The following is a 144,179-nucleotide window of genomic DNA, read 5'->3' as shown; positions in this document are numbered from 1 at the left end:
ATGAATTGCAGTTTAAATCACTTCCGTATTGACTTTATCAGAGAGATTGGAAGGTTGCCCCTGTTTTAACTAGGGATGCACCGAATCCAGATTTTTTAGGTTCGGCCGAATCCCGAATCCACCGTTTAAGATTCGGCCGAATCTGAAACCGAATACCGAATCCTACTCGCATCCTTATTCCATTAAAAAAAAATCTAGGATTCGGCCGAACCCGAACCCCGTCAAAAAGCCCAGTATTCGGCCGAATCCGAATCCTGGATTCGGTGCATCCCTAGTTTTAACTGAAAGCGCTCTGTCTGTTTGTAAGGGAGTAAGGAGCTGTAGCTCATATGCATTTAAAGGTACAGCTATTAAAACAGCCTGTTTTTGCTCCCACCTGAATAGGGACATTTTGGACATGCTATCATAAATGATCTGTGAGGTATTTTAAGCTAAAACTTCACAGACACCGTTTTGAGTACTTTGAACTTGACTGTTTTTCAGTGCATAATTGAATTACGTAAATCCAAAAATAATGTATGTTTTGTCTTTGTAAGGGTGGATTCACTACAGTAGTTCAGGCTGGAGGAACACCGGAATGACTGAGAAATGTTAACAGCAAGGTGGTATAAAAATGGTGTGTATTTCTTGTCAATTATCACCTTCTGCAACTTATACCAACAACAGAAATAAGCGCAGTTATGATAGCAAAATATGCGGGAAAGCATTGCTAGAATATAAATATATTGTATTGCAATATGTTATGTTTAAGTATTAACATTAAATTAAAGTAAACAACATATTTATAAATAAAAAGGTTTGATAACAGTACTGACTTAAAGTTACACTATAAATGCGTGAAATGGTAAATAACACATGTATAAATAACTGTTAGAGAACAGTGAAAGAAAGAAAGTTTAGAAGTATTTTGTATTTTTCATTTACATATGTTGAAGTTCTTATGCTTATTGTACAGCGACCTTGAGCTTGGGAAAGGAACTTTATATATATATATTTTTTTTTATTATTACACTCTCTTACTACTATCACTCACAGATCCTGCTATCTGGAGATGTTACACAGAAATAATGCGTTAGTTATATACCCAACTAATTCAGTGTGGATTATTTACAAAGCTGAAAAGCATTTGTTGGCACATCAAAATGAGACATGATAAGAAGTAACTGTGACATGCTTTGTTTGTTTACACTTGCCTTAGAGAGATTATTTGTTCTGACATCTTTGCCAGGAGAGACGTATATTAAAATTGACAAAAATAGTAAATGCGTCTTTGAAAAGGTGAGACAAGTCACCGGGATAAGTTGTAAATTACTATAATCACACATTGGATAGCTGGCGGCTTCTTGGCAGAGGCTTTGTTTTAAAAGACAACAGATGCCTTTTGTTTCATATAGTCACTTTTATGCCAGGAAACATCACAAATCCATCAATCAGACTTTAGTATGGAAGATCAGTTCTTTCCTATAAATATGACTGACGGTTCCCTAAAAATGAGTACCCTACGTCATGAATGTTTCTGAAAATAAAAGATACAGCAATTTTGATTGAACAATGAATGGATTAAACATAACATATGATTGTTATCTTCTTAACTTACAGGAGATCATAAGAAACCTGCATGATACATCATTAACATGACTCACTATGGATACTGCAATTCCCTTTAATTTAAACAGATCACAGGACCTCGGCTGAATATGTGATAAAATCCAGCACTGTAATTTAGTGTAACATAGCAACAGCAGCAAGACCATTTCTAAGAAATAGTAATTCCTTCAAACAGCTATAATCTGTTTCGCAGTATTACGCTAAAACAAAGAAATGTGGTCATCACCATGCACACTTTACCAGCAGTAGTTTACTAAGTCAAGAGAAATGCATGATCTTCAGTTACACTTAACCGTGGTCCGAATTAGCATTTAGTCTAACTTTAACTGTGGATTCAACAATACAGGCATGTTTCCTTTTCAGTGCTAATAAGCTGCTATTAACACACAGTAACTCTAAAAGCATCCCGTGCTGTGCAAGATCGCATCCATTGAACTGGATTCTTTCCAATGAAGCTGCGGAGGAAATACAGATCAGCAGATATCAAAGAAGACGCCTACTGTGAGGCGGCATGAATTATTTTTTCATTAATTACCATGGTGAGGGTTGGCTCCTGTTTCCCTATTGTTTCATTTACAGTAACAGCCAGGAGTCCATTGAGACATCAAATCTCCCTAAGAAGACAGTCTTATTTTAAACACATGCTATGTTGTAGTTTCTTCATTTTGAATCTGTTTTATAAGACTGCATGGATGTAATGTAGGTATTTTTCATCCCCGGTGTAAATTCATTGCAAGGTATACACTGCATGCACATTTATGCCATTGGTGTTTATCCAAAGCGCATGCATATATATTTTTCAGTTTTGTGTGGATTGAACCCATGACCACAGGAACAGTACTTTAATTATGACCTTTAAATAGACAATAAAAAATGATCCCAGGCTGTCACTAAGGCAGTACTAATATGTACTATTTAGGTACAGATATGTATAGGTACTAATACAAACTCTTTAGGTGCAAATGTGTACTTTTTTATTTATCAATAGTGAGATTATTTAGATTACTTATTGTCATGATTCACAGATGAATGAGACGAGAAGTACGATGAAGTAACTTTTAGTGCCTTAATTCTACGTGGCATTGATTCAACAAGGTGCTAAAAACATTCTTTGGCCCATATTGATAGGATAGCATCTTGCAGTTGATGGAAATTTGTGGGATGCACATCCAGGGCACGAAGTTCCCATTCCACCACATCACAAAGATGCTCTATTGGGTTGAGATCTGGTGACTGTGGGGGCCATTTTAGTACAGTGAACTCATTGTCATGTTCAAGAAACCAATTTGAATGATTTGGAAGTAGCCATCAGAGGATGGGTACATGGTGGTCATAAAGGGATGGACATGGTCAGAAACAATGCTCAGGTAGGCCGTGGCATTTAAGCGATGCCCATTTGGCACTAAGAGGCCTAAACTGTGCCAAGAAAACATCCTCACACCATCTGAATATAACCTTTTTTTCCAGTCTTCAACTGTCCAATTTTGCTGAGCTCGTGCAAATTGTAGTCTCTTTTTCCTATTTGTAGTGGAGATGAGTGGTACCCGGTGGGGTCTTTTGCTGTTGTAGCCCATCCGCCTCAAGGTTGTGCGTGTTGTGGCTTCACAAATGCTTTGCTGCATACCTCCATTCTCCTCTGACCTCTAGCATCAACAAGGCATTTTCACCCACAGGACTGCCGCATACTGGATGTTTTTCCCTTTTCACACCATTCTTTGTAAACCCTAGAAATAGTTGTTTGTGAAAATCCCAGTAACTGAGAAGATGAAAAGATGAAATACTCAGACCGCCCGTCTGGCACCAACAACCATGCCACGCTCAAAATTGCATAAATCACCTTTCTTTCCCATTCTGACATTCAGTTTGGAGTTCAGGAGATTGTCTTGACCAGGACCACACCCCTAAATGCATTAAAACAACTTCCATGTGGTTGTTGATTAGATAATTGCATTAATGAGAAATTGAACAGGTGTTCCTAATAATCCTTTAGGTGAGTGTATACTGATTAAATAAAGTCCAGATTATGACACTTATAAAATAAAACTAGTATGTCCTTTTTTTAAATCGCTAATGTGTAGTAATTGTGTGTGTGTGTTGAAGAAAGGGTCGATATGGATTGAAACTAAGCTCACACAGTGAACTTCTGTAATTCATTTTAAACATGTTTATGTAGGTAAACTATTATTACTGTTGAAATCGGATGCAAAAATAATATTCATTGTATGTCATTGGCGCCGCTGCATTAGTGGCCCTAGTCCCCATGTGGCACAGAACCTGAGTCAAATTTATTATTACTATCACACACCATGTCCTTTCCCTTGTACTTTAGCTGATCCTTGGCCTGTATTTGCATTGCTAATTCTGCTCTTGTCTCTCTCTCGGCTCCTGTGTGATAAATCAGCTGAAGCAGATGGTCTTTAATTCCACTGTTGAGTCATTTGCTTGTTTGCTAGCTCTTTCTCATTCAAGACCTGCGCTGGAACTTTCACAAGATGCACTGCAGTTAAGACACATGTTTGCATCCGGTCCTTATTTTTTACCCTGCAAGTAAAAAGCACTGGTGGCTAAAATATAAAGACAATGCAAAATAATTCTGAGAAATATTGAGAGAGAGAGAGAGAATAAAAAAACTAAATTTATCTAAACATGAAAGACTTACAAAAACAAAAATAATGCACATAACAACATATAAGAATATTTTGAGGTCAGATGGGATTTAAACCTGCAGAACAGCAAGAGATACAAGAAGAGGTTAAACATTCATTCTGAGACATTACATTGGGGAACAGACACAAAGACTGAACACTTCTGTATTTCTCATGGATCAAAAAGCAAAAGCTGAAATCAGTCTAGGGAGGTTTGGATTATGTATTGTAGCATTGTTGTGATACCTTATCGCTCTGACACATTCCCTCAAAGTGAACACTTTGCCAGGCTTTTAGTGCACTTTCCACAGTGGCAGTGTGCGTAATTGCACAGTAGACTCAGTGAAGTCAGTTTTCCTGCATCATTTCCACACCGTCATTGCCTCAAAGTTCTGTCGCTTTACTTCCCGCATGCCAGTATAATTTCCTAATCCATGTCTTACTGATGGAGAGACGGAGCATTGTGTGTCAGGATGTGTGCAATGTGTTTTACTGACTGACAACAGCAGCAGCAGTGGTACTGTATACTGTAAATGCATTAAAATTTTTGTGGCTTTTTCTATGAAAACAATATGCATTTAAATAAACAATGAATTACAATAACTCAAAATATGACTGTACAAGCAATAATTTATTATAATAATTTAAAGTGCACCTATTTCATTGCTAAAAACAACGTTTTTTGTGTATTTGATATAATACAATGTATTTGAGTATTTTACCGTACATTTTTATAGCTCCAGATTTCACTCTCTTCCGAAAACGCATGGATTTGAAAAAACTCTGTGTCCCTGATTGGCAAGCTAATCTGTACGTTGTGATTGGTCTGATTACCTCTGACGTCAACAGGAAATGTGACGCTCCTTACCATGTTTGAAAGATTCGGTTGCTAACAGGAGTTAACTTACAGGCTGTGAATCTGAAGCGGGAGGAATTATTATAATGTCGGTCTTCTTTACATCACAAATCTCAGGAAGTAAACTGTTGCCTACAATTCGTGTGTTTGTTGTAGTCCAAGAAAAGAGATTTATGTTGGAAATGATAACTCGTGTCATCGTTTACTTTGGGGTTTGTGCCTTTTGCATATCGTCAACATGACACACTAACACACCAAAGGAAATGAAAAAAAAAAAACCATGAATTGGACAATAGGTGCTGGTTAAAGGAACTCAACCAGTAAAAGAAACAACTAACAACTGTCAAAAGCACTAAAGAGTAATCTATTTTGTTATCTAAAGCCATACTGTATGATTAAAATGTCACAGTGTTTCTCCTTATAAGCTACTGTACCAATATGGCCTTAACAGAGCTGATATAGCCTTAAGTGCATGTCAGTCTGATAAAATGGTCAAAAAGGGACCCTACTGTAGCTCTCACCCTTTTAAAAAGTACACATTTGCAACTAAAGACTTTATATGAGTATCTCAAAGGTACATACTGACACTTCATCAAATGCATACATATCTGTACCTAAATTGTACATATCAGGAGCTTTTTAAAGCTATTGTCCCATGACAGTGTGGGATCTTTTTTTTTTGGACATGACAGCCTCGAAACTGTGTGCTATCATTTACAGCATTTGCAGTTTCAGAAGCATTTAGCAAACACATTTATCCAAAGCAACTTACAGTGTATGCAATACTTTTTTATGCATGGGTGTTCTTTGGGATTCAAACATATAACCTTTGCGTTTCTAATGCAACGCTCAACACTAAAGGATCAGTGTGAACATTCTTTAAAGGGATAGTCCATTTTCTTAAAAAAAAATCCAGATATCACCATGTCATTCAAAATGTTGATGTCTTTCTTTGTTCAGTCGAGAAGAAATTGTGTTGTTTGAGGAAAACATTCCAGGATTTTTCTCATTTTAATGGACTTTAATGGACTCCAACATGTAACAGTTTGACTGCAGTTTAAATATGAGTTTCAAAGGACTCTAAACGATCTTAAACGAGGCAAAAGAGTTTTACTTAGGGAAAAGATTGTCATTTTTGACAAGAAAAATAAAAAATATGCACTTTTAAACCACAACTTCTTGTCTATCTCCGGTCCTGTGACGCGCCAGCGCGACCTCACGTACTAAGTCATCACGTCAAGAGGTCACGGATGACATATGCGAAACTACGCCCCAGTGTTTACAAGTGTGGAGAAAGAGGACCGTTCCGACCTTGTTGTATGTCGAATGATACTAATTAATGTCTTTGTGTCAGTTTATTGATTAAAATGGTCCGCAAATGTACGTTTCATATATGTAACACGTGACCTTTCGACGGTTTTACGCAATTACGTGAGGTCGCGCTGGCACGTCACAGGACAGGAGGAAGATGAGAAGTTGTGGATTAAAAGTGTATATTTAAAATTTCTCTTGTTAAAAATGACAATCGTTTCGCTAGATAAGACCCTTATGCCTCGCTTGGTATCGTTTAGAGTCCTTTGAAACTGCAATTTTAAACTGCATTAAAACTGTTAAGTGTTGGTGTCCATTAAAGTCCATTAAAATGAGAAAAATCCTGGAATGTTTTCTTCAAAAAACATAATTTCTTCTCGACTGAACAAAGAAAGACATCAACATTTTGAATGACATGGTGGTGAGTAAATTTTAAGAAAATTGACTAATCCTTTAAAAGAAAGCCACATATGGGTTTGGAATTCGTTTGCAAAAAACAAGATGAGATTGAAATAGTTCATAGACACACAAGACATCCTGTCATGCTGAATTACCACACTGTCACAGACCCGCTGTCTGTTCTGATTTCCCAGTTATTGAATCTTGTTCAGCCAGTTCTAAAAATGTATTATCACCACATATGCAACAGCAGTGATGAGCAGCTGAACTGGGCCCACAATGAGGGACAGAGGAAATAATGCATCTCTCCAATGGGGTTTGAGAAATGTTTGAAGACATCAGCAAAACAACTTGCCACATGTCACTGGACCTGCCACGACGGTTTAATGTCATAAACACTGTCATTTTCTCCTCGGGGTAAAAGGGGTTGACATGTTATTTCCCCTGAAATAATGTTGAAGATGTCTCATTTTGAAGAATATTGTGAGCATGTAACCAAGACGAGGTTTATTTGCCATGTGCTCAAAACAAATATACCCATAATCAGTAGCGTAACAAAGTAAAAATACTTTCTTACTGTACTTAGTAGATTTGTCTGGTATCAGTACTTTACTTTTCAATATTTTTTCTTACAGTATGAAATTTTACTTTCACTTCTTACATTTTGACACAAATATCTGTACTTTCTGACATTTTAGCTTGATCTTACAAGAACTGGTACTTATTTTACGGGTTGGCTAGTTTGTTTGAGTAAAAAAATAGCGTAACATCACCTCTAACTCCAACGTCAAAGGAGCAATAGCAAATCTTTCAGAAATGTAAAAAACAGGCTTGTTACTTTAGTTTTAATTTGTATTTGTATTTGGTGGCATGATCAATGTATACTTAATTTGACTTGTGTGTACACAGGCTATTGACCGTATAGCACTGAAAAACCCCCCATAAAAACAGTCAAATACTGGCAGCACCAGCTGCCAAACAAAAAACATAAAATTAAAGTAAACTTTCTTAATTCCAGTAACATCCAAAAACAATAATTTTACAGATTTTTGTGTACAGAAGTTCTGCAGCCCAATAATGTAATTTTACAGATTTTCCCCACATCATTATGATCAAACACCAAGGGACCAATAAAAGAAAAAGTGAAAGAGACATAATTGTCTCTGCATTTTACGCATCCAGTGCAAGTCATGAACACACACAGACCCAAATACTCAACAACTATCACTGCAACAAAGAAACACTTCAGTCATTTCCTGCCAGCTGTGGGTATCAAACCAACAACCTCCGGGTTACAAACAAGTGTGACTCTAACCACAAGGCCACAATGCTCGGACAACATAAAACCTTTTAAATTCACAAGCTTACAAATTACTCACAATAGGAGAATAGTGTTATGTCACTGTGATCATAGCATGATCTCACGTGTTCACTGGGTTTTGCACCTTTCTGTGATGATTAACCCTTGTGTTGTGTTCAGGTCCACTGGACCCAGGGTTATAAGAGTGTGAAAATTTAATGTGCTTCATTCTGTTTTTCTCCTACCTGGAACTCCTGTGAGTGCATGAGTGTGTTTATATGTCTGTGCATATGTGATGGATGCATGTCAGAGTTTTGTCCTTCTGCTCTTGCTGTAACGGCGAAAGGATACAACATATATATATATCAAGCATGAACACTTGTCTGTACTCACTGTCCCAAACAATTTACCTTCTGTCTAACAGGAACCATTCTACATTTTACCATTATCTCCCTTATAAATAACCATGTTTTTTTTATAGTAAAAGAGTAGTAATCATTGTTATTTGGTGTATTGATTTGTAAAACCACTACGGGACCAAAAGGAATACCAGTAAATTGTTGACCTTGTGGGGACATTTTGAGGTCCCCATGAGGAAACAAGCTCATAAATCAAACAGAATGATGTTTCTTGAAAATCTGAAATAGCAGAATATGATTTTTTCTTTTATTTCATATTATCACAAAAACGGATAGCACTTTAATTTATAAATAATCCTCTACCAGTGCACTGTAAAAAATACTTTGCTGCCTTAAAATTTTTTGTTAAATCAACTCAGATTTACAAGTCATGTCATGAGAAAAGTCAACTTAGTTTTATAAGTTATAACAACTCACCTTTATAACAACTAATCTCTAGTCAAGATAAAAAATAGTAAGTTGAACTGACTGGTAAATCCAGGTTGATTCAACAAAAATTTTTAAGGCAGCAAAGTATTTTTTACATTGTGGTAAATGACAATGTAAAACAAACAATACTGGGCATGTGTATGTAAGTACTTAAAGATATATTATATTTAGTTTTTCTTAGTACTGCAAAGCAAACAATCAGTGTTCTGATCATGTGTATTTCACATTAGGGATGTCTGCTCATAAAATAAGCCAGACAGACGCTTGACGCAAACTCACGCTTGTGAGTTTTAGCAAATCCTTATGACAGTTATAACATTTTAAGTCTTAACCATTCATAAGTGGAGCCGAAACGTTTCTGTACTCCTTATGCGTTTATAGGGCACTGCAGCCATCATTAAGTCTATGTGTATAATGTTTATATAGGGTTTCAATGCAAATGTGAAGCAAATCTTTTCAAAATTCACAAAAAAAAGAAAAACAAACAAATGAGAATTAGTTGCGTTTCCATCAAGTTGTTTGAGCGACGGACCGTGGTCTTGGTAACCTAGTAACCAACAGTAAATAAATCAAGGCATGTTTGGAAAATGTAGACAGGACTGCATGTAGTCACGATTGGGCAAGTTATTTATTTATTAGCAGTACAGCTTGTATTTGCCAAACTGAATGCTGTGCACAGAAGAAGGAATGCAGCACTTTTGGTGCAAGCACTAGCAGCAAGGAGATTGCGACGACGTATATATGGTAAAGACAACAACAGTGAAAACAGCTACAGTAGATGATGGAATATGCGTTTCCATCTCACATTATTCGCATGTATGTTTTTTTCCAAATAAATAAAAAAACACCTCAAGTAAGCGTAAAAACTGTTTTTCAAATTAATGGATTTTTAATCAAAATTTGGCGTTTCCATCACTCGTTTTTGACAGGACAAAATTCGCATAAAATCATTGTGATGGAAACATAGCTTATGGTTGCCACCCTGCAGACAAACTACTGAAACATTTTTTTATGAGCTTGTGCAACAAAGTACATGTGTGTAGTTTGGCCATCTTTTCCCACAAACCCCTAAAAGCCTAGTTTAGTAATGGATCACATTTGTTTTTTTTCATGTTGGGCTTCATACAGCGTGAGCCAAATTAAAGACTCCCGAGATGTTTTTGTTATACCTTCATTATTGTGTTACAGTCACTCAGTCAGTCTTGTGCTCACTACATGTAGACATTTTGTCCCATGAGGTAAAACAGGAGCCCAGAAGGCTGTTAATTATTCATTTTTGAATCACTGGCTTCTCTGTGACATATTAAGTTATTAAAATCATATTATTCATTTTCATCTGCCGTGATTATGTATACATGTGGCCTGAGGAGGGGGAGAGAACTTTTTTCTCTTTTCCCCTCATAATTAAGATAACAGAAAGAAAGTGCTGAATTCTTTATGGTGGGCACAACACATTTATTCATCACTATATTAAATATTAATGCATTTTTTGAGTACATGTAGAAAAATGCCCTGAATGGTTGACCTGGGTATGGAAAAACAGATTGTTTCGGGAAATGCTCGAAGGGTTTCTCAGTAAAGGTTTTGTGATTTTAGAGCGATACTCGTAGTTATGAAATTTTAATCCCCTTCTAAACTCTCTGTTGCTGAAGGTTGATTTATCAGCAAAGGGGCACGCACAAAAACACCATGGGTCATTTTTAGGTTAGTGCCCAAGAGTCCACATGGCACAACGCTGTACTGTGCACAAGAAAAGATGCATTAAGAATAAAAGGAGGGCCAGGTTAGCTAGCAGCATGCGTTTGAATTTAGCCAAAGAAATTCGAATTGATGTGCAGAGCTTTTTCCCACTGCTGTACTTGCATCTAAGAATTCTTATGGTGAAGTGTAAGTGCTGTCTTTATCCACACTTTGGACCGCCTCAGGCTGAAGGGCAGTTGTAGCATGGCTGTCAATACTGAGTCCATCTCAAGAGAGACAAAAAGATTGAGGTCTTATTGGACTATTTAGTCAAGTAGTCTCCTCAAAAAGTTATCGCTAAAAGCCCCTATAACAGACCCTCTTTTAAGAGACTTTGCTTGAGTCCAAGCCCACTATGTCTGGCCTCTACTTGATTTGGCTGACTATGCCTTTAAGCATTGCTGACTTCTGGTTCATATCTGATATGCATACTGTAATATAATGGGAGCATGCAGTATGCAGCACTTCCAAGTATATGCAGTAACCAGTACGCCTGTTTTGGGTACAAGAGGGTCAAGGTTTGACTGTTAGGATGCAATCGTTCCTGCTGGTGGATGCTATAATTATACCATCTGGTTCCAAAAACATTTCATATTGAAGGTCGTTCAAAATTAGTAGTGAATTCAGATTCCTCCACATATCTCAGTATCAGATGAATGCCACCAACACACAACTATTTATTTTTCCGTGTTTATTAACTTTTTTGTTTTAGTGTAGATCCTGGAGAACTGCTTGCGATCTTTTTCATTTATAAATCACTTAGGATAAAAATGAAAAACCTTTGAAAATTACCAAATCTGAGCCTAAGCTCATCCAAACCCCATACTGAAGGTTGTTTGTGCAACAGTTATGAGGCATGCACACTATGATGATAACTATAATGATAACTATAACTATACTGGCGTCCACACACGGAGGTTAATGATAATGACATGTTAATTCTAAACTCACGTGGTGTAGTGTTACAGTCAAAAAAATTAAAGTAGATGAACTGCTGTTGCTTTATGTTTTTAATGCCGAATATCTTTCCTCCAAAATCTGACTGCAAAAGCTGTTGTCGCTAGCTTAATCAAACTTATTACTATGTATTATATCCTGTCTATAAACACCACTTCCTGACAGCGATCATCTAAAACTCGGATTTTAAAACCCATGCCACAATCAACAACAGCCAAACAACATTCAAGGATTTATCAGGGATTATAATTTTATTTTTATATTGTTAAATTTATCGTCATCATCCTTAGTGTGAACGACCCTTTATGTTTTAAAGTTAAGTGCTCTCTGGTTAGTTAAAAAAAACCTGACAATGCAACCCTGTATCACGAAATTATGTACCTATAGTCACGTAAATTTGTGAGTTGTTTCTGTGACACTGACACGTTTTTTCGCTTTTTTGCGTGAACATGTCACGTATTTCTGTTTACGTGTCATTGTCACGTATTTGTTGCCCAGTCACGAAATTTCGTTATATAGTCACATAACTTTTTGATTCTTTTTTCGTGATATTATCACGAATTTCCGCATTTTTTCATGACCGTATAACGAATTCCTGTTTTCGTGTGATTATCATGTATGGTTACTTAACTGTTTTGTCCTATTTTCTTACCATTGTCGCTTCGGTTTAGTGTTAGATTTACATAAAATGACATCCTTACCCAAATCCAACTCTAACCCTAACGCCAGGCGACATATAAAAAATAAATCAGAAAAAATACATAAAGTGACATTCTAATGCAAGCACCAAATCTAACCCTAAACCAAATCGACAATGGTTTGAAAATAGGAAAAAGCAGTTGAGTAACCAATATGTGATAATTACACAAAAACAGGAATTCGTTTTACGGTCACAAAAAAAATTGTGATAATATCATGAAAAAAGAATAAAAGATTTACGTGACTATATCATGAAACCTTGTGAAACTGGGTAGCGTATTTGTTACTAAACTGTTTTGTCCTATTTTCAAACCATTGACGCTTTGGTTTAGGGTTAGATTTGGTGTTTGCGTTAGGATGCCACTTTAAGTATTGGTTTAAACCTTTTTTTCATGATTATTTTTTATATTTTATAATTTTTTAACCATTATCACATAGGGCATTATGGTTAGAGTTGGGTAAGGATGTCATTTTATGTAAATCTAACCCTAATCCGAAGCGACAATGGTCAGAAAATATGACAAAACAGTTGAGTAACAAATACAGATTCATTTACTGTATAACCAGTGCTTAAAGTAGACCGGTACACGAATAAAAACTGTCTATGGGAAGCTTTCTTTTATAATTTGACTACCCAGTGATCTTCAGAAGGGGACCAAAATGATAGTCAGATTACCCAGATGAAATAAACACTTTCTGCAGGGCTTGACATCAACTCCCGTCAACAAATGCGGGTAGATTTCAGTGGTGGCGGGCAAGAGAGCTACCCCTTTTAGCCACTTTGGCTGGTTGAATATATTTTGTTATAGTATCAATTGCACAATATAGCGGAGATCAAACCTCACAATGCATTAGTTTCTGTGGCTTCTACTTTTGCAGGTAGGTGAAGTGAAAGATATGTTCCTACACTAAATCTAGATCAGTATATAAATGTACATGCTATTATAAGGACTACTGGACACTGTTCTTCATTCAATGCTCTTGACATTATGTTATGAGAAACTAGAAAGAACATTTCAGCTGAAGTAAGATGAGATTTGATTTACTAACAATAATCGGCTTGAAGAACCATCTCCTACATTATAACATCAGAATAGGCACTACCAGCATTTGTTTGGTTCAGGCCACTTAACTGCTCTTAAAACACTACCTATGGGCCCTTGTGAATCAGGCTACAATAAAAATCAGGAGTTGTTTTTCATCTTGTGGAGTCCAATTTAGATATTAAATATGACCGCTGATCTTACACAATGACGACTGAATGATGGACCAGAAATACCCGATCACTGATTGGATGCTACAAAAGCACCTTAGTAACTTTCATTACTGTCCCCTGTGATTTAAAAAGGACTCCTGCATTTTTGACCTGTGGGAAACTTACCCTAACTTAGTGGTACGAATATAATAAATGTTATCCCAGCCCAATCACCACACCAGTATCTTTACTTAAAGTGGTGCTGCTGCCGTGGCAACTGAACCTCCTGTTGTTTCCTCAAAATCAGAGCCGTTGAAAGAGAGAGTTATGTCAACTCCATTCACTCCAATTTAAAAGTTTTTTTTTTACAGCAATGGTGGACCACGAGCCCTCTTTACACAGAGATTACGAAAAATACACTGAAAATACGCCCAGGATTTGTCTGGGATCGTTTGATTTTTGGTTCATTTACACTGCCAATGATTTTCTCTTTCGAGAAAATTTTAGTTTATGACAAGGTCATAAAGAGTGTGTGATGCAGACTTCTGTCATGCTGGTGAATGATCTCTGCTTCAGCACTGATAATAGCCTCTTTCACACAGTAATTCTGGTAGATTACCATTAATTTACCAGAATGAATTTACCAGTAAATACAAAAATGTGCTGTTCACACATGCAGTGACATTTCGTCTTTTTAGCAGTAAGACATCATTCACACATCAGTATCAAAATACCGGTAAATTCGTTGAGAAAGCGGAAGTACCTGTGGCACCCATTGAGCTCAGTGTTGTATTTTTAAACAATCCACGTCGTTCATATCCACGGTCCGTATTTTGTTGTTTTTACGTCTGTGGTAAACTCTGACAGTCACGAAGTTGCTCATGACCAAACAACATTGCATGAGGCGACGTCAAACCGAAAATGCATTTTAAACAACAGTACTGTTTGCACTTAGGCTTCACAGAGAGCGTGCTAAGGACATCGGCAATTTGGCAAGTAGGTGGTAAGCTGTTTTAAACAACTTTGGTGAAGAAATGTGGACGTAAACTTCAGGTGTGCTCGACTTTCAAGCAGCGTGTGTGTGGAAACGTCAGTAAACAGTGCGGGGGTAAACGCGTCATCTGTATTAAAACATTATGATTGGTCTGAAGCTGTCAGCGCGATCTGACGTTGTCCGTTCTAAATGCCCGTAATCCTATATTTTTCGTTCACACATAGCGCTTACCGGTAAATTACTGTTAATCTTACAACCTGTCTTATTGGTAAATTGGGAGCACTGATTTACCGGAAAGGTTCTGTTCACACATGATCTGTTAACTGCAATTTACCAGTAAATAACCAGTAAAGACTGCATGTGTGAAAGGGACTATTGATGAACTCCCTGATCTCTGCTTCAGTCCAGTTTGCCGACATTTCTCGTCATGAATGTTGATTAGCGTTTAAATCCCAAATACCAGTCAAAGAGCTAAACAATAACCAATTCTGGTTGCAATGACGGGCGTCCTATAGTACGGCACTCTCTTTACAACATTGCTTCTGCATCTTGTTCATACAAAATGCTTTTTGTGAATGTTAAGGCATTGTTAGGTCCTCTTTATTCCTGTTGAATCGTAGCCTGTGATTGTTGTGACACACGTTAGCGCAACATCATCAGCATGTGCTAATGGTAAACAAATACCGGCAGCAAACACACTGTGCGTTGATCATGCTGAATTTCTGACGCTGTCAGAAAACTATCGTAGGTTATCCGATAGGTTGCAAGACCGGGAAAACGATTGTTTTTGAACCTCTCTTACACGACATAGGACCAACGATAAAGAGTCACGATTACAAAAATCGTGACAATTGATTCACGATGGCAATCTTTGGTCTGGGACAGCCAAAAATCATGCAGTCTATCCTGAGCTTTAAAGAATAAGGGGTAGGGTCAGTGGCGGCTTGTGACTGCTCTTCCGAGGTACGAAAATTCAAAAATGTGTTTGGAGTGTCATGTGAACAGGGTTGCCAGGTCCAAGAAAAATTTCCAGCCCAATGACAACTTAAAACCTGCCCAAAAGGAATGAAAACTAGCCCAATTTTTATTTTCCAGATGAAAATTTTCTTAATGCACTTAAAGTGGTCTATTTTCACACACTATTTTGTTCTAAATATACAAAAAATATACTTTTCTTATCTCAAGAACATCTAAGTGTACCCAACCGTGCCATTTTGTGACAGAATATGAACTCTGCCCTTTTAACATACTACCTCTGTATTAAATTTTTTATTTAACTTGAAAAGATCATATAAAGATGGGTTCACATGGTCTGTAAATATCCTCTCATTATAGACGTAACTTTTTACATAAGGCAATTTCTTGTTTCTGACGTGATATTAAAAGCAAAACGCACCCCTCCACTCACTTTTCCACTGACTATGTTGCAGCGGTCCTTGGGATGACAGGTATTGCTTAGGGGATTTATGCACATTAGGAAAATAAAGAACGTTCATGTTATAAGTCTACAGATAAACATTTTCGCGGCCACGGCACATTATAAAACTAGCCCAAAAAACTGCAACCCGCAGCCCAGAAATTTTCCCCGTAACTGTATTTTCAAAATAGCCCAATTGTGCGGGAAAACCGCAAACCTGGCAACACTGCATGTGAACCATGTGCATCACGTGTTTTGTCAAAATAAGTGCCTGCTGCACACACGTCAAAACCCGTTTATGTTGCTCGTGTTGTCAAAATATGTGTTTGTTGCGTCATGTGAACCATGTGCATCACGTGTTTTGCCAAAATAAGTGCCTGCTGCACACGTCAAAACCGTTTATGATTAAAGAGACGCTTACGTTCACAAAATACACTCACGTAACAGTAAACTCTGATTACTCATGAGATTATGCGATTATCGCAGCAGCAGGCACTTATTTTGGCAAGACAGGTGATGCACATAGACCACATAGACTCGACGCGCAGAACACATATTTTGAAATTACGCACCACACACATAACGGGCTACATACATGTTGTGACGAACTTTGCATCATGCGCCCTCGAAAAAAGAAGTCACCGGCCGCCACTAGGTAGGGTATACTATTATTATCTTATTATTTTATTTAAAAAAGTTCCCCCATCAGATTTTAATAATCACAACAACAAAACGAAAATTAAACATAAATGACACTGAGCCAGTGGTATTATTATAATTTACAATCAAATAAATGAAAAAGTCCCTTATGAGCAGAGTTGTATAGTACTTAAGTATTTTTACTTTCTACATAAAAGTAAATTTTCAATTATTTGTATTTTATTAGTGTTTTTCTTTGGAAAACAAACATTCCAAAACATATTATCATAATTTTTACTCCACTACATTTCATCCTTTCAAGTTTTTGGTTTATATTTAATATTTAAGTACATTAAACATCTAGTAATTTTTTGTACTTTTACTTAAGTAAAAAAAGTCTTACTTTTACTTAAGAAAGTAAAAGTACACAATTTGTATGTAATTAGGCATTAAATCAATTTTAATATGCAATATATAATGAATACACAGTATGATTCTGTGCTTTAGAATGTAGTGAATATATTTTAGTAAAGCAAAGTACATTTTTTCCCAAGACAAACACTCTGATAAAGCACAGATGCTTGGAAAATGTAACTAAAATACTTTAGTATTATACACCTCTGCTTATGAGTCATTTTTTTAAATCTTGTATATTAAACAGGCACATTTGGTGCATATATACAGCACAATTATAAACACTTAAACATACACAGTGTGATGGATTTTAAAGCTTTAAAGTTGCTGGAGGCGGTGTAAATTATGTTAACAAGGCAAATACCAGAAGCAACCCCACTAATACCACACTAATCTTCCTATATTAGTGGATTATTTATTTTTAAACATTGTTGATGTAACTACATACAAATACTACCTAAACACTTGTTGTGATATATAAATATTGTAAATCAATGCATTTCTTGACTATTATGTACGAAAAATAGCAGTTCTTTGCTTCCAACTCAATGTATTTCAATAGCTCACCATGAGCTTTCAGGAACTTGTCGCAACTCTCTCTTTTAATGGCTCATCTCAAAATATAAGGAAGCTGACGTGAATGGCTGATCGGTACGGAAAACTGTATTTTGTAATTAAAACTTGCCTGAAAATATATTCTTTTAGATCTCATGATATTACTGATGATCTGCTGGTTGTTGACATATCAATAAATGAGAGATTTCATATTTTTATTCATTTATCCCTTGGGTAATAATAAGAGGCCTAAATAATTGCTTCCCCCTGTTTATCTGAAGCATGCTAAGACTGATTATAAGATAACTGCAGAGATTATGATCACGAAGGAAATAAATGTCTTTCTCTGCGTTTTGTCAGTCAGACATCTGTTACGATTTGGCTCCTTCAACGTGCATGTGTCATCAGCGTATGTCTTGGACTTTGTTGTATCGAGCTCGAAAGCAATTGTCTCTCTGTTTGTAAGGAACCGGCTGTTTCTACTGTATCCGGACATGTTGTGTGTTGTCTATCTTTCTCTTGTGCTGGAGGCTACATCAAATCTCTTGTTAATGTGATCCCGTCTCCGTTTGATTGACAGGCCAACCTGTCCCCGAGGAAAGGGGAGAGACGACACCTTGACGAAGTGATTTAAGAAGCGCGAAACAGACTCCGCCATTATGCGGTCTTCAGATGAAGGTCAAAACGTTGTTCGCGTCCCGGTTCGTCTCGTAATTCACACCCCTTAGCACTCAGGAAGGCCACGTAAGATATTCATGACAAAGGGCTGGTTCTGAACGCTTCAATAAACACCACAATTAAGATCTAATTTACTTAACTCGACCTTGGCGCTTTCTAATGCTATAAACAGTTACCTGCTTTCAATTTTGCAGCCCGTACAAGACGTTAAAGAAACTCTCAAGCACCTCATTATTTCGATATTAAAAGTGCATTATGCATGCAATAAAAGCAAGCGTAGAGGTACTTTAATAAAGTTACGTTTAGCTGTTGTAGCAGGTATTTATCAGAAAAGCACATTTCTCTTGTTAGCTGGGTAATATGGATGTATAAAATGAATCTTGTGTCTCTAAAAGCCTTTTAGCAATGAAATTGCACGTTCCCAAGAGTTCATATATATATTGTAAGATTTCAATGCTCGATTAATTCAGAGGGGCAAGTCTCATTATGAAGAAAGTCATTGGATTTAAAGTGAAAACTGACAAATTTTACATATTACCTTGTCATCTTTGCAATTTGGCACATTTTTCAAATTCATAGTGTGAGTCATGCAACATTTTTTGGGTTATGCATTTGTTAGTAATGTCACCCTGTTGTCTTTCCCCTAAAGCTAGCTTAGAGGTTTCTATGCAAGTGCCTTACTGTTTCAGTCAAAATAACATTTAACGTAATGCAAATGAAACACTGAACATACAGAAGAGGACACAGAATTCATGTTCACTCCCATGCACCACACACGCAGACACTCACACACACAGACACGCACCAATTCACGCCATTGACTTTCTGCCAGCACATTTTGCTGCCACTGCAGGACTTGACATTTAATGATCTTTAGACAGAATGATGTCACATTTATCAGTCTTCATCAGACCAGACAGATCCCAAATCCCCAGTGTAAAAACAGGCTGGAGAAGTACAAACACACATGCAAGTCACACGCCCCTCTTGCTCACATGCATATAAATACAAAGTCGTACAAAATGAGATCATCACATCCTAAATCTATACTGAAGTATTTGAATCCCGCTTAAAGCGAAACACATCTGTTTTTCCAGCAAGCACATTATTTTAGCACTTCCCATTTCCTTTAATAGCTTAATGTAACACCAGCACCCTCGTATTCAATATTTATTCAGCATCCCACGATGGGAAATTACAGTAACAGCCACACATATTTCACAGTAACAAAGCATCTACATTATTACAGCAATTAGTTTGTTCTTTGTTGCCCCACATCAAATCCATCACAACGTATAAATGATGAACCTCATAAACAGGGACATCAGCGGAGGGCATCAGTTTGTACATTATCACGCACATAATCTGGTCATTGTACTGAAATGTTCGACCGGAAGCTTATGCCCCTTTAATTATGTCGGAGTAAAACATCACATGCATTGATCTCCTCAAGTGATTCATCTATTGGGAAATAAAGTCGTAAAAAGCGTCCCACATTAGCGGTCTGGCAGAGGATAATAGTTTAGATTGATTGGACCGACAGACCAGCTTTTATGGTGCCTTATTAGCCCCAGTAAGGACAGAAGATCCAGGGCAGTAGCAGTTCCCTCTCAAGATTTATGGGAGAATAATGCACCTTGGCCCAGCTTCTTTATGCCCTCGACACCATATCCTATTAACCTCGGTAATGTTTATCAATTGAAGCACGGCCACCAGCATAATACTGCTGAAATAATGCTATTGAATCATTGACCTATGTTGGTGACCCAGGGTGGAATGTGATTGCTCTGCGGAGGTCAACATATAGGGCTGGGAGACGGGAGGACACCCGAGACATTACAGGCATCTCTTCATCTACAATAGCCATCTCATCTGCTCTTGTGGATGAAAAGTGACTGTCAACGTCAAAACACGCTTCAGCGGCTTGTCACTATGGTCGTGGTGTGAATTATGAGGGTGGTGGAAGGAGGTGAGATACATTTAAGTATATGCATTTTCAATAGGATGCTTTATAGTAAGAACAAAAGTTAAATAAGCCAGAATTTTACGGATTTACAATGCCCTTATGTAGTTGTTGTATTCGCCTGAGCCTGTAACCATAGCAACAGTAAGCTTCTCAAGTGCTTTTCAGTGGACTTGGTATTGTGTAGGGTACATTGACAAATGTAATGACTTCACTATAGTGTTATATATCACAGTTGTATTACATAAACTAGTTTTTGTTTGAAATGACTTTAAGATCATTACGATTATTTAACTTATAGCTGGTTTTTGTTCCTGTAGCTCAGTTGGTATTAGTATTGAGCATATTGGTATTGTACATAGTGTAATAATGGGTACTATTTTGAGGGAGCGCACATGGTGATAAACTGAATAGACTCTTAGTCGCTTTGAATAAAAAGGACTGCCAAATGCATAAAGGTAAAATGTAAAACTAACTGTGCTAGGGCAGCAAAAGACAATTTGGATTGTATGAGATAAACTTCAGTTGCAAAAATAACTTACTTTCACAAGCTGTTGGAATTAAATGGGCATTTGCATAAAATATGCTCGTTTTCCAGCTCCCCTGGAGTTGAACGTTTGATTTTTGCCGTTTTGGAGTCCATTCTGGTCTCTGGGTCTGGCGCTGGCACTTTTGGCATGGCTTAGCACAATCCATTGAATCTGATTAGACCATTAGCATCCAAAGTTAAAATAACCAAAGTTTCGATATTTTTCCTAGTTGAAACTTGACTCTTCTGTAGTTGCGTCGTGTGCTGGGACCGACGGAGAATTGAAAGTTGTGATTTTCTAGGCTGATATGGCTATGAACTATACTCTCATTCTGGCGTAATAATCAAGGACTTTGCTGACGTAACATGGCTGCAACAAGCGCAATGATATTACGCAGCGCCTAAAAACAGTCCCCTGCTATTGAAAGTTACCAAGGGGACTATTTTCGGACAGTGCGTAATATCACTACGCCTGCTGCAGCCGTTACATCAGCAAAGTCCTTAATTATTACGCCAGAATGATAGTATAGTTCCTAGCCATATCTGCCAAGAAAATCACAACTTTTAATTTTCTGTCGGTACACGATATAACTACAGAAGTGTCAAGTTTAAATAGGACAAATATTGAAACTATTTGGTTATTTTTTAGCACAATGCTAATGGTCTAATCAGATTGAATGGATTGTGCTAAGCTATGCTAAAAGTGCTAGCGCCAGATCTGGAGATCAGCTGAATGGATTCCAAAACGGTAAAAATCAAATGTCTTCAACTAGAGGAGCTGGAAAATGAGCATATATATATTTTTTTTTAAAAGTGTAGTGTCCCTTTAAGCATAAAGAGCTTTTGCCTATGATAAAGAGAGATAAAACAAATTGATTTCATGTAAAGTTGGTTCACTTTATCTATTATGAAATTAATAAATGTTGTATTTTTTCCAAAGTTGAGAGTGTTGATTAATCTGAAAGATCCAGCAATTATTTTGGCTGTGCCACAGGCACAAACCAAAGGTTACTTATTCTATTTCACTATTTTATTTGTATTTAAGCTTATTAAAATCATTAAAAAACATGAATGCCTGAGGCACAAACTAAATGTTTTACAGTATACTGTACATCACAAGAGAATCATAATACAAAGGTTAACAATTCAATAGCATCAGAATATAAAGTGATGTGCAGTTGATACGTTGGCCTACAGATTCAAATTCACCCACACGCACACATTCTTTAATACACAGTACAAAGTCTCAAGTATACAGTCATAAATCACATTTCCTCCCCTTCTGCCAGGGCAGCGCTGCTCAGGGTAAAATACACAGCATCAACCCAGTGCACTGCCATGCTCGTAAATTCAGTGTGATGAGTAATGAGAATGCTCAGCCCCCTCCCTTACCGCCTTCATCAGCTCACGCTGACCTGAGATCAGCACCGGCTCAGCTCAGTCGGTCAATCTCAGATCCTATCAGAAGAGACTTGCTCTCTGACCGACACTGGATTGCTTTGCGGTCAGTTTTCCTAGTATTTAAAATTAATTAGGCATTAATTTACCAAGCTGGTGAGCAACATATGCATACTGTGAACGTCAAAGGCCAGTGCTGGGTTGGCTGGAGGTGGAGTCATCCACCTCCTCACAGCTCTAAAAAAAAATCAGAGTACAGTCCAAAATTATTTCCTTTTTTTTTCAAATGCACTATTTATAGGTATGTAAAATTATGATTTTTGCTTCATTCTGTGAAGCAAAAATCCGAGGATGCGCTAATTCAAAATAAGTGTTCGGATTGTCACGTGTGTGGTTCCCTTTTCCAAAATATGTGTCCTGCGTGTCGAGAGATCCTGTGTGCATCACGTGTTTTGTCAAAATAAGTGCCTGCTGCACACGCGTCAAAACCGTTTATGATAAAAGAGAAGCTCACGTTAAAAAAAAAAACACGCTAGACAATCCCTTAACAGTAAACTCTGATTACGCATGAGATTATGCGAGTATCTGGCAAACGCGAGCATCTCTTTTATCATAAACCCTTTAGACGCGTCTGCAGGAGGCACTTATTTTGGCATGACACACAATCTCTCAAAGCGCAGAACACATATTTTGAAATTACGAACCACACACATGACAGGCTACATACATGTTGTGACGAACTTCGCATCGTGCGCTTCAAAAAAAGAAGTCACGGGCCGCCACTGTCTGTGTGAAGTACTGACAACATTTCTTCATAAAATATTGTTTTTAGTTGCATTTTTTAGGCTGCCTGTGAAAAGCCAACTAATTCTTTTTTATTGTGATAAAATCATCCTACATAATGTGAAGAACATTCAGTGAATATATAACCTTGATATCTTTAATATTTACTGAGTAAGGTCAAATCAATTATGAGACTTTAGCCTGGATTTCACAGACAGGGTCCCACCTTTGCAGAAATTAAAAACTTGACAAACTAACAAAAAAGATGCACATACAGGTATGATTGTTTTCAGACCTCGAGTACTGCACTGCAATGACGATCGTGTTTATTTTTATACAACACAATACTAATGTTTTACATATGTTTTAAAAGAGTTACAATATTTGATAGATTTTTAATGACAATTTTCGCCGGCATGCTGTCTGTCTTTTATACTGCTGTTGGTTGATCTTATGTCGTTCAAAGCATTTAACAGACACCTGAATGAAACAACTGCATTTTCACTAAGCTCTGAAATGTTGTAGGGAAGATTAGAGTCATCTAATGTCTCTATGATCCTGTCCTATTCATTGTAGCCTGCATGTGGACATTGTGTCATCACGTGCTGTAGTAAATGGCCCGCCTTGATAATCCTGCTTAGGGGCCCGGTGTTGGCTCGTTACGCTACTGTACAAACCAGATGGATTATGACTTGAGCACAATTTTTAAACATAGGTATGTTGTCCCGTTTAGATTTTTCATGTTAATTCTATATGCACTGTCAGCCATGATAAAGTTTAATGATTTATTGCACCGCCTACCACAGAAATGTCTCGTCTGCAAGTTTTATTTTTTTACAAAGTAGAGTAATGCGAGTAACAAACTCATTTAAATTTCAGTAATTGTAATTGCGTTACCTGATTAAAAAAAATACTTCGTTACCTGCTCGTTACTGCTAAAAGTAGTGAAGTTACAGTAACGCGTTAGTCCCATCACTGTTCACAACACTTGCATATGCACATGAGTTTGTTCTTATACTTGTTCTTACGTTGGTGAATTTGGAGTGTACTACATGAACGGCCGCGAGCACAAGATTGGCAATTTGCATCACTCTAAATTTTGCCTAGTTATTTTTAACCCAAAGCTGTGTAAATACTGGACAGAAAACTAGGTTATAAATAAACCCATGACGGGTTGTTGTTAACTCAGCCATGAGTTGAAACAACCCAAAATTGCTTTGAAACAACAATATGTTCTGTCCATTTGGGAGGTTTTGCTGCGGTGGAGGAAGACAGATGTGCTGTGTATCCACCTGAGTAACAGGTGTTGGTAAAAAGAATTATGAGATGCGATAACGAAGACTTAATGACTTCACCAGAGACACGCATCTGTATGGAAAGTAAAACAGACAGAAGGCCAGAAGTGACTAACATTTGGTCTTCTCGTTGCATTACATTACGTTTACATAGGCATTAAGCAAATGTTTTCATAGTGATTTTAAAAAGTAAGGAAGGAAAGCGTGAAGATTTGTCATATGCACATCTTCTTTATGTTTAGAAAAAAAAGCCTATATAATAATGTATAACATAGAGGCGGTTTCCCGAACAGGGATTAGACTAGTCCTAGACTAAAACAAATGTAAGAGCTGTCCAAACTGAAAACGACTTGCACTAACATATCTTAAAATATATCAGTGCCCTTTGTTTTTGCCTTAAAATGCACACAACTAATGTTTTTAGTAAGGCATGTTTGTTAAAACTAGTTATATATTTTAATAAACTAAGCCTAATCCTGGTTTAAGATAATCCCTGTCCGCGAAACAACCCCTTTCTGTATATAATGAAATTATATAATAATAGTATAATATAATGTATATAATAAAAATATACAATACTATAGAAAATTGTATTATATAATAATGTATATATATTAACTTTATTATATACATTATAATTAGCCTAGTATTTGGTTAAAGCATTTGTGATTATTGTGTACATGTGTACATGTGGTATTACATTTTTGCATACATTTAGAAGAATGTTTTTGTTAAATCATGATTTGTTAATGAAAACGTCCATACGCACATTTCACACACAAATTCGTGCATACACATGCTTAGTGGACGAGACCCATTGTATTTTTGGTTTTACTACAAATATAGTAGCCTGGGAGCCAGCCGATCTTAGCCCCGCCCACAACGTTTTGAGAACGGGAAGATCGGTCTGGGGTTTCTCCGTTGAGGAGCTTTTATGCGAAAACCCAAAGTTGGTCGACCAATCAAATTGTCAGGGCGGGCTTTAAATGATGATGGACAGATGATCAACAGTAACGTGGTTTGCCAACCGCCAATAAAACCGACGAAGAAGAATCAACAGTAACGTAATCAACCACATCACCAAAGAGTGCGTGTGTTGAATCTGTTTACAACGAAATGGCTGGAGAATTCAGATGTGTGGATTCTGACAGAGAATCTCTACGGGACTCGGCAAAAGTTTCATTTATCAGGTAGCTCCGATGGTCGCTATGAAGTCGGGACATGAAAACCCTATTGTCATTGTTGTTTCTCCTTTGGTCGCACTTATGGAGGACCAAGTTAAAGAAGCAACTGAAATGGGTATCACGGCGATGCAACTCGGCGCGCACGACGAGATGGATATAATTAACGGTCGTTGCCAGCTTCTTTTCGGAAGCCTGGAATCGTGGCTGCTGAATAAGAAGTGGAGGGACATGCTAGGCTCCAATATTTTTCAAGCCAACGTAATGGGTATCATCGTGGATGAAGTTCACCTAACTTACAAATGGTAAGATATAGTCTTACTGTATGACTTAGTAAATACTTAATGTTGTGATATAAATGAACTGTTATAAACATAGTAGGTGTTGATATACGTTCGCTAACTCAGATTTAGTATAATCACAATTTTAGTGTCATTGTACAAAATAACTAGCAGTTTGGTCAGGCTGCAAAAGACGCCATTTCAACATACTTTACACACTCCATTGCTCGATTGGTCGTAGGTCTATCCAATTGAGTGCAGAGGCATTTTTCGGTTGAGACACGCCTCATAATCATAGCCCAATGGAGCGGTATCAGACTCAAATTCTGACTAGATTTGAGTATGACAACATCAGGCTACAAATGAAGAGTTTGGTTCCAAAACGCAATAAATCCATTTTGACAAATTTCGGTAAAAACGTGTTTTCTATACCAAGAAAGTGACAAGATGAAAACCACTATTTTCTGTTACAAACTTTCACATAGCATCTTTAGGTTATAAAAACATAAAAAATTCAAATCCATAACTTGATTTTCAAAGATTTATTATAAAAACGAATTCTTTTTTCCACTGTCACTGGACAGTTTTTTATTTCAAAATAAATCTATTAAATCAATGTATAAATGTGCATTCATCTTTACCATTTTATATTTATTTAGTTGACTAGTGGTATACAATGATTAAAAATAAACATTAATGGCATTAACCAAAACACTTACTTTGTTATATTAAGAACACATTGCTGCGGTTATACTTGACGTCGTCGCTTAACGTCTTTCACAGCGATCAGCTGTAAAATGTTTTTGGTCCTGCTCGATTTTCGTTGACTTTGAGTAAAATTATGGAAAGTTTTTCATAAGATCCTCTGGTGTCAATGTGTTAGCATGAGAAGCTTGATGCTGTCTGGAGAACAAGCACCCGAGTGCCTCTCGCGGAAATTATTAGATGTTGATGGCTTACGTTTCTTTCCCGTCACAGAAAACCATCACAGGTTTAGCGATGCAATTAAAGTATTATTTTGTTTTGTTTGTTGATCACGAAGTACAAAGTAGATGAGGAAAACTAGGACTCCGTGTACTCAGCGCGCCGCCATTGTTTGTTTACATTGCGTGAATGGTCCGGTGTAATATCAGGAATGGATTTGTTGCGTTCTGTAAAAAAGGAGGAGTGGCGTTTGTAGCATTTTGGGAAAAAAAGGGAGAAAAGATGACACAATATCACGGCGGGTATTGGATTTTGAGTAAAATTAAGAATTTACTTTTAAACACTGACCTGATATAATACTGATTTTGGCAGTAACTCATTTTTTTTTCAAAAATTGCGTTTATCGCGTTTTGGAACCAAACTCTTCAAATATACCCTTGCTACTTAAAACTGGTTTTGTGATCCGGGGTCACTATATATGTTAATTAAATGTGTAGCACAAAATGTCCCTCTTTCATAAATCTCCAAATATACAAAATGACAATAACAATAAAGCTATCCTGAACTTGAATACAAAATGTTGGACGAATGTTTTCAGTGTCACTGACACCATATGTTAACCACAGCAGAGGGAAATCTTTTCAGCAAATAAAGATTAAACAGAGGAAAGCTATAAGGTTTGGAATGACACTACAGTAAGTACATGACAACAGAATTGTAATTTTTGAAATTTAGTATAAGAAACGATTCCTTTAAGCTTAGTGCTAAATGTTGCATGCGATGCATTATGTATATCTAAAAATTCTAGCATCCTTTAATAAGCGTTAAAAGGGCCTGATGGATTAGTCAGACGCGAGTGGCTGCAAGCAATTTAGACTTGTCACTCAGGTGATGGGCTTCACTGGCTAATTGTTAAAGTTTGAAACTTTTCTAAAGTCGTTAAACTTGTTAAAGCAGCTATAAACAATCCTCTCATAACGTGACATGTGCGAACAAAATAGACATAAGAACACAATAGATGAATTATATTTTTAAACATATTTCTCATTAGCTCAATTAAAGGTGACAGCCCTTCCACTGAGTAAACAGCTATGTCGCAGAGAGCACACAAACACCTGTCATCATTTCAATGCTTTCTGTGTCACATTCTCATCAACTGACAGAAATGGGTGACTGCTGGTTTCTTTTAATGTCTTGTAGATATTGATGAGAGAGAGAGAGAGAGAGAGAGAGAGAGAGAGAGAGAGAGAGAGAGAGAGAGAGAGAGAGAGAGAGAGAGAGAGAGAGAGAGAGAGAAGATTGCATGTCTATTCTGGGGAATAATTTGAGTGTTTGAGAGTTGGTGTTGTTGCAGAAGTCATGCTGTGCTGGGATTAATCAGAAAAGTTAAGATGTGTTAGTATAATTCTCTTGTGGTGTTCTTCACATGTGGGAGATTGACCTGGGTCTCGTACACAGAGAGTTTAATAAAAATCAATTAACCCAAAATATCTTTCAGTTTTTATCGCATCAATTTGCAAGCTTTTTCTGCATATATGTATCATTTTAGTTATTATAGAAGGTTATGCCAAACCGTAAATTAAAAGTTTCACTGCTTTATCGCTAACACATTGTAATAAATGCTTTCTGTTACATTAAGCTTTCAATCATTATTTCTGTGATAAGTAAGTCAAATGATCATTATGTATGCTTTATAATTGACCAATCATAATCAAGTACAGTACTCTATGGAGCCATGTATTCTAAAAAACATTACAATTATGCATTGGACAGATGCTGTTATCTTATCTAAATGAAAGCACGAAATGTTACGTTTTGCATTTTACACTGTTAACATTAAACTTTTTCTTTAATACGTGTCAGGTGTATTTCTATACAGAAGCTGTTTACATTAACATCCGCAGTGACATTATGTTAACATACTGTACCATCCGTCAACATTTCTTGTTTAAATAATCATCCCAAAGGTCATTTTTAATTACACATGGGCAAATATCAAATTAATTACCAACCGGCAGACAAAGCATTATATATTCTGCCACCGAGACACCTCTGTTTTAATTAGAACTTGCACCGTATTAATTATAAGCACGGATAAGATCAAAAGTGATGTTTATATCTTGACCTACGGGCAGTTATGCAGGTCAAACAGACATTCAACAAATTGCCAAGTAACCGTCAGAAGATTTTTGGCCAAACCTCAAGTCTCTCTGTAAACTATTCAACTTTGCTTTCTAGGAGTATTTTCATCCACACAGCTCATGTTCACACCGAGCAGGAATTAAAGGGCAAGCAAAAGCCAAAGATTGATTTTTCGCCTAGTATGTGGTCTTAAGACAAAACTGACTCTGGTAACGAGTGTACAGTTTAAGCAGAAGACAAAAATCAAAGGAGTGGAAACTCGTAGTATTAGAGAAACAAAGACGTGTTTTAAGAGGGTAAAATTTGATGGGATAGCAAAGCATTATTCTTAACATTTATCACTAAATCAGTGATGGGATTGACACAGGATAAAAATATCGTGTTTACTAAACAAAACACTTTTTCTTGAGCTTGTCTAATTGTGAACCAAATGCGTAACATTTATTTATTTAGGTAAGAAACAAGGATAAGTGCATTCATAACTTTTGCACGCACACACATGCATTATTACTATACACTCACCTAAAGGATTATTAGGAACACCATACTAATGTGTTTGACCCCTTTTTGCCTTCAGAACTGCCTTAATTCTTCATGGCATTCATTTAACAAGGTGCTGAAAGCATTCTTTAGAAAGTTGGTCCATATTGATAGGATAGCATCTTGCAGTTGATGGAGATTTGTGGGATGCACATCCAGGGCACGAAGCTCCCGTTCCACCACATCCCAAAGATGCTCTATTGGGTTGAGATCTGGTGACTGTGGGGGCCATTTTAGTACAGTGAACTCATTGTCATGTTCAAGAAACCAATTTGAAATGATTCGAGCTTTGTGACATGGTGCATTATCCTGCTGGAAGTAGTCATCAGAGGACATGGTGGTCAAAAAGGGATGGACATGGTCAGAAACAATGCTCAGGTAGGCCGTGGCATTTAAACGATGCCCAATTGGCACTAAGGGTTGTGCCAAGAAAACATCCCCCACACCATTACACTACCACCACCAGCCTGCACAGTGGTGACAAGGCATGATGGATCCATGTTCTCATTCTGTTTACACCAAATTCTGTCTCAACAGAAATCGAGACTCATCAGACCAGGCAACATTTTTCCAGTCTTCCAATTTTTGTGAGCTCGTGCAAATTGTAGCCTCTTTTCCTATTTGTAGTGGAGATGAGTGGTACTCCGGTGGGGTCTTCTGCTGTTGTAGCCCATCTGCCTCAAGTTTGTGCGTGTTGTGGCTTCACAAATGCTTTGCTGCATACCTCGGTTATAACGAGTGGTTATTTCAGTCAAAGTTGCTCTTCTATCAGCTTGAATCAGTCGGCCCATCCTCCTCTGACCTCTAGCATCAACAAGGCATTTTCGCCCACAGGACTGCCGCATACTGGATGTTTTTTTCCTTTTCACACCATTCTTTGTAAACCCTAGAAATGGTTGTGCATAAAAATTCCAGTAACTGAGCAGATTGTGAAATACCCAGATTGGCTCATTTGGCATCAACAACCAAACCACGCTCAAAATTGCTTAGATCAACTTTCTTTTCCATTCTGACATTCAGTTTGGAGTTCAGGAGATTGTCTTGACCAGGACCACACCCCTAAATGCATTGAAGCAACTGCCATGTGATTGGTTGATTAGATAATTGCAATAATGAAAAATTGAACAGGTGTTCCTAATAATCCTTTAGGTGAGTGTATGTTCATGCATGTTTTTGAAAGGCAAGCTTTAGAAAAAAAGAATGTGTCTAGTGTTAGAATGATTAAAATTGCAGCTTAGATAATTTAAATGTGATGAGAAATGTTTGAGTTCAAACCGAGATCTAAACCATTTGAAGACTTTACATCAGCAGACGTATTGTTGAGATATCATCTGAAACTACAGAGAGATTACTAAAATCTTATTTCTGGGATATCTTTCTCCCGAGAAGCAGGAGATTTAAACTAAACAATCTGATTTCAAGACAAAAACAACTGAGATTTGAAAGGGATCTCATTTGTGTTTCTTTCTTTCCTATGAGGAGTCCTATAAGGAGTCATTCCAGTCTGTTCCTCTCCATTGGAGAGATATATGTGAGGTAATGGAGCACAGTGAGGACACCGGTGTGGCATCCTGATCCCAGCGAGGGGCCGCTGAATGTCAGGGCAGGCCAGCATTTAGCATCAGCGGGCCTCAGAGTTGTGGAAATGCTTCTGCGGAGGACACAGAGGGGGATGATATTTGTCAGCTTGGCTGTGGTTTCTCACCCCACAGGTTGCCTGTAATTCGAGGGAGGAGAGAGGCTATCCTAGAATAGCACTCAAGATCTGATAAAACATCTATAGAAAACTATATAACACACCCAGCTAGCTGAGAAACCCGATTAGCACCCTATAATTACACTCATTAATAAGAATAACGGCAGGGTTAGTGATTGAAGATTACATTGAAGATTTTATTTATCAGATTATTGACTTTTAATTAGTAATCATCATGTTTTTGTAGGTGTTAAAACCCTTATATTTTACGGTTATAATAAAATTTTCACAAAAGACCTGCAACTCAGACCTGCCAAATTGTTCATATATTGTACTTGCTGTGATCGCAAACCTGTAATTACTGCTTTAATGTGCTTATTGTTTCTGCCTTAATAAATGCATGATGTTAGCTCACCGCATGATTTGCACTTTCTTAGAATTTGAACATTTGAACATTTTGACACAATCACCTGATTTGAAACTATAAGTATTGTGAAAAGCGCAATACAATGAATTTTGTGAATTCTGACCAACCCGCCAATTATCTCAGTTAACATACAGTGCAAGAAAAAGTATGCTCACCTAAAGGATTATTAGGAACACCTGTTCAATTTCCCATTAATGCAATGGTCTAATGGTGATGTTTTCTGAGCACACTTTAGGCATTGTTTAAATGCCACGGCCTGCCTGAACATTGTTTCTGACCATGTCCATCCCTTTATGACCACCATGTCCCCATTCTCTGATGGGTATTTCTAGCAGGATAATGCACCATGTCACAAAGCTCGAATAATTTAAATTGGTTTCTTGAACATGACCATGAGTTCACTGTACTCAAATGGCCCCCACAGTCACCAGATCTCAACCCGATAGAGGATCTTTGGGATGTGGTGGAACGGGAGCTTCGTGCCCTGTATGTGCATCCCACAAATCTCCATCAACTGCAAGATGCTATTCTATCAATATGGGCCAACATTTCTAAAGAATGCTTTCAGCACCTTGTTGAATCAATGCCATGTAGAACTAAGGCAGTTCTGAAGGCGAAAGGGGGTCAAACACAGTATTAGTATGTTGTTCCTAATAATCCTTTAGGTGAGTGTATGTGAACCCCTAGGAATAAACTGGTTTCTACAGTGATTTGCCATAAAATGTGATTTAATCCTCATCTAGGTCACAAAAGTAGACAAACACAATGTGCATAAGCTGACAACACATAAATAATTCTAGTTTCTTGTGTCTTTTTTGAAAACACCCATTAAGCATTCACAGTGCTGAAGGAAAATGTAAGTGAACCCATAATCTAATTACTATAATGAAAACTAATTTGTGCTGGCAAACTGGAGTCCAATTAATAAAATGAGTTTAAAGGTGTGGTTCAGTGGAACTTTGATTGATTAAAAGACACTCAAACATTTCAAGATTGCAGTCCTTAAGAAGCATCAACTCTTATGAACCATGCCTCTCTAAAGATATCCGATCAATAGTTGTTGCACTCCATAAAGCCGAAAAGGGATACAAAACAATCACAAAATGTGGCCGCAGAACACCACGGAAGAAGCCGCTGCTCTCTGTGAGCCTGAAGTTTGCAAAAAAAGCACATTGGCAAACCCCAGTGCTACTGGGAAATATTTTATGGACTGAGTCAAAAGTTGAGTTCTGGAAAAATATAATGGCACAAAAAGGGCCCAGCTTACCAACAGTAAACATCATCCCAACAGTAAAGTATGGTGGAGGGAACATCATGATTTGTGCATGCTTTGCTGCCTCAGGGCCTGGACCACTTGCCACCATTGAGGGGAAAATGAATTCCCAAAATATCCTACAGGATAATGTCAGGGTGGCTGTCCGCCAGTTGAAGCTCAGTAGAAGTTAGTTGATGCAACAAGACAATGACCTTAAGCATCGAAGTAAATCCACCACAGACAAAAACAAAATGCGCCATTTGGAGTGGCCAAGTCAAAGCCCAGACCTCAAGAGAGCGGTTCATACCAGACATCCTACAAATGTGTCTGAGTTGAAGCAGTTTTGTAAAGGGGAATGGGTAAAAAGTTCTTCTGAACAATGTGCATGTCTGATTCAGAACTACTGAAAGTGCTTGCTTGAAGTAACTGCTGCCAAAGGAGGTTCAACACGCTATTAAACCCAAGGGTTCACTTACTTTTTCCTCCAGCACTGTGAATGTTTAAAGGGTGTTTTCAAAAAAAGACACAAGAAACAATTATTTGGGTGGTTCAGCTTATACAGATTGTGTTTGTGTATTATTATGACGTATAGATGAGGATCAGATCACATTTTATGCCAAATCACTGCAGAAAACAAGTTTATTACTAGGTGTTCACATACTTTTCTTGTTTCTGAACATGTTAAACTTGTAACCTAACATAATGTAACCTACGACAAAATACTCACTGCACCTTTAAGGGTATGTGATACATCTCTGACATTCTAAAAGAAACTATTGCTGTAAACAACTTGCAATCCCCGTAGTCTGATATCATTTTTGATTGAATTTCATAGTCTGGATGTTGCTTATCACTCAATAACCCGAACAAGTATACAGCATTATCTCTCGCTGTGACTGGACAAATAAAATACGAGGATGAGCCGAGGAGCGATGTGACACTAGCTGCGGTGTATATGCTCTTCAGGGGCTAATATTGTTTCATCTGGTCAGTCAAGCATATCGCTTTACCTTACATGCATCCTGGGAGTCCTCCTCTGTTGGAGAGATACATTCACACCTGCTGACCGCTATTACCTACATATCTATCAAACCACCACATCGGTTTAACAAGAGAAAGAAGACAGCACACACACACATAGTTGGTTTATTCTGTCTCTCTAGGGGCTTTCCACTGATTTGTATAGTATTTATACTGATGTAATCACATTTTATATGCTCTAAACTTAGATAGACACTTACTTAAGATTCTTAAAATGAAGATTTTGTGTTCAATAGTATGTTAATTAAACTGTTTTCCTTGTAGAGACCTCTGGCACACAATGTATGCCAAACCTGACAGAATTCATGCACACATACACAAGTACTCCTCCATTTTTTGCATACACAATATATTACCAAAAGTAAGGGAACACCCAAATTCCACATCCATATGAGCTTGAGTTTCAAAACCACAGGCATTAATAGGAAGTTGGTTGGCGGATTTCCACTAAACGTTGGAATTTGGCTACAGTGATTAGCTCCCATTCAAATACATGAGCATCAGAGCGTTCAAGCACTATTGCTGGTGATTGAATCTGGCTCACAGTCAATGTTTCAATTCATCCCAGAGGTATTCAATGGAGTTCAGTTTTTTTTTTTTTTTTAAAGACTTCACTTAGTAAATTGTTATAGACCTTGCTATGTGCAAAGGGGCTTTACCACACTGTTGTTACAAAGTTACAATATTATACTGAAAATGTAATTACACCTCAAAATCCACCAGGGAGGTGTGCGTTTATTTGAAGAGCATCTTTGTATAAGAAACCAAATAAAAAGCATTTCATCTTTATTTTAAAACACAGTTGAAGGACGCTGCGGGTCCACGCGAGGCCTTAATGCTTCTAATGTATGAAGTGAAACAGCTCTAAGATCTGAAGCGGACCACAAGAGACGATTCTGTAGCCCCTGACACACAGCTTCTGCAATCCTTCAGTAGTCATTGTCCTCACTTTGGAGAGGTTTGTTTGCTTACCTTTAGTGTGTAATAATAGCCCAAGACTCCTGTGAATATTATTTAGCTTGATGCTCATTATTCATCTTCACAAACACCTGAGGGAACACATTTACATTGCCAGATGAATGCTAATGTTGCCGCAGGCTTCAAGTTCATACAGAAGTTTTCAGGAAGAACGTTTGAGATGAGCAAGTTCTGCACAAAACCAAATACCTGTGATCATCGCCAGGTGTTTGACAGCATGCTGATGTGTGCCACATTTTCTTTGAGAAAGCAGGGCCAAAAAATGTGTGAAAAACACATGCCATTTTAAAGGTGGATAGCAGTGGCGAGGCTACATAAGGCCAGGGTGGCACTGGCCCAATCAGATTAGAAGGAGAGGCGCAACATTTTTTGTGGAAATGCTGAAGAAATAAATGATAATAATATCTTTAATAATAATAGCTGAAATACGCATCAGTCAGAAATAAATAACTGTTTATATAGAAAGTTTGTCTTTGCATGTGTTTCTAAACCTTGCAAATGTTAACATTCAAACCATTTTAAACAATTTGAGTGCAAGAAGATGTTAAAATGAGCTGTTTGCTGTATGCACAGACAATGGCGCAGACGCATACATACTCAAATGGAAAAACATTCATAAGCACACGCACAGAAACGTGCATTTCAAAAAGCACACAAACACAGAGAGACCTATCATATACCCGGGGCAATGCATTTGCACTAATTTCTGCACCCATGGGCATGCTGGTCTGAAAATGAGGTGTGTTCAGACACATTGTTGGAGTGTTGCTATTTTGAGGCAACTAAAATAGACCATTGACGAACTAAAACCTGCTTTAAAGCAGAGTTTTATAGTACTTAAGTATTTTTACTTTCTACATAAAAGTAAATTTTCAATTATTCGTATTTTATTAGTGTTTTTCTTTGGAAAACAAACATTCCAAAACATATTATCATAATTTTTACTCCACTACATTTCATAATTTTAAGTTTTTGGTTTATATTTAATATTTAAGTACATTAAACATCTAGAAATTTTTTGTACTTTTACTTAAGTAAAACATTTTTTCGTACTTTTACTCAAGAAAGTAAAAGTACACATTTTTTATGTAATTAGGCATTAAATCAATTTTAATATGCAATATATAATGAATACACAGTATGATTCTAAGCTTTAGAATGTAGTGAACATTTTTTAATAAAGAAAAGTAAATTTTTTCCCAAGACAAACACTCTGATAAAGCACAGATGCTTGGAAAATGTAACTAAAATACTTAAGTATTATACACCTCTGCTTTAAAGTCTAAAGTCAACAGAGCAATATATATTTTTTTTGTTATTTGAAGAGCACCTATTGTCCGATTTACGTTTGTAAATTTCTTTTGGTGTGTAAGTGTGTACATGTTTATGATGTGCAAAAGGTACAAACCCCAAAGTAAACGATGACGCGAGTTCTCGTCTCCAAAGTAAATCTCTTTTCTTCTACAACAAACACACAGATTGTAGGCAACAGTTTACTTCCTGGGATTGGTGATGTAGATAAGAATGACATTATCATATATTATATATTTCTCCCGCTTCAGACTCACAGCCTGTAAGTTAACTCCTGTTAGCATAGCATTGTGACCGAATCTTTCAAACATGGTAGGGGGCGTCACATTTCCGGCTGACGTCAGAGGTATTCAGGCCAAATCACAACGTACAGATTAGCTGGTCAATCAGGGACACAGCACTTTTCAGATCCGTGCAAAAATGTACAGTATGTGGAAAATAATGTGTTTTTTAAACATAAACCACGCGAACACATTTTAATATACTAAATACACAAAATAACGTTGTTTTGTAGCAATGAAATAGGTGCTCTTTAAAGAGTGCACACAAACATTTTTAAATATCAAAAAATTAAAGGATTAAAATGTAAAAGATTATTATTGTGTTTCTTGGACATAAACAAGGACAGAGTTTAGAAGGCATAAAAAGATTCGGACACACCTTATGTGCGCTTGACAGGACATATACACGCAAATTTCTTGAAATACCACAGTCCTGGGAAGTATTCTCATAAAAACAGTTAGTTATGTCTAAACGTGAACGCAAACAGTTCAGAAAGAAATCAGATGTGTATCAGTATATTGATCCATGCTTATTCTGTCTACAAACAAAACCAGCCTGGCTATTTTAAACTAGTTCAAAAGCATCCCAACAACAATTCACATTCCAAATACCAACAATTATTGAACCAAATCCTTTCATCTCTAATGGAACATAAACCTCTAATGGATAAACATTAACCTGCGGAAACCTGCCCAATTCAGAATGCCGCCAAAAAGCAGTGGACCTGCATGCAACGCTGCAGTACCCTCAAAAAACTTTTAATGTTTGTGTCATTATGTTAATCAAACAACAGAAGGCAAAAGGAAAATCACTTCTGTAGCTTTAAAGGCAGGATATAGGCAGGAATTATCTAAAAAACTTTTTTGTTTAAACTGTCTTTATATACCAATACATAATTAAAATGTAAGTTCTCTGAAAAAGAGAGTATAAAAATCGAGTTTCTGTAGACCTCTCACCACTGTTTAAACACAGCTCATTTTTCCATTCACTCCACCCCCTCCCTTCTGGGTTTCTTCTAAAGCCACGCCCCAAAACACATGAACGAGCGACGCTGACCGGCTCTGCTGGGAGCAGCATTTACCAGACGAGCGGAGAGGAAGGAGCGCGGTGCATGTAGTAACATCATGTCACAATCACATGTAATAATACACCTAAATTTATCACTATGAATATAAACAAATAGGATGGCTTTTAGTACTCACTTTTAACTCTTTCGCCGCCAGCGTTTTTTAAAAAAAGTTGCCAGCCAGTGCCAGCGTTTTTCGTGATTTTCACAAAAGTTGAATGCCTTCCAGAAAATGTTCTTCTTTAAATATATAAACATACAATATATCAAATGAAAGAACAGACCCTCTGCTTTCAATAAAAAAAGTTTAATCCTACCTTCAGTTCTTTTGTAATCAGCTTTTGAATATGGGTAGGTTTCTGCAAAAACACCACATTTTGAGCAAAAAGCTGAGATAATCCCATTTTTATGACGGAATTTTCATAGAGATCCCATTCAGAGCGATCTTTAAAACAGACACGGACATCCAGCCGCTTGCCATAGGGCAATACTTCCGGGTTTAAAAAGTTGCGAGTGCAACTTGTGGATAATAGCGGTATTGCGGAAAGCCGGAAATACTCGTCATTGGCAGGGAAGCGTTTTCTCTTGATTGACGAGATATCTTACTTTTGCTCTTCCTAGAGTGCCTCGTGCACGTTCAAATCAATCAGGTGTGCGCATGTGTGGGCAGATCCCATAGCAACAGGGGTGGTGCCATGGTCGCAAGAGAGAGTGATTGTCGCGCAAGCCAATCATTTGTTTCGTCCCAGACGGAAATAATTAGCTGTGTTTAAAACAGCCGTGAAAGGTCTACAGACACTCGAGTTTTATACTCTCTTTTTCAGAGTACTTACATTTTAATTATGTATTGGTATATAAAGACAGTTTAAACAAATTTGTAAAAAAGGTTTTTTTAGATTATTCCTGCTTATCCTGCCTTTAAAAAGATTAATTATATTTAATTTATAGAATGAAGAAGATTTATTTGATTCTAGTTCTGTACCTAAATACTACTGTTATATTTTATTTGTGCTTTCTATTTTCATATGCATATAATTTTTTTATAATGCATTTATAATCAAATTCCTATGATTGCATGTCAATCCGTGATCATTTTGACTACACTCTAAAAATGTCTGGGTTATTTATGACCCATGTTGGGTAAATATTGGATAGAACACATGCTGGGTTAAAATTACCCATGTTGGGTTGTTGATATGGAATCATGGATTATAATAACCCAGCAATTGGGTAAAAACAACCCAGCATTGGGTCAGTTCTAACCCAGTGCTGTGTTCTGTCAAATATTTACTCAACATGGGTCAAAAATAACAGCTATTTTTAGAATGTATGAAACATGTGTTATCACTTTAATTCAGCTAATGTAGTACAGTAAAAATAGGTGCGGAAATAATAGATTCCTTGCTGCACCGCACTGCATCCGCCATGCTTTGGACGGACAACACCCGTATTCAGTGCAAATTCTTCATCTTGTTAACATGGGCACATACAATATTACACACTGTATATGCACTGCTAACAAATTATATAAATGTCTAAAAAACTTAAGCCACCTCATGAACTACTTCTAAATTGACATGTTATTGCATACATTTATGAAATTATACATCATGTAAAAGGTGCTGTATATGCACAATCTTTATAACCAATACAAATTAAAATATGCCATTTTTAGAGCTCACAAAACAATAACAAAAAGGCATACAGTAGCTCAATGATGGTATGAAAGATTACGAGTTGTACTGTAGTCTTCATCTCCACTGCCAATAGTTATCAATCCAGTGGGACTCACAAGTCATGTTAATGCATGACAATGAAATATAGCTTTATAACCATAACTTTATAATGAGTAGCTTGATAAAAGCAACAACAGATTGGTGTGCTAGATCCCACAACTACTATTTTTGCATGCAGCGCTGCGCGAGATGTATCAGTGTATTACATCATCAAATTATCGCGAGAGTGACTCAACAGTACCGCTTTTGTAATCTGTCTCCACAATTTCTGATGTCAAACACACATGTGACATGATGCCACCGACAGGTGATGAAGGAAGAATGTTACACTGGTTACTATTGTAAGTTTCTCTGGATTCAGACATTGAAAACGTTTGGGACAATGTAAGTAAAGTGAATTAAATATATAACACTGTAAATTTCTTTGAGATATTTTAATGCTGTCCTTGCTTGTGTTCATGTCTGGTTTACTGCAAGTATACTCTTGCCTTCTTTTAAGGGGTTTGGCAATTCAAATTAGTTTCTTTTTTGGGGGAAAAACAAAGCTCTTTTTCAGTACTGTATTTAACAATAAACTGATGCACTTATACCCTCATACCCATTAGACAGACACAGCCAGTCTACTAAATATAACCATGCAACAACACCAGAATAAAAGCTACAGTATGCTTCTTTTTTCAGTGTCTTTTATATGAATTCAGTACACTGTATGGGCAATTATTTCTTTCCACAAAGTGCACCGGTCAGATCCATTTTTGCCCTGCAACAATGTCAAGTTATTGTTTGCTTTGAAGTCATGACTTATGACTTATAAGGCTCAGTGGCTAATATTTTGTATTGTAGCTTTGTGATGTTTTTTGTTCTCCTGCCTTGTTTTTTTCAAAACAAGATACAGTATTTCATTGCCCATAACACATTATATGTTGTGTATACTGCACTGTCAGGTATTTACACCCCCATGTGAAAATATACTAATTATAAAAACAATTGAGAATTTTTTAGTTTAGTTACTAACCATAAAAAGTTATTTTTTAGATTTTTGAATTAGAGATATGCAGGCATGTATATAAATATATAAATTACTGAGTCTGTTGTAATTTTTTGTTTGCATTTACATTTATATACCAATTGAATTTAACTCTTCAAATGGGAAAATTGGATTTTCTGTAAACCCAACTACACCCAACCAAGTAGCTTTTCTCTCTGTACATTTCTGCATGCAAACAAATCTTTCATGTGATGGGTGATAGTGTTGTAGATGTTTACAGTCTTTGTATTATGTACTTATCTTCCTGGCATTTTGGGGATGAAATAGGAGCTGAATAACACAACAACATTGTGTGTTCATACATCTGCTTTAACACCTCTGCCTCGATCAGAAATCCGTACCATTTTGTGTTTTTCAGAGCGTTCATGTTATTGGGTTTAGTCCTGTGAGCTACAGGGCCCGATTTTAACGATCTGAAACGCAAGTCCGAAGCGCAAAGCGCAAGTGACTTTGTGGGCGGATCTTGGGCGCTGCTGCTATTTTCCCGGCGGGAGAAATAAGTCTTGCGCCGGGCGCAAATCACTAAGGGGTTGGTCTGAAGTAGGTTCATTATTCATAGGTGTGGTTTGGGCGTAACGTTAAATAAACCAATCAGAACGCTATCCAACATTCCCTTTAAACGCAAGGGCGCAAGTTCCATGGCGGGTTGCTATTATTATGAGGGATTTGACAGGCGCACGCCAGGAGCGGTTCACAGCCGAGGAGACCCACGTTCTTGTAAGAGCAGTCAAAGACAGAGAAGTTGTTTTGTATGGGGATGGGAGAAACCCGCCCAAATCAGCGTCAGTTAAACAGGCGTGAGAGGAAATAGCCACAATTGTCTCATCAGCTGCGCCAAGCACTACAATGATGTCAGGAGACGGGGGGATCCTAGCTTGCCAGCATAAATCGGGCACGCCGGGCACACAGGAGGACATCGCTGCGTCCACCCTCACCGCTGAAAGGGTTTGGTGGCTTTGAAATCGGACACAAGAAACGCAAGCAAGGTCCAACCCCAAAGTACACTTACAAATCAAGTTCACATACATGAAGGTTTCTTATGAAAACATTTTAATTATTATTTAGATAAAATAAACGTAATACAGCCACACAACAAATGAAAATATTTTAATCGTTATTTGCATGATAATTGTTTAACGCCACACAAAATAAATAAAAACTATCACCACAATGCTCACCACAATGATTTCCCTTATCTCATGTATTAATATTTTTTATTGTAACAATTTATGATTTAATGATTTCCCTTATCTTATATTTTTTATTGTAACAATTTATGATTTGCAAAAATAACTGTTGCATATGTGTAGATTAGATAAGCAATGCGCGTTGTGCACGCTATACATTATGGTCAAGCATGCGCCCTTAAAATAGCATAATGAACCACGCGCAACGCGCCACTGACTTTAGACTAGTTTTTTTTTGGTTAGTAGCGCAATTGAAACTGCAAAATAGCATAAGAGATGGTTTGCGCCGGAGCACGCCTCCTTTTTTGCGCTGAACCGCCCAGGGAGCGCAAGTTCATTTCCTAGTTTGCCGACGTGCGTCTGTGGAGGGAAAAACCCGCTGTGCGCCAGTGCAAAATACGAAATGATACATGCCTCACTGACAAAGTCAATTGCGCTGGGTGCAAGGGCCCAAAATGTGAAATGAACAAAAATTCAAATTCAATGATTTGATTGCTATTAAGGCAGAGAACATTCAAGGTCTTGCCATATGTCATGTTTTTGTAAGATTGAGATAGGTCAAACCAATTTGATATGAATTCAGCCTTATTTCAAGGATACACATTCTTTTGAATAAACTTCTAAAAACAAGTATAGATTTTTATGGACAACGTATTAAGTCAAACGCTTTGGTTATTCTCAGTATGAAACTTGGCCATGATTGGTTGAATGTCATTTATATTTTATATATTTCGATGCCTCAAAAAATCTGCAAGGTTCACAGCATAAAGTCTTTAAATGATCTCCAAGAGTTTAGCTTGAAGCAATTAGTGAGATCTAAAAAAGATATTTTAGCACCCAGCTGAAAAGCTTTGCATAACTTTAAGCACTGAGTTTGTGTATAGCGTAACTTAAAATATTGAAATTGAAATATGAAATTGAAATGTATTCTCATAGTGCCAAAAACATAAACTTAATTTGGTTCGTTTTAAGCTTAATTTTAAGCGTTTTAACTTTAATGTGTAGTAAAAAGTTAAGTGAGATGCCCAAATACCCTCTTTGCACACAAAATGAGAAACAGTCCTTCGCTTACTTGCACTTACTCCAAATTGGGGGTTTGCTATCAGTACAGTTTTTGGACTGCCCTATCCTTTTAAAACAGCCTCTTTGCAAACCTTCAATTAGATTGTGACAGATTCATAAACCAATCCATGCTGAAATGTGCATCTGAAACGGTAAAGGTCAGACTGAAATGACCAGGGACGTGGTTAACAACTTTATAAAGTTGAGCTCTTCAGGATGACATGCAGAACAACAGTATATTGTTTTATAGACATCATTTATATACTGTACCCACATTTTATTCTTGTGCCAAAAATAATAACACTTCTTGCTAAATGTTATCTCTCTGTGACTTTGCAGACCAAGCCCAGTATACTCTCAGATCAAGTTATTGCCACCTTAACATTGTTAAAGTCTCCCTTTAACGTGTTGTTTAGAGGACACCCTAAATTGCTGAATCTTATAAAACTCAATCTAGATTAATTTAATGGCATACACTTTAACTGGAGACTTTAAGGTCATATTTTTGCATGGTGATGTAAAACAGCAAGCGTGGATGTTGTTTAAACAACTCATCTGTCAGTTGTGAAGTGTACTCGTCAATGTGATTAATATGCAAATAGGAATGTTATTTGCCCAATCAATGTCACAAAAATCATGAATATGCAAATATAAACGTTAGTCCAGGGTTTACACGGCATAAAATCAGGAAACGTGAATTTTCAGGCTTGATTATTAACCCAGAGAAAAGTAAAAAACCTGAATAAACAAAATAGTTTTAAGTTAAGCATGATCTTGAGTTAACAATTCGATTGTGTGACAAGCCATTCTGAGTGTACTTGAAAACATAAGTATGTGCTTACAATAAACTCACATACTGTAATAAAACATAGCATAATTTAATCCATTGTTGATACAATAAGTTATCTTACATGACCTGCAGGACCGGAGGAATGAAATAACATTCACATACTATTCAAATCATATTCACAACTCAGATATATTAATGAAAGTAGGTTCTGTCAAATGACAGCCTTGCTAGTAAATATTGAAATGACTACATAATGTTGGTTTTCTGTGACAAACAAAATATGAATATCTGGCATAAATATGGCTTCCATCTCTCACTCATTTGAATCTCACAGCAAAGTACCTGAGTGTCAAATGCTTTTGACAGCATGTGTTATGTGCTGCCAGATATTAAAATGAAGAAATACTTTAGCCAAGGGGAAAATGGATTTGAACAAGAGTTACTGAAAAGGCTTCCACACTTGTCCAATTTGTAAAAAATGGTAAGAATACAAATCAAAGGAATTATTTGGCATTTCTTGTCTTAAAATTTGGCTACAGCACAATAAGCAAAATAACAAGCAGCATCCATCATTTTAGACGTACAGTTCACATTTGCCAAGTATATGAACAGCTCAGATGCAAAAGTCACCAAACGCCACCTCCATCTAAAATGTCATACTGACAAAAGTCAACTACAGTATTAGGCGTTCATCAAATACTTTGCGGGTACTTAGAGGGTTTTGCAGTGAAAGACAGTCAATTTTGTTAAATACCAACAAAATGACTAAAGTTACATTTGTAAAAAAATAGACATTTCAATAACTGACAAATAACATTGCCATTAAGTCTGAGTCTGATTAAAACATGTCTGATGCATTTAAAGGGTTTTCTGTATTTACTTACAAAGCCGACTGCTGTTTAATCGCTAGAATGATGATAATTAATCTTGAAGCCTGCCTGTGGTTTTACTTTCTGAAGTCAGGTGCAGTACTAGTGGTACGTCCTCTCGCTGGAGTCTCAGGAGACGGCATAGCTCTCTGTAATTGATTCACTTGTTAATGCTGACGCCCAGAGACAAACAGGAACTCCCTGGGACGTCCTTGTCCAAGCTGGAAACAATTCAGGACTTCCAACATAGTGTGCCCATGAAGCAACCCTTGCAGTCGGCCAGGGAATCGACTTGATATCGATGTACCTCCCAACCCGTTAAAGGCAGGAAGGTGGAGAAAAAATCAACAGCGGTGGGCCTGTGGGAGAAACTTTGGAAGCAAGATTGATGCGTACCATGTTCCTCATCACTGTTAATTCATGTCCCCTTGGTCCATACATCAGTGATTTTCTTGTATTGATCGCTCCTGGAACCATCACAGGGTCGTTGGGGCTCCTAACAGCTTTACTGGATGCTTTGGTGGCTCACAGAATACGTACTGTAACCTGTTGTTTGTCTTTTTTTAGGATTTGTGCACCATTGTCATTCTATGGTATATAATGCACGGGTAGGTTTTTGAAGAAAGCTTTCGTCTGCAGTTCTGTGCTGCTGTACACTGTGTGCTCTACCATCTTTCTCCAGATTTTCCTCTCAGGAACAAGTCTTAATTACTTCCATCACTACTTTAAGGGGAGAGGCCTGGTGTGATGGCAAAGTGTCACTTCCAGAGTTTTCTCTCTCTGTGTGAGATCCCAGTCTAGCTGTTGTTCTCTGAGGCTTCCTGCCCCCAACCTCAGCAGACAACCACAATCACATACAACCGCACATACAGTGCCATAACCTCCATTCATTAAAAGATAATTAGCCTCATTAGAATTAGCCTGTTAGCAACTCCAGCCGAAGAGGTGTGATGAAACATAAACAGACTAAAATTAGCATTAAAGACTTGAAATACTTTTAATGAGTTTGTTGCAAGAGGTATCTAAAAAGTATTGTTTCCTATTATCTATTATATCTATTAAAACCCTAAAAATAAGATAATAATTGCATTGTAACAAAACAATGTTGTACAGTAAGAAAACATGCCTATACACTCACCTTAAGGATTATTAGGAACAGCTGTTCAATTTCTCATTAATGCAATTATCTTATTAACCAGTCACATGGCAGTTGTTTCAATGCATTGAGGGGTGTGGTCCTGGTCAAGACAATCTCCTGAACTCCAAACTGAATGTCAGAATGGGAAAGAAAGGTTATTTAAGCAATTTTGAGCATGGCATGGTTGGTCTGAGTATTTCACAATCTGCTCAGTTACTGGGATTTTCACGCACAACCATTTCTAGGGTTTACAAAGAATGGTGTGAAAAGGGAAAAACATCCAGTATGCGGCAGTCCTGTGGGCCAAAATGCCTTGTTGATGCTAGAGGTCAGAGGAGAATGGGCCGACTGATTCAAGCTGATAATAGAGCAACTTTGACTGAAATAACGACTCATTACAACCGAGATATGCAGCAAAGCATTTGTGAAGCCACAACACGCACAACCTTGAGGCGGATGGGCTACAACAGCAGAAGACCCCACCGGGTACCACTCATCTCCACCACAAATAGGAAAAATTTGGTGTAAACAGAATGAGAACATGGATTCATCATGCCTTGTTACCACTGTGCAGGCTGGTAGTGGTGGCGGTGTAATGGTGTGGGGGATGTTTTCTTGGCACACTTTAGGCCCCTTAGTGCCAATTGGGCATCGTTTAAATGCCACGGCCTACCTGAGCATTGCTTCTGACCATGTCCATTCCTTTATGACCACCATGTAGTTCCACCACTACTTCCAGCAGAATAATGCACCATGTCACAAAGCTCAAATCATTTCAAATTGATTTCTTGAACATGACAATGAGTTCACTGTACTAAAATGGCCCCCACAGTCACCAGATCTCAACCCAATACAGCATCTTTGGTATGTGGTGGAACGGGAGCTTCGTGCCCTGGATGTGCATCCCACAATTGTCCATCAACTGCAAGATGCTATCCTATCAATATGGGCCAACATTTCTAAAGAATGCTTTCATCACCTTGTTGTATTAATGCCACATAGAATTAAGGCAGTTCTGAAGGTGAAAGGGGGTCAAACACAGTATTAGTATGGGGTTTCTAAAAATCGTTTAGGTGAGTGTATTATCACCTATGTTCAATTTTTCAAACAATTTCTCCCTTCACTCAGAAAAAAAGGTACACTTGCTGTCACTGGGGCTTTCAAAAAGTACAAGTTTGTACCTAAATGATGCATTTTAGCTTCTCAAATGATACATTTTAGGACTGTAGCAAAGGTTATCATCGCGGTGACAGACTTTTTTGGACAGTGTTTAATGTAATTATGCAAACCATTCTCAACAAACTGCAGATTTGCACATTCTTAAGTAAAAAGCATAACCCAATAATATCTCATGAAATGTTTAGTAATATAGACTTTGTACTTCTTTTTGTAGATCTTAAGCTGGGTACACACAACAAGATATTCGGGCTAAATTTGTCATGACCACATAGCGGTAGTCTACACACTATAGGAACAAATATTTTAAATCAAGATTTTTTTCTCATCATGTCTGTGGTCTCTCACATTTAAAAAATCTGATGAGATTTAAAAAATCTTTTGGTGTGGCCCAAGCTTTAGTTGATCACCCTGTCATTCCATAAATAGACATTAGTCGACAAATAAAAATGTGTTTATGTTGTTGCTGCTGAAACCGTGTATACATGAACATAATGATTTATATAATGATCTATTTCATATACTGTGCTGAAGAAAATAAAACGCATTGTGGGTTTTGACTGACATAGATAAAATGCTTCAAAGACCTTATAAGCATCACATTTTGAATTTCTGCACTTAAATTGTTGTGAATGTCAGATTGCACATAACAAACCAATATTGTGAATACGGATTTACTGTGGTATCAGCGATTTTTCATAAAGCTGAATATTTGCCCTGGTTTTCTGCTTCAATTATTTTCTAAGCAGGTCTTGAGAATGAATGAATCATTTTGAATTGGTTATGATGTTCTCAATCAAAACAGATCATAAGTGAAGAGTTCCATTTCCCTGGATTATGCAAAGTCCAAGATATACATGCACATCATCTCCTTATTATTAATGGGAACAGTCTACAATCTAGAAAAAATCTTTTCGAAGATTATGTATAATTTTTATGCTTTATAAACTCACTGTCAGCGGTTTGCGGTGTTGAATATATTCTTTTAACAGTGTGATCATCTTCACAAAATGTAAATAATAATTAGAGCAGGTATTATGTCAAGATGATGCTTCAGTAATTTTTTTTAGAATTAATGCAGTTTATTTTAAAAAGGCTGATGCTAGCATACACTATAAAATTCTGTAGAAATTACAGTATTACTGGCAGCTGTTTTACAGTAACTTATTGTAGATTTAATGTCTGTTATTTACTGGCAACAGTTTGTTCAAAGTTAAATGAACATTAAACATAAAAGGGTTGTTTCCCGGTAACACTTTACTTGAAGGGGTGTTCATAAGACTGACACGACACCTTCATAAACATGACATGACATGTGTCATGAACATAAGGAAGATTTTATACACATTTAAGACAACTGTCATTAAGTGTCATTCGTTCAGTTATGTCATGTTTAATTAACACGGTCTCACACCCATGGCGTCAATATTTGACGACACTTGACCATGCGTCAATATGTTGACGCGGAGGGTATACCTTTCGCGTCATTTTTTGACGAACTGGGGACTTCAATACTATTAGGTACGCGAAATGAAACAGTTGTCGCCTGGCATTGGGGTTAGGGAAAGGTTTGGGTAGGGATGTCATTATGTAAATCTAACCCTAAACCGACGCGAAAATGGTAGAAAATGGTAAGAAAATAGGAAAGAGAATGCAACGGACTTAATGGTATTGAAGTCCCCAGTTCGTCAAAAAATATTGACGCCATGGGGTGAGACTGGGTTGGTTTAATGCAAAGATGCATTGTTTGAGATGTCTTTGTTATGACAACTTGACATTACCAAGACAACACAACTGAACACTTTTTACCAGTGATACAAATTAAATTTGTCATTAAAATGTCATTAAGTGTTAATACTCTGTCATATAGTTTTATAACAGCATCATGAATATTTTTCTTGACCTCAACTACAGTGGTACAAATATAATTTGTCATTAAAATGCCATGAAGTGTTAATACGCTGTGAAATAGTTTTATAACAGCATCATGAATGTTCTTCAGTTCATAATGTTTTTTATTTTTTTTTATTTCCTCCAGGTGTTTAAGAAATAAAACCAATCATCCAATATAATAATAATTAAAATTAATATAATTATTGCATTTGGAGACCGATTCACCTTAAATTAAATGAAACAGTACAATAATGGGTTAAGCCATGCAGCATTGGGTCCATATCACTGGAAAAACGAAATAAATGAATTAAATGTTTTTATTTTTTTTCTTCTATGTCAGACAATTTCAGAACCCTCTGTGTTAGAAAGAACAAATTAGCTCGGTTGTTTCTTAAGTTTAGTCATTTTTCTGCTATGTCATGTTTATGACAGATTTATGACAAGTTATGATGTATTGGTTTATGTCAAGTTGTCATAACAAAAACATCTCAAACAATGTCATCTTTGCATTGAAAAAGTCATAACTGAACAAATTACACTTAATGAAAGTTAACATAAACATGCATAAAATCTCCTTCATGTTCATGACACGTCATGTCATGGTTATGAAGGTGTCATGTCAGACTTATGCACACCCCTTCAAGTAAAGTGTTACCCTAAAAACATTACTTGGGTGCATTTTGAGGCAAAACAAATGGCACTGATGCATTTTAAGATATGGAAGTGCAAGTTGTTTTCAGTTTGGACAGCTCTTACATTTTTTTTGTCTAGGACTAGTCTAATCCCTGTCCGGGAAACCGCCCGAAGTCTTTATCTTTACAGAATAAAACTACAATAACAGCCTCATGCAAAGCACTCTGGGAACCAAAATCTGAAAAAAAAAATTAAAAAGGTTGATGAGGATTTTTGGTTCCTAAAATGCTTTGCACGAGGCTGTTATTTTATAGTTATTAAAGCAACACTAAAGACTTATTGCTCTTTGCTCCCCCTACAGGTTAGAAGCGTAATTATTCATTACCACTGTCGTAAATATTGCAGCATAACTGGCTCTGATTGGATTGTAGGTCTGCCGTAAAGCAAGTTTTTGTAGTTTTCACTCGAACTACAGGACCGCTACCCGACGGTTGGAAACTTCTTTAGTGCGGTTTTGGCCAATAGAGGGCTGCAAAGCGAATGTGAAAGTGCCATTCACCCTGTTTTGAGTGGATGAACCACTGAAACTTTTTTGGAAACGTTATTTTAAGGTAAAAAAAACTCTTTGGTGTTGCTTTAAGACACTAATTGTTCTTATTTGTGGTTATGCATGTACTTTTTAATGTAAGTCTTTAAGTGTTTTGCCATTTTCTATAAGCTCCAGCGCCACAGTAATGCTCCCCTATAACATTACTTACAATAACAAAGTAATTTGGTAAGAAATGATTACTCTAGGTCTGATCTTGCTTGTGTACACTCCTTATCAATTGTGTCAAAGAATATTTTTTGATGACCTAGTTTTTCTTCATAGCATTCGTTCAGACACTTACATAAGCAGCGTGAGACATTTTGTCTCTCACCAATGAAGTGCAACTGGGGAATCCTGATATTGCCATAAAACACTACAAATTCAAGTCATCACCTGACGTAAATGTGACAAAAGTTTTCATCCGTCTTTCCCCAACTGAAACGCAGATTGGGCAAGTACATGAGAAAGAGAATAAACTGAAGGTAAGTTTGACTGTACTACTTACCACCTTATAACATTAATTAGGGGTGTGATGAGACACAGACACAAACATATCAAAACCAAGGGAAGAAAATTTGAAATTCAGATTTGGTGTGAATAGCATGAAAAAAACCTTTTGGTTTTCCCTCCTAAGTAGAAGTGTGTGACATGATCACCAATTTTAGAAAATCTAACAAAGTGTTGACATACACCGACAACCCCCAAATCCTTAAGTCTCTTTAACACGACTGGAATGTAGCCAATCAGTGACTGCGCATCTGTTGGAGAGTATTACACCAAATAGTAAATTCCACCCCTTCAGCCAAAGAAAGAGATTCTTTTACTAACCTCTAAACAAACTTCACCTGCTTCTCAGTTAATTTATTTTTTTCTTATTTAACAAAAGAGTAGTCCGAATGAGAGAATCCTTTCAAAGTCCTATTGTTGATTATTAACCTTCCACTGAACTCTCAATTAATCCACCCGGAGGTCACGGCGAGCAGAGCAGGGGCAGTTCAGCCCACTGTAGCCGGGCGAGCTTGCTGCATTTAAACAGCCCGATACCATCCCACCGATCCTCATTGGTATTCTGTGCAGTGGCGAGTGTGTGTGGAAAATTAATTTGTTACATATGTCATGTTCCTCATGCAGTCCTGGCACACATTATGGCTGGGTCTTCAGGGACTACCCTCAAAGCACGCTCCGGGCCCGTCTCTGCACTCCCTGGAGAGCTGCGTAGAAAAAAAGAGAAAGAATTAAGAAATTAAAATGATGCCCAGCCCTGGAGGATTAGCAGCCATGGTCTGCTAGCACTGAGGCAGTGGAAATGATGCACAGGGACCAAAGAAAAAGCAAAGCCGGAAAAAGGCTGAAAACATTGCAGTGTCAGCAAGGTAATGCTTTGACTGATATTGATATGTTGTCTGCAGACGGACTCGTTTAATTCCTCACAACAAGAGAAAGGAAAGATACATGGAGCAATAACGCAAAGTTCCTCCATGAATGGGGAGCAGATTAGGTCAAGTAAGATTTTCTGTTGTGCACAGTTTAATCAATAAGAGACAGTAAGAAGGCAGAGGCAGCATTTTAGTCTATTTAAACATTAGAGTATGGACGCATAAACTTATTAGAATGTGAAATGTATTGTAAAGCAAAACATAAACGACAAGATCCTTCCTAGCTACTGTGTGCATAGAAAAGAAAATAGCAGTAGAGTCATATAAAAGAAAAGGGAGAGTCTTAAAAGGTCAATGTTTTCTCATATGTAAGATGATTAAATGTCCCCAGTACAGGACAAACACTGTTGCAAGCCTATATTCTTTTCTATTTGCTGTTCTCTCTCTCTTTCTTTCTCTCACTCACTCACTCTCACCCAATCTAGGGTGAGATGAAGTGCTCTAACTCATTAGTGTCACATCTGTTTCCACTGGCTGAGGTGAAAACTGTCCTTCTAGAACACTCCTCTGGGTGATTGACACATTTCGGTGAGCTCTGGTTGATCGATTGCTCTTAACGGCAAATCAAGACGAGCGAGATTGCACTGAGTTTTGGCCCCAGCTCAGCTGGAACACAATGACAAAGTGAGTCTCAGTGATGCTGTCCCAAGCCCGCCGCTCCTATACTCCCGTCCCCAGAGACTCCTTTTTAGTGACATTCCCACAATGAGGCTTCCAGTGTCCAAGGTCTCTTAAAGAAAATAAGGGTGTTTCCATCAGATTGACCAAGCCTCTTCTGGGAATTGATTTTTTTTGTCTGAAAACCTTAAGTTGTCCTCTTTTCTTCCTCGTATATTTAAATAATTTGGGTCGTTTACTGTAGCAAAAAATAGAAAATAACGCGCAAGGAAAGTTTCGAGGTCACTGTTGCCAGTTTGGTTTATCTTCCCCAAGTCCATTCAGAGCTCATCTACCAAAAACAATGCAACCTATCTATTAAATATAGGACATATGTACTTAGTCATCTACTTTACATACAATTTCACCTGCAGGGCAGCTTGTGCGCTTTTGTAATAGGCCTATTACTTAAACACACTTTCACGTCAAAGAACGCATTATAGAAAAATTATGCACATGCACATTACAGACCATGCAAATTCGATGCCCTAAATACCACGTTTAAAGCAACAGACGTTGTAAAGCTTTCATCAAAGGGACGTTTTTATAGATTTGCGTTATACCTGACAGTGTTTTGAGCAGTGGTGATGGGTGGTTCTTATTAACAATGATATCATTGACCTTTGCGTGTGCCAAGATATTTCCTGCGGCAAGACCAAGGAAGAACCTCAGCTAAGAATGAGAATGTGCTCAGCGTTTCGTGATGGGGGGTCGTTTTTATATGCCAGGCCGCTGTCACACATAAGTGTTTCGATCCTTTTACTGCATCATATTATGAAAGTCTTAAACCAAAGCTTTCCTAAAGATAAACCTTAAGAAGTGTAAAGGACAATATTTATTAAGGGGCCAATATTAAGTGTTAATACAAGGGCATATTTGATTTCAAATAACATTAAACTTATCATGTCTATTTATGTCATAAAACACAATCGATTAATTAAGGTAAATTCTCAGTCTAGACAATTATGGCTGTTATAATGATTAGACGCTTATGTAATCAGTTGATCTTCAAATACAAGTAGATGTAAATAATGAACAAACAATAATTACACAAGAAACAGAAACTCTTTACTTGAAAGGGTGTTCATAAGACTGACATGACACCTTCATAATCATGAACATGAAGGACATTTTAAGCATGTTTATGACAACTGTCATTAAGTGACATTCGTACAATTATGTCATTTTTAATGCAAAGATGACATTGTTTGAAATGTATTTGTTATGACAAATTGACATCAACCAATGCATCATAACTTGATGCAAGAATCTGTCATAAACATGACATAGCAGAAGAATGATCAAACTTGAGAAACTACAGAGCTTTATTGGTTTATATTACATTAATTTAAGTGTCATTAAGTGTTAATACTCGGTCAAATAATTTCAAATACCATAACAAAATGCAACAGACACGTCAAAATATTATACTTAACTTTATGTATGTGCACAATATAAAACTAACAACTAACAGAATTTGTTCTTCATCACACAAAGGGTTCTGAAATGTTCTGACATAGAAGAAACAACTAACAAACATTTAATTTAATTTAATTTAATTAACTGTTTAATTGACTAAATCCAGCGATATGGACCAAATGCTGCATGACTTAACCCATTATTGTACTGATTTCATTTAATTTTCATTAAGTCTCCAAATGCAATAAAATATAATTGTATCAATTTTAATTATTAATATTATTATTATTATTATTATTATTGATTTTATTTAAACACAGTTAAACACATGGAGGAAACTTAAAAAAGAAAAACATTATGAACTGAAGAATATTCATGATGTTGTTATAAAACTATTTGACAGAGTATTAACACTTAATGACATTTTAATGACAAATTATATTTGTACCACTGTAGCTGAGGTCAAGAAAAATATTCACTACGCTGTTATAAAACTATTTGACAGAGTGTTAACATTTAATGACATTTTAATGACAAATTATATGTACCACTGTAGTTGAGGTCAAGAAAAATATTCATGACGCTGTTATAAAACTATATGACTTAACACTTACACCAAATCTCACAGAAATTCGTGTTATAGTCACAACATTTCTGATTAATGTATTTGTGCTATTGACATTAATTTTTGCTGTTTTTCATGTCCCTGGAGCATGAATGTCGTTTTAGTGACACACAGCACGAATTTCTAGAAACAGAATTTTGTGCCTGTGGCATGACTTTCTTTATTGTGTAATTTTATATGTTGTATTCTCATTGTTTTGTCCTATTTTTTTTACCATTGTCGCTCGGGATTAGGGTTAGAATCACTTTCTGTGACATCCTAACCCAAAACCCAACTCTTAACCCCAACTCCAGGCGAGAAAATTTAACAAATTTAATGTCATTTTAATGACAAATTATATCTGTACCACTGGTAAAAAGTGGTCAGTTATGTTGTCATGGTAATGTCAAGTTGTCATGACAAGTTATGATGTATTGCTTAATGTCAAGTTGTCATAACAAAGACATCTCAAACAATGTCATCTTTGTATTAAAAATGACATAATCGAACGAATGACACTTAATGACAGTAGTCATAAACATGCATAAAATCTCCTTCATGTTCATGACACGTGATTATAAAGGTGTCATGTCTTATGAACACCCCTTCAAGTAAAGTGTTACCAAAATCTCTGCTAGTACATTTTCTGTTCGTCAGTTTAAACCCAGGCACCACACATACTGATAAAAAATATGTACATTGTAAGTCACTTTGGATAAAAGCTTGTGTTATCACATTTTTACATTGGACCTAATTTTTGTTTTCATAATTTAAATCACTATATTAGCTATACACATTAAACAATACGTATACCTCTGACACAGTAAATACTAAACAAATCTGACAACTACAGTGTCTACAAAAGCAATAAACCCATTACCAGATTGGCTTTGAATAGTAAAATACATACAGTAATAGACTATTATTGTTTTCATGATAATGCATTATATCATTTAATATTATTCGTATTACCAAACAAACTGTTATTTCCTTTAATATAAAGGTCCATAATGCCACAGGACTCTAATAATAGCCATAAACAGATTGGCTTCAGTAGTCAAGACATTGTTCTCTATGCAGCGGCCGTCTTACACTGTATTCCGCTGAGTGCATGCCAATGAACATTTCTAGGTTTTAGTCAGGCCTTCATCTTAGTGTTATTCAGTATGTCATCTGCATTCTCAGACATTGCAGACACAGTTATAAATTAGATCTGGGAACTAGAGGCAGTGGGCCGACCACTCAAGTACAGCGCCACTGTGCCCTGTCTATGGCTATAGGGACCTAATGTGATTTAATAAAGACTTTCATTGAGGCAAGGGGCTTGATATTTCAAGCAGCGCTATGATGTCAAAAGCACCACGGCTGTTATGAACTTTTATGACCTCGTGCGGGGGTATGGACGTCTTGGGTGTTGTTTTATGTGACCTTGAGCTCGGTGCTATATATCCAATTCATTTCAGTGTCCCCATTAAACATCACTCTTATGGGACGCTGGCTCGCAGTCAACGTGCTGTACCATTACATTATTTAAGTCACAACAAGCCAAAAGAATTACACGTTTCAATGCGTTGTTGCGAATCCATTAACGTTTAGGCTCGTATTGTGTAGGACCGTGGCTTTCTAACCTGTGCGACTTCTATAATACATTGATAACCTAAAGTGCATTGCTATGTTACATTTACTATAGACTGTAAATCAACGGTGACCTCCGCGACACAAAAGGTTAAGAGGATTTCACTTGTCCAGATGTCGATAGCCGAAACAAGCAGCTGGGCTGCGTGTGAGCAGATTTAGGTGATAAACTCTGTGTGGAGTCAGAGGTCCATTGACTCGGACAGAGGGGGCCGTAATTCTCTGGTTGCTGTGCAATAGTCTCTGCATGCCCGGCAGTTGATGGGGACTAACTTGGGGATCTTTTGATGTGGAAGGTCACTGCAAAAAGTCCTCATTAAATAAAGTTTTATTTGCCTTCGAGCCGCCAATCTCCAAACTGGCTAACCTCTAACAGCCATACCATTTGCATTATAGTGCTACTTCCCATCCTGGATAAGCAATATCAATAGCTTATAAGGTTTTGTTACCTGGGCATTCATTGAGATGTCCTCAAGATAGGGGCTTTGTTGCTGTACCTTTGAAACAGATTTATCATCTCAATGATGAGTCAAAGAGACCCCTGTGGTGGGCTGTGATGTGGATTGAACTTCAGATTCTGTTGAGGTTATATATGGGGTGTATATTTGAACATGTAATTGTCATTTTATACTGTAGTTGGTGCTGTGAAGATGCTATGCTGAAATTATATACTGTGCGTGTTTACATGATGTGGCAAATTACTATATTTATCAAGAGAAATGCTTTGAAGTGGTATGTTTGGGGCGGAGAACAAGTAAGTTGTGAAAGCTGTACTTCGTGACTAGCATGAATTATTATTTTTTATTTCTTTTTTTTAAATCAGCTTGTGGGGAGTTTTGATGTCTGTGTTTCTTGTTGTGAAAAGACTGACTAATTTGTCTAAGCAGTCGTCAAAAACATTCCCCATATAAGGGAATAATCGTTGTTCATTAAATGAAATCAAATGTATTCAAAATATTTGCAATTTATAACAGTCCAAATTATTAATGTAACCATTTTCATTGTCACTGAACATAATGATGAAATTCTACTTTTATGTGCTTTGAACGGCAATTCAGTAAATCATTGTAACCTGCTCTCTGGCGTGGCCAATTCAGTTTTACATCCAACTCATAAATCTTAAGCGAGACAGTTCTACTATGAAAACAGTGAACATCATGGTATGGAGACATCATACTAACCATCATATCTGACATACAGTCTGTAAAAACCAAGCTAAGTAAATTGTTTGTGATTCACGATTTTCTACATTAAACCATCCCACACAAAGTAAAGAACATTCAGTCAAAATATAACCTTGATATCTTTAATATTGACTGAGTACGGTCATGTCATAGATTGAAATCAATGTGAAATCAATGAGTGAAATCAATCTTTGATGCTAATAATTAGATTTGGTTGGATTTCAAAGACAAGGTCACATACCTGTAAACAGTATTTTAGAAAAATGCTTTTTTTGTTTAGATTGCATATCACATAGAGAGCTTCAGTAAGAGCAGCAAAACAGTGAGACCACATTGTTAAAGCAACACTATGTAGTTTTTGACCTTTAAATAATGTCTCTAAAATTATTTTAGTGATAGAACAACTTTTAACTGGACAAATTGTACTGTTGCTGCAACCTGAGCAACCTCCTAGCTGCCACAAGCACACTCTGAAAGTGGCGGTGGAGGGTAGGAAACACAGCCCCGCCCCTCCCCCTGCCTGCAGAAGAGTGTCTGATATCAGGCACTGTTGCGCTTTTCAACCACATGGGGAGCTGTGAGTCATTTTTACATGGAAACTACATAGTGTTGCTTTAAATTAGGACAAGGCAGAGGAACACCTCTTAGATTTCTGACATTAAGAATAAAGGCTAGAAGCAATAACTGTTCACAACAACCCTACATGACTCCAAACGGCTGAACTTTTAATGCCGTTGTTCAGACATTTAAACACCTACTGTACTTCACAGACCCCTGACCTGTTTATAGAAAGACTTTATTCTTATACAAACTGCCGTTCAAACAGTGACCTGAAGCTCTTGATCATTATTGTTAAATGTTTCTTTTATTCTTTTGAATTCTATCTGACACTTGGATTTAATTTGTTGTAATTGGAAATACAATAAAATTTTGTAATAGATTGGTCACCCTTTGCATCTATTTCTTTAGAAAGCCAATAGCTTCAGTGAAATCCTAACGTCTGTGGAATAGTTAAATTTTCCCAAGCTTTGAAGGTTGCTGTAATTATCAGCTGCTAAATGATAATTATTATAATGTCTGGAAAATAAAGGGATTAAACACAACACAGGGATTATAAGAGTCGAGGCAATTATAGAAAACGTGTTTCAAACTTAAAGTGAGTCCAGTATGCAATTATTTGTACCTGTATTATCAGGCATCAAGTTTAAGAGGAGCGAGGGAACGATTAAGCTCAGCCATTCATGACCTGGACTGCCCTGCATAATGCTGGTCAACCTTTTGGTTGCATTGTTTCTTCTCAAAATTTTTCACAAGAGACGTTTGTTTAAGTAGGCCTGCTCTTTTAAATGGTCTCATAGTTAATTTCACTTATGTGTGATTAACTGAGTCTCATAACTGTAAAATATAGTTTCTATGTGTAAGCTAGCTTTATTAAAGTTTGCATAAAGTCCAGTATTAAATGTGTTCTCTGTTTGTCACAACACAGAAAAAATTATTGTTAAAGGAAAACAACACTGCTTTTCAATATTTTACTATGTTCTTACCTCAACTTAGACGAATTAATACATACCTATCTTTTTTCAATGCGTGTAGTTAATCATTGTACAACGTGTCGTGAATGTGTTAGCATTTAGCGTAGCCCCATTCATTCCTAAGGATCCAAACAGGGATGAATTTAGAAGCCACCAAACAATTCCGTGTTTTCCCTATTTAAAGACTGTTACATGATTAGTTACACAAGTAAGTATGGTTGACACAAAATGAAATGTGGCGATTTTTTAAGTGGATAAAAAAATTTGTGCTATATTGTATGGCGGAAGAACACTTAGTTTGCAACACTTCGACCTCGGCGCGCAGTAACAACATAAAAAAATCGCCATCTTCTACATAGTTGATGTAAGAACATAATAAAATATTGAAAAAAACGTGGTGTTTTCTTTCAAACACCCAACAAATTTGAATGATTAAAAACCAAACCAAATAAATACAATAAAATTGATAAACAGGCTGGATTCTGTGCTCTCATATGCTTGGGGGTGTTCACTTTTGGCACTGAAACCACACCCACTAGTGGGAAAGCTGCCATCTTTCTCAACTCTCAAATACCGCTATAACCTGAATGGATGCTTGCGATTATGTTAGGGGGTGGGGTCATGCTCGATGGCTCCATTCCATTTTAGCCCTAAGCACGGAAGTTGGAAAAACAGTTTAACGGTCTAACTACACAATTCAGTACTACATGATTCACAATCTTTGTAACGTGTTTCAGCAATACATTTTTAACGTGTTTAGAAACAATACTCTGAAGCGACTTTACTTGGACTTTAAAGAATTATCACAACACCAGGAGTGCTCTGAATAAGCATGGCTGTGATATAATCACAATAGTTGAAACTTAAAATGCTAACTTTGTTCCAAAATAAAACTGCAAATTGAAAAAATGGCCACATCTGAATTTCACAGGTCATGTGACATGACAAGATTTAACCAATCAGCTTCACCCTTTACCTATCAACATTGTATTATGTAAAAATTGTATCCTTCCATATCACCTCAAGATGGAGGAACAGCTGTACAAAATGTCAAGCGGCTTTTTGGCACAAACAAAAGAAACAATGCATGAAGACGCATTACTGAATCTATGGAGAGTGTGGATTGTGGTTGCTTAGCAACGGCAGACGCTACGGGAGTGCAAGCGCCCAAGTGCTTTGGAAAGGAGGAGGAAAGCGGCGCAATCACGTTTTATGCACGGTTTTAGATACGACATTTGAACCACCCCAAAGCTTTTTGAATAAAGTCTGTATCAGTCAGTGCAGCCTGCAGTGGAAAGTGATTATAATCTGACATGTCACATAATGAAATGTAACCAAACACACAAGCAGCCATTTGAAAGTGAAGCTTTGAGACAGTCAGGATTGGGTCATCCAAATTGTGTTTCCTACAGCTAACAAGGCGAGCCAGGAGTGATCGTGATCTAATGGAGCGTGATTGAATGAGAAATAATTGAATTATGAGGGGACAAATCTTCACAGCAGAGAAAATGAATCAAGGCAAAGCGTCTCTGCTGTTGACTGATGAGAAAAAAATTGTTTATGCGCGCTTCAGAGTCTTCTGACAGATGCAGCTCGACTCAATCCCTCTCAAAAAGGGAAAAGAGTCAACCAGGAAAGCCGTGCGTATTGTGGTGCCTCTTCAAGTTATGATTAGTCTCGTGAAAACCAAACTCCATTACATGAAGTCACTTCATTCAGTGATCTCTTTACAGAGTGCAGTGGCATTAATGCACTTCTCACAGCGTGCTCTTTACAGACTAATGCCTTGTTGGTATGGGCTGTTCAATAAGATCACAAGCAGAAGAGAAGGCTTTGTGTCATATCACTACCGCTTCATCAGTTACAAGTACTTCTAGCAGCTTTTATTAGCACATCAGGGTAAGTCCATTTAGAAATTGTAAATGACACATAGTTGTAACTATGTGTATAACTCCAAGGCTCATGAGAAATGCATTCTTTGCATTAGGAGTGCTAAATTAATGGGAATACAAAGTGATTAAACATATTGCTGATGTTGCTTTGGATAAAACATTTTGCCAAATGACATTATTGGAAATGAATGCCTTTTAAATTTATATTCAATGCCGGGATGTAAATTGAAAGAGAATTTAGAAGTTATTTATTGAAAACATTAGCATTCAAATTCAATTATTAAAAAACAATACTTTTAGAAATATTGGTGGAGGTTAATCAGGGTTTGTTAATTTATATTAACTCTTTTCCCACCATTGACAAGTTATTTTGTCAATCCGCAATACCGCTATTATCCACCAGGTGGATCACTATTATCCACCAGGTTGCTCTTCCGCAACTTATAAAACCCGGAAGTATCGCCCTAGGAACAGCTGTATGTGCGTGTAAGTTTTGAGGAACGCTTTGAATCTGATCTCTATCAAAAATGGAATTATCTCAGTTTTTGATCAAAATTTGGTGTTTTTGAAGAAACCTACAAATATTTCAGAGGGGATAAAATGAGAACTAATGAAGGTAGGATAAAACGTTTTATTTTTTTAGTTTGAAAGCAGAGGGTCTGTTCTTTCATTTAATATATTGTATGTTTACGGTATATATTTAAAGAAGAGTATTTTCTGGGAGCCATTAAACTTTTGTGAAAATCATGAAAAATGCTGGGGAGGAAAGCGTTAAGATTAATTTAAAATTAACAATTTATTTTTAGAGTATTTTGCTCAACGTGGCATAGACCCACCCTCTTTTTAATATCAATAATATTGGACCTACTAACTTTTTCTCTAATTTAGCGCATATGTCTGTTCACTTGTCACAGCACCGTCAGTCAAATCCATTCCACTTGAGAAATGCCCTAAAGCCCGATTTATAGTCGTGCGTAAGTGGCGTAGGCAATCCGTAGCTTGTGCATAGCTCTGCGTAGCCTGACGTGCACCTCGCAAAAATTTTAACAGCGCGTCAGTTCTACGCGGACCGCAAGCGCTGTGATTGGTCCACCAGAACCCCTCCCATCAGGTAAAAAAAAACTGCGTCATAGGTATTACCGTTTGCGACGGTGAAAACAAAGAATGGCCAAGTTGAGGAGTGATTTAACTCAAGCTGTAACAAAAGTCACTGTTTATACTGCCATCATTGCTGGTCTTTTCAAATCATACACAACAAGCTGCTGTTTCTTCTTCGTTTGTGGGTTAACTTGCCAAGCTTCTTCTTCTTTGACGGTCGCGCTGCTACTGTGGTTACACGCGTGGATACTGCCTACCAGAGGTCTGCGCGCTTGTTTGCACGTCGGCGCGGAGACAACGCAAAAGTATAAATGAAAACCGACGCGGAACCTACGCCATCACGGCTACGCCGTAGGACCTACGCACAACTATAACGAGCCCTTAATATATTAAACTCCGTTCCACAGTTTAGCTACAGCCTTGATTTCCACGCTGCTGTTTCCTGAAATTCATTCCACTAGGTTCCATATAATTTAAAGTCCATTTCGTGTTTTCACTAAATTTAATTATGACAGAACAAGGTAAACAAAGCTTTTAGGCTATATAAAAGGAATTGTTTAATTAAAATGCAGCAGAATACAAATTAACGACATCTACTACATTTTTTGGACCCACTCACATTTTTTTTCTTTCAATGCCCATGCATAAAATACAATTTTAAGCAAATTTGGCATTAAATAGACAATGTTGAAGTTAGTTTAGCAAATATATCTGAAATAAAAATGCATTCTACAGTAGAAATTTGGTCAACTTTCCCATTACTGCTGACTTACTACAGTATAAACACTCATTAGAAAGGAGCGCTTGTGCATGATAAGTGGTGTAATCTGCATTTCTCTCCCCACTAGAGAATGCATTTTCATTTAACAAATGCTGATATTTTTAGACCGGTGAACGATTGATTATACATCTTTCTTTTCCATATCAGAGGTTGTGGTACCCTTTCCCTGTTGGTTTGTTGACACAGGAACACGAATGGATAGCAGGCACTGTAAAGTAGTGTGCCACAAGGACAAATGAGGCTTGATGCATAACATTACAAGTTAGACAGCAAGGCCTTCAAGAGCATTTCTGTCACATGAACAATGCCTGCTTTGCTGCATGCCTCATTATTTTCTAGCATGCTCATGTGTTTGACATAAACATTCATAGGTATGCTGTCCCACGCGAAGATTGCTGGCTTGTGCCATTTGTCTGTGACAAAAAGCGAATTTGTGAACATGACCTCAAAATAGCTATACTATATAAAGTGTGTGCATGCAATATCTGTTTTAAATATATTAATAATATAAATACGCATCTCGTTTACATACCTCTTTCAGAGCCTGTAAGGTGTTTGTGTTACTCAGCTGTCCCGAGTGTTATTATCAACTTCATTGAGCCATAATAACGAAGCCGTTCAATGTGCAAAACCTCATACTGGAGCAAATTAACAAAATATTTGTGAAAATTGATTTACTTAATAAGATTAGAGTGATTTACTTAATAAAATATTACTTAGAGGGCAGACTGAGAGATTCCTAAAAAATGACTGAGAAATGTGCTTATATTGGTTGCTGCGTCCTCTTTAATTCATTCCTTTACCCTTTTGACCTTCCAGCGCTCATGGAAATGATTTCATGTGGTATTAATCCCCAGCGTTTAAATTGCACGCTTGAAAAACGCCACACCTGAGATACAATGGCTTGCCTTATTCCGAAGCACCCGAAGGCAATGACAGCGGTGGCAACATCTGGGAGTGCTTGTGAGATGTGATTTCAGATGTGTTGAGTGTTTACTCAAAACAATCTTGTTACTGATGTAGGCAGACAGGCTTCTGGAGAGACACTTTAGCAGCAAAGCAGACGTGTCGCGTTGCCTGACATAGATAAACACCCGTTTTATCTTTGTGCTTCCTTTTTCGGTTGGGGGTTTGTGGGTGGGAGCGATCTACAACTGATACGATTAGCTAGATCCAAACTTGATCAATGGGATTCCTTGTGGGATTCCTCATACATTAACCGTTTCTAGTCCTACACTAATCTAGTCGTGTTTCTTTTCATCCTGACTTTTCTTCCAAATCTCCCCTTAAAATTGGATTTTCATGCTCTAATTAGGTGTATCTTTGTAATCTCTATAACCTCCTCCGTGTCATGTCGAGATGGTCGCTTCATTGTATCCCCGACAATCAAACTATCCCGTAGCCCGAATGTACAACATGCTTCAATATTGACTGTATCAAATCCAATCCCATGGTACTTTGTTGAAGTGACTCAAAGTGCGTTTAAAAGCACCCTGAATGGCTCCATCCCCATTGAAACAGAAGCTAAATATGTTCACACCCTCGGTGGTACTCTGATTGGTCACAGCACATCTGTTTGAAGAAAAGAAGCTGCTGAAACAGACCGAGTGGTTAAAGAGAAGCATTTGTTCAGATTCGCGCAAGCATGATGGCAGGCTGAACCGTGTGAATGAGAGCAAGACGTAGCCCCTTGTCTTTCAGCACGACTGCTGAAGCATGTGCACAAACACACCCCTCAAGAGATGAAACTAAAGACACACAAAGGCGCCCATCTTAAAATCCACCCTCTCCCTCTGTGCCTCTCCTGATCAATAAAAGAGTGAGCTGTGTGTGGTTCGGGGGGGTGGGTCACTGAGTTGGTGCCCCAGTGTTGGTGACATCTGCTACCCTTCACTAAGGCCCTGATTGATTGAAGACCCGGTCAGCCTCCACAAGGAGAGAGAGCAATTGAAAAACGCAAGAAAAACCATTCAGACCAACGAAAGAAGCAGTGACAATGTTGTCCACTTCTTTTTAAACCATGGGAGGAGATTGATGCAATTTAGTTAGGTCTGCATGTCGGTATTCACTTTTCAAGCACGTGAATGTTCCCTTCCCCCAGTTACGGAAAAAATGCGCCGTATTATCATTTAATTATAAAGTTTACAAATTTTCTTCTAAAGGGAATACTTATTTTTGCTTCCAACGGGCGGATAATCATTCTGCTTGTCAGCCTCAATGATACAAATAAACACATCTTTTAAACATTTTCACACTTATTACTTTGCGCTAGAAAAGCTGTTTATAGCCCCATGTCTCTTTATAACGTTACGCGCCAAGGTTGAAGTATTTTGATAAACTTGTCAAATTAATTTGCACTGTTTATTCAGTCATTTTTGTTGTTGTTGTATATTTCCGTGATAACCGAATGGACCGACACGCCGTATGTGAAACCATACAATATTGTAAACGGAATTAAACATCTGTGTGTCAAGGTTAATAGCTCTCGTCAATGTGAAATATATAATTTTCAGAAACCAGAAAATGATCTGGATCCGTCTAGTGAGCATCAAAGGCGAGCACAAAAAGCAAATACAGTATGTGTTCGACGTGTTCTTCCAGAATATATCACCGCTAACCCTCTATTATCAGTTAAGAATGTGGGGTAATTTATGCTGTCTGTGAGCAAGATTTGAAGAATAGAGATAATTGATTGACGTGGTGGACATTGTTACAACCATTACCTGTTCTAAAATACTGGGTTGGCTCTCAATGGAGTCCCATTGTCCGAGTGCAAGCACCCTACGTGGACTAATACGAGCTTCACATCAGGAAACCCAAAGTAGCTCAGCAAGGGTTACCACGCTGATACAAGAGAAGCATTATTTTCACTGTGTTACTTAGCTTCGGAGATGAAGGGTTTCCATGGCTCCGTATGCTTCTTGTGTGCGTCTCCGGTGAGGGTACAAACCAAACATAAGTGGAATTAAACAGAATAGATTGGAATATAATTGGAAAAAAAGGGTTAATGTAGTGGGTCGAGTTGGTTTGTTAAATGAGAAAAATGCCATTTAAACTCTTTAAAATGCAGTTTTAATCTTTGTTATTCAATAAAGATTTCTTCAACCTTACGACTCATCAAGGAGAAAGTTACAGATTTCATAAAATGTACTTTTATGAAAATACTTTTCTTTTAAGTCAATAAGTTCCTCACCAGCACAACCTCATAAAACAACTTTGCTTGAAATGAATGTGAGGTTTAGAGACCTCCAAGTAACTATAAGTACTGAGGAGATCAATCCATCCAGTCGATTTACCATATTATTTTCAGTGACTATAGCCTTTATCAACGTTTTAACAATGGGTTTATTTTGTGGAATTTGTATTATCAGGTGGGTTGAATTTTTCATTGAATGAAATTCATTTTGGCAGATAAGATTTAAGCATACTGTATGAATGACCTTCCCTGACAGCTCGCTTTACTTTTTTCATTTTTTATTCGGTGTAAAGAATGGCCTTGATGAATCGACCTTGTAAGAAAGGTATCAGATTTTTGATTATGTTATTCGGATCTGTCATACTGCATGTTGCAGAAGGAAAACCGAGAGGCAATTATGCGCGTTAGGATTCATTCGCTATCCACAAGACCACTTCACCTTTCAAATTTTTGTCTTACAGTTATCTGTGTACTATCTAAATATTGTGCACTTAAGGAAACACAATACCACAAGGCTGGCACTATCCCACAATGTCCGTTAGTGTCGAGCGCTATGTGTGAATGCCACATGTTGGGACAAATCTATAGCAGCAAAAAATGAATTTTTATAGCACAGTACGGTCTTAACATTCTGAAATATAGCCTCTCCTGGTTAAATCTAGCTTGACTTCACCCTCACACACGAATTGGAGATTTGGGCTACTATTCGATACTTCAAAGAACTACTTTTTCCCTGCCTCGCTTCTTCTCAGATGTGGGATTAAATGGAAGAACATTGGTCTCTGAGTAGCTCTAAAGCTCAGGGCTCTAGCTGTCACCCATGTTGGTTAATCCTGGGCTATATGTGACATCGTAAAGTGTCCCACTATAATTGAGGAGTTGTTGCGTTTGTGTAATTTTGACTGGCTCAGCACCGCCGTTGAAGGTCCGTTGATGGTGACATAAGCCAGCAACAGTTAATTAACTTTTTCATAAAGTAATGCTTGTGACTGGATTAGAGGACTCTCTTTAAGAAAAAAAAAGGTTTCTCTTATTTGTTTTAGGTCATAGAGGAATTGAGGGTGTTCTTCCCCGAGGAGCCCTGCAGCTATTTGACTTAAATCAAGTGGAAGACACAAGCACATTTTCCTATTGGTTAAACAAGTAATAATTCCAGGTGATTAAGTCACATTTTAAACATACTTCAGTCTTTTTGTCAGAAATCTCAGCAGGCAATTTAAAAATTTAATTAGAAGGTAATTTAATTTCTCCAACAAACAGGTACTGTACTATACTTCATGAGGTTCAATTTGTTAACATTGGTTAATTTATTGGCTAACATGAACTAACAACGAGCAATATATTTTACAACATTATTAATCATTTTAATACAAATACAAATTAGATACACATTAAAAAAGACAACTTTTTTAATATTTACAATCAATATTGAAATTAACATTTATTAAGATTAATTAATGCTGTAGAAGCACTGATGTCACTAAATGTAGTTATGTTGACAAACTGAACTTTATTGCAGTGATACCAATAGAAATGCATCCTTCATTTTCAGTAAGAGTGCAGAGGAGCCCATAAAAACTGTATACTACAGTATTTACTATAGTAAATTGTGGTTGAATTCCTAGACACTATATTGTTTTAATCTTATCATAGTTTAATATTAAAGTACTAGTGTATCAATATAGTCAATAGGCTACTACAGAATGCTAGTAAAGTGTATAAGCCTACTTTAACAAAGTGTATTCAATATACAGTTTAGTATACAATAGTAGGCTAGTACATTATTAAACAGTATTTTTAAGGCAGACTTAAGCATTTGTGTATTTTTATGCCAATTAAGATATATCTAAACTAATCTAACATTAAGAATCATGTAGGCTTATAGTTTTTTTCCAATAAAAACAAGTTTCTGTCATTTGTTGGCTAACTATGTAGTCAAAGCCAGCAAATCCACGCGCTGAGTGACATCGGCACCTCCCCTCGACGCAGCGTGTCCCTGCTGATCGATGCTTGAGTGGCACGCTCACAGAGACTTGTTCGTTGTGTCAGGGTACAGTGGACACTTTCACGAGAGAAAAATAAGTTAGGCTTAACCCACCGCAGTCCCAGAGTTTGTCTGACTCGCTGTGGCTCCCGAGGCGTGCTTCACGGCTGGCCGACAGTGTCGCGCTCTCTTTGTGAACGAGTGTGTCCTCAGTGCACGGCGCTCTGGCTGAGGCTCGCTGCAGCTGTGTCTTCTCAATAGCGCTTATTGTAGCCGCTGTGTTGTAGACGCGCGCGGAGTCTGAGCGCGATCACGCTGAGCGGAGACGTCTGTACTTCAGGGATGCTTTCCGATGTGTTTCATTGACTTGTTGGTGAAGAAAGCGTCTGAACGGGCTACGACGTGAAGGAGTCCTTCTACATTTTCCAAACATTTCCAATTTATAAGCACGCAGAGGAGCGGAAAGAAAAGGTACGAGTGTAATTTATGCTGTGTTTGCTGAGGTACAATACCGTACGGACCGCTGGCGGTTAAATCATTTGCGGTGCATGTGTAGATAAAAAATTATATATTTTTTGCTATCGAAAAGTTAATTTGAGTTTTATGGCGTTGTTTGCAGCTATTTTATTTTTTTTATGGAAAGGACATGCAGATCTGTCAAATAGATGAATGCGAGAGGAATAACGAATCGTTCGTTTTCTCTGTACATTTTTCATCTTATGAAACGGAACCGTTATTTTCCTCTGCGTTATTTTAACGCAGGCTACACCAGAATTTATCTGCTATTTCTTAGTTTTTTTTTTTTTTTTTGAGTGAATGTGGTAACCATGACGAGTGATGCTGATATCATGTGCCACACTTTTCAAAGTTTCTCTCACTGCCTGTGATGTTATAATATGCAGCGCTTTTCCCTCAGGAGCATGAGATGCGATGTTCAGAAGTTGAGCTCTGACAGTCAGCATGTTAATCGAGTGCAATTTCTCAGTCCTGAGAGCAATAGCTGGTACCTTGCCAAAAAGTCTCGTTTGTGATGCAAATAATGTCGTCTGTACCGTAAAAACACTGTTTTGACGTGAAGACTTAAAAACAATCGTATCATAGAAAACGCTTGAATGCAATGTGTCAGGATTTGCACAAGATGTTGTATTTTTTGTTTTATTTGTACAATTCTGCGTGTTCTTATATCAAAACAAAATCAGTTACCTCAGGTACAGAGATGATTTGTCTTCACACCTCGGTATCAACTACAAACAAATCCGAGTCAGGACACGGACACCACTGCAATGCCAACAACAGTGATGCTCCTATCGACCTCAACTTTACTGTAATGTGAACTTGACGACCACTAGGTGGCGCATCAAGTGAACCGTGAGGCCAATTTGCTATTGTTTTCTGTCCAAATACATTGTGTGAGGGTCTAAAAATAACAGAAAGCTTAAATTCTCAACATTCTTTACAAATTATGTCACTTTATGGATGTTTAATCGGTATAATAATGACCTGGGTCCTGCTGATGAGTAGAGTGCTTTGTAGTATGTTTTTATAGTATGCACTGTGAATTTTATAGTATGCCTTGTGAATATAAACAAAGTGGTGTATAAACAGTGTTTATTCTCAATTCTTTTTAAAATTTGATTTTATGTTTGCAAAAACTTACATACCCAACATTTGCATGCATTATGACAAAATCATACAAGTACATACAATTGACAAAAAAATCCCCAAAACAATCAATAAATTAAAAAGTACAGTAATTTGCATTAAGATAGCATTAACATAGAAATTGTTAATTAAAATACATAAATTCTTCATTAGAAAGTTTCATATTCTGGAGCAACATTTAGCACGCTCAAAACCAATTACATCCATCCCAGATCCTTGCATAATCGAGTCATAGTTACCCCCAAGACACTTTATAGGGAAGGGCAGCCATAATAAGAAGACCATATGCTGCCAGTCCTCTCTGTACTGTGTTTGATGTCCAGATGCCAGGAGTCATGCTTGTTCTGTGTTTGAGCATACTGTCCCTGGTGAGCGGCACAATCGCTATCCCGCTGCAGGGAGGCTATGACTAGAGAGTGTGCTAAGATCGGTTTTGGAGCTCAATACCTGGCGGTGACTGTGCGCGCTCTCTTAGAGGGCGGTCTGTGTTGAAGTCTCAGCTTTTTTCGTCAGATGGCATGGGGGGGTAATGAGACTTCATCATCCTGTCCCAGACCATTTGGGCGATCTGTGCAGAACACAAAGTCCGGGGCCTCAGCCAAGCTCGACAGCGAGCAGATTCGGGCAGAGAAAAAATGTTAGCGGGGGGCTGGAGTGGGAAGAGAAACAAATATATAGTACACTCATGATAGTGTTGTCACGATACCAACATTTTGACTTTGATACTATACATGCGTATAGTGTCTTGATACTAATAATGAATTAATACCATTATTAGATTAATTAATATATATGGAACTATTAATAATAAACACCAAAACTCTCACTTAAACTGAGTGTTCCTGGACATTTCGTCTCCTTTATTTAAAAAAAAAAAGACATGTCACCACACAGGCCTATATTAATGAGCATCAGCAACAGTCTGGCCAACAAGTGTACTGATCTCTCATAAGGTCGATTGGGAATGTTAACTCTTTCACTAAATAAATACTAGGTAACACTTTACAATAAGGTTTAATGAATGAACTAACAATTAGGGCTGTCACAGTTATTAAATAAACATCTCATCGCGATTGTTTGACCTCATCGCTGATGATTTTAGATCACCGCAATGATTGCATATCTCTCTAAAAAACACAAGGGGGAGCTGCAGCACCTGTATAAACGAGATAGTATGGCGCTCCTTGACTGACATTGTAATGCAATACATTGCAAAGCCATTTAATACAGTGGAAAAACTGCATTTAAAGAAATGCATATTTACTGCCAGGTAAATCTTGCAAAATAATTTAAATAATCACAACAATGTGTAAAAAAATTTCATGAACTGACAAAAAAATCTATGAGAATTAAACGTCAAAGGCCTAAAACAGGCAATGAATCGTCATAATCTTCAAAATTTATTAGACAATTAACCGTCAGCCAAATTTCATAATCGTGACAGCCCTACTAACAATGATAATTGTTGAAATCTTTTTACATAATGTATTAATATTTATTATTCATTGTGCCCTTAACAAATGTTAACAAATATAACTTTATCTAATATACTAAGATGAATAAATGCTGTAGAAGTCTTGTTCATTATTAATTAAGTCATTATTTTTAAGCGTTACTAATTCAATATATTTTGCTGGTATGTCACATGTGAATTTGTCACAGAATAATTCACTTGTTTGGCTTATATGTAATGGCATGAGCATATCGTAGGCTAATTTTATCCATTACATTACCTACCTATCTCTATTTAAATTCTTTGAACAGGTCGGGATCTCTGTCGCAGACATGTTTTGCCAAGCTACTCATGTTGACTCTCTTGGTATGTGTAGATTCAAAGGGGACATATCATGAAAATCAGACTTTTTCTATGTTTACGTGCTATAATTGGGTCCCCGGTGCTTGTATCAACCTAGAAAATGTGAAAAAGATCAACCCAGCAACTTAGTTTTGGTAAACCATTCTCTTCAAGCATGGGAAAAAATGGGTCATTGAAATTTGTCTCCCCTTGTGATGTCAGAAGGGGATCTTATAATAATAATAATAATAATACCACCCCTTAATCTGTACTCTTCAACCACGGCACTGCCATTTAGTGCAGAGATCAGCTCATTTGCATTTAAAAAGACACACCCACATTTTTGCTCACACCTACAAAGTGTCAATTTTGACATGCTATAATAAATTATCTAAATGGTATTTAGAGCGTTATACGTATATGTATTCTAGGGACACCAAAGATTTATTTGACTTCTTAGAAAAGTCTGGTGAAATTTCCCCTTTAAACTTCGTTGCCCCTGTTGCGTTTTTCTGATTAAGCCTCACGTTTAATTTTGGTTCGAAAAAGTTTTAGCGTATTTGAAAAATGCCCTGTCATGAAAACATGCTTTAAGATATTGCTTCAGACGCACGGTATTGAAAACATCTCAGGGTTTGTTTCTTGTGTCCTTGTTTGCCACGTTTTAATGCAAGCCTGATAAACGATCCATTTCACCTTCCAGCTCTCTTTATTAGTCTGCGCTACGCTGTAAGCATTCCAGATTCGTAGTTCTTTTCTTCTGTAATAGTGTCATGTAGCACTTCAATGAAAAGCATCGGAGGTCGGAGATAATCAAGACGCGCGGAGGATTATGTAGCCGTAACTGTGTTTTTCTTCATGCGTGTTAGCCATTTACTTCGAATTCGTTGAATCCACTTATTCAAACGTATAGAGATCTAATCAGTAGCTAAGCACTTGTAATTCCCCTATAAAGTGAAGCTTATGATAAAGATTACAGGCTTTAGCTGAGACTTTTCCCTACTGAGGGGTCCTGGCACTGTGGTCTTCTGAAGAAAAAAGCTCAAGACGCTCTGTTCTTCTCCAGCAGCGCTGGTGCTTTTGAGCTTAGAGGGAAAACAAGTGAGGAATGTCTTCCCCGAGGGATGCTTTGTGTTTCACTCCTCTGTTCACCTCCAGAGCTCTGCTTTCAAATATGCAATTATTTAGCACAGCATCTGATACAGCATCTGTCATATATCTTCAATGTGACAGATGTGAAGAATATAATTTAACACCTAGTATTTAACATCTCTATTATGTACCAATATTAAGTTAAATATTGCTTTCGTGTACTTAATAGCAGCACTGTTTATATGCCATCTGCACATTCATCATCAAATAATCATGTTATTAACTTTGCGAATATGCAGCAATTATCACACATTTTTGCATTTTGAATCACACACTTCATGAATTTTAAACCAAAAATGACGTTCTGCTCTCTGCAAAGCTTGGGTCAGATTTCTTTTTTCTCGGACAACGACGGATTTCCGTAGAGATTTTAACATCCGCTTCAACTTCAAAATAAGCTGTTGGCCGCGAATCGTGCTGCCGTGAGTTTTGAACTGCTAGAAGGACAGATTTCTCCAGAGAGCATATGTGTGCTTTACCCAAATCCCTTTTGAACTATTTTTTTCCAAACTTGTAAGTGTTTGACTTTAAAAGGATGTTAGAAACACCTAAAAGGCTCTCTTGGACCGAGAAGCTCCGGGGACCCCTTAGGAGGAATTTGTGCCTGGAATTTTGTCACTTCGACTTAGAGCGCATACTTTTACATTTCAGTTCTTGCAATTTAGACCATGAGGATTGTGATATGGCTCAGTAGCTGGATCTCAGCTTTAAATGTAGAAGCCTAAAACCCTGAAGTAAATGCATTAGATTAGGAAGTAAGATAAAAGACTAAAACCCAAGCAGGCCTGGAGAAATAAAGCAAAACATGACATGCATTAGATAGTATCTGTACTAAATTGGTTATATATATAATGATAACACACACTATGCTGTATTTAACGCTCAATATGCTCAAGTCAGGTATGACAATTGAGCCAGCTTCCCCTGTGTGAGGACTTGGTATATATTTGCTTTATTTCTCCATATCTTTGTATAGGAGCTTTTCCTTTATCCATCTCTCTACCTCTCCGTCTTCCTTCAGCCGTCTCTCTGCCTGGAAGATTAATGTGCTCCACTTTCAGCAGGGCTGTCAAATACTCATCCAGAGGAAAGAACTGCATGTCCGTTTTGCTCACCTGTAGCCATATCCCAGCACCTGCCTTGCCATCATACTGTTTCCCAAATGTCAAAAGTCATGTTATCTTAATCTGAGGTTTAGCTGTGAAATGTGTGTATTATATAAAATGACATTAAATCAACCCTGCATCTCTCTCTCTTTCTCTCTATATTCAACCTTTCTCCGATGTCTGTTCTCCCCACAGGTTGGAGAGCAACGATCATTCATCCCTGAGGTCTTCGCTATCAATAACTGGTCAGATGGTCTGGTCTGTCCTGCTACCTGATCCAGTGCTGAGGGCGGTCTGCAGCTTTCCATGAGCTTGTTTTGAGCCTCAAGTTCTTTTGTGCACATTCACTACGGAGGAGTGTATTTTTTGTTTTCTTTTTTTTACTTTTGTACTTCATCCAAATGATGCAGAGAGGCTCTGCGGTGTGGAGTGGACTAACTTTAATGACTATGTTGTTGTTGGTCCATTGGGACGTGGGCTGCCGGGGGATGACACTGAACTCAATTCCTCTCCGCTCGGCTTCTCAGAGGCCCTTTGGAGCTGGTGTGGCCGAATCCCTTCGCAGACACAAAAGAAACTGGGTGTGGAATCAGTTCTTCGTCCTGGAGGAGTTTACGGGAGATGAACCGCTTTATGTGGGCAAGGTAAAGCTTGTTATTTCCCTTAATAGTGTCTAAAAGGATTAATAAAGTATTACCGTACCCCTGGTTTCACAGACACGGCTCAAGGATAGTCCTAGACCAAAACACATGTTTGAGCTGTCTCAAGTGAAAATAACTTGCAATGACAAATGTTAAAATATGCCAGTGTCATTGATTTTTCTTAGATGCACAAACTATACTCTAAAAACAAACGGTGCTAAATCATTACGTAAAAAGGCTTGTCATCATAGGTGAACCATTTTGAGTGCCATATCGCACCTGTGTAGAACCAAATTGTGCTATATAGAACCATATCTGGTGCTATAGTGGTGCTATATCCAGCCCAGTCTCACGAAATTTTGTTATATAGTCACGTAATTTTTTTATTCTTTTTTCGTGATATTATCACAAATTTTCGCGTTTTTTCGTGATACTATAACGAATTCCTGTTTTCGTGTGATTATCATGTATTGGTTACTCGCCTGTTTTGTCCTATTTTCTTACCATTGGCGCTTCGGTTTAGGGTTAGATTTACAAAAAATTACATCCCTACCCAAACCCAAAACAAACCCTAACGCCAGGCAACATATAAAAAAAAGAAAAAATAGTATAAAACAATAAAAAAAATGACATTATAATGCAAGAACCAAATCTAACCCTAAACCGAAGCTACAATGGTTTAAAAACAGGAAAAAGCAGTTGAGTAACTAATACCTGATAATCACACGAAAACAGGAATTCGTTATACGATCACTGTAAAACTTGAAAATTCGTGATAATATCACAAAAAAAAAAAAAAAATTACGTGACTATATTATGAAACCTCGTGAGACCCCCTGGAAGGTTCTTCATAGGTGCTTTATAGGTGCTATATAACACTAAAAATAGTTACTCTACTACTTCTACTTTTTTATGTAACATACTTGAAACAGTCACAATCAATCGTGAAGAAAAGTATACATAACTAAGTATTAAAACTAGTCTTAGATGTTTATGCAACCGACCACAGGTCTTAAAGGAACACGTCGACTTTTTGGCACTTTAGCTTATTCACCGTATCCCCCAGAGTCAGATAAGTCCATACATACCCTTTTTATCTTCGCGTGTCCCGTAACTCTGTCTGACGAACCCACCGCTAGCCTAGCTTAGCACAAAGCCTGGAAGTAAATGGCTCCAGCTAGCATACTGCTCCCAATAAGTGACAAAATAACATTTTCCTTTTTATATTTTGTAAAGTCACAGCGCGTACAAATAACAAGGTCATATGAGACACAGCCATCTTTTAACCATATACATACTGAAAACTATATTCTTAGAAGGCAAAGCACTGCTACTTGGGCGGACAACATATAAATAGGAAAATGTTGGCATTATTTTGTCACTTATTGGGAGCAGTATGCTAGCTGGAACCATTTACTTCCAGTCTTTGCGCTAAGCTAGCTTAGCTTTGGATGCCTCAGACAGAGTTCCGGGAAACACAGAGATGAAAAGGGTATGTATGGACTAATCTAACTCTGGTTGATACGGTGAATAAGCTCCCAAAACGTCAGCGTGTTCCTTTAATGTCATAAGCCTAGCTAACATGACAAAACTGAAGCTTGTTGATCTTTGATATTTGCAAAAACACAGCAACTCACAGCACGTGGCCATCTACTGTATGACAAGTTGTAAGTGCAATGACAAACCTCAAATTTTCGACATCAAACTGGGAGCCAAAAAATCCACATCAAATTGGTGCCTAACCACATCGCATCCCATTTCTTACTTTTCTCCAGTCTGTGCAAATAAGTGCAAAAACACCACATGTTTCTCTTTCATGTTGTGTGCAGACATGTTTTCAAGCAGAACTCTCGTGGTGCTACAGTATGTACATACATTTGTGGGCGAATCTATTTCAAGATCAAGCTTATGTCAGTGAAAATGATCCTGTAATTGCTGCATCTTCACCAATAAGAAAAAAAATACAAGAAAATTACTTTATGCACAAGACGACAAGCTTCAGTCTTGTAGTACTGTATGTGCTTGGCTTTACAATCGAACTGTGCTTGGTGTGAAAACCACATGTGCGGTGGTTGAGACCATTGAGGTAATTTCTCATGACATCTATATCTGCTGCAACTCCTCGACAACCTTGACTTTAAGAAGGTTTTGTACATGGCAGTCTGCTGCAACATGGTGTACCTGTCCTATGCTTAGTGCCACGCTACAGTGTTAAAATTCATCCAGTGACTGCCTGTTAACTGAGGTGACATGTTTATTTAGATAATTCAGTTTGGGTGCCCAGAAGCAAAAAGAGCTGTCCGGCTGTGCAGACTTATTCCACTGGAGTGTCTGGCAATGCCTTCTGCCTCATATTCCAAGAGCGCACATGATCACAGCTTCTGCTTAACGTGTGACACTTATTAAACATGACTACCTATTGTGCATGGACAAGGCATACAGTCTCTCTCAAGCCAGACTCTTGCTGAGGCCCGAAAAACTACTTAGCAGAAGTAGTTTTGTGACAGAAGGCAGAAAATTAAAATGTGAATTTACCGTTTCTATTTTTTAAAGGGGTCATTTAACAATCAAATTTTCATGGTCTTGGGGCTTGATGTACTACATTATGAAAACATTGTAACTTTCATAACTTTACATAGTGTATAAATACTTTTTCTCAATCTATACATTGATTGAGCAAAATAGAACATTTGGTTGTTGCATGGATCAACATTTTATATACAATTTAGGCATTAAAGGGGAGGTTTAATGCTATTTCATGCATTCTGGCTTATTAACACAGTTTAAGAGTTGTAGTCCTCATGCTTAACATAAGCAAAGTGTCAAAAAAGTAGTTGAGCTTGTAACAGAGTATTTCTGAGACAAACTCACGCCTCCTTTTTCCTACAAGTTTCGGAAAGTTTTTTTTTTGAAATGTGGGTATCCGTTACGACTGATTGACCCCATATTCCATTTATGGGCCTTTACCCCCAGAAAAGCACGCCTGCCCTGCACGTGAAGTGAGAGCGAGAACGCGCATTAGCATTGCTCCGTTGAGTAGAAGTCACCGGTATCATTGCACAGCACGCGACAACTTTGTTTTAGCAAGATAGTTTGACAAAAGAAGTGTGTTTTTGGATGTAAGGAGAAGAAAACCTTATTTAGCTTTCCTTGTCTTAAGACAACAGTGGATGAAGTTAGTTTTTCCCGGACAGCAATGTAATTGCGAATGAGTTGTTTCCTGGCTGCATTTCGGGGAGGTTTGCTTTACAAACAAAGGCTCAGTTTGACGCCGGATTTTTCACTTTTTTACAACTATTGGAGCGGTCAAAACTTTAAAAGACCCCGTTTAGGAGTCACAACCACAGGCGTAAGTAAATCAAAATCTCACGTGTTTTGTTTGCAATCGCGCATACGTGCATGTAATGTAAACAACACCAACAACATCACTTTGTACTGCATTTATAACATTTACACCTTTTAAAATGGGCAAATGCAGTTAAAACTGGATTATGTTGCTTTTTATTAAAATAGCAGATAAACAAGCAAGGATTAATTATCTGATAGAGACGTCCTGCTGTAATCGTTGCTGCTATTGTTCCTGTTCGTCCATTACTGACTAAGTATCCGATTCTGGATCAAATTTATAATATAAGGCTGGTTATTTAAAAAAAAGTTTGTTTTATTAAGTTTGATTTCTATCTATGTCGGCTGTAAATCCAAAAGTACTATCCGAAGCTGCGCGTACTCGCAACTCTTCAGCTCCGCCTACCGCACGCCTTCAAGTGTTCGACCTTTTAAGCCAAAAATAGGAAAGGCTGTTTTTTTTATAAATCTGACTAAACGAAAGACTCTTTGGTCATATGAATGATAAAATACTACTCTAGATATAAGCAAGATTAACATTAGATTGGCAAAAACGTCTTGTGTTATGTCAGCTTTAAATGAGACATTCAGAGAGGCAATAAGGAGAAAGTCAAAAGACAAGAAAGCTTCACACAGTATAGTATAAAATGAGTTGTCCAAACCTTTTTCTGCAACTGTACAGTGATTAATTACTATATTTCTCTCTTAAATTATTTTATTTTCAGTAAGATAATAAGAAAAAATACTTTTTTAGAACTTAAATAATTTAATTGATTTATTTCCACGTTGCCATATTTATGTTTTAAGCATGGACCTTATTATATTTTTTAGAATTAAGTTTAAAACAAGATTAAACAATTTGCTGACAGGGCAAAGCAGCAGAAAATAACCTGAGTGGGCTGAAAAATGAAAACATTAAATGGACACTCCACTTTTTAGAAAATATGCTAATTTTCAAGCTCCCCTAGAGTTAAACATTTGATTTTTACAGTTTTGGAATCCATTTAGCTGATCTCCGGGTCTGGCGCTACTTTTAGCATAGCTTAGCGCAATTCATTGAATCTGATTAGACCATTAGCATCACGCTAAAAATAACCAGAGTTTTGATATTTTTCCTATTTAAAACTTGACTCTTCTGTAATTACATCGTGTACTAAGAATGACGAAAAATTTAAAGTTTCGATTTGTAGGCCGATATGGCTAGGAACTGTACTCTCATTCTGGTGAAAAGTCCTTGATTATAACACCAGAATGAGAATACAGTTCCTAGTCATATCGACCTAGAAAATCATAACTTTTAATTTTCTATCGGTCTTAGTACATGCTGTAATTACAGAAGAGTCAAGTTTTAAATAGGAAAAATATTAAAACTCTTTGGTTATTTTTTAGCGCAATGCTAATAGTCTAATCAGATTCAATGGATTGTGCTAAGCTATGCTAAAAGTGCTAGCACCAGACCCGGAGATTGTCTGAATGGATTCCAAAATGGTGGGAATCGGGTGTTTAACTCTAGGGGAGCTGGAAAATGAGCATATTTTGTGTCCATTTAAGGGGGACATATCACGAAAAACTGACTTTTTCCGTGTTTAAGTGCTATAATTGGGTCCCCAGTGCTTTTATCAACCTAGAAAATGTGAAAAAGATCAACCCTAGTATCTTAGTTTTGGTAAACCATTCTCTGCAAGCATTTGAAAAAAATGATCTTTGAAATTGTTCCCTTTGTGATATCAGAAGGGGTTAATACTGCTCCTTAATATGCACTATCCTACCACAGCACTGCCAGTTGGTGCATAAATTAACTCATTTGCATTTTAAAGGACACCCAAAACGACTCATTCTGCTTACACTTGCAAAGTGGCAATTTTAACATGTTATAATAAATTATCTATGGGGTATTTTGAGCTAGAACTTTACATACGTTCTCTGGGGACACCAAAGATTTATTTGACATCTTAAACAGGTCTTGTGAAATGTCCCCTTTAAACTCTAACATTTAAGAGGATCCTTAAGATCACTAATACGTCTTACAGAAAATATACAGACAGAGTACTAAAACACCTGAATGTTTATCACTGTTTTTGAAATGATGTTTGATGTTGCACTACTAAATCACTTCATTATTGCACAATGAAGTGACAGATGATATCACTTGCTCATGCCTATTGCTATTCACGTTTTTTACTTTATAAGACAGGTTTATCTTTACTTGTAATAATGTGTCAATCAGTCTCCTTAATTGGCCGCATATAATGTACGCCTACTCTCTGCCTATATACATCAGACATGTTAACTTTGTGATTTTAATCCGTAGTAAACCCCATTTAAGACCATTTTTAGAGCTCCCTTTAATACTTGTCTACACAGATTTCAAGTGAGAGAATAAAGTTTGATGTGGTTTCAAGCTGGGCTTATGCTTTTAAGTGCTTTAGGTAGTCAGTTTTCTTTTTATTGATGCCTGATGCACATGGTTTATGAATATTTGACGCGTTGCTTGATCAAATCACTTTAGCATGTGGACGATCATGTGTTTAATAAATATTGCACATACTGTTTGATCAAACCACTTTGATATGATTTTACAGTCCTGCTTTGAACTAAATGAGTCTAAATGGCTTCTTGCACATAGAGAAAAAAGCCTTCACGCACAAAGGACAAAAAGCTACTGTTCTTTTATGTATTGGCTTCAGTTCACTAGCGACGTGATTGCTTTATACACTCAGACTTGTTAGTAGTTAGCTCAATGCTACACGCAAACGCAGCCAAACACTTTCTCCTTTTAAAGATAATGAGCCAGACACTCCAACATGCCACCTGTTATACTATCCTTGGCTTTTACAATACATTATCTCTCAGCCGCAACACCACACACACACACACACATCCCTCTACCGTCACACGCTCAAACCCTGACAGCCAGGTTGAACGTTATTAGATTTTGGCTCAACTCCAATTCACTCTGCTCCGAGGGATCCAGGCAAAAAAGAAATGACTGAACACAAATGTTTCCCCCGCATTGAATGATGGGCAGAGTAATGTACAGTTTGCCGTGAAGGGAATGGACTATCTCACTTGTATTCTGTATTATGGTCGTTGGTTTGCATTAACCGTCTTCTTTCAGTCATGGCTTTTATGTGGTCATCCATCATTTGATCACAAGTGGGTGGGAAATATGGTGTTATTCATCAGAATGGCTATGAGGTTAGCATAACACAGATATAAATGACAGGATCCTCACCAACAACTTTATTATCGGCAGATCTCATATAAATTTTCATATTCTCTTTCTCGTCGTGCCGCCTGCTTTATTAAACCAGATATTACTGGCTAAACAATACATTTATGAGTCGTGGATGACTAACACAAGTTTTTAAATGGCCTATGCTTATACCAATATTTTAAGAGCTTGAAGGCTGAGGGCCAATAAAATGCTTATAACTATTATTTATATATTTAAAAGCATATTTAATATGGTAATTTAATGGGACTAATTGTCATAAGAATGCATTGCTTGATCTAAATATATCAATACATTTAAACCACTTTAGTATTGACACATTAAACACTGTGCTCATGGATAAGAGCATAAGTAAATTACAGTAGTATAAAACCCTCCATTAACAGTAATGGGATATGTAGAAGTTGCTTTCGACATGAGCTGGACGCTCATTTACAATAGCCTAGAGACAGCTGTTAAATTCATACAGACAAAATGAGCTGTACATGCTACAATGTCAGAAATAAAAGAACAAAAGCTCTCACTAGTGGAACTGTTTCTAGTGATTTTGCAACTGTTTATGTCTATGTCTTGTCCAAAGAAGTAGATTTTAAGAAGTGGAGGTTATTTCTACAAAAAAGCTTGCATGCACATAGAGGGTTTTGCAGCAAAAGACAGTCAAATTTATCAAAGGGATTTTCTATAACTTAGCACAATTTATTGAATCTGATTAGACCATTAGCATCGCGCAAAAAATAACCAAAGAGTTTCAATATTTTTCCTATTTAAAACTTGACTCTTCTGTAGTTACATCGTGCATATCTGCCTAAAATCGCAACTTTTAATTTTCTGTAAGTCTTAGTACTGTACACAATGTAACTACAAAAGAGTCAAGTTTTAAATAGGAAAAATATTGAAACTCATTGGTTATTTTTAGCGCAATGCTAATGGTCTAATCAGATTCAATTGATTGTGCTAAGCTATGCTAAAAGTGCTAGCGCCAGACCCAGAGATCAGCTGATTGGATTCCAAAACTATAAAAATCAAATGTTTAAATCTAGCTGGAAAATAAGCATATTTTTTAAAAAAGTGGAATGTCTCTTTAAATATCAATGAAATTACTAAAGTGACATTTATGAAAATAAGGCACTTTAATAACTGACTAATAACCTTTTTATTGCCATTAAAGTGAAATAACTGAACCTAAATATAAGAGCCTAATAAAAGTGCTCATTTAAAAGAAAACATGCCAGATGCGTTTAGAGGGTTTTGCAACCTTTTTTTTTTCAAATGTAAACTTTATTGCTTTCTTCTTATGCCACAATAATGCAATGTTTTGAAGTAATCTTTTATAACACATACTTTTGTTTCATTGATTGACATAACGTAATTTATTCAATTTAAAATGTTAATTGACAACCCTAATATATTTATAATTAAATGACAGCAAGTAAGATGTACAAAACATTTTTGAATGCTAATGCTAAGACTCCAGAAAGATTGAAGAATGACTTCATAGCCTAATTTGAACCTAATATAAAAGTTTTTCTCATTCAGTCTCCTGCTGTCATAATTATATAAAGTACAACTGTTTAAATCTTTGTTTTTTAGTACATTTTTGCAAGAAACAAAGGCAACCTTCAATTTCCATCTCCAATCAACACTTCAAATAACATTTTCTACTCTTGGTTTTCACGCTGCATCGATTGTCACTCTTTTTTTATTACCGTGAGCAGGGAAAGGCCAGGGCAACACAAAGAGAAGCCTATTCTTAACCAAACATTCAGTGGAAATATAGCGCTCCAATCTACTCGTCCATTATTATCTGTGAAATTATACCAGAATGAATTTAATGAATATGTCTGTGCCATCTTGATATCGTACCATCAGCTACTGGGATTATTGCCCACGGTGACCTCTTTGCAGCCTGATGAATATGGATATGATAGGTCCAGCTTGAATAAAATGCTCAAATGAAGAGATGTCACAGAGAGCACCATGAATAATGCATATCCGTGTCTCTGGGGTGGGTTCAGTAATATCAACAATTATTAGAAATGACCCCGGTGTCTCCGCTGAAAGTACACATTCATTACAGCACTTCCAGGCTATTTCACGTCAGGATAAGCATAAACAAGTGTCCGGTGTTGTTAATAGTTCCGTTGCACTAAGTTACCTAGACTTTCATCCTGGCACATCATTCAAGATCTTGCCTCTGGTTTAGAAACACAGGAATACATTTCTGATTATATGTTACTATATCGGTACCTCTCAGCTGCTTGCTGTACCACCATTCTGGTCTTTGAGCTTCATAAGATGTGCTAGGCCTGTCAGCTGGAATCCCTCTGCTGGGTGTCGAGTGTCCGATCGTATTCACAGAGAAACCGCCTTTGAATCCAGCCCTAATTGGGTGGGATCCTTTGATGGTTAAACCAAGGGGCGTGGAGCGTTCCCAAGCTGACTTCCGTCGTAACCCATTTACATTTTCTTTTCCAACATTGCCAAAAAACAACTCGTACCTCACCTTCCTAATGTGCGCTTAATGAGAGACAGACCAGGGATGCCGGTGGAACTCCCTTAAGCGGGGGTGAGAGATCCACACTTTTCTCCCCTTTGGCCGCCGGGAGGCTTTCGTCATCCGGGCCAAGCCGATTAAACATGCTATCCACTGCGAACGCCCTCCCACCACATCAATGATTTGCGCAAGCGAATTAAACAAAATGAAACAGAAAGAGAAAGAGCTCTTTTCATGTTGTGGATCAACAAGCATTCCCCATATCCTCTTTGGAGTGATTTCTAACATATGCTGGGTAATTAAATGCAATGCGAGAGGAGATGCTTTTTCATCTGCTTCCAGCCCGCACTAGTCCATGCCACAGCCATTTGTCATCGGTGCAGATGAAAGTCATTGGGTTGGCAGTCACGGCCCGAGACCTTCTGCCAATCGGCACACACACACACACACACACATACACAGCGATCTACGTGCATTCATATTGTTTTACGTGCAAATGGAGGATGTGAAGAAGTGAATCATGTCTTTTCAGATAATTAAGACTGAGAGCATTGAGGGTGTCTAGTCACAGAGGTGCTTTTTAATACAATCTGGCAGTCTTTCACATAAGAAGAGTGATATGAGCCGACAACACCGAATCTAATGACGGGGAATAAAGATTCCTCTATGAGGAATCCTCAATGAAGGCGAGATGAACCTGCGAAAAGCAGCCCCACAACACAATAAAACACCATTTGCATTTATATAGCAGTCTGCAGGTGTTGATTCAGGTGAAATATTACAACATGGAAAAGGATTTCACACCATAAGAGAGTACTGAAAAGGCACAGGCGAATAGGTCCAATATGTAAAAAGCTATCAGGTACAAATAACTGCCTTTTCTCCCAAATTCAGCCATTTGCCTTTATTATAAGCTTGAATTTACTCTGCCTCTTGATTACTCGGGGTATAAGATGGGTTTAAAAGCAAATGGAAATGACAATCTGCTATATCACCTCAGCTCAAAATAAAAAAGACAATTTTCACCCTTCTTCTGCCATTTGCCGATGAGTCACAAACAAAAAGCATTGACATATAACCATTCCAGAATGCTAAGCTAGGTCTCTTTCACCTTTAAATGGCGAGTCAAGGGTATCTGTAAGGAAATTGTCGCTCTAATGAGACTTTGTGAGCCTATGCTTATGTGCTTACACAGCAAATAATGATTGCTGACAACTCTGTAACCAACCCGAGTTCACTCCTTTATGCTTTAAGCCTTTATGTTTTTCTTTCGAGGTTGCATATTTTTAAAAGTTTTGGTGTCTTGTTCATAGAATAAATGCAAAATGTTTAATAATTACCTAAATGAATTGTCCTAAATTAGACCTTGAATGTTCATGGGTTCGATTTCCAGGGAAACAAATTTATAAAATTCATAGCTTAAAGCACTGTACTAAGTTGCTTTAGACAATAGCATCTGTCAAATGCATACATGTAATTTTACTTAAATTATTACTTCAATATTATTATTATTATCTCAGTGGTTCTCATATTCTGTGTTCGTACCAAGCCCCCCCCCCCCCCCCCAGTGTAGGGTGCATTCCTTCGCAGCCCCTCAAACTCAATCAGGCAATCTCAAACTTAGAATTTGAACTAAACTAAATATATTAAATGATGCAATGTAGTGCTGTTGGTTAGTTTTCCTGTGGTTTAATTAGAAGTTATGATAAATTAATGTGTTTTATAAAATTTCAACTGGCACCATCTCGCACCCCACAAGGGAAACCACTGCCTTATAAACTTTCAATGCATCTTACAGATTAGGCTTAAACGTCTTAGTTTTACAATGTTGGTGCTAATGAAGCGCAAATGAAGTAATAGCAATAAGTAGTAGCCACATGGCAAACTCACCAATGATTCGAAAAGTTGCTGTCATTGCCGAGTCACTATGAGTAGTTGTGTTATGCTTTACTCTGATTCATTTCACCCTGTTCTTCAATCCTAAAACAGAATACTGCCATCTTCAAAGTGCAATGCTAATAATGTTACCTCTGCAAAAGTAGGTTGCCTTCTCCTTAAGGGAATGGTAGGAAGTTGGAAAATTCTTCGAACCACTATTTGATGTTAACACTTTTAGAATTATAATATAAATTCACTGTTAAAGAATACTATGGTGTATATTTTAAAAACTGACCACAGTTTTACTATAATTACATAATTGCAATTTTTTTTACTTAAAAATGCTTATCCTAAACGTTTTGGCAAGCACATTCTTTCCAAAGCGACTTCTGGTGCATTTAGGATTCTGTTCTGTTCGGTTGTCTAGGAAATGAACCTTGCCATTTCTTGTGCCATGCAGTAATAATTACCTACAATTATAATAAACACTGCAAATACCCATCATAATTAAATACTTGTGATAATTCAATTTATAACTTAATTGCAGAGGTGGAAAGTAATAAAATATTCTGCTCAAGTAACAATAACGTTACTTTAATGATATTTTACTTACGTAAAAGTAAAGTTACTGGTCTAAAAATCTACTCAAGTAAAAGTAAAAAGTAGGTCATTTTAACTTTACCCAAAGTAAAAGTTATCTTTTTTACAGCGGGGTGATTCTAGTTCAAAAAGGAAAAGGGAATATAAATCTCAAACTATTTCTTTTTTAAAATTGAAGGAACACCTTTACAGTGCAATAACAAAAATTAAATAAAATAAAAAGCTTTTTATAACTAAGGGTGCTTTCACACCTGCCTTGTTTAGTTCGGTTGAATCATACCAGAGTTCGATTGCTCACTTGGTGCAGTTCGTTTGGGCAGGTGAGAATGCAGCAATCGAACTTTGGTGCGCACCAAAAGCGGACCAAGCGGAACACGATCCGAGATCGAACTGACCTAACTGCAAAAGGACTGCGCATTTTGGACTAAACCAGCTGCCGTAGTCAGCTGCACAGTGCATTATTGGATGAGGAAGTGTTTGTTGACAGTTTCTATTTTATTCCAATGACGGATCGTGGACATACCTTGAGTTGCGAGGAGGTGTGGGCGGAGCCTCAGAAATTTTGTGTCTTCGCCGTTTGTAGTGCATTAAAACGTTGTTTTCAAGCTGCATTCCTGATTTGTTTTGAAAATGAATGATTTGTCTAGAGTGCTGTATACAGACTATGTATACCAACCACAGAGACATAATTACAGCGCGCAGCCGTCAGTCCATGTTATCTGCTGTATTTTCCTTCTTTTTGTTTACTTCAGGGGTTCCATTGGAATTTCGCGCACGTTGATTCTGACCAATCGAGAAGCAGTTTAGGAAATACGTTTAAATACATGTGGTCAGTGAGTGATGTGGATCTTATCACATGATAGAATTTTGGTACGTTTCAACTGGTGCGGAGAGCAATCAGTGTGGTGTGAAAAGGAAACAAAACTGCTAAAAAAGTTACAATGTATAACTTTTTGCTGTTTGTCTGGACCAAATGAACCAAACTACAGATGTAAAAACACCCTAAGAAACATTTATAGAATTGTTTTGTGAAAAATATGAGGTCAGCAGCTAGTAAATACAATAACTATAGTTAGGTTGTAATTTATTTACTGCTAATAACATATACATTCAAAATTAGCATATTGAGCATAATATGATGGCTATATACTTTACATGTTTATCATCTTCTATGTAGTTTTCCTGACCTGGGTACCTGACGTCTAAGACCTTCTTTCTCTCTTTCTCTCTCTGTGCAATGTCTAATGACCTGCGCATTCTCAAGGACGTTCTTAAGTTGTTTGATTTCACGCGAAGCTGCTAGACCTCGGAAGATATTGCGCATGGTGTCAAAAAGGATTGACGCATCGTTAAATATGGCCAGGGGTTTCTTTCATAAGAATTAAATTGAGGGTCTGCATCAGCTGGCACCTGTCTCGTCAGTCTCCATGGTTTGTGAGTTTAGCGCGTTCCCCCACCCGTCAATCAATCAGTATATGTGGCGTGCCTTTTTCACCCTGCTTTATTTTTAATATATTTTTTACTCAGTAATGAATATGATTTAAAATGTAGTCAAGTACAATACTTTAAACAAAACATACTTAAGTATAAGTAAAATTACAGATTTTAAAAACTAAGGACACAAAAAATTACTCAGAGGACGTGAGTAAATGTAATTTGTTAATTTCCACCTCTGCTTAATTGCATCAAATACAATTAAACAGAATTTAAGCAAAGGCCAAAATTAAATTCATAAAACCCAGGATTTAAACTTCTAATGGTGGTATAGATGACACATTATCAGTAAATAAAAAATTCTCTATAATGACAATGATTGCATTTTATATACTGTATAAAGAGTCATCATAAAACACATCCTCAAACACTACACATCTAAGGGTTATAATTGTGACATCATGAAAATAGTCTATGTATAAACCTGTTAGGAAGGAACATTTAAATAAAGCCCAAAGATTCACTTTTTTACATAGATAGGAACATAAATTACTACTTTAAAACGGTTATGAATGCTGACTATTTTGCACGGCATAGGCCTTTATTTACAAAACTAATTGTGAAATCACGGCAATACAGGAATGGACTTCCACAGGACTCTCTACAATTTGTTTGCATGATGCGGCTCATTTCGCAGTGCTTAATTTATAGACAAGATGCATGTTTCTTGCTTTGATGGAGTAGATGTAGTTAATTAAAAGAGGCACCATCTGTAATGTAGCTACAGTAGCTGTGCAATTTTAGTCACACTTTCCAAATCGCTATTAGGAAATTACAGTAAATCAGAGTGAATGCCTCGCCGATCACTTAGGAAACGACACCCATATCAATTGTGTTATTTATGATGAAGTTTTAGTTTGAAAGTCACTCATTAGGCGGGATTGTGATGAAAGTAATTGATTGGCGCTGGCAGACGAGACACTTCCACATTCGCCACATTCATAATCATTCTGTTTGGATGGAGCGAGAGTAAGAGGGAGATAGCGTCATATTAAGGGCATCCCTGCAGGATATAAGAAGGAGACAGATGAACATAAATTAGCTGTGTGTAAAACAGGCAGCGTTCGTAATCTCACAACGTAATTGGGCTCGCTGGTTTGCCAGAGACAGATGACATGAATGTAATGACAGTCTTCATTTATCTTCTTTATTGCGGTGGAATGCATTGGCAGTGAGAGAGTAGTCCTGGTCCAGAGGAAGGAAATGTTTTGTGGCGGTAGTCAGCGTCAACAACAAGCCACATCGCAGATAAAGAATCTGACAATTCGCATAGCGTGACTCAGCTGAACAGATCATTAGGGCCTTGAGCTCGCTGCCAGCCTTAACTAAAGGTGAGTACTCACCCCTAGACTTCACTTATCTAAATGGCTTCCTCTTCTAGTTCCCCGACTTTCTTCTTCCCTCCCACACTTCAGCTTCTGTTCCTCCTTCGTCTCGCTCTTGTTTTTAGCCTCTTGTTCTTGTTCTCAGCAGCCTATTGCCTTGCATCTTTTAGTCTCTACTTTTCTCCACTTCTTAGTTGTTTTTTATAGCTTTCTTTATACTTAAAATGTGTTAAAAGGCGTTAAAGTATACCAGAGTATTTCAAACATTTTTGCTTATTCACACACTATCACACACCATGTCACACATACACTATATCACACACACTCACACAAAGAACTGCACTAAAAACTGTCTAAGTTTTGTTATTGCAGTACCATATGGACTTTACAAAATCCTACACTTCTACCCCCCACCGCTACTTATGTAAAAAATGACTGTACTGCCTACAAAAAACTTAGAAAAGTGCTCACCTCACACTGTCAGAAAAAATGTCAAAAAATGTTCTCTAACTGTCACAGTGGCGGTACCCTTTCAGAAAGTACACATTTGCACCTTAAGAGTTCATATTAGTACCTAAGACGTACATACAGTATTAGGTAAATATTCTCATAGGTAAATATTGGTGCCAGAGGTATACATATCTGACCTAAATGGCACATATTAGGACATTTTTAAAGGGTTGGAACCATTTGTTAATAATTTTTTAATTATGAAGTTTATGTAACTAAGTTTGGGAGGAACATAATCATGAAATCCAACCAATAAGCGCAAAGAGATATCTACAGTATAAATAGTCATCCCTCATCTCTGTCCCTTGACAGTTTTTGCAGCATCCCTCCACCCCATCAGCTCACTCTCAGGTAGTTTATCTATCACATTTTAAGAGAAGGGAGTACTCTGGATTCGGGATAAATTTCGAGCTCAGAGCCCTCCCCTCGGACATGCTTTATCTCATTCCCTATCGAAACTGACAGTATACAGTAGTGACCTAAACAAGTTCAAGTGTAAGTCCAAAACTTTTTCCTATAGTTACCGTACCTACTAGTGTATTGCTGAATAAACAGATTTATTAATGGCATGTCTGAATATCTAGTTTAAGCTTATTCATTTTGAATGAACAAAATTCAATTGAAACTCTGCCAAGGAATTTCAAATTGTTAGATTGAAATGTGGCTGAGATTTAAACTTTACAAATGATCATAATAAGTTTACCATCATAACAACTTTAAAAATTTAGATTACTAATATATGAAGAGTTTGGTTCCAAAACCAGATAATTTTTGTCAAACATGTTTATTATTATGTTATTATGTTTTATTCTGTTTTATTGTGCCACTTAGCTGTATTTTTTAGTTATGAAAGCTTAAATCAAAACAAACCCTGCAGTTTGATTGATATTAATTGGAATGCACAATCAAATTAATCTCGTTTTGAAATCAAACTCTTTATATTAGTGATTAAACGATGTATCGGGCGCCGATATGTATCAGCTTATTTTTGATGAATTTGAAACCATCGGCATATTGGCAATAGCATGAAAAAAGGACGATTGTTGTTTATTAATTAACTGCGTAAGGCAATAATTTGCATGTCTGTTGCATAATCCAGCATTTTTAAAAATAATTATCAAAATAATCCAATACTTCCTAAAACAAAATAAAATCTGTACAAATTATAGATTGTCAGACGTGCAATGGAAAAAAATATTAAAGCACATAGTTAATCGCGTGAGAGATTACTCATTCATGTGATCCATGCGTCAGAGTAAGAGTATTTCAAGAAAATGTCTGAAGGGGGTCGCACACCGGCCGTGCAGCTCAGTGCCGCGCAGCGCCGCGCCATTCTAAAAAAACTCGAACACATTGCTTTCAATAGAGGGGTTGCAAGTTTACAAACATTGCAGGGTGCGCGCGCATCCAGGAGGCAGAAAGCCCGATTGGTGAGCTGATTCGCTACTGCAACAACCTTAATTATTGAAGCCTTCTTTATTGTTTGTATATAAATAAGACTTGATTTTAGTTGGATCTGTTTTTCTGTCTTTATTTTTGCAGTGTTACTGTGATACATGTATGAATTATAATGTTATAATTATAATGCTAGTAACGTAATAGTCGCATCTACTGGTATGTTAACATCAGGCACCCAGCACTGACTCTGTTGGTACTATTTTCCACGCAACAATTCCTTGGCATTTTGACTTACAGACACCGCTACTAGCATACAACACAATGCACGTCTCTTCGTTCTGCCTCTCGGTTGCGCGCGCAACCAGTTAGTGACGTCGCCGTGCAACCCGTCTATGAGTATATGCACACCCAGCTACGACTCAGGAAGTTGCTCGAATCCCTGTCGCGCCACAGAGCGCCACTCACATAGTTCAACATTAAATAACATCATATTTGTCCCAAATTATTAACGATTAACATTGGCTGCTAATGTATATTTTGCATTTTGAAGTAGATGCTATCTGGCGAAGCTTGCGCTATTTAATGTGCACTTCCGGTTTATGATACCTCAGAGTTCTCCTAGACGCGACTTGACGCGGCGCGATGCTGAGCTGCGCGGCCGGTGTGTGACCCCCTTGAGGGCTGAGCTTTTTTCAAAATCTCGGAAAAATTCGCCAACGTTTTATCTTACTTTGTGCTTCCCTTATTATGTTGGTCAGTTGAATGTTAAATAGAAACAATACATGTTCAATAAAAAATATTTTGATGCAGAAATAAACTAGCTAATAGGCCAACTGTATAGTATTGTATACAAGTGTTTAATATCGGTATTGGGCGATAGTTGTCTGTTTTTTGGTATCTCCCCCCCAAAAAAATCATATTGGTGCATCCCTACTTCATATACTTCATATTTCAATCATTTTAGATGAGTCCACTCAAAGCAGTAGAGCTGAGAACACAAGAAATGACCCACAGTCATTTTCACACTAAATTATGGTAAAAAAATAAACATTTGAAATTAGAAATAGAGGCTGTGGATGCATACCAAAGCACAGACACACAATAATCATTGTAGCTGGCCTTGGATATCTGCCAACACTTATCTCCAAGCACATTTACTTTGATTAATTAGGTACAAATGACATTAGCACGCTCAGTTCCTGCACAGAAACCATTGTAAATTTTGATTAAGTGACATCATATGTGGAACAATGGTGTTTTATTGGTGGGTAAACTGCAAACTAAACAAGATGTGGCAAATGCTGCTTCGATAGGACCAGAAGTAAATACTGTAGGTAGTACACAAATAACACAGACAGTTTAGGTCAATATATGTTACAGTTGCAGTATCTTAAAGATACTTTCCCCTTTACACAGACACACATATATTGTGACTTACTGTACATTTATGCATTTGGCATACATTTTTATGTGACATATGGTGAATTCAAGCTTTGTGTTTTTTCAGCATGCGTGTTCCCTACTGTATCTAATAAAGTGTATATTTTAGAAACTGCAAGCAATCGCTGGTAGTTTTCTAATTTTACTGTAGACACTTTGTTTCAGAAGTGAAAATGGCATGGTGTGGTGAATTATTAAATATATAAATATTTTTATGTTATGTTATCTCAATTAACATAAGGGTCACAAAACGGCATGCAGGGAAATGCTGTTTAAAATCGCTTTAGATATCATTCTGCATAACGCGGCATGTCTACTACCCAAAAAAATAGTAGAAACATGGTATAGTAAATTTTCCTATGACAGTAATACAGCTTAGCTGTTAAAGAACAGCATTCCAGAATTGGCAGTAATTCTGGGTGTGCCTGTTAAAATCATCACCAATCATCAGTAAATGAAGCAAACAAGTTGTCATTTCATTCTTCAAGGATCTGACATGAAAGTATTGTTCCACAATAAAAGTATCTTGCGGAACAATGGAATTAGGGCGGACCAAAGTTTTGACATTTTTTTCGAATAAAGGAAGACAAACAAAAATAAAATTTTTGTGGTTTATGATACTCCCAAGAGCAAAAATAAAGTCTCTAAGCTACAACACAAGAAATAATAAAGCAAATAAAACCGTTCAATGCTGGCAACAAAAATACCAAGTCAGATACCATGAAATAGCAACAGCAAGGCTCATAATGAGGATTTCTGCACTGTGAATAAAGCTGGCCCTTGTATCTAATATCTAATGTAATTTGGTGTAATAAAATGTGGTTATATTTTTAATGCTGATGTGCGTTGTTGGCACTATTCAGCCTCAATTGTAAAAATAAACATTAAAAGAGATTATTTTCCACAACAACGCATGTATAATTGTTAGGCTTTATATAACACAGTGGTGCATTTGTCTTATTATACCAAACAGAAACTCCTTAACCTCATATTGTGTCTATATAGCCTAAACTATTGGCCATCTTAAAGGTAAGAGGTACACTTTATACACCAATAAAAAAGATGCAACCATCTTGGTTTCACCGCTGCCGTGTGCACCGTAGATCAATCTGCCTGTCACAGCAAAACGAAAGCGCACACTCGGCCTGTAAGAATGATATGGGCAAGTTAATTTGGTGTGGGGAAGGTTTCTCTATAAACTGTTACATTTACTGCAGACATCGCAATTGCGTGTTAAAATACAGAATGACAACATGTGCTCGGTGTTACTAACAGCATTGCATTTAACCCAGAGAGTCCATTAGGATTTTCATTACAGGATTGGTACATTTGAAGAAGTAGTGCAGACTTTTTGCTTAACTTGACATTTTTTTAAAGGTATAAACATCATGTGTTTAGTGACGGTGCATCTGGTTTCAAACTGATCAAGTTATATGATTTCACTAGTTACGTAGAAATGTTGGAAATTATGGTTTATTGCTGAATACTTTTCACGAGTCTCTTTTTTAATTCTATAACATTTAAGATGCTATTTAAAAACCACAATCAAGTGCGACAAATCTATAAAAAATACATACACAAACATAGTATACTTAAATATGAATTAATTGTATATTAAAGTCGCCATGAAATGTAGCAATTGCCTTTTTCCACGTGGTGACATATAACCGAATGAAACCGGCTTCTGAAATGAAATTAAGGCAGGGCGTGATTTAAATTTGTCCTGAGGTCTGATTGGATCGTTTGAAGTTGGGTCGTGTTGCTAATTGCAGCAATCTTTTCCCGAAACCCTGCCCACCTGCCATACCATATGACTGGAAGTAAAGAGAGATCGTTTTTAGGAGGGGAGGTGATTTGCGTTTTTTATTAAAGATTATGAGGGCACATGCATGCAATTTTTTTTTAAATAATGAAGCTCACAGATAAGTCATTTGTAAAAAAATACCACAATAATCCAAAACAAATTACAGTTTTTCATTTTATTTTCATAGCTATTAAAAGTTACCAAGGGGACTATTTTCTGGTGCTGTGTAATATCATTGTGCCTGCTGACCTAGAAACTTTTAATTTTCCTTTAGTCTTAGTACTCGATGTAACTACAGAAGAGTCAAGTTTTAAATAGGAAAAATATTGAAACTCTGGTCATTTTTGAGTGTGATGCTAATGATCTAATCAGATTCAATGAATTGTGCTAAGCTATGCTAAAAGTGGTACCATCAGACCCGGAGATCAGCTGAATGGATTCCAAAATGATAAAATTTAAATGTTTAAAACAAGGAGAGCTGGAAAATAAGCATATTTTCAAAAAAGTGTTGTGTCCGTTTAAGAGGGTTTTGCTCTTTAACTGCAATTGGATTGTAAGTAAGCACACTTGTGTTTTGGCTGTGTATTTAACCTCCTAAGACCTGGTGTCTCTACTGTACGTGGATATCACATTTTTTGTTGTTTGCACCAAAATAATTATGTGTAGCTGGAACCTGTTGTACACAAACGTGGACAACTACACTGCTTCATGCTCAAAGAAAAATATATGATTTTTATATTTATTGGTTCTTCCTTTTGAGATTTTAAACAGAATGCAGATAGATTTGGCTTTATGTGTTGTGAATCTGTCAAGGACAGTTTCACGTATCTTTTTCATATAAATGCGCACGTAAGACCTAGGTTAAAATACAAACATTCAAGGGTGAAAATAAGCATAACCCAACTGTACATAGCATTAATATAATACATTTTCAATTATGATTGAATCTGTGCCCACATGGGCCACGCCAGTAAAAGATCTGTAAGGCTTTTGACCATAAAGCACTGTGCTCTCATCATCTCCTCCGCTACAGTTGTTCAAGCACTGGAGCTTTTTGTCTTTCTGACAGAAAAGTAACTCACTGCAGCAGCATCTAAAGACATATTCTGTGTAGCACCACACAAACCAGAAATAGATATTTCTAGTATATAGATATGTACCCATGTATTCTGAGATAGTAGGAGAAATGTGACATATTTATTCAGTCAGTTTCCATTTTGTTGACATGGGCATTTCTGTGCACAAATCTGTGGTGGAGATTCAATTTTATTTATACAGCACTTTTCACAATTGTTCATTGTACAGCTTTACATAAAAAAGCAAAGAACAACAAAAGCATGGCAGTTTTTAAATATAGTTTAGAATGGAGTACATGAAGTATCATGAGTTATTCAAATGTATTTTCTCATTTAGATAATGTAATAAGTAGTAATCCATTCCAAAATATATCTTTGAATCTTGTCCAGAAATTGAGTACATGTAGGTATTCAAAATTATTTCCTGATAAAATGATGTATTAGGTTAATAGTACTAAAGTGAATTAGTGATATCTGTAAGATTGTAACTGAAGCATAATAATAAAAGCAGTATTAACATAATGTACAAAAGAAAGTCAAGATAAGCTAATGTCAGTAAGCAAGCCAACAGCACGACTTTACCTAAATGTATGCTATAGAGAGTATAGTGAATACTATATAATACAATTTAACTGAGCTACAAGTGCACAAAGGAGGTGGTCAGTTGTCGATAGGCAATCATCATTTGGCTTTATGTATTACTATGCTAACTAGACAAAAACTACCATTGCAGTGACAAAAGATGTGCTTTATTGACTTTTCTCTTCTTTTTTCTGCCCATTACAGCTTCACTCTGATGTAGACAAAGGTGAGGGGAAAGTAAAATATGTGCTCAATGGTGAAGGTGCAACCTCCATTTTCACCATAGACGAGAACACAGGAGACATACACGCCACTAAACGTCTGGACCGAGAAGAACAAGCCTACTACACACTTCGAGCTCAGGCCAGAGATCGTGCCACCAACCTGCCCGTTGAACCCGAGTCCGAATTTGTTATCAAAGTGCAGGATATCAACGACAACGAACCCAAGTTTTTGGATGGCCCTTATCATGCTCAAGTACCAGAAATGTCTCCTGTTGGTAAGTGCCTTGGTTTTTGACCAACAAAGCTAATCACCAATGACAGATGTTTTGAGATAACGTTTCATGGCGATTATTAGCAACACACTACTATTTTCTGAGGTGGATAATTCACATAAATTCGTACAATCTCAATCATACATTAAAATAGAATCTGCATTCAGCTTAGGGACGTTGTATTTGTATGTTTTTGTACAAGCATAGACATTTTTTCACATAATATTTTTTTTCCAATTAGCCACATTGTAAAATTTTATTAATTTATGTGAGATCAGGCCTCTTTATTAGTTACAAGTGCTGTCCCCCAAACTACCCATGCTGCCTACTACTTGCAAATACAGCTCCAATGACTTTTTTTTTTTTTTTTTTTGCAACAGTTCACACAAATAGTATTCAGCCATTACAATATATTAGAGGCAATCTATTTAAAATACCTATATTCTGGAACAACCTTTACATCAGAAGTGTATGTAAAGTATGAGGCCATAAAATGCGACTTGCTAAGTTTTGAAAACAGCGAAGGTGCAAATTTCTTGCTTAGGTTTTAAGCAGTCCTGGATTAACACAGTGTAGTGCCCCAGGGTGACCACATTTGAAGTGCCCCCCCACAAAAAAATAAAACTCGAGTCATTTAGGGCTCCAGACTATTTTTTTTTCATTAAGAGCACTGTAGCCCTTGACTAAAAATTTTAGGAGCACCAGCAGAAAATTTAGGGTACACCTTAAATCAGCTTGCGATGCAATTGTTTACATTTTCCAAAAATAACTGCGTTACTGAAAAATACCAAATAGACTTAACTCTATTGCTGCACATGTCATTATGCACAATTGATGAAACTTTAAGAATAGGAAGTTATGAACCAAAGAAGCATAATATCCTTAACTAATTCTAGGCATAAGATACATACAGTACATATATAATAAGTTATATCCAGATAGCATACTGTAATGAGATGAGTGCTATGCAAATACATACTTGTATCTTTTACACATTTCTCGATTCTATCCAGTTTTCCTTAACTGGGCACTGATGTAGATCTTTATTCTCATCTATAATGTTTTTGGTGTAAATGTAAGCTAAAAGTTCTCCCACTATTTTTGTCTCTCATCTCTCCAATGTATTATTTTAAACCTGCGCGGGCGCCTCTTCTCGCAGTTCTAAGTAAGATGCGTTGACCTTATCTGGGCTGCGTTAACCCTTCGGTAGATTCAACTGAGCGCATGGTGACATTAAACAATTGATGTGCCGTGCCAATGAGTGCTTAAAACCGATCGTGCATTCCGTATTTTTTGTCACAGGTTCCCGTACATGCGCAAGTACTTGTAAAAAACACTTTGGTCGCAGTCTGGAGCCCTTGGTGCCCCCCTATTGCCTGGTGCCCAATCCTGTATATAGATTATCCGGCCCAGGTTTTAAGGGTTGCTTAAGAAGACTTAATCACATAAGGACAGCGATATTGACATCGATTGTCCCCCATACAGGACAGCTGTTTGTCATTTCGACCATGCACACCATACTAGCTGACAATCACACAAGCATTGACATGGTGTTTTAAAAGAGCAATTAACATGCTGGCTGCAAGTGTCTATCCAATGCCGTGAACAAAGCCATTAGCCTCTGTGAATGCAAGCGACCCTTGTCCTCAGTGTCGGCTTTATAGATCCATTTAAATTCATTAGCAGTCAACCGGTGATGAATGGATTTGATTAACGAGAAAATGATTAATTTAATTTGGTAATTAAGAAACAGGAGATTGTTTGCAAGTGTGAGGAGGACCACAACCTAACCCAGAGTCTCAGACACATCTCCCTCAAACCAGACCAGAGTGCAAATTCACAGCATATGCCTTTATACAGTACTCTCACATTCAGTTCCTTTGACTTATGGAGAGTTTTATTGTGATGTGTGTTGAATGGTTTCTCAACTGCACCGTCCATATGTCTGTGTCCTTATAGTGACTGTCTGCAAATGCGCCAGCTTGTTGAATCTGTAAATGAATTTGCAGAAGTACAAGGTTACGTATGAAATCTCATCGCACCATCTGATAAAGAGTAGTGCTCATTTGGTCACTGCGGTTGGAGTTGCCATGGTGCCTCCAGATGTTGAAGCTAGAAATATGACAACATCTGGGCTTGTCCTCAAACGTCTTTTGGAGTTTTTTACGAGCAAACGCATTTAGGGATAATCTGCGAACACCGCAGTCTGGACTGGCCTGTAAATTGTGTTGAAATGAAGGCCCGGCACTTTCTATTAGCTATTTTACAGTTTAAATCAAATCTGGGAAATATCAGCGAGCCAGTAGAGCAGTGTTAAACTTCACTTGGTGTTGCTTTGTTCCAGTTTTACAGGATAAACGGAGAACAGTGTGTGAGAATAATTGCTGCAGATGTCCAGTTTGTCTCATAGAGCGAGAAACCTTGATTTTATAGGAAAGTCAGACGTGTACAAATTTGTAAGATATGGTTGTTTTGTCCTTCTGGGCTTTTTGCAACGGTCCATGCCTTAATGAGTACTGAAGAGACACACATTTGTAAGTAACCAAGACAGGTACAGAAATGCAAAATGCTGCAGAAGTAAACAGAGCAAACGGGGTAAACATTTACCATCCTTGAGCTTGTTTATTGTAATTTCTGCAGTTTCTTTTTTCGGGCTTGCCCATGTTAAAATGTATCAAACGTCAGTGCAGTAATTTATGGAGCTTTAATTATTTTGATTCAAGTTTATGTCTGTTACTATTTTAACAAGGGTGCTTGATTTGTTCCAGGCACATCTGTGGTTGAGGTTAAGGCGACCGACGCAGACGACCCTACGTATGGAAACAGTGCCAGAGTCGTGTACAGCCACCTTGAGGGGCAGCCATATTTCTCAGTGGAGCCTAAGACAGGTACGGTACACATAATTTAAGGATACGTTTATGTCTTGGCAAAACGGTCAGTACACTATTAATGTCTTTGGCCTAAAACTTGTATAAATCCATCACCAACAAGAGAATTTTTCATTTTTATCCATTTGGTCAACAATATACAAATAGTGTCTGATGTTTATTTAGAAGTGTGATATGAAATTATTAGCATTTGTTCATATGAAGAGTTTGGTTTCAAAACGCAATAAATCCATTTTGACTAATTTCGGTAAAAACGTGTTTTCTATACCAAGAAAGTGACAAGATGAAAACCACAATTTTCTGTTACAAACTTTCACATAGCATCTTTAGGTTATAATAACATTAAAAATTCAAATCCATAATTTTGTTTTTCAAAGATTTATTATAAAACTGATTATTTTTTCCGCAAAATGCAATAAATCCATGACCAAACAGTTTTTTTCCAAAATGCTATAAATCTATTGAATCAATATATAAATGTGCATTTTCTTTGCCATGTTATATTAATTTAGTTGACTAGTGGTATACACTGATAATAAAAAATAAACATTAATGGCATTAATCAAAACACTTACTTTGTCATATTAAAAACACTGTCATTGCTGCCGTCATCCTTGGGACATCGTTAAACTTTTTTGACAACGATTAGCTGTAAAATGTTTTGGTCTGGCTCGATTTTCATTGACTTCGAGTAAAATAATGGAAAGTTTTTCATAAGATCCGCTATGGTCAATGTGTTAGCATGACAGAAGCTTGATACTGTCGTGTGAGAACAAGGAACGGCTGGCATTTTTCCTTTGCCGCGTTTCTTCCCCGCCACAGAAAACCACCACAGGTTTATCAATGGCATCAAAAGTATTATTTTATTTTTGTTTGTTTGTTGATCACGAAGTACAAAGTACATGAGGAAAATAGGATTCAGTGTGTATTCAACGCGCCACCATTGTTGTTTACAATGTGTGGAATTGTGCCCTGTCATTGGTTAAGTAGATTTATTGCATTTTGCAGAGAAGGAAGATTGGCGTTTATCGGGCTCTATCATACACCCGGCACAATGCAGAGCAATGCGCGACGCAAGGGTCTTTTGCTAGTTTCCACCCTGCGCAATTATCATTTTCACGTTTAGCGCCACTTTTTGTAAAAAATAGCAAATGCATTTGCGCCCAATTTTGCGGCCATGGGCATTCTGGTCTGAAAAGGAGGTGTGTTCAGGCGCATTGTTGGCGCGTTGCTATTTTGAGGCAACTAAAATAGACTACGCCATTGACCAACTAAAACCTGGTCTTAAGTCTAAAGTCAATGGCGCAATATTGTTTTTGTTATTTAATGAGCGCGTTAGTAATATGCGTCTATAAACGGGACGACAACCCGGGTTTGCTTATCACATACATGGATGCGCAGCAGCACAAAAATGCTTTTAAATATGAAAAATTAAAGGATTAAAATGTAAAATTTTATTATTGAGTCTCTTGGACATAAATGAGGACCGATTATGAGACGTTAGAAGGCGTAAAGAGCTGCTTCGCCTGTAGCCTGGTAAGTAAATAAATGCTTTAAACAAATGCATCTATTTTTAAATGCTACTCCACAGATTTATTGTATATGATGACTCTGTACCTGTGGATATGGTGAGATGAGAAACATTTTAAGTAATGCTTTAAAAAAAACATGGCGCTGTCCGAGTGCTGAAACAGCGTTTGTAAATACTTTATCTCTTGTTTGTGACAAATAAAGTATTTTTAAAGTACAAAACTTTTGTTGCATATTTGCAAATTATTCATGAGATTACAATGATTATGTAGGATATCAATACATTTACAGCAATTAAAAGCCTGCTATTTTTACTTAAATAGAAAGAAAACCACTCAAAGAAAACGGCTTTTTAAGGTTTTTATCAAAAAAATAAACAACAAAATATTTAATAAAAATTAAAACAACACCATTTTTTAACATGTATCTTAAACTGGTGGTCTTCTTCCTCTGCTTAGTTTTTCAGTTTACAAATTCCGCTTTCTAAATAGGGATTAGGCATTGCGCCAGGTGCAACTGGCTTTTAAAGGGGATGAGAGCTGGTCCTCTCATTGGTTTATTGCACGTTACGCCCAAAACACACCAATTACTCATTAGGAGAATAGGAACAACCCTTTTAGGCCGTGCGCTTGGCGCATAAACCATTTTTCCCGTTGTTAAATAAGCAAAAGTGGAATCGGACACGCCTGTTTAGAGCATGTGCTTTAGACAATGCGCTTAGATCGTTAAAATAGGGCCCATCACGTTTTGGGAAAAAAGGGAGAAAAAATGACTGAATAACCAAACTCTTCATATATACATAATAGGTTTGTTAAAGAAGAAAATAAACGCATACTTCTATTATCTAGACTTGAGTAACATGACTGACGTGGTAACCACCAGTTCCTTTAATGGGAACATGGAGATATCTAGAGACCAGTGTTTTGATTGACTCACTTTAACACGGAAAAAGTTGATGGGGCTTGTGATGAAGTTACTGGCACACATTACCATTTGATTACAGGGAATGAAATCCTTAATGTAATCAGCACTCCAGCTGTAACTGAGGTCATTTCCACATATGGACTCAATCAACGGTGTAAATTACAAACCCTGATTAAACTTTTTCTTTTCGAAGCGTAGGTCTAATTTTAAAGATTCCACCACAAAAAAAAAATAAAGGATGCGGTATATAGCAAATAGCAGCGTGTATTGATCAAGATTTATCGCAGCTGCTTTGAGCTAAAGGAAAGATGTACTATTTAATCAATCTTGGGTGTGCAAAGCAATGATAATCCAAAACTAACAGTGGTTTGGGGAGGAAATTGATTTTAAAGTTCTGCGCCCGCTCCGGTGAATTTGACTCATCGATGAGAGATCCATTATGATATGGACTAACAAATCTGGTAAAGGTCCTTGCTTTAGGGAGATTACGAAATGGTAATCCTATTTTAATTGATGCACACTCCATCTCCTTAAAATGAGAAGGGGAAAATTCATTCTGTAGTCTAGCCGCATTTGCGTAGCTCCTACTGGCAAGGACATTATTATTATACTGAATGACATGCATCAGACAATAGGACGTTCTGTAAAACAGGCAACACTTTTTCTGTGCAGGCATTGTGAGGACGGCTTTGCCCAACATGGATCGAGAAGCACGGGACCAATATCTGCTGGTCATTCAAGCCAAAGACATGGTCGGTCAGATGGGAGGGCTCTCGGGCACCACATCGGTGACGGTCATGCTGTCGGACGTTAACGACAATCCACCCCGCTTCTCACGGAGTATGATTATACTACCAGCTATAAAACAAACGTGGACCTGATCCATCATTAATGCACGCTGTCACTTTGGTTCATTTGCATACAAGTAATCTACGAAGCTTAATGACTCGGGCTAAACTTGTATTACCCAGATCACTCGCTGTAGTTGCTGTGCAATTACAAGGTAGATTTTCTGAAATGAAGAAGGATAGAGATGTAAAACCTAATAGGGGATTTTTTTAGATCACAGTCATTTCCTTCGCTATTTTTAGCCGCATGATGATAACATCCCCATCACCAGCATGTGTCTAGGAATGAGGGTGTACGACTTAGACCGTCTGTGTCTGTAGAGTGGCTTTACCTGCCACAGAGCAGAGAGATACATTATTAGCTTAGACCAGACTCTAACAGCTGGGTGATAAGAAAGAAAAAAAGAGAAATAGCATCATCAATAACCCCTGTGTGTGGGTGTGTGTGTTTGTTTGCCGGGCGTCTTTTGCAGAATCCTATCAGTTTGCTGTGCCTGAATCCCTGCCCGTGGCATCGGTGGTGGCCAAGATAAAAGCCTTGGATTCTGACATCGGACCAAATGCTGAGATGGACTACAGAATTATAGAGGGCGACGGCCTTGGGGTGTTCAGGGTCGCACCAGACAAAGATACCCAGGAAGGAGTCATAACTCTGCAGAAGGTAGGCCAGACACAACCCAAACGTTATATGTACTGTTATGGCCTTTGCTATGATGACAGCATATAAATGAGCGTCAATGATGTGCTTGGGCAGCCCGGTCCAAACATATCCTACTTTTATCAGCCATAAAAAATATAGGCTGGAGTCACTAAATCTGATTAAGACCTGGAAATAAACAGAACATTTGTGAACACGAATATGAAAAGCTTTTTTATTTAATATTTTCTACTTAAAATCATACTACATAATGTAACGACCATTTAATATCAAAGACTGAAATTAAATTAAAATCAAAGATTGGAAATCAAACGAAAGAGTCAAATATTATGAGAGTGTATTACACAGTCAGGTTCACATTTTAGTTAATAAAAAATGCAAAATAAAAGCATTTTCACTAAGTGTCTCAGACAATTGGACCTCACAGCAGTGGGAAAAATACTGTGACTTTTAGCTCTTTGCAATAATGGTGTGTGTCATCTGGTTTACTGGATGTGTTTTGTGCTAGTGAGGGCAACACTTTACCACAGTTTGTGTTTTCACGTAAGGTCACGGGTCAATCTCAAGGTTTTTTGTGTTTACAGAAGATGCTTAAGTCAAATCAAGACCCCTTTGATTTCTGACAAAGTCATTTACTCTTTTCTTTGGCTGCCATCTGCAGAATAAGCACTGAAGAGGTCAACGCTAGCACGTTTTAATGGTTAGCATCCTGTTGCACTCACTTCCTTAATATTGAAATACTTTTAACAGCTGGTCATGACCCATGTCAAGACCTCTATCCCACCCACATCGCACCCCTGACATTATGCTCGCATGCAAAACAACTAAATATTTATTGACTCAATATTTTTACTGTTTAATATCTGTTTTGCTCTAGAGTTAGTAAAACCTAGAAACAGATTTTACTTAGAATGGACCTCAAACTGACCACAGGTGCCCACATGTCCTCACACTCTATTATTCATACTGTCGACCTTCAATTTGGTTGCCAGGCACCCTCGCAATCGCATCATCAAGTATACAGATGACACCGCAGTGCTAGGGCTCATCAACAACAATGATGAGATCGCATGCAGAGAGGAGATGAGAGACCCAGAAATATGGTGTGTAGTCAACAGCTATCTCTTAATGTCAACAAGACAAAAGAGATAATTGTTGACTTCAGGAAATCATCAGTGTTTGGAAACTGCTTTTCCTCCGACTGGAAGCCCCTGCCGCGAAGACTGCTCAGCGTGTTACTTCCCCGCAAGCAGCAGATAGAGCATGAAGGACGATATTTTGGCCTTTAGCTTTTTTGCCCCTCTCACCTTTGGGACTTTTGAAACACAACACTCAGAAATAGTTTCTTCCCACAGGCTATCATGATATTTAACAGCTTTGCTTTATCACCGGTACTCACCCCTCCTTCCTTTTCAGGTGCAAATGTTTTTTGGTAAAATATTCAGAGCCATACTCATGCACAATGTTTTATTAATACAATCATAAAATATAATCATATCTTGTTAAACTGGGTTTTTATTTTCATTTGTGACATTCCATGAATAATATTTTATTTTATGCAATGTAATGTTTTTAAATGTAGTCGATACTGTTTATAAGGGGCACCAGGGCAAATTGTCACATATCTGTACATTGATGCACATACCTTAAAGGGATAGTTCACCCAAAAGTCATCATTAAATTCCCCTAAAGTTGTTTATAACCTGTATGAGTTTCTTTTTCTGTTGAACACAAAAGAAGATATTTTCATAAATATGGTAACCACACATTTGATGGCACCCATTGACTTCCATAATAATTGCTTATGGAAGTACCACAAAATGTGTGCTCACCATCATTTATATTGAGTGAGTAAATAATGACAGTTTAAATGTTTTTGTGATTCACCCCTAAAGTGGCTATAAAAAGCTGTTTATTATTTCTAGCATTATTGATTTAGAACACAACTAATTTAAAACTTTTTGTGACAACATGCCCCAAATACAGAACATTTGGTAACACTGCAATTCATAAGACTGACGTGACACCTTCATAAGCAAGACATGACACGTGTCATTAACATGAAGGAGATTTTATGCACGTTTATGACAACTGTTAATAAGCGTCATTCACTTAAATATGTCATTTTTAATGCAAAGACGACATTGTTTGAGATGTCTTTGTAATGACAACTTGACATAAACCAATACATCATAACCTTTCATGACAACTTGACATTACCAAGATAACATAACTGACCACTTTTTACCAGTCATACAAAAATAATTTGCTATTAAAATGTCATTAAGTGTTAATACTCTGTCGTATAGTTTCATAACAGCATCATGAATATTTTTCTTGACCTCAACTACAGTGGTACAAATATAATTTGTCATTTAAATGTCATTAAGCATTAATAACAACATCATGAATATTCTTCAGTTCATAATGTTTTTTAAGGTTCCACCAGGTGTTTAAATAATAATGTAAAAATTGTAATCATAATAATGTAATAATATTAATCATCAAATAATAATAATAATAATAATAATAATTGATAAAATGATATTTTATTGTATTTGGAAACCTATTCACCTTAAATTAAATGAAAACAGTACAATAATGGGTTAAAGCATGCAGGTTCACTGGAAAACTGTTAATTACATTTAATTAATTAATTAAATTAATTAAATGGTTTTGTTAGTTTTTCTTCTAGTGTATGTCTTAAAATTTCAGAACCGTCTGTGTGTATTGTGCACATACCTGTACATAAAGTTAAGTATAATCTTTTGACGTGTCTGTTGCATTTTGTTAAGGTATTTAAAATTATTTGACAAAGAATTAACACTTATTGACATTTTATGACAGTTCAATTTGTACCACTGTAGTTGAGGTCAAGAAAAATATTCATGATGTTGTTATAAAACTATTTGACAGCATTAAAACACTGACAGTTTAATGTCATGTTAACCCATAAAGCTAAGTAGTTTCTTAAGTTTGATAATTATTCTGCTATGGCATGTTTATGACAGATTTATGACAAGCTAATGTATTGGTTTATGTCAAGTTGTCATAACAAAGACATCTCATACCAACATGATCTCACAAAGTTCCGTGGGATAGTCACGGAATTTTGTGCTCATTTTTCCGTGGCATTCTCACGGATCTCCGCATTTTTCCGTGGCCCTGCTACGGACTGTCTTTTTCCGTGGCATTCTCACGGATTGGTTACTCAACTGCTTTTTCCTATTTTCAAACCATTTTCGCTTCGGTTTAGGGTTAGATTTGGTGTTTGCGTTAGTATGTCACTTTAAATATTGGTTTATACTATTTTTTCTGATTTATTCTTTTATATTTACTAAACTTTAAACAATTGTTGCCTGGCGTTGGGGTTAGAGTTGGGTTTGGGTAGGGATGTCATTTCATGTAAATCTAACCCTAAACCGAAGCGAAAATGTTAAGAAAATAGGACAAAACAGTTGAGCAACCAATCCGTGAGAATGCCACGAAAAAAGACAGTCCGTAGCAGGGCCACGGAAAAATGCGGAGATCCGTGAGAATGCCACGGAAAAATGAGCACAAAATTCCGTGACTATGCCATGGAAATTCGTGAGATCAGGTTGCTCATACAATCATCTTTGCATTAAAATGACATAATTGTACAATGACACTTAATGTCATAAACGTGCATAAAATCTACTTCATGTTCACGACACATGTCATGATTATGAAGGTGTCACGTCAGTCTTATGCACACCCCTTCAAATAAAATTATTCCTATATAATTATTCCCAAATAAAATATATTCCTTGTTTACACTCATTGGAAAACAGTTCAAATTTTCATTTAAATTATTGAATTGACAATAATTTGCTAATGTAGGTTAGTTTTGAACATAAAGTTCAAAACTAATACACTTACAAATCATACTGCTAGATTTTTTTCATTAAATGTTTCACTTAAAACCTTGTATTATCTAAGATACAGTATATCCCTTGTGACAACATCCCCTTATGACAACCCTGGTGACTCTTACAATATTAAATATTTGCTGTTTCCAGAGAAAGTGCATTTTATTTCTTCCCCTACCGTATAGAAACGAATCGACAATTAACTGACTTTGACTTTTCATTTTAAAGCCGCAGTTAAACGTGCAAGATCTGGTGGTACCCTTAGGGAAGTTATGTATTGTCGGTGATATGAAGCACGCACAGAAGATAGTTTTCAATGCACTGCATATTACAGCAGACAGGAGTGATAAATGACTATATGAGAAAGTATTCCACAAGACATTTTCAACATCATGTATCTCTGTCTTAAAATCAATGTACTGCTTTGACACTGTTCTTTTTGTGTCCTGTCAATCGATAGCAATACTTAAGTGAAATATGAGAGTTAAGAGGAGAACATTAGGGGTGTTCGGACGCATTACGCGCACAAGCGTGAACTTTGTTTTTGTGCGACTTGCCACAGACACCGTGTCCTTGTTTAGTAATTCAAAACTAACTTTTCCCCACCCTCCTTTTTGTGCTCCGTACCTTAGAATCTCGACTTTGAGACAAAGTCAAGCTACACTCTGAAAATCGAGGCATCCAACAGGAACATAGATCCACGCTTCTTGTCTCAAGGACCGTTCAGTGATACGGCAATGGTGAGGGTGTCTGTGGAGAATGTAGATGAGCCTCCGATTTTCTCCTCCCCGCTCAGTAAAATGGTCGTCTCTGAAGCTGCTAAAGTGGGAACCATCATAGGCACCGTCTCTGCTCTGGACCCCGATTCCACCAATAGCCCTATTAGGTAGGATATGACCTGGTGCAAAGAGCTCTATACGATGTTTTACAACATAGCGATGCTGCTTTTATGAAGGCGAGATTAAATTACATTCTCGAGAAAGACTAAAAGATTAAAGCATTAAACCTTAATTGCCTTATAGACATTTTAACTTCCGTTTTATTGCATTGCTTTATGAATTAGCCCAATAGGCGGATACAGCGAGAGAATACATGTGCAAGCCATTATTATTGCATTTAATTATTTCCTTTTCTTATAGAAGAGTGGATGTAAATGTTGATTGTAAATGAGTTGTGGGCTCAGGTGTTTTTGCTAAAAGACAAATGTTCATAATTAACTAGTTCTGTGCCTAAGAGCCGCTGGAAAATATTCAGATGACCAGCTGGGGATCTTCACTTGTAACTATGGCTTTAGGCTACATCCACAAGAACTGCTAAAAGTGAAAGCTTGATATGCCACGTCGGTCTGACTTTACCATGTATTTACTCAGGTACTCCATAGACAGAAACACAGACCTGGAGCGATTTTTCAACATTGAGGGGTCGACGGGGGTCATCAGCACAGCTAAAGCATTAGACAGAGAAGTCAATGCTGTACACAACATCACCATCTTCGCCACTGAAAGTTGTGAGTAAACTCCTAATCAAATTATATTCAAAATGATAGAGCTGGAAAATTGTTAAGGTCAAACAAATATGTTTTCTTCCTAAAGCAAAGAATGGTATTCAACCACCATATATGAAAGGTATTTGATTAATGTACATATGCTGCAGAGCTCCTTTGTGTTATGGACCAAGGTCGGTCCAAAACGGCTTGATTTGTCCTTCATAAATGAGCCATTCAAACATAGTTTTGCATTGAAAGAGTCTGCTCACTCTTAATTTCATTTCATATTGTGGAGCTTCGAGCAGCTGCGTTTCACTTTTTGCAATTCAAAATTCTATTAGGATGAAATCCTTCAAACTGTAATAAGAGATAAAATTCAAGCCTTCCCCGCAATTCCCCAATGAATGTCATTATCCCAAGACTAGCAGGCTTTGCCCGGGCTAACATTTAGCATTACTCGGGAGTGATCAATTTTTCAAAGCATGTGCTGTGAGCATGTGTTGTGTCTCTCTCTCGTTTCGGTACAGCTGCGAGTTTTGTGCAGCTGATAGCGTAAGCGTTCAATCTGTGCGAGCGCGCTAGCCAGGCTATGAACAGATGCCGTGCCACGGAGGTGACCGCTGTCCGCTGGCACCTCCAGAGTTCATTCGGTTTGATCGAGTCTCGTCCTGATTGTAGCCGATTGCCAAAACTGCAGCTTTCACCCTTTTGAGGGCAGCTTTGATGCTGGTATTCAGCCTATCGTTCTGTTCTTGAGGATCCATATAGATATATACACTAGATGTCGTCTTGGGGTTCTAAGCATGCGCCACAACCGCAGCCATCTTAGAACAGGGGTCTTGTCATAGGACGTAGCTAGGTAACGCTGCTATCTCCGCCTATACTTCAAATTCATGGACGATGCCGGACTTTTGTGCTGCGTATGGATGTTAGGGCTACTAGCACTATGCATTATAGTTAGAAAAAGTAGATTTTAAAAATATCAAAACTTTATTTTTTTTCTGGACTCAAATACATGTCTGACTGTTAAAACGAACCAAAAGAAAACCAAGAAAATCGCATTCATGACGATTTATGGTGATTTTATTTCCGTTACACCATTTCCTACAATGACACTGATGCGGAGTTCCCCTGTTTCAAGATGGCGGCTGTATTTGACGCATTCGGTCCAATAAACTGCCCAAGGCGACATCTAGTGTACATATCTATGGAGGATCCTTGCATACTGTAGACAGACGTAACCGTGTTGACTTGAGTGATGAATAATATACATTTTTGACCCAGATTCACAAATGTGGTCACTCTTAAGCAGGTTTACTCGTGTAGAAAACCAGTCTGAAATGAGTTTTGTCAGAGAAGATTGGAATGTCCTCTTCTATTTGCTTGTAAGAATGAGAACCCTAAAGGTAACTTCAAAGTCATTTGTCCTCTGGCAGTGTTCGGTAAGGTGCTAATGGCTGTGAAAATCATAAGGGAGGAAATCTCAATTTTGGTAAATGGATTTTTTAGATTCTTAGGATAACGAAATTTGATGGGGGGGGGGGGGGGGGGTCAGAGGAGGGCTGCCGTGTGTGCCAAATTTTTTTCTGGTCAATAATTTACAACCTATTATATTTGTGACTGCACTTAACATGCCGAATTACGAGTCTATGCCCAGGGGCACCGGTAGTGGCATTATAGTCATTGGAACGACAATGTGGTTAATGGCCACTGGCACATCGACTCTGAGGTAACTTATCGCCCGTTTTATTGTTTGGAACATTGTAAAGCCCGTTATGATACGAATCCAGCAGTGCCAGGCTGTCTGGGTTTTCTCCTACCCTAAAAAGTCACATTAATGGATGAATTAGCTCAATCCGACCACTGTTTCTCTGCAACTCAGCATGTTTCCTGCAGGTGTGTAAAGTACAGATGGGCTCTATATATCTTTGCCTGAAGATACCTGAGGCAAGAGGCATATATTTACTTCAGCCATGTTTTTTTTTTGGGGGGGGGGAAGGGGGTGCATTTTGCTTAATCCAGAAGAGTTCTGGGTAGACAAAACTGGTTGCTGTGTAAAGAGGCAAGCTGGTGTAGTACAATAAATCACTGCATTTTCATTGAAAATCTCGGAATGAGCCAGCATATTTCCAGCCCACTGCCCGCTGTGTGTTCACAACTGCAGAATTGATTTATTTATGTTCTCCATCAACTCATTTGGCTGAAGACCACATTTGGTCCTAGTCGATGTCCTCACCGTCTTTGGTGCCAGAATTATGAGATGCTGAATGACAGGACGACTCGCAAATATGCATGAAGTATTTTGTTAAACCATGTCGATAAGCACACAACCAAGAGGCTTTTTAATGCTTTTGACGTATTGATCGTGTAGAAGACAGAATGCATTATAAGCCTACGTAGAATACGAGAATTGAGTAGAAAACATTAGTAGTCAGCCCACTCAAAGGAAACTAACAGCTGTGTGTGTTCTGGTTGACTAGAGGCGGCGTGCCCTCAACAGGTGTATGGTGTTGGCTTGTGCTTAAATAAAAGTACCATTTGAGAAATCTCTGTTGCATAGTTTCACAACATGAAATAACCCCAAGCCCTCTCGCAGTCTGTTAATTTGTCGATTGCCAAGTTCAAAATATCACATTTAATAATAAAAGAAAAGTAGAGTCAGATGCACATTCTGTTTAATGTACAAAACCCACATGTACTGCATGTACCATAAAGGGTAATTGTATAAAATTAGATCTATTCTGTGTTTATTGTTCGTTTTTGGCAGAAGCCCATTTGTGTCTGCTGTTTGAGTTGCTGATAGATGGGATTATGTTGCAATTGTCTTATTTATTTCGACAGCTCAATGTCACAAAATATTCTATTGCTTGTTTTGCAGCAGTAAATTTTCTGTAGTCTTTTTATGGCATTGGGCTCATGGGAACACTAAAGAAAGATACAAAACAACTAATTTCCCATTTCACTTGTGCCGCAGAAGTATGTAATGGTGTAATTCATTGGAAAACATCACTCTTTTTCCGAGGCCTTGTCTCTTAATGAAGGGGTCAAATTATTAACCCTACATCTCCCACATCTAAAATAAATCTTTAGATATTATGTGCAATGTTTCTCTTTTCTAGGATCATTTTATCCCCCCCAAAAAGTTATTGAGTTTGGAGTCTCTTTGTTGTGTTTTGGCCTTGAGCTTCCTCATTACCGCCAGCACACCAATAGAGTTGAACTCTTAAGTGTTTTGCACTAAGATGGACACACGAAAAGTAGCTTTACAGAAAATAGTGGCTTACAGAAACAGTTCACCAAAAATTCAATTCTGTGATTATTTACATTACTTATATGCAATGTTATCCCAGACCTGCTAAACGCAGAAAAGGCCTGTTTGACGCTGCACACAGGATTATTTTTAGCCACACATATTAGCAGGTTACATTGTTCACACTTTGTTCACACAGCAGCAGTGATGAGCCTGTTCTTGCTACGCTGCTCATGCTCACTTATGGCACTTTTTCATTGCATAGTATCCCACGGTTTGGTTTGGGTCAGGTCGGGTCAGCTCACCTCACTTTGGATCGGTTAGCTTTTCCATCAAGTTTAGTAACACTTCGGAGTGGGAGGGATTATAGGCGTGTAGTTATATTTGTGCTGCGTACTGCTGTGACATCATACACGTTAGAGAGTTGTTGTACATTCGTATACATTCATTTATTTCTCAGTCTGCCACAAAATTAAAATTGACCACCACAAATAGATGTTTGCACATTGCCTTTATTACTACCTCTGTCTCACATGACAGTTTCTGTACAAACACCCGTGGCGTCAGACGACGGGATGTGCCGCCACAAACTGGAAATCTGGATAAAACTGTTATGGTGTTCCTGATTCTCAACCTGTCGATGTTTTTCTTCGCTAAAAGGGTGTTTGGGAACTTATAGCAGAGCACAGATAACAACAGGTCTACTCGTGACAGCGCAAGCTAGCACGAAGGTAAAGCTAATCTTTTATATTATAGCGATGACGTTGGTAGTGAGGATTTTCTCAGACCAATCAGTGATCTTATGTGTTTTCACGTCACGTTTTGTTATAAGCTCGGGTCGCTTGGTACTAAAAAAAGGTACGTACTAAAAAAAAGTACTACAGTACGTACTGAACGCAGTGGAAAAGTACCCAAAAGTAAGCTGACCCGACCCAAACCAAACCGTTTGGAACTATGCAATGGAAAAGCGCAAATTAAGGGATAGTTCACCCAAAAATGAAAATGGTGTCATTGTTTACTCCTTAAAGTTTTTCCAATTCTGCACTGTTAGAACTGATGTGTTAAAACCAACACACCAGTGTTAGTTTAGGGACAACACACTACGTTCAATGTCGCAGAATCCATACATCTATGTGTTATTATTAAAACAACACATTTTGTGTTACTTTTAACACAACTTGTGTTTTATTTTAACACAAAATCAACATAATATGACACATAATGTGTTAAAAGCATAAATGTGCAAAAGTGTATCAAAGTAGCCGGAAGTCATTTTCAATGAGAGCCGGCGGCGAGCCCCGTTGAGCAGCGACGTGGTGCGTCATGTACGATGCGAGCGTCGAGGAGAGTTGAAATCAGCTCAACTTTATGGTAATGAGCTATGACACGGTTACGCGGCAACCAATCGGAAGGCGGAAACGTCCAGAGATTCCAGAGGATTCCAGAGAATGCATTCGAGCGTCAGAGCGTCCACTACACCTTTTCTATAGTGTCGTTAGTAGGGCAGCCAGAGCTTTTATTGACGCTCTCACCGGTGGCAGTGTGAATGCACAGTAACACAAAAAATAAAATGTGTAAAAAATTAACACATCCTTTCTTAGAGTGTGTATACTATTCTTTGTTCTGAGGAAACTGGAGCACCATTGACTTTCATAATAAGAAAAAAATACTATGCACGTCAATAGTGCTCAAGAACGGTTTGGTTACAACAGAACAAATAAATGTATACAGGTTTTAAACAACTTTACGGTGAGTGAATGATGACCGAATTTTCATTTTTGGATGAACTATGCTTTACAGTGATGGTACACTCTTGATGTGCATAATGAATAATAATGCTGAAACTTTGTCTAGTATGTTTTTATTTGAATTTGAGTATGCCAGGGAACACATAATAACAGCATGCCGTTGCCAGAAGAAGTGTCTATTGACACAGCAAATAAGTAGATGTGTGCTTTTGTAATTTAAAACTTCAGTCAAGTATAGAGGGGTAAACAAATACATGATACAGAGCTTATGGTTTGGAAAATCAAGAACTTACCTCTTTCTTAGCTACTGCAGCACAATACTGATTGTGGAAAAGAAAGAACATTTTTAATATATAGAAATATTTAAAATAACTAGTTATATTAAGTGTGGGATGTAGAAGTTTTGGCAGATGGTAAATGAACTTTGTATATGTATATCTTTATATATAACTTTTATTGATGTGTTTCTTTCATTCAAGGAAAGTGTTGCATAATTACTAATATAAAGCTTTATTTTCTGTATAGAGCCGCAGCTGTTATGTAAGGGATAATGTAGAGGCAGCCGGTAGTTATTGGGAAATAAGCCCCGACAGTGTGATCAGGACCCGACGCGAAGCGGAGGGTCTTGTATCACACTGAAGGGGCTTATTTCCCAATAACTACCGGCTGCCTCTACATTATCCCGCTTATTACACGGCTACTTGCCACATAAGAAAAAAACTGGACATGAATATGAATTTTAAACATTTTATTGGCATATTTGTTTTAAATTAACATTTTTATCCTTCCGCGAAACTTTGCACAGATGCATAAAATGATCGTAATACCTTATTAAGGTCCGCTGCTTCATACTTGTCTGTCTCCATTTTTTCTCTTTTAGCCAGTCTTTGAGAAGTTTTAATCCCCATTCTGTATTTTTGTGTGTGTTGGCTTCGTAGCTGTCATGCTCTTTTTGGTCAAGTTCAGTCTCAGTAAGCTCTCTGTGTCTTGTCGTGGTTGTCGAGTGTTTGTCACAAGATGGCGCCAAACAGACAGTAATCTTTATTGATCTTTATTGGCGCGGAGTGATTTTACTCGTGCAAGTAGTCCGGCTATGCGTTATTATTTTGGAGCGGTTATTATTTGAAAAGAACGAACCTGCAAATGTCTCAACTGACCAATCAGAATCAAGCATTCCAGAGAGCCGTGTAATAAACAGTAAAAACACACAGTGTGAAAGACCATAGTGAACCTGCCGCTGTTATATTTTTGCTTCAAACACTCGCATATACAGTACAGTGCAACACTTTTTTTCCATATAATGACAGTTCAAAGCAACCAGACTGTCAATCTCATAAAAAGATAGAAAAGCACTAGAAAAGCACCTTAGAAGTAGTTTGTGTGTCCATGCACTAGATTCCAAGATCCCTGAAGCCCTAAGATAGCTTTGAGCGATGATTACTGGTAATCTTCCCCTGTTAAGTCAAATATGGTGCAAAGATGAAACATCAAATGCCATTGGTTCTCAAGTGTCTCAGAATGTCCAACCTACAGTTTACCCAGAGTTATGTTCACAAAATATCATAAATATAAAAAAAAACAACTTAAATGTTTAAAATAGCATAAAGGTGAGTATATAATTAAAGAGTTGTTTAGGTGAGCAAGCCAAAGGCAAAGGTAGCGAGCAAATACACTCCCTGTGATGTTTGGATAGATTAGAGAAAACATGGAAAAACCAAGACCTGTTTTTCTTCATCGTGTCCCATATTAATATTAGGGATGCAGCCTTATACAGTGTTTCCCACAGAATTGTGAGAGACTGTGGCTGTGATGACGTCACACGCCGATGAGCATATATGTGGCGTCATTGCGTCGTGTTTTACTATTCAGACGGGATTAGTTTTACATAGGGAGGTGGGAGAAAGCAATTATTATCAGAGCTTCTCAGTGATTTTAGTCCTGTATGAATTCTCCATGTCAGAAATCATTACGGCGACTTTTACCTTCTGTAAAAATGTCCGGAGAAATTACCTCAGGTAATACTAATCCTGTGCGAATAGACCAGCTGTAAATATACACGTAAATTGCATCATTTCCTGTTAATTTGCGGGTTTCTTTTAAATATAAAAGCGCTTAATGAAGCATTTACTTGTGTTCTAGGAGAAACAAGTCAGTGTCAAGTCAGTTCCTGAATAACACGACACAAATTTACTTCTCAGAGGCACGGAACTGTTTCTGAAACTGACGTTCTCCCCAAACCGAAATTAAACACAGTGTTTCGCGTTTTCCACATCTGTGTCATGGCATGGTGTTTGCACATGTGATATCAGGAAGCAAGGTAATGTGCAAGTGCAGACGAGAGTTTACCCCTGTAAAAGAGTCCCGTCCGAATAGGGCTATCTGTCACATTATATTGCAGTATATACTGAATGCTATTTTAGGCTACATATTATTTGTTATGTTGTCTATAAAATAGTGACTAAACAGGACCCAGTAACGACCCACGACCTAGTAACTCTCTGTTTAATCCAACCAGCTCTTTCTTTAACTGCTGCTAAAAATGCGACATCGTCTGAAAAAAATCATAATACATTACATTGAGGCTGTACTGATGATGCTCTTCTCATCAGTGTTGTTGTGTTATGAGCGCTTTTTTATTTAAATACGAGTGGTAGTTTTATTGTATATCGCGTATAGCGCAGACAATTTGTTCCAAATTCATAAATATGAGAGAATACACGGTTGCTGTTAATACAGAACACGTGCACGGGCATACTGCATCATAGGTAGGGAGAGAGCTCGGACACAGACTCACACCAGAACGAGTATGTGTGGGAAACACTATTGCTAACCTTTAGTTAAGTCATGAACATGATCAGTCGTCTTCTCTGTTATAACATCCGTGACTGTTGACGTTTTTGCGAAAAAGAAAGTCCACGGAGGAACGCGGAGCTAAAATCCTTTTCACTGTTATGTGAGAGAGGCGCACTGGCGCTGCACGTAAAACAGAGAGGGGAGGGGCGTGCACTGTTGAGGTGCTGACCGCAACGAGAGAGAGGGAGGAGGGAGGTTGAATTAAGATGTTTTAAATAGTAAAATTAAAATGTAAATGGGAATCATGAAAAATCTATTTGTGGCGGACAGTGTTGATTGTGGTGGACCGCCACAGATTAATCAATGTATAGGAAACACTGTAATATCAGCAATATCAGCCTGGTAAATGGTATAAAATGAACAATAAAAGCTATTTTTTCACATTATCGGCTATCGACCAATAGTTTAAAACATACTGATCTGACGGAAAGTTGTGTTATAGTCATGCAAAATTTGATTAATTTATTTGTGTCCATGGCATAAATGTCTTTTTTGTGTAACTCGCACAAATTTCTATACATAGTTTTTTGTGTCCGTTGCACTACTTTCCTTTTCGTGTCATTTTATTGTTTTCATTTTTTTCCTATTTTCTTACCATTGTCGCTTGGGGTTGGGGTTAGAATCCCTTTCTGTTTCATTTTTAGACATCCTAACCCAAACCCCAACTCTAACCCCAACTCCAGGCAAGAATTGTTTTAAAAGCAGAAGAAAAACATGTAGAAATCAATACATAGAAGTACATCCTAACCCAAACCCCAAATCTAACCCCAAGCGACAATAATTTAAAAATAGGAAAAATAAATGAGAAAACAATACATAAAATGACATGAAAAAGAGAGTCTGGCCACAGACACGAAAAACTATTTGTAGAAATTTGTGCGAGTGACACAAAAAAGACATTCGTGCTCAAGTCACGAAAAAAGCTGAATTTCATGCCATGGGCACGAATAAATGAATACAATTTTCCGAATTTCAGAATTTTCAGAATTTAGTTAACACAAGTTAATATAACCACCAAACTATCAGTATCAGCATCAGTATCGGAATATATCAGTCTGAATAATCGGCTATCGATATCAATGGAAAATTTCATATCTTTAATTAATAAATGTTCATATTATGTTGTGTCTTTTTGGTATTTACATTATGTATATTGTTCCTCTGTTTACAGTGGATCCATCACAGGTGGGGAAAGGTGTGGCTCTAATCACAGTGATGGATATCAATGACAACGCACCGGTTTTTGCCATAGAGTATGAAACCTACCTGTGTGAAACCGCTGGACCAGGACAGGTACTGTAGCAAACTCTTTATGCCCATAACATAAAGGCTTTTATGTCAAGCTATGCATGCATGTCTGCTGATAGTAGCTACTAAATGAGAACCATTATGCACTGCGGTGTGCAGCTGTGGATGTTTGAACCAATGTTATAATACTCCAAATTATATTTCAGTCATTTAATCTTGATTTTAGCATACTTAGATTTATCTTCGAATTCCTCCATCAGAAAATCCAACAGAAATGGACATTGGTACTGATTCGTGGGCATTATAGAGCTCAGAAAGACACAGATGGACAAAATTACAGCGACAGGATTCATGTGGCTTACTGCTGCAGATCACTTTAATCAGGGGATCAAAACATTGTGTGCTCATGTGGAAAAAGCCTTCCACCAATGCAAATGAGACAGAGGTGACTGTGGCATGAAATTGGTTTGTTGGGGAGCTTGCCGTTGTGTCAAGTAGCCAATATGAGGTCCTGCAGCGGCCAATAGCAGAAGGCATGCATGCAAATAAACAGTTTAGTGTTTCTAAATTCCCCAGCAATGTCGGTCACATTCATGACGTGATTGTTTGTGAGAATGTCACTGCTGTGATGAATGTCACATGCTAAACACATATTTAGGGTATAATTGGTGTTCCTGTAACCACAGTTGGTAGGGCATTGGGTTAGCGGCGGAAATATTGCGGGTTGTAACACATACAGTTTAAATGAAGATGTTCAGTATAGCTTAAAGGCGGGGTCCATGATTTTTGAAAAGCATTTTGGAAAAGGTTGACTACCAAAGCACACTTGTAGCCAATCAGCAGTAAGGGGCGTGTCTACTAACCGCAGTTTGTGAATCTGGGGGAAAAATTCAAGGCCCTGGGACGTTTTTGAGAATATACATATATAGACACAGGTCATTAAAAGTGCTTAAATGTATTTTATGCAAGAAATTTTCTGGAAAAAAATCCACATTATTCCCTGTGTAGTGTAGGATAATATCATAAAATGTCTAGCCTTTTAAGCACACATGCTAAACTGTTCACTTTAAAATGCCTATATATTCTGGATGTGAATGTTGATTCATACCAAAATGCTTTTTTGCATAGTTGTGTTTGACACATGAAAACGTCTCGGGTTACGTATGTAACTGTTGTTCCCTGAGAAGGGAACGAGACGCTGCGTCTCCCTTGACAATACCTCCTGCGTCCCTGTAACACCGTCTTTGGCAATATTTCAGATAGCAATATACTTCCTGGCTCTCGGGTCACCGTGTCTTTGTTGTTTAGCCTTACCATTGGTTGAATTTGATTTACACATTCAGATGCACTTACCCCTGGAGGTGTCCCCAAAGTGTCACCGCAGTGACGCAGCGCGAGTTCCCTCGAAAGGGAACTGTAATAATGTGTCTTAAAGGGGAGGTTTCATGCTATTTCATGCATTCTCACTTATTAACACAGTTTAAGAGTTGTAGTCCTCATGCTAAACATAAGCAAAGTGTCAAAAAAGCAGTTGAGCTTGTAACAGAGTATTCTGAGCCAAACTCACGCCTCCTTTTTCCTACAAGTTTCAGAAAGTTTTTTTCAAATGGGGGTATCCGTTACGACTGATTGACCCCATATTCCTTTTATGGGCCTTTACCCCCAGAAAAGCACGCCTGCCCTGCACGTCAAGTGAGAGCGCGAACGTGCATTAGCATAGCTCCGTCGAGTAGAAGTCACCGGTATTATTGCACAGCACGCAACAACTTTGTTTTAGCAAAAGAAGTGTGTTTTTGGATGTAAGGAGAAGAAAACCTTATTTAGCTTTCCCTGTCGTAAGACAACAGTGGATGCAGATTCTTTTTTTCCCCGACAGCAACGTAATTGCGAATGAGTTTGTTGGTTACCTGGCTGTATTTTGGAGAGGACTGCTTTACAAACAAGGCTCAGTTTAACGCCGGATTTTCCACTTTCTTACAACTATTGGAGCGGTCACAACTTTAAAAGACCCCGTTTAGGAGTCACAACCACAGGCGTAAGTAATTCAAAATCTCACGTGTTTTGTTTGCAATCGCGCATACGTGCATGTAATGTATACAACACAAACAACAGCACTTTGTACTGCATTTACAACATTTATACCTTTTAAAACGGGTAAATGCAGTTTAAAACTGGATTATGTTGCTTTTTTATTAAAATAGCGGATAAACAAGCAAGGATTAATTACCTGATAGAGACGTCCTGCTGTAATTGTTGCTGCTATTGTTCCTGTTCGTCCATTACTGACTAAGTATCCGATTCTGGATCATATTTATAATATAAGGCTGGTTATTTAAAAAAACAAAATTTAAAGTTTGATTTCCATCTATGTCGGCTGTAAATCCAAAAGTAGTATCTGAAGCTGCGCGCACTCGTAACTCTTCAGCTCCGCCTACCCACGCCTTCAAGTGTTCGACCTTTTACACCAAAAATCGGAAAGGCTGTTTTTTTCTATTATAAATCTGACTAAACGAAAGACTCTTTGGTCATGAATGATGAAATACTACTCTATATATAGGCAAGATTAACATTAGATTGGCAAAAACGTCTTGTGTTATGTCAGCTTTAAAAGATAACACAATGTAACCTTGCTCTCACTTGAAATGTGTCCCCACATTTAGTCCTTGAATTCGAGGGTATTGGACCTAGAAAGTCCTTGTAAGGTCCTTGAATTTGAAGTTAACAGGTGTGGGAACCCTGGAGTAAATCGTGGGTTTAATATAATTTTTGGCCGAACTATCCCTTTAATTAAATGTAACACATATAGTTTAAATGTAGATGTTCAGTATAGCTTAAATGCACGGTAAGTCACTTTGGATTATAGTGTAAATGTAATATATAGTAAATAAATCAAACCTTCAGGAAATTTTCTTCTATCCTGATGGAAATTTTTAAAGCTGCACTTTCTTATTTACATGATGCAACGTTGATCTAGAATTTATTTATTTTTTTATGGAAAATTATGTTTTCTGAAAAATCGAATTTGATAATATACCCAGTTAGTCAAACTCTACTTATAAAGTGTAATTGGTTAATTTACATCTTTTGACAGACGGCGTGTGTATTTAGCGGAGAATTAATAGTTGCGCTTTGGCGGAGCTGTTTGAAATTCCTGCTTATTACATTACAACGTTATTGTTAGTGTATCAGAAATTGTCTTGATCTAATCAGTTATTTTGGGAGCCGTGAAAGGGATAATGAAAGCTGTTTTTCTTTTTTTCTAAAAAAAGAATCTCTCCCGTAAGAGCCCTCAAAACAAAGAGAAAACAAAACAAGGCTGCAGGGTCTACTGAGCATGAGATACAATCCCCTGTTGTAGCATCATTGTCTGCGCCATAACAATTAGTCCTGGCCTACCCGTGTCCCAGAGTCACAGTGAATCATGTTTGTTTTGCCTAAGTGAAAAGGTGCTGGTGGTCTCCCTTCACCAATGCTATCTCAGCCTTGAAACGCATTACTGAAATCCCACAAGATTCTGTTTGTGTTCTGGACACCTCCGACTTCCATCACTAACTTTCAAAGGCCTCTCTTATATTAGAGGCTAAATTACTTTCTCACCTCTCCGAGGAACAGTGGATTGGTCTGTCCTTCTCTGAATGGAGATGAAAGCTCCTGTATGTTTTCATAATCATATTGCTTCCCCGGTGACTCACGCCTTGTATCTTTAAACATGGTGCCACTTGAGCGATGCAGCGGCGATAGTCAGCGGACGCAGTCTCGGTAACAGATCTCTCCTGCGAGTATAAGCGCGACGAATCTGTCCTTATCACAACCCTTAAACCTCTGTACCTGCAGCAAAGAGGCTCTCAGACATCCTGGAGTGCTTTTGGAAACTAAATCTGTAAGTCAAAGCCTTTGAACGAGGCGTTCCTGCAGCTGTTAGACGAGGAATTTTGATCAGATAGATGTGTGCCGTGAGACACAAACAATAATGACACTTCCACGTTCTTTGTCACTTCAGCACCTTGCAAAACAGTTGCGAATGCTGTCAATGATTTGCATCTTAGGGAAAATAAGCTCTCTTTCGGCAGATGTCTGCCTGTTGTTACATTGTCTGTGAGTATATAATATCAGCTGCGTGGTTTTCATATGCCTCATTTGCACATTTAGAGCTTTACACCTGTTCCATCATGATGCCAGCCTTTCTGAAAGACAGCATATAGAGACCTTGAATTTGAATAAATTGCCAGAAAAAGCCAGAAAAAAGGAATTGTTGAATGGTAAACCTATAGAGCAAGTTAAATTGTTTCGCTTCTTTTATGTGCCATTCATTGTAAGGATTTATGTACATTTTCCAAATGCAATAAGCATCGGGTCGCCTAGTTCACATCGCTAATCGACCAGTCGACCATCGTGACCTATACTTTGTAGGTGGGGGTGATATGAGTTAGCGGGAAATTTTCGCATCATTGCATCCGACTCTAAAACAGATGGCTTGCTGAAAGAGGTCCCCAGATCCCCATCCAACAAGTGCATGTAATGGGGTCACACCAAACGCATGTCTTCACCTTCTACTTTCAGCTCCGAGCTTTTCCCTCGGTGCCCTTGGTTTCTCTTTTGTTCCTAATATGACTTTTCAAATTTAATAGAAGCTTAATACGAATGGAAGCTGCGGTCTCTAAATGAGCCAGATGATTTGTTACAGGTGATTTAGCAGATTAGATTATGAGGAGTGAGTGTTTTCCCAAGGGTTCTTTATCTCTTTAAGGTCGTCTATATTCTGTCTTGTCTTTTATGCCTCGGAGACGCGGTCAGCAGCGGCTGGCTGACAGAGAGAGAGAGAGAGAGAGAGAGAGAGAGAGAGAGCTAACTCGACACTGTGAACATTTCCCTTTTACTCTCTGTGAGCTCGGACGGCACAGGAGAGATTCTTGCCCTCCAGCCAATTTTTATATGGGGAAGAGAGATAAAATCCCCCGTGTTTCTTTTACACTTTTTGGCTGCACATGAGTCGTTTGGTACTTGTTAATGATAATGAATTGACTTTTCCAGGTCTTAAGGGTCGGTAAATGCAAGGTTTTGTTTAAAACCTCATATTTCGACTTGGCAAGATATTCTTATTTGTTTTACATTTGGCAGACACTTTTATTTAAAGTGACTTAGGGGAAGATCACACAGAACACGTTATTGCAATGGCAGGAGCCTTTTTTGAATGATTTTCTAGGGAGTCCTTCCAGAAAAACATTTTTTTTTGTGATTGTTGCGGGCAAAAATCATTGATCTTGCGGCACGTTTTCTTAAAAAATGCGATGGAATATGCGGGATATTTATAAAATTTTATGCGATGAAATTGCGGGAACTTGCAAAAATTGTGAGAACTTGCAAAAACTGCGGGAACTTGCAAAAACTGTTTTCAGCTTTTGCAGCTTTTCAATGATGTTCACGTCACATAATCACGACGCTTCATAACGCTACCATGGCAACAGGGGACATGGCTGTGCTTGTGTGAGGTAAATGCAACATTTTTCAACTTTCTGCTAAAATGTATAGGGACTGTTAATGGGCAGTGAGCATTATGCGCGCCGTTTTTGCCACGTCACGTGTTTTTGAAGGAGCGCCTGACATCATTTGAGTTTTTTCTATTGTCCAATCCAATGAGGGGATAGGCAGGCTTGGAACAACAGTTGCTTGGAACAGCCGAAAACAGCACTCACTCAATTGCGGGAACTTGCAAAAACTGTTTTCAGCTTTTGCAGCTTTTCAGTGATGTTCACGTCACATTATCACGTCACTTCATAACGTTCCCATGGCAACAGGGGACATGGCTGTGCTTGTGTGAGGTAAATGCAAAATTTTTCAACTTTCTGCTAAAATGTATGTGATTTTTGCTAAGAAAATGCGGGGATTATGAAATCATGCAAGCCCCGCATATTTTGCGAACGTAAATCTGCATTTTATGCTGCGAAAGTGCGGTGTATTTGAAAAAATGAAAAATATGCGGACTTTGGCTGATTATGCGTTAAATCATGCGATCGCATTGAATCGCGTTTTTCTAGAGGGACTGTTAATGGGCAGTGAGCATTATGCGTGCCGTTTTTGCCACGTCACGCGTTTTTGAAGGAGCGCCTGACATCATTTGAGTTTTTTCTATTGTCCAATCCAATGAGGGGATAGGCAGGCTTGGAACAACAGTTGCTTGGAACAGCGAAAACAGCACTCACTCACTCCTGCGTGTTTGTGCACCTCTCACCCTCGATCAAGGTCAGAGCAAGCCCCTCTTTTAAAATGTTCTGGTAATATGACAGTTAACAGCAAAAGAGTGCTCACGCTTCAATATATTTAATTGACAGGACAGCTGTCTTGGTTGTTGCCTAGCAACATAAAAGTCACTCTTAGTGACCTAAAAAGGCAGTGTGGCGCGCCTTGCGTTTCTAAGCGTTTTAAATGTGTTTGGTGTGATCGGCCCCTTACAGTGTATTAAAGGTATACATTTGCTTTATAAATAAAATTTCCGTTATTTTTAATCAAGCGTTGGATCAGCAATGGACGAATGCAAACCGTTGGGTTGTAATTTAACCAAAATGCTGGATCTGTCCCCAACAATAGGTTAAAAATAATCCAGCAAACACATGATCTTTGCGCTGGTGACGCAACGTTATTAATTTTCAATGACTCTTTTTCAATACACATGCATTCATCCTAATGGATTATCTGTAATTAATTTAGTCACAGTTTACTGTAATCGGCACTGAAGGAACATCCTGCACCCTACGTGGCGTTCAGGCTGGGTTTTTAATAGCACCGCGTTTTACGATTTCAAAAATATTTACAGATAAATGATAAATCCTTCATACAGTAGCTCCCATTGCCAAATGATCACTTAGCGTAAGTGGGGGAGGTGGCATTAAATAAAATAACCGAGAGGAGAATTATAGCGCTGAAAATCTCTCGCTTAGCACAAGGTCATATTGTTCCAGCAGACGAGGAGAAGAATCTGTGTCTCTGCTGCATTTGCTCCCGCTCGACCGGCGCATGGGGTCTTAAGAGATTTTTCAAGCAGATTGAGTTTGTGCTGACTGTAGCCTGACGCTGGGGAAGAGCTGTGCACACAGTATTTAACCCGGCAAAAGCCCACAGATTAGGCCACAACAGTGTGTCAGGGGAATCTTCTTAGTGTACCACCTGATGGGTCACCCTGATATTCATCTCTAAAACGCAGCACTTTGCTTCGGGGGGTTCGGTCCAGCTTTAGGACGGGATGGCCCTCTACTTTGCTAAATCCCTGGAACCGCATAAGCGTCGTCTATCGCAGATAGCTTAGAGACTTACTCTATCCTCCGGACGGTGTTTTCGGCACGATTTAAGAACTTAATGTGCAATTTGACATTGTGTAATGTGTGTTTTCCTTCAAGTTCACGCCCTTGAATTCAGTTGATCGCTTCAAATTGTGCATGAAATATTCAGGTTTACCTATTATATGAAATATTCATCGTTTAACTGACACTGCAGCATTTCGAGTGAGAGATCTGTGAATTGTTTTGTCGCGAGTGAAGGACTGCTGTAGGGGGAACCGGGCTGGTTGTAACACTTTTTGTGCAGTTGTCATTTGTGTTGAAGTTTGACATGTAAACATGCTGTGGTGCAGATTGTCCTCCTTGACATATTTTCATAGTTTCTAAAAACAAACCTGACAACTTCCACTTTCTATTTTAGGATATTATACGCATATCTACGACTTTCTATGTCTCTTAAAACTTTGTGTTATCTACTCAAAAATGCTACAGGCCTTACTTTTACTGCAGCCTTGTCTACCGAAATCCCGAAATCACTAAACTGTCTTTCATTCCTAATGCATGTTTTAAAAGGTCATGGGTTTAATAATTCCCAGGGAACACAAACACTGAAAAATGCACTGTAGGGTAGGCCGCACTGTAATAAATAATTGTAATGTAAATAGGTTTGCACTAATGGTGATATCTTGTCGCTGTATTGTGAAACTACTAAGCCATGTTATAATAATCCCGTATTCATGTTCCTGTTCTTTATTTCTTCTTTGACATCGTCTCAGGTCATTGAAACCATAAGTGCAGTGGATAAAGATGAACCGCCCACCGGGCATCGCTTCTTCTTCTCCCTCACTGCAGAGACAGCTGGGAACATGAACTTCACTCTTAGAGACAATAAGGGTACGTGATTTCATTACGACAGTAAGAGTTTATAGCTCTTGTTTCTAATAAGATTAAGCATGACTGTCATGCTGCCTACTTATAGGAGTCATTTGACATATTTTCTCAAATTTCACCCTCCAAGTGAAGTCATGTGTTATATATCATTTTTCTTTTTAGACAATACTGCTTCTATACTAACCAAGCGGAGTGGCTTTCAGAGGAGGGAACAGGCTATGTATCGTCTGCCTGTGTTGATAGTGGACAGTGGCAGCCCGGCGCTGAGCAGCACTAACACACTGTCTATAAGAGTGTGTGACTGTGACTCTGATGGGACTCCCCAGTCGTGCGGCACCGAGGCCTTCATGCTGTCAGCGGGTCTCAGCACCGGAGCGCTGGTTGCCATCCTGACTTGCATCATCACTCTGCTTGGTAAGAGATCGATTTTAAAGTTTTCAACAGTCAAAACAATGTTTTAAGAGGATATTTAATGAAACACATGAAACATTGTTTTTTTCTGTATTTGCATTTTGAGTCTTTTTTGCTATTAACTCGTTCCCCGCCAGCCATTTTTTGAAAAGTTGCCCGCTAGCATTTTTGTGATTTTTTTCCAGGAAAATTTTCTTCTAAAAATATACAAATATATCAAATGAAAGAACAGACCCTCTGCGGGAAAAAAAAAACTTTTTATCCTATCTCTATATTTTTTTCATTACTTGAGGAAAAACAAAGGGCACTGATGTATTTTAAAGCTCGCATAACACAGCTGTTTCTGCATTTCTGATGTTAATCTGGAGTACCTATAGAGTAGTATTACGTACGAAAAAATGAAGAAGGAGGAGTTACTACCGCGGGTGGAGCGAGTACGAGTCATGCAACACGATACAACACTGTTTAACTTATGATTCACTACATGTTTGTGTCATTTATATAATATGCATGCGCCTATTTACAACATAACACAGAAGTCTTACTTACCGCATGCAACTCATGATCCGGTTGGAAAAAATCCACTGCATCAAACACACAGGCAAAACTCCGCTGCTATCCTTGATAATAAACTAAATCCATTGTTTTCATAAGGCTGGGTTTCTTCTACTTGCATCCAAAAACACACTTCTTCATTCATGCCATTGTTGAGTTTTGAAATTAAACAAAGCTGTGTTGCGTAATGTGAATGTTTGCAAGTTCTAGCATCTCCCGCTGATTGACGGGTGGGCGGGGTTTTCCGGGGGAAGTGCCCATATAAATAAGTGATACGTATAGACACCCCTGAAACGTCAGCTGTACCCGTAATTGAAAAAAGCTTTCAGAAACTTGTACGAACCCTGGGGAAGTGCATTCGGCACAGAAATACTCTGTAACACGCCCTACTTTTTTGACACTTTGCCTACGTTTAGCATGAGGAAACAACTCTATAACTTTGTTAATAATTCAGAATGCATGAAATACCATTGAACCACCCCTTTAAGATATGTCAGTGCAAGTTGTTTTCAGTTTGGACAGCACTAAAATTGACCTTTAAATGGAGATTTTTGACACATTTTCTGATAGTGTATACATTCACAAAAGAGAAGTTTTGAAGGCTCTTGCTTTCACACAGTTTGAAAGCAAAACTTTATGGGAATACCATACAATGACAATTTATGGACAAAAACCAGGGACATTTATTAAGCGAGGATTTTTATTTCATGTTTAATTTCAAGGTAACACGAATACGTTTTGTCACATCATCAGCCTTGAAATTTGCTAGTTTGTTCTTTAAAAGCAAAAATCAATGGCCACTTGTTCAGTCTACACTATGTCATTGCTTTCCGAACACTTTCAAAGACTTTTATTGCGTATTGTGACATTTTGCATACAGCCAGGCTGCCTGTTACTTTAGCAGTACAGATGCGGCAGCACTACCGGTGGGAACACGGTGTGCAGCGAGAGGTCTGCTTGGCCACAATTGACTTGTTTACCCTCTCCTGGGAGGCTGCCGGTGTGTCTGATTACTACATTTGGACTCTTATTAGTTGATTGTTTGATGACTGACCTCTACCCAGTATGTAGCATTCAGTTGGTCTGATTGGTTGACTGGTGTGTCTTTGTGTTGATTTGTTGACCTGATGACTGTGCAGAGGGAGTGAATGCAGTCCTGATGGTTGGATTGATTTCTTGATTATGCCATTGATAGGTTGTCTCTCTGGCTCGGCCGGCGCAGCGGAGATCTGTCCGCAGATACTGCAGTAGCTCTTGTTGCTGACAGATGTTGCCTCGGTCTTAAAAGAATTCTATTATTGAGACAAGGGAGGAATTTGTATGTGTACACACGTTGAACCGAGACGATTTTATTGTTTGACTACTGTTTCATTTTCACAGCGCACAGATAACAAATAAGCAACAAAAAAATGTTTTTTTCCACCACCTTGGTGCCATTATAATAAAGTATGAACTAGTTCATTTCGATCTCCACGGAGGCGTTCTAACTAAACTGTAGATGTTAAACACACCCCAGTGAAGCTTAATGCAATATGTTTTAATTTCAGGTTTTCCAAGAAACTTTTCTTATTCTGACATGTTTGCACTATTATTGTTGTTTTTGTTATTGTGTGATAGTATTATTTTTATTTTTTTCATCCACCTAAAAAGATCACAATGTGTCAGATTGATCAACTATTGCTATTCATTGTATGGTATGCAATACAAAGTTAACTACTGATCGGCTGCCAAACCTCTCTTCACACACCGATGATTCGTGGTCGCCATCTCCCCTTGTCTTTAGGAAACCAAACCATTTTTATTTTCGAAGGTATTTAATCCAGATGTCAGTTTAGCCCCTAACCCAGGGATGTCCAATCCTGCTCCTGGAGGGCCGGTGTCTCTGCAGAGTTTTATTCCAACCCTAATTAAACACACCTGATCCAGCTAATCAAGGTCTTACTAAACTAAACACGTTGATTACATAGGAAACCAAAACATTTGTTCTTTTTGACTTGGTATTTGTTTAAGAGTTTAGTTTCAGCAACTAGTCAGACCATTAAAAAAAAAGAAACAGGAAGTAAAGTTCGGACCAGACACGTAATCGCGTCATCGCACATGCATCCGATGAAACCGTCTATACTGTAGATGTGCTATCGCAACCCATCCTCACCCCATGTCGTCAATATTTGACGACACTTGACCATTCGTCAATATGTGACGGGGAGGGTATACCTTTTTTTGACGAACTGGGGACTTCAATATTATTACGTCCGTTGCATTCTCTTTCCTATTTTCTTACCATTTTCGCGTCGGTTTAGGGTTAGATTTACATAATGACATCCCTACCCAAACCTAACTCTAACCCCAACGCCAGGTGACAACTGTCGTACCTAACTGTAACCCCAACGCCAGGTGACAACTGTTTAATTTCGCGTACACTGTTTAATTTTGCGTAATCTAACCCTAAACCGACGCGAAAATGGTAAGAAAATGGTATACCCTCCCCGTCACATATTGACGAATGGTCAAGTGTCGTCAAATATTGACGACATGGGGTGAGGATGTGTTGGCTATCGACATAAAAGCTGTTAGAAAAGGATGCAACTTAATTATGCCGCGTTCAGAAGATATCAAAAATACTGATAAAACAAAAAAAAAATATATATATATATATAATAAATACACTGTAAGTTGCTTTGGATAAAGTGTCTGCCAAATGCTTACTATGTAAATTCAATATGTAAACAAAAAATAATGGTAACACTTTCTGTGAAGCCCATACTTGTAATGAATTATAGCCCTCTTTATAATCGTGTATAGGTAATTATTACTATTCTATAAATATATTTATAATGACACAACAACACCTATATCCCATTATAAGGGGGCGTGCACACCAACGCTTTTACGCCCGCGGCCGGCGCATGTTTTCAATTGTTTCCAATGGAAGCTCGGCGTTTTTCAAATAAGCCAGCAGCTAGCAGGTTTTTTCCGCGCTGAAAACCGGCGCTCGGCGGTTTTTCCGCGCTCGCCGCTGAGCGTCCAGAGTTGAAAGAGATTCAACTTTGGTAGAAAAGCTCCGCTCGTCAATGTCAGTTTTCACACGGCCGCCCAATCACAGTGGAGGAGGGGCGGGACATTACCACAGCAACCAACCGGCTCGCAGCACAGCTACCAAAGCGCTCAGCTGAAGAAAGCTGGCACTCAGCTGAAAAACAGCTGGCATTCGGCGACCTCAATGCGTTTTCAGCCGCGTTTAAAAGTTTTGGTGTGTCCAGCCCCTAAGAACAGTTATAGTTACATTTTTAATATTTTATTATCACTTATAAGTGATGCATTTGCTTTTTCAATGCGCATGCTCATAATCCATTATACACTGATTTATAAGTATTAATTACTCAGTCGTATACTTCTATGAGTGTATTTTTAAAGACGCAGCATGGATTGTTATAATGTCATTATTGTATAATTACGACTTATTAATTATGCAGATTTAGTTCTTTGTCCAATATATTGTTGTTAATAGCAATGTTGTGAGTTACATATTGTAAGTCATTATACAGTTATTAACCTCTATTAATGTATTATTGATGGCTTTAAGTAAACTGAATTTAATTAAAGAGATACCAAAACACACTTGTAGTCAATCAGCAGTAAGGGGCGTGTTTGTTTAGGTGATTTCAAATGTCAACACTGGCTTTCAGAGATCATGCACCCCATCTTTAAAAAAATAATGTTGCTGTGTTTACTCGTATTTAAATTGCAACTGTTTGTATTAATAGATTTCTGTAGTTTTTTTTTCATTACTTTGTTATTACCATTATGGTTCTGTAGTTACATTTGCAAAAAACCTTTTAAATGGATAATGAATAACATCCTCATGATTTCCTACTGTAACATTTGTATCCTTTGCTTTCACTTAAAACAATCAATAATGCATTTATAGAGGTTAATAACTGCATTATGACTCAAAATAAGTAACTCACAACATGGCTATTAACAACAATATAAAATAATTCAGTTATTTGATGAAGAAATAAATCTGCATTACTAATAAGTCATAACTATAATACTGTATAATGACATTATAACAATCCATGCTGCGTCTTTAAAAATACACTCATGTTAGTAATTAATGCTTAATCAACGTATAATGGATTATGAGCATGCATATTGAAAAGCAAATGTATCGCTTATAAGTAATAATAAAAAAATATATAACTAACTATAACTGTTTGTATAATGGGGTATAGTTGTTGTTGTGTATTTATTTATACATTTATTTATAGAATAGTAATAATTACCTATAAACAATTTTAAAGGGGGCTATAATTCATTATAAGCATGGGCTTCGAAGACAGTGTTACCAAAAAAATTACAAAAAATTAAGATTATTTTACCCAACATTTTTGTATTTTTACATTTTTGTATTTTTATGCGTAGTAGAGTACTGTATAGCTTACTGTGGGTTCACACCAGCCGCGTTTGAGACGTCAAATTCGCATCTACCGCGTCTAGTTTGCTGCTTGAACAGTTTGAGTTTACTCGCCTCATTCGCACGTGAAAGCCCCACATGAAATTGTAGTCATCGAGACATTCACGCAAAAATTTGCATCATGGGAGGGGCTTCTGCGACTCCGCTCGCATCCTGTAATCCCGTCACTACTAGAGCAAGTTCCTGATTGGTTAACGCGGCAAGTTTTTTCGCCAAAGTTACAAATTTTTAACTGGCGTGTTTGCCGGGGCAATGCTCAATTCGCACCGTTCGCGCAAACTAGACGCGCAAATGAGTCGGAATCGCGCCTGCCACGCTAAATGCCTTATTCGCGCCGCAAGACCTCCAGACACGCATCAACGCGTCTTCACATTGACCTAACATTGAAGTCACTTGTGCTTGACCCCTCTACCGTGGCTGGTGTGAACGCAGCATTAGAAACATCTTAATGTCAACTACACGAAGGTATAAAAGTTGTCACCAGGGCGGCACCTTTTCAAAAAGTACAATTTTGTAGCTAAAGGTGCATATTGGTATCTCAAAGGTACGTACGGTATCTTTACCAAAATGGTATATATTAGGACCTTTCTTCTTACAGTGTATTCACACATTACATCTAAACCCTGCCTTTACTGTAGGTACAGAATTCCAAATCAGTCACTTTATTGGGTTTCATGATGACTAGAGTGCTTATAGAAGGAAGCTTTGTTGTCGGCTCACTAGATTTTGGACCAGAGCTTTAGTCAGCAGACTGTATGTAACCACATTGTCTTCATAGTGAAGGTAAGGAGAGAGCATCTGTGTATCTCAGGTTGAGCCCTAATTAAGATCGACAGGCCTTGTGAGAAATGTATCCTCACGAAACAACACAGTTTGAGGCCAACAGTAGCAGACTCCCTCCTTGCTTGTTGATTGATCGCAGACTCTTAAGGATTTATCATCGAAATGTGAGCTCAGCTAACTTGTTAACGGCTCCAAATGATGCGAAATAGTCGTTCCTGTGGTTTGCAGTGGCGTGTGAATGCAGACTCCCCAGTGAAGCCACCCCGCCCCTCTTTTAAACTACATGAGTTGGATCAGACCTTTGCTGTGCCTGATCTGAGCAATGCAGTTATTTTTGGCCCCAGTGTCTCAAGACTGCTCACTCATGGTTGCGGGAGGAGGAGAGCGATGAGACTGGCTTCAGAGGAGAGTCGTGTAAGGAAAGAGATCTTTCTTCTTCTCTTTTTATCTATACTCGGAGTAATGAATCAACAAGCTTCCTGCCTTCCATCGCTTCGGTTATCAAAGCAACACACATCCAAACCTGCCCGACACTGAACGATACAAAAGAGTGTTTTTTATTTTCCATTTTACCTAATGACATACGAAATCACCTAACGACACACAAAATAGCTTCTCCATTAAATCTATTGTGCGTTTGCACATCAACATTATTACAACATCAGAGTCATGAACCCAAAAGCTTGATAATGGCTCATAAAATATTTGATACAGAAAAAATTAATTGAGTTCAACAGGAGGGATCTTGCCAGGCTTTTGTAGTAAACAAATTAGGTTTTACCAGTGTTGCGCATGAACGTTTCAGGAGTAATGACAGACGCTATGTTACGTTGGAAATCTTCTCTTCAATACTCCACAGTCTTAGGCAGAGGAATAAAGAAAGGTCAGGTGAGCCCGGGGCGTTCTGGTACATTCGTACCCACGGGTCACATTCGCAAGACTGACATCACCTTTTTCTTCTCTGCAGAGCCAATCACGCGCCTTCTCGTCCAGGCGCACTTTCCCTACGGTCTCCGACAGCGCGAGCGGACGGCGGTTGCTAATACTCATAAAGCCCCTTAAGGCAATGTGATATGCCATTGCGTCACCCAGAATAAATCATATTTTATTTCGTAGATAATGTCCCTGCTGTGAAAGTGCAGATAGACAGGTGTCATAAAGTACAAACATCTTATGTTAGAAACTGGCAGAAATGTCAACAGTCAGATAAATCCGGCTATCGCCAGTATATCTTGATTAGTCTTCAACGCCCGGGGCTATATTGGCAGTGGTTGAGATATGTGAAGATAGCGAGAAAGTAGGAGCGAATGAGAAAAAGAAGGGCAGTGCATAATCTAGTAGTCACTGCCTCATTTTTAAGAGGTCGATGGGAACCAGGCCCCACAAAATATCCCACTTGTTGTTTAATTGATCCTGGATGACGGATTGTTTTCTCAATCCAATTACTGCAAATTGAGGATAATGTTAAATTGATCTGCTGCTCTCGTTGAACATCCATCTTGTGTCAAAACTGCACCGAGGCTAAATCAAGCCTTAAAGTGGGTGCAGTCTGTAACAGTTAAGACTTAAGACTCTACATTAGATCCATATAACTCTTTGTAATCGTATAACAGTGGCTCGGAAAATCAAACCTTATGTCTTTAAAGACTTGTTTCGACCGTCGAGAGGCAGGCGTGCTCATGTGTCTTCTCCAATAATACGATGCTTCATGTAGGATTAGCTTTCAGCAAAACAGACGTGTCTGCGTTAAACTTCAACTTTGATTTAAAGCGACAAATTCACAGCTTGCTTGTATGCACAGGAAAAATCCTTTTTCTTTGTCCTAGAAAATATTCAGCTGTATAGAGGTGCATAGTATAAGTTTTCTCCTACTCTTTGAAATGCAAAACATGTTCATGCTGAACATTCAAGCTGAGTATGTAAGCTGTACTCTTATACAATCTTACAATGGTGACTAAGATGACATGATGCAAACACCCCACCATAAAAAAGTTCATGTTTTGTTTGCTAAATTCCAAGAAACAATATCATTGCTTTATGTGATAGTCAGAAAATGAAGTGCCTTAAATTCTTGACAGTCATGCACAATTATTTTCAACCCAGTGTTGGGTCAAAAGGGGACAAGCCCAGCCCCTTGGGTTGTAACATAACATATCCTGGGTTGTTTTAACCCATTGTTGGGTCAAATATAAACTTTGGGTTTGTTTACATGCACAGCCTTACGTCGATTATGCTTAATAAACTGAACATGTTGGAAAAAGGGGGGAAAAAGGTTTTCTTTTATCGGGGAAAGTCCATAAATGCACTGAAAAAAAGATTCATTGAATTTAATAAAATTTTTTAAGGTTAGTGTTTGCAATCAATTTATTTAAGCTACATTTAAACAAAAAAGATTAGTAAAGTAAAATAAAAATATAAAACTTTAGTTTAAATGTAGCTTAAATAAATTGATTGCAACCACTTACCTTAAAAAAAATTATTACATTCAATATATCATTTTTTTCAGTTTTTTCACCACAGATAGTTTTTTGCTCATTATTTGATTGCCTTTATTGTCATTGCATATAGCAACGAAATTTCAATTTACACTTCCCCATGGTGGTAACACATAAAGTGACAGACAACACTAATACATAAATAAGTGCATTATAAGAAATTATAACATCAAGAAAGTTGTAAGTTCAAGTGTTTCTACCATTGGGTAGAAACTGTTCAAAAGTCTAGAAGTACGACCCTGGAAGGATCTGTAACGCCTTCCAGAAGGCAACAAAATTTGATGCTGGGAGAATGAAAGAGACATGTTTTTATAGTGACCAAATTAAATGTGTTAATGTATCTTTCGCGCTCTATGGCAGGCAGTGTGGACAGATAATTACTCAACATGTTTAATCTGAGTGATTTCATAAGTTATTTACGCCTGCCTGCTGTGTACGAGCGTTTGTTTTGTTTCGCTATTTTGAATGGAAGTCAATGGAAGGTCTAGTCTGTTGGCCCCCAAAAGTGGGCGTGAACCTGTTCAGAGACATTCTATGACGTTGCGCCGGTTGTGCGTATATAGGCGGTGACGTCACTGCCTGTGAGAAACCTGGCGGATCTCCAAGTCTCATGTGAACGCAGTTTTCTGCATAGCCGGTTTATTGATTTGCATTTAAACGCATGAAAACTGTTTTCTATAATAAGCATGTAAACCCAACGGCTGGGCTCGCCCCTTTTTGACCTAAGTGGAAAATAAACCAGCATTTTTAAAGTGTGGTCACCATTTAGTTTAATTGTATTTTAAATAAAATAGCTTGTGTAGTTGCTGTAAAAAAAAACTTTTTTGGATATAATATTTAGTAAAGTTTCAGTAGTGTTTTATTTACACCTTGGCACCACAAACTCGCATGTAAGATTGTTACACTTGAATGAAAGGTCGATGTTGGCACTAGTTTCGTTTATATCATTCTTGGTGTGTGTGTGTATAGTGTGATTATGACTGCACACGTGCAACCGCTGCCTTCGCCGGCCCACTCGCCCAGCTTGTCTGCCCCGCGAAACGACACCGGGCCCGAGGATGAAGTATGAGGCTTCGGCACAATATTTCACACTCGCTGTGGCAGGCCTGAAGGATGGATCATTAGACGTTTGCCTCCCTTTCCCCCCACTCTATCTTTCTCTCTCTCTTTCTCTCTTCAGCCTGCTCCCACTTACACCTCCTCTTTCTCTCTCCTTCACTTCATCAGCTCCCCTCGAGCTTGCTTTGACAGCCAAATACACATATGCGCTATCCACACAGAGAGAGAAAGATAGACTCCCGTGGGAGGACTGTGTTGTGGCTATACTGTAAGATCCTGCGCATTCATGAGACTGAGAGCAGCAACACAGAGAATTGCTTTTGCATCTCACACAACCACACAAAACAGATTTCTTTCACTTTATTGTGCTTGTGCCCTGCTATGTTCTTCATTTCGCACCGTGTGCTCTCCTTTTATGAATACTTTTTGGTGCATTATGTATTTGAACCGCAGAGGTGCGCGTCTTCGGCACTAGCGGTGTGTTGTGATACGTATACAGGGTCTGTGATGTTAGGGCACGGCGATATTTTTTGACTGACATATAATCCAGTCTTATTTTACACGTACAGTAGGCATATGCTGTACTCATTAAAAGGATTTACCGCTGGTCTTTCCAGAATAAGCTGCTTGTGTTGGAGCAAGGTTGTGGGGAGAGGAAATGGCCATTAAAGCCTCATATTTACAGCACATACACTGCCCTAAATCTTTCTGTTCATGCACCTATGTGTTTATCTCAATCTGTTTGCTTATATTCACACATGAAGGGACTAAAAGCGAGAAGACAAAAAAGCTGCCATGTGCTAAATCCGGGCAGCGCGCGTTTGTGTGTGTGTGGATAAGGGCCGTTACAGTTAATAACCGTTGTATACAAACACATAGGATAAGATTAAATCTGACTGTATCTCCTTTAACACCTCCTGCTCCCAGGAGCACCTCCCATGATGAAACACCTCCTGCACAGAATCTGTCAGCAGGGTTATTAAAGCCACTACAGCCCAATCTGATGAACGTATTGATAAAACTAATGTACCAGATCTGCCCTAATTGAACTGCAGAGATAATTCAGGTTATCTTTCATGTCGTACGTAGATGCGACAGGCCTTGAGGGTAACAGAAATGTTCAATCGGGTGTAAAACATTGCGAAAGTCACAATTTCACGGGGTGTCATAAATACTGTTGACTCTCTCAGGCTTGTCATGCTCAATCTGATTTTGAATATCTTATTGTGTGTCTTTCTTTATCTTGCAAAGTAGGAAGGTAAATGGGCTGCTTGAGATGTGCACATGGGCATTTAAAGCTGATGTGTGTTGTTTGTCATCAGACTGAATCATGGTTTTCAAACATAGTTTACTGAACACTCCTCTGCTATTGGTTGGACAACAAGGTAGTCAGACCCTTTAGCTCATGCAGCTATGACAGGCTGGTCCAACATGATCTCACAGAAATTTGTGTTATAGTCACAAAAATGTATTAATTTATTTGTGTCCATGGCACGAAATTCAGCTTTTTTGTGCCTTGAGCACGAATGTCTTTTTCGTGTCACCCGCACAAATTTTTATAAGTAGTTTTTCATGTCCGTGGCACGGCTTTCTTTTTTGTGTCATTTTATGTATTGTTTTCAAATTTTTCCCTGATTTTTAAATCATTGTCGCTTGGGTAGGTTTGGGGTTTGGGTTAGGATGTACTTTTATGTTTTGGTTTCTACATCTAATATTCTCGTCTGGAGTTGGGGTTAGAGTTGGGGTTTGGGTTAGGATGTCTAAAAATGTAACAAAAAGTGATTCTAGCCCCAACCCCAAGTGACAATGGTAAGAAAATAGGAAAAAAACTGTGAGAAAATAATACATAAAATGTAGTCGTGCAACAGACACAAAAAATTCTTTATAGAAATTTGTGCAACTGACGCGAAAAAAAATCTGAATTTTGTGCCATGGACACAAACAGTAATGTATAGATACTGCCACAGTGTTTACGCTTTTTAGGGACAAATTCACAAATCATCCACAAACAACTTATTTTAAGTATTTTAGTTTTAAAGCTCAAATAATACACACTGTTCCTGCATTTCTGATGTTAATCTGTAGTACCTATAGAGTAGTATTACATCCTTTATATCTCCGAAGAGTCTTTAGTTTAATCAGAATTATAAAAGAAAGATTAGCTTTACCAAATCTTTCCGATAACGTACAAAAAAAAATGAAGAAGGAGGAGTTACTACCGCGGAGGAGCGAGTACGGGTCATGCAACACTATACAACACTGTTTAACTTATGATTCACTACATGTTTGTGTTATTTATATAATATGCACTCGACTATTTCCAACATAAGACAGAAGTCTTACTTACCGCATGCAACTCATGACCCGGTTGGGAAAATCCAGAGCAATAAACACACACCCAAAACATTGCTGCTATCCCAGATAATAAACTATATCCATTGTTTTCATAAGGCTGGATTTCTTATCCTTACATCCAAAACACACTTCTTCTTTCATGCCATTGTTGAGTTTTGAAATTAAACAAAGCTGTCGTGTGATATGATGTTTGCAAGTTCTAGCATCTCCCGCTGATTGACGGGTGGGCGGGGTTTTCTGGGGGAAGTGCCCATATAAAGAAGTGATATGTATAGAAATCCCTGAAATATTAGCTGGACCTGTAATCGAAAAAAAATTTCCGAAACTTGCACGAACCCTGGCGAAGTGCATTCGGCACAGAAATACTCTGTAACACGCCGAACGGCTTTTTTGACACTTTGCCTACGTATAGCATGAGGAAAAACTCTATAATAGTATTAATAAGTCAGAATGCATGAAATACCATTAACCCCTCCCCCCTTTAAAAAAGATTCTAGTAGTATTTAGTAATTAAAGTGTTATAGTAAGGTCCCTTGTAAGTACTTGGACCTGAATACAATGCCAGCCAAATGCCTCACAGCTTCCCTTAAAGTGTGGTTCAGTTCTTCATTTTTACCTTTTGAATTCTGACTTCTATGGTTTGCTGAAGTGGTGGTTTTTGCCAAAATGCTTGCATGTACTTGCAAGTATTTGCACTGAAAGACAGTCAAATTTGTTAAATACCAATGAAATGACTTATTTGTGAAAATTCCTGACTAATAACCTTTTCATTGCTATTAAAGTGAAATTACTGAATCTAAATATGCTGTAAAAGCCTGATAAAAAATGCTAATTCACAAGAAGACACATCAGTCTCACTTAGAGGGTTTTGCATATGAACTCTTAATATTTAATAATTTTTCCGTTTTTTTTGTGCTTTCTTTCCTTTATGTAATAGCATAGCTTGTTCTATCTAACACCAATGTTTTTTTCTGTTGGGTTTCCAGTGCTGGTGTTGCTGATCGTGACGATGAGGAGAAGGAAAAAGGAGCCTCTGATCCTGGATGAAGACAGGGATGTGCGGGAGAACATTGTGCGGTATGACGACGAAGGCGGCGGCGAGGAAGACACGGAGGCCTTTGACATGGTGGCTTTGAGAAACCTCAACGTAGTGCGAGACAGCAAAGTCCGGCGAGACGTCACCCCCGAAGTTTCCACCCTGTACTGCTCGCGTCCTCCACCTTACAAAATCTCCCCGGACAACGGGATCTTCCGGGAGTTTATATGGGATCGCCTTAAGGATGCTGACGTGGACCCCTCCGCCCCTCCCTACGACTCCCTGCAGACCTATGCTTTCGAGGGCAGCGGCTCGGTGGCCGAGTCCCTCAGCTCCCTGGACTCCCTGAGCACAGACTCGGAGCAGAACTATGACTATCTGAGCGACTGGGGTCCTCGCTTCAGGAAGCTGGCCGACCTGTACGGCCACGCCGACAGCAGCAATATATTCTCCTCCTAGCCGGGATTAAAATTCCTGCCAAGGTCTGCTCAATCAAGGGCATAATGGAAATGAACAATGATCAAGAGAGAACCACTGACTCATTGAGCAGGAAAAAAAAGGGAACAGGGGGATATATCTGCAGAGAGCAGCGGTTTTGATAAAGAATAGACAGTGGAGATTCAACTTTGAAGCACTTCTATTTAAAATTGCAGTTAGATGCCAAGTCTAGACTTGGGGTGTGGTCACAAAGCTTAAAGAGAGGTCTTCAAGCCCAAGAGAATAATGGACCGTGGGATGCAGGGCCGTGTGAGCCGGCCCAGGAATACCAATTGTGCAGAAGAGACATTTAAAGTGCTATCCTCACGGTTATAAATGAGAACGGTACCATACAGCGCCGTTGCTTGAAAGATCAATGTTTCTGTTGCGTCAAATGTTTCTATGACTCACACGAAAAAAAAAATTGAATTGAACAACCGGGAACGCCAATATCTTTTCCAAGCATATTGCATAGTGAGAAACTGCAAATGTTGCTTTGTAAAATATCCTTTATGCATAGCTTCACATCTGTTATCTGGCCTTAGTTCTGCAAGACGTTTCGGCCGAGCCGCATCACTATCGCAACTTCTGTAATAGCCTGCGGTTACGCCGACCAAAATACAAGTCAAACCCGTAGTGAATAGGCTATGGAGTGTTTGAGCCGGACATACCAGAGTGGATTTAATCATGGAAAATATATAGTACTTGCCTTTCAGTTGAGGCTGTCAACCTGAGTTATTTTGAGATGTTATTTTGTAAGTTTGTAGAGCGAACCCTTACGACAGTGAGGGTTTGAAATGAAGTATTTTGTATTAAGCCTATTCCTTTCCTTTTGAAAAACCTCAATCGGCAACATGTTTTTGTAGTTCTCTATGCTGTCCTGTGTACAGTTTTTTGGCAGTGGTTCTTGCTGAATGTTGTGAGAGCTGTTTTGTTTTTGTTTCCAAAGCAGGCCTATTGTTCATATCTGAGTGAGTTTGAGTGGCTGTAAAAGAGTGTAAAGAAATTATCCTACAGTAAACAATTACTGGTGAACCAGTGTATAAGATAAGGACAACACGGAACTTAATACAGTACGGTATATTCAATGTTTAGCCGTTGTCCGGCGGGTTATTATGATTTTAAAATGTAACGATATAAAATGAAATTAGCAGTCTATGGTGTTATACACATGCTAAATTCTAAAGCCGGAAAGACATTTTGTACAGATTTTTGTAATAAAGCAAATTACAGCACACAGCTTGGCGTGACAAATCATTCATTTCGACTGCAATATTTTGAGCTGTGCCGAATGCAGAGATCTTACTGGTAAATCGGCCGCATTTGTTTGTGAAACAGGGTGGTTTGCACAGACATGATGTGTAATCAGGCCAAGCATAGAGAGCCAACAGGGCCTTGAGTTTGATGAATGACACAAGGCTTGTCAGAGCATTTAAAAGGCCTCGGCTAAATTAGCCTTTGAGAGACGAGATTGATGATTCTGTTAGAGAACGCAAACATGCACCCAGAAATACGATCGCATTTTAAACACGGGCAGACGCCGTAGATGGACGTGGAGCTTGGCCTATAAATTGTCACGCCCAGACCCGTTTGAACCCCGAGCATGCTCAAATCAAGCCTCGTCTTTCTCACACACAGCTTGATGTTATTGGATCGCAATCTTTCCACAAACTGCTATTGCAGCCTGGCCTACACTATCACAGTTTGAGATATCTGCGATCTGTTCTGAGTTATGAGATGTTCAATTTTGGTTTCCTCCCCCACAAATGTTGGCACTTGGATATTCACTGTTTCTCAGACGGCATTTATGTTTTGTTACTGAATCTCAAAGTTTTATTTGTGTCTAAACAATACATTTATTTTAACAATGCACTGATTTTTAAATGCTCATACCGTACTTTGTACATCACACACTTAGGGCTCTATCTTACACCTGGCGCAATGCAGCGCAATGCGCAACGCAAGTGTCATTTGCTATTTTACCCTGCGCAATAAAAATTTTCACGTTTAGCGCCGTGTTGTTTAAATAGCAAATGCATTTGCACCCCCTTTTGCGCCCATTGGCGTTCTGGTCTGAAAACGAGGTGTGTTCAGGCGCATTGTTGGCGCGTTGCTATTTTGAGGCGACTAAAATAGACTACGCCATTGACCAACAAAAACCTGGTCTAAAGTCTAAAGTCAATGGCGCAATATATTTTTTTTGTTGTTTAAAGAGCGCATTAGTAATATGTGCCTAAACAGGACGACAACGCGGGTTTGCTTAACACATACATGAATGCGCAGGAGCACAAAATATGAAAGATTAAAGGATTGAATGTAAAAGATTATTATTGAGTCTCTTGGACATAAATGAGGACTAATTATGAGACGTTAGAAGGCACAAAGAGCTGCTTCACCTGAAGCCTGGTAAGTAAATAAATGCTTTACTTTAAACAAATGCATCTGTTTTTAAATGTTTTTTTTTAATGCTACCTCACAAATTTATTGTATATGATGACTCTGTACCTGTGGATATGGCGAGAGGAGAAACATTTTTAAGTAATGCTTAAAAAAAATCTTGTGACGCTGTCCAAGTGCTGAAAGGAGAGCCGTTTGTAAATTCTTTATCTCCTGTTTGTTACAAATAAAGTATTTTTAGAGTAAAAACCTTTTCTTACATACTTGTAAATAATTTTTTGATGATATTGGATAACCATAGATTTAAAGCAACCATAAGCCTGCTTTTTTACTTCCATGACTAAAAGAAAACGGGTTTTAAAGGTTTTAATAAAAAAAATAACAATTTCAATACAAGTGAAAACAACACAATTATTTAACATTAATCTTAAACTGGGGATCTTCTTTCTCCACTTAATTTTTCAGTTTACAAAGTCTGTCATCTAAATAGGGATTAGACATTAGACACAACAGGTTTTTAAAGGGGATGAGAGCTGAGACTCTCGTTGGTTTGTTGCACGTTACGCCCGATATACTCCCATTTCTCATAAAAAAAATTGTACCAACCTTTTTCGACCATGCGCTCGGTGCACAAACCATTTTTCCTGTCGTTAAATTAGCAAAAGTGGATTCGGACACACCCATTTAGACGTTGCGCTGTGCGCTTTAGACAATGCGCTTAGATCGTTAAAATAGGGCCCTTAGTATTAATAAATAGCAACCTGATCTCACGAATTTCCATGGTATAGTCACGGAATATTTTGCTCATTTTTCCGTGGCATTGTCACGGATCTCCGCATTTTTCAGTAGCCGTACCACGGACTTTTTTTTCTGTGTCATTGTAGGGGATTGGTTACTCAGCTGTTTTGTCCTATTTTCTTACCATTGTCGTTCGATACATAAAATGACATACTTACCCAAATTCAACTCTAACCCTAACGCCAGGCGACAATGGTTTAAAAATAAAAAAATAAAACAGAAAAAATGGTATAAACCAAAAGTGACATCCTAACGCAAAGACCAAATCGTACCCTAAACCGAAGCGAGAATGGTTTAAAAATAGGAAAAAGCAGTTGAGTGGCCAATCCGTGACAATGAGACCGAAATAACATCCGTGGTACGGCCTCGGAAAAATGCGGAGATCTGTGACTATAGAAGGTTTCATCGGATGCATGTCCAGTGACACAATACGCATCTGGTCGGAACTTTACTTCCGGTTTCAGTTTTTTTAATGGTCTGACTAGTTGCTGAAATGAACTCTTGAACAAATACCTCGTCGAAAATAACAAATGTTTTGGTTTCCTAGGTAATCTATGTGTTGTTTATTTTGCTTGGTATATAAATAAACTACGTTTAAAGTACATCGATGTTAATTATTCTTAGTGGAGTTTACGGAAGTTACGTGTGGACCACGAAAGCCACTTGTTTATGCTGTTACTGCTGAAACCGTCTATACCACTACACTTTGTGAGATCCCATTGATAAATAGACTTGTGTGGTTGGATGTTAGGGTGGGCATACGTGCCATTTTCGCCGGACGCGTCCTCCAGAAGTCGCATTTGTTGACCACATACGTCATCAAGAATCTCACATTTTAGTTAAAAACATTATAAAATTAAGATTTATTTCTCTCAAGACATACAATTATTATAGTTTAATTCTTATCTTTAAATGTAACGGTTGCTTTTTTGAAATAGAACCTGAAATATTAAACCTTGATGACGTATGCAGCCGACCAATGCGATTTCAATGGACGTACCCGAAATCCTGGACAGGACGTGTCCGGCGAAAATGGCACGTATGGCCACCCTATTGGACATAAAGCTTACAAGCACAAATTGTGCTTTTGAGAAGTAAGGTCCACCAAAGCACTTAAATGCAGCTGAAAATAGAGTGCTGCAAGGATGACGTAAGGTAGCGGGACACTGGTTCCCTTGCCAAAAAGCCCATTCATTTTTTCCTTAGACTTTTGGACTATTGCAAAAAATAAGCTCTGTCTTTAACAGAAGTCTAATACATTTTTTGTTCAACATGAGCATCTTCACAGATGAACACAATTTTTATGAATTTTGAAGATTAAAGGACTACTTCACCCAAAAATGAAAATTCTGTTATCATTTACTCACCCTCATGTTGTCACAAACCTGTATAAATTTCTTTGTGCTGATGAACACAAAGGAAGATATTTTGAGAAATGTTTGTTACCAAACCATTCGTGGACACCATTGATTTTTATAGTAGGAAAAAATAATACTATGGAATGTATGGTGTCCACGAATGGTTTGGTTACAAACATTTCTCAAAATATCTTTATTTGTGTTGATCAGAACAATGAAATTTATACAGGTTTGCAACAACATGAGATTGAGTAAATGATGACAGAATTTTCATTTTTTGGTGAACTATCACTTTAAATGCGTTTACCAGAAATAAAAAGCTAGGCTACAAGCGAACTATACCACAGTCTCTCGACATCAATTTCATCACCACCAAGCTTCCGACAGCTCTTTAAAACTTTATTAAACACATTTTAAAATATATTCCCTAATTAGGAAATACTCTGGATGAATCTTTGTTGGGAATTGTGCACATGTTAAATTGTTTTAAAGATCCATTTCCATTCCATTAGTTGGTGTGGTATTTGTCCCACCCCTCCTGTACTCTGATTGGACGGCTGAGTGAAAAGTGACTGACAAGCCCAGTGTTTTTCCCCAAATGTGACAAAAAAAGTCTCGACAACTGGTAAATCACTCAGCGCTTAGTGTTAAATAAATGCTCAGCGCCTCGCCAGCCTCACCACTCCTACAGTTTGATGTACAGTATATTAAGTTATATTTTCTCTTTTGTGCACTCCCTGTGTTTCATATTGGGACCGTCCGTTTTACTCCGCTGATAACCGAGTTCATTTTCAACCCTGGTGGTATGGTATCATTTTGTTTGTTTGTCTGACTAAAGGTGATAGAGACTGAGAATACTGTCTGTGAGCATTAGAGGGAAGCCGCTATCAGAAAGCAAATGTAATTATTTGTTAACTGGCTTGCTAAATGACAAGTAAAAGGGCAATTGAAATCTCATTTGACTTGGCACTAAGTAATAATAAATACAGTTTTAATTAAGCAAGTCACTGCTGTGAGCAGATAATACAAACAAAGGAGGTTGGGGGTAACCATATCATTCTCTTTACAGACATAAGGCACTATAACATGCATCAGACGGGCTGAAAATCAATGGAGCCATTTCTTTAAAGAATCGAGATCCATTCATGAGTTTGATTTGGTTTACGTTACCGAACTGGTTTCTGTATGGGATTGTGGGAGTTAATAAGGTCTTTTAGCAAATGATCTCATAAGGCACAGCACATGAATGCTAGGCTGGTAGGTTTGATTATGAAAAGCAATGGAGTTTAACTCATTCCCCGCCAGCCATTTTTTGAAAAGTAGCCCTCCATCATTTTTTGTGATTTTCACAAAATGCCTTCCAGGAAAAATTTCTTCTAAGAATATATAAACATAAAAATATATCAAATGAAAGAACAGACCCTCTCCTTTCAAAGAAACAAACAAACAATACGGGGAAAACATCTATATTTTTTTTCTCTGCTTATAAACTCCTAAATATGGGTATTTTTCTTAAAAAATAATTTTTAAGCAAAAAGCTGAAATTTTGTGAAGAAATTTAGTTAGAGATCAGA

General features: G+C 37.8%; 1 protein-coding gene across 1 annotated transcript; it reads left to right on the top strand.

The window, feature by feature from the left end:
* Positions 1-66,913: 66,913 nt before the first annotated feature.
* On the top strand, positions 66,914-139,954 carry cdh7a (cadherin 7a). The gene is made up of 12 exons (XM_055202106.2): positions 66,914-67,357; positions 72,797-73,245; positions 94,628-94,922; positions 97,688-97,807; positions 100,934-101,101; positions 101,583-101,770; positions 106,290-106,543; positions 107,028-107,164; positions 116,166-116,287; positions 124,290-124,407; positions 124,567-124,818; positions 137,526-139,954. The coding sequence occupies exons 2-12, from the start codon at positions 73,003-73,005 to the stop codon at positions 138,032-138,034; spliced, it is 2,406 nt and encodes an 801-aa protein (XP_055058081.2). The 5' UTR covers positions 66,914-67,357; positions 72,797-73,002; the 3' UTR covers positions 138,035-139,954.
* Positions 139,955-144,179: the final 4,225 nt, after the last annotated feature.

The sequence above is a fragment of the Misgurnus anguillicaudatus genome, chromosome 2 (assembly GCF_027580225.2).
Source record: "Misgurnus anguillicaudatus chromosome 2, ASM2758022v2, whole genome shotgun sequence".
NCBI classification, from domain to species: domain Eukaryota; kingdom Metazoa; phylum Chordata; class Actinopteri; order Cypriniformes; family Cobitidae; genus Misgurnus; species Misgurnus anguillicaudatus.
The sequence above is the reverse complement of the archived record's forward strand: the minus strand, read 5'-3'. Positions and strand labels throughout refer to the sequence as shown.

Bases quoted from the DNA above. Each gene is read 5' to 3' on its own strand.
- cdh7a (XM_055202106.2), top strand. From the start codon at position 73,003: ATGATGCAGAGAGGCTCTGCGGTGTGGAGTGGACTAACTTTAATGACT. The intron at 106,544-107,027 runs GTAGGATATGAC...GTATTTACTCAG, and splicing joins TCCACCAATAGCCCTATTAG to GTACTCCATAGACAGAAACA. The intron at 116,288-124,289 runs GTACTGTAGCAA...ACATCGTCTCAG, and splicing joins AAACCGCTGGACCAGGACAG to GTCATTGAAACCATAAGTGC.